This window comes from Cololabis saira, chromosome 14 (assembly GCF_033807715.1).
Source record: "Cololabis saira isolate AMF1-May2022 chromosome 14, fColSai1.1, whole genome shotgun sequence".
In the NCBI taxonomy this organism is placed as follows: Eukaryota; Metazoa; Chordata; class Actinopteri; order Beloniformes; family Belonidae; genus Cololabis; species Cololabis saira.
In genome coordinates, this window is record NC_084600.1 from 36,502,493 (window position 1) to 36,615,606 (window position 113,114).

At 37.7% G+C, this 113,114-nt stretch overlaps 6 protein-coding genes, 2 long non-coding RNA genes and 1 other non-coding gene across 11 annotated transcripts in view; 5 read left to right on the forward strand and 4 right to left on the reverse strand.

The window, feature by feature from the left end:
• Positions 1-2,693: 2,693 nt before the first annotated feature.
• Positions 2,694-3,764, reverse strand: LOC133459289 (uncharacterized). The gene is made up of 2 exons (XR_009784044.1): positions 3,622-3,764; positions 2,694-3,051 (listed from the first exon to the last, which is right to left on the reverse strand). It is a non-coding gene; the product is annotated as an uncharacterized LOC133459289 (long non-coding RNA).
• Positions 3,765-4,993: 1,229 nt separating this feature from the next.
• rab24 (RAB24, member RAS oncogene family) lies at positions 4,994-17,929 on the reverse strand. 2 transcript variants are annotated; one of them, XM_061739167.1, is made up of 9 exons: positions 17,512-17,929; positions 16,165-16,371; positions 15,524-15,592; positions 13,437-13,515; positions 11,499-11,566; positions 11,192-11,291; positions 9,549-9,599; positions 7,462-7,521; positions 4,994-5,913 (listed from the first exon to the last, which is right to left on the reverse strand). In XM_061739167.1, the coding sequence occupies exons 2-9, from the start codon at positions 16,279-16,281 to the stop codon at positions 5,849-5,851; spliced, it is 609 nt and encodes a 202-aa protein (XP_061595151.1). In that variant the 5' UTR covers positions 16,282-16,371; positions 17,512-17,929; the 3' UTR covers positions 4,994-5,848. The 2 variants fall into 2 exon arrangements, with proteins under 2 accessions (XP_061595151.1, XP_061595150.1); XM_061739166.1 differs by having other exon boundaries at positions 4,994-5,916.
• Positions 17,930-22,841: 4,912 nt separating this feature from the next.
• On the forward strand, positions 22,842-31,310 carry pgrmc1 (progesterone receptor membrane component 1). The gene is made up of 3 exons (XM_061739168.1): positions 22,842-23,188; positions 29,061-29,216; positions 30,585-31,310. The coding sequence occupies exons 1-3, from the start codon at positions 22,882-22,884 to the stop codon at positions 30,686-30,688; spliced, it is 567 nt and encodes a 188-aa protein (XP_061595152.1). The 5' UTR covers positions 22,842-22,881; the 3' UTR covers positions 30,689-31,310.
• A 2,513-nt stretch (positions 31,311-33,823) lies between these two features.
• Positions 33,824-33,932, reverse strand: trnal-caa (transfer RNA leucine (anticodon CAA)). Its single transcript has 2 exons — positions 33,895-33,932; positions 33,824-33,869 (listed from the first exon to the last, which is right to left on the reverse strand). It is a non-coding gene; the product is annotated as a tRNA-Leu (tRNA).
• A 1,336-nt stretch (positions 33,933-35,268) lies between these two features.
• Positions 35,269-38,515, forward strand: LOC133459292 (cytochrome c oxidase subunit 7B, mitochondrial). The gene is made up of 3 exons (XM_061739169.1): positions 35,269-35,393; positions 37,493-37,608; positions 38,288-38,515. The coding sequence occupies exons 1-3, from the start codon at positions 35,357-35,359 to the stop codon at positions 38,369-38,371; spliced, it is 237 nt and encodes a 78-aa protein (XP_061595153.1). The 5' UTR covers positions 35,269-35,356; the 3' UTR covers positions 38,372-38,515.
• A 2,194-nt stretch (positions 38,516-40,709) lies between these two features.
• Positions 40,710-61,117, forward strand: pgk1 (phosphoglycerate kinase 1). The gene is made up of 11 exons (XM_061740567.1): positions 40,710-40,866; positions 45,116-45,166; positions 45,307-45,462; positions 46,421-46,565; positions 50,636-50,739; positions 52,321-52,440; positions 55,817-55,931; positions 58,185-58,364; positions 58,453-58,630; positions 59,599-59,697; positions 60,468-61,117. The coding sequence occupies exons 1-11, from the start codon at positions 40,802-40,804 to the stop codon at positions 60,506-60,508; spliced, it is 1,254 nt and encodes a 417-aa protein (XP_061596551.1). The 5' UTR covers positions 40,710-40,801; the 3' UTR covers positions 60,509-61,117.
• Positions 61,118-68,361: 7,244 nt separating this feature from the next.
• LOC133459293 (uncharacterized) lies at positions 68,362-75,531 on the reverse strand. The gene is made up of 3 exons (XR_009784045.1): positions 75,469-75,531; positions 73,003-73,107; positions 68,362-68,407 (listed from the first exon to the last, which is right to left on the reverse strand). It is a non-coding gene; the product is annotated as an uncharacterized LOC133459293 (long non-coding RNA).
• An 11,084-nt stretch (positions 75,532-86,615) lies between these two features.
• On the forward strand, positions 86,616-99,046 carry kctd7 (potassium channel tetramerization domain containing 7). 2 transcript variants are annotated; one of them, XM_061739170.1, is made up of 4 exons: positions 86,616-86,989; positions 89,347-89,516; positions 95,490-95,668; positions 97,786-99,046. In XM_061739170.1, exons 1-4 carry the CDS (start codon positions 86,654-86,656, stop codon positions 98,160-98,162), a joined length of 1,062 nt encoding a protein of 353 aa, XP_061595154.1. In that variant the 5' UTR covers positions 86,616-86,653; the 3' UTR covers positions 98,163-99,046. The 2 variants fall into 2 exon arrangements, with proteins under 2 accessions (XP_061595154.1, XP_061595155.1); XM_061739171.1 differs by having other exon boundaries at positions 89,413-89,516.
• A 4,102-nt stretch (positions 99,047-103,148) lies between these two features.
• kcnj6 (potassium inwardly rectifying channel subfamily J member 6) overlaps positions 103,149-113,114 on the forward strand; it is a 30,235-nt gene continuing 20,269 nt past the window's right edge. The window contains exon 1 of the mRNA XM_061740566.1: positions 103,149-103,317. The gene's annotated coding sequence lies outside the window, so the exon portion shown is untranslated. The remainder of the gene's footprint in view (positions 103,318-113,114) is intronic.

Here is a 113,114-nt window from a genome sequence, read left to right on the forward strand (position 1 = left end):
AACATTAGGTTTTGACTTTATTCTCGTAATTGCCAACTTTTTTTTGTCTTAGTTTGGCCCTAATACTCCGTCGTAAAAATGTGGTGCTGCTATGAAGGAAAATCAAGGCCAGGGTCTTTCTCCAATTCCCTCAAAGACGATAAGAAAAAAATAAAAACGCCCAGACTACACCAGACAGCAGTAACACGATCCCATTAAAGCAAGGAGCTAAAACCTGGGTTTTTAAAAACTGCCAATGAATGTTGTTCTTAAAGACTGTCGGGTGGGAAGACAGGATTCTGAGTTAAATACTAGCACTTTTTTTTTTTTTTTTTTACTATAAAATAGCATTTTGATATAACGGTGCAATTAATAAATAAAAACAGTTTGAACACAAAATTTCAGAGATATTCGTAGCTCTTTAAAAGCGAATTAGCAGGAGCATTTACTGTGTATCTACAGTATGTAATCATGGATGAAATAGTGGTGCGATAAGAAAAGCATCTCTAGGCAGTTCTGGGACAGTTTTAGCGCCATTAACTTAAATATGTTTAGAATTCAAAATAATTAATTAGCATCGGTGTTGCTATCACTACATGCTAACCAGCCAGTTTTTATTATTATACAATTAATAATGTATTTTGTGTGTGTGTGTAAACACCTAATATTGGTTTAATGCTTAAATGGCCATTTTTTTTTTTTTTTACTTTATTTAAAAGAATTATCACAAAATAGTATACAGGAACAGTATACAAATAAAATACAGAACATGTGCCAGGGGTGATGTTTGTTATTCAAGAAGATTGAACATATAACACAAGTCTACAGTTTTAATAGCCTTTTCATTTGTTGATTTAGTGATTCATTTTAAGTAAAGTTCAATTTCTTTCTGGAAAACATAAAAGCAAGGGGTTTTCCTTGAAAATTTACTCTTATGAATATGAAAATGACCATGATATATCCACATTATTTTCATGCTAAGCAAATTTGGCTTAATAATATCCATACTAATAATAATAATCATCATGTTAATTCAAATTGCATTGGGACATTAAATGCTCCGTTTCAGCAGTACGTTTGCTACTTTTAAATTCCCTTTCCTTTTCAAGCTATAGGCAAGTATTTGGTGTTTCTGGTTAGTACTCTAAACTTTTAAATGATGGATGCAAATTCCTTGTCAAGATGCATGAATACAGATTTTTGATACACTTAAAGCGACACTACGTAACTTTTCCACCTTAATATCATATTTCCAGAGTCATTGTGATGGTACATCAACTTCCAACAGGTTTAATGACACCTCTGTCATGATCTGAGGGGTTCTGTATCGCTTTCACTGGCACTATGTAACTTTGAGGAGCATGGTAGGAACCCTGCCACACTAAAAAACTACAAATTTTACGACTTTGACTGCTTTACGGCACATACGTCACTTCCCCCTCCTTCCCGATTCGTAGTCGAGACAAAAATGGGCGGGGCTTGTAGCGCAGAGGCTGAGCTCAGCAGAAGCTGGTGTTGAGCTGAACGAGGAGCTGGTATCATGGCCAAAGCAGCGAAAAAAACGAAGAAAATAAAAGTTTTAACGGAGCAGAGGAGGCGAAAAAAAGAAAGCGGGAGAGTAACAAGCTAAATGCCCGGTGGAGAATAAACATTGGCCCGGCGTTCTCTCGCTACAAGCCCGTGTAGCCGTCGTCTTGGACGAGATGGTTGAAGGATGTAAAGACGTTCATCACCTCCAGGTATGCACTTTTGTCAACACCTATGTCAGTGTGTTTTACAAAAACAATTATCCTGAAACTACTACAGCTGCTGTAAGTGTTGCTACTGTATCAAATGTCAATATCTATGTAAACCTTTTGACTCTTCAGGTCTGTATATACAGATACTTATACACTGATGGTAAAAGCAACACATTTGTAGATATAGTAAAATATAGCCAGAAAAATGAAATATATAGGCAAAGTATACACTTCCAGATGAAAAAAATACAATATAAACACCATATAAGCATATAAAATAAATCTACTTTGTTGGAATTATATTAAAATTATAACAAGAGTAGTAAAAGAAACCTTATGGTGTTTATAATGTGTCGTTTTATCTTGTGAGTGTATAAATATATACATTTCTCTAATTTTTCTATAGCTATACATTACTTGCTTTTACTTTCTGCATAATTACAGTGACTTCAACAAAGAAAAAAATTCAAACTTGTGATCAACAAAATATGTTGAATGATTTATAGGTCAGTAATTATCAGAAAGACATAATGTTTTTGTATCTTTATTCTCACACTCTGCAGGACTACATCAGATCTGGAAAACTTCCAGAATCACATCCTCATGCAGGGAAGGTTCTCCTACACTCCAGCAGTGAATCGCACGCGGACTCTCCCAGCACGAAACATGGATGGACACAAGATGCTACTGCTACTATAGTCATTGTATTTATTTACAGTAACTTCTTACACTGTTTCATAGTTCAGTTTTTATTATCAGTTCATTATTTTTAGTTTATTTTTCTACTACTCTATTTACACTTGTTTACTTTATTCACAGTAATTTATCCTGTCATACAGTTGTTCATTACTGCTACTGTGATACAGATTACTTATTGTTTATAATAAGTATGTATGGGATAACTGCTGTCACTATGCAAATGACAAAGTTCAAGAATGTTCTATTTTCTGAAAGGTGTGTAAATAAAAGTCTGCCTTGTTTTGCACAAATGTCTTTATTTTAAACACACAAAAACAACTGTACAGGAAAAAATGGAACAAAAAAAAAAACAATATCAAAATATTTGCAGTAATCCTCATAAAGGTTCCATTCTAGAGAAGACGGGGAGCCCTGAAACCAGTGTACTGTCCCATTGGGTCTGGAAAGGTGTCTATTATTTTCCAAACATCATGCTGCCAGAGCACAAACTGGCGATATGTATATATATGCATATATATATATGATATATATGCATATATATATATGATATATATGCTGCGTGTCGGTTCTGTCTTTGTGGGGGTTCAAACTCTGATGAGGTAGAGGTAGAGGTGTTCTCACGAACAGCAGATTCCTGATAAAACAAGAGACAGAATTGTTATGATACAAATGTAAATGTAGAATTCTATGATCAATAAGAATCAAAATTAGAATGTTTTCACATACTGGGGATTCGTCTTGGGTTTTGGTAATTCTAAAATTACTGACAATATCAACAACAGACACAGAGATAATAGTGATCATAAAAATGTGTAATTCGCAATGAGGAAGCTTTATAAAATAATAATACAATTGAATAGAATTACAGCACTAGAGGAAATAATGCAATGCGAAGAAAATGTATAGAACATTTCTAGTATTTTTCCTGAGAAGTGTAAAATTGTGCAGGGCTGATCTGCAAAATATAAGGAATGGGCATTCAGTTATTCACAGGTTATAAAGTATTTTTTTATTTTGTCAGTAAGTATGTTGGACTACTAATTTATGACGAAATCCTTCTAAAAAACGTGACAGGAAAAAGGTGCAGAGCGTATGAGTTTGTAGGGCGCATTATCTCGCTGAAACAACTTAATAAAACCAATTTGAACTTAGTGTTTTTCAACATCGTCATATTATATTGTTTAGCCAAAAATAGATACATTACCTCTTCATTATCCATCCTGCAAACGACCGCTGAAAACAGAAAAGTCGTTTTGAAAGTCCGTCCCGTCTTCTCTCATCAAAACAAATGCAGCGGCGGGGACGGGGGTTTTCCGGCAGTACGCGCTGGTGCTCATGGGAAATGGAGTGTTCTTTCTGATAAAGCACTACCGATTTTTGTCCAAAGGAGGCGCCAAACTCAACAAAGCTGAAAGTTCCGTTGTGCTGCTTTAAATTTTAGGACTGAATATCAATTGTTTTTGTTTTTTATTTATCTTCCTCACATTCATAAAAATATTTCTTATCGGAAAATATGGCTGATCAGTCAATTAAATTTGACACTTTTTTGCAATTTGAAATATTCTTTCAATAAGCTTTTTTTTATTTTACATAACATATTTGAACACCAATATCTCATTGAACAGCTTTCAATAAAAATATGCTTCAAAATGTAAACACATGGACTGTCAACACATCAAAGCAGCAACAAGGGGGAAACGTCCATTTATTTTGCCTCATTTCCATCTTTGCAACACAAATAAGAGGCGATAAATTAGCAACTCAAGTGTTGAATATAGCTATAAATATTGCTCAGAGAACATTGAGCAAAGACACTTGGTACTACATTACAACATTCCTGCTCGGGGCCTTTCCTGTGTTGGTGAAATCAGCTGCTCGTCACTGCAGAGACAGGAACTTTGATTAATGCTTTCGTAAAGATGAACATTCCGTTAAAACCTTTTGATGCTCAAATGCTTGTTTGACAGTCATATACCAGCATGTATGCTACACATTCAGAACTTCAAAACAGAGAAACCTAACTCTCACTTATATTTTATTTTAGGCAGCTCGGGCCATGCAACGTTAAGAGTAACCAACTGAAACCCAGATTATATTTCTACCTCAACAAAAATCATAGATTGCGACCCAAAACGCTGCCGCAACAAATATGTTTTGTGCATGCCGCCACCATGGATGCATTATAAGAGCATTAAAATGTTTTGTTGCAAATGTGAATTAGTGGTTTAACCTAAGCCTGCGCCAAGTTCTGGATGAGCTCCATGTATATTTCTTCCTGTTATTACAGACAGTTAGGTTGAAAGGTCCGTGTACTTCGTGGCCATCCGTTTTTTGTTTTGAAATGACTAAATAAAAATAGAGAAATAATCCAAAATAATCCAAAATAATCCGTTTCCCTTCTTTTGTTTTGATAATAAAAAACGGAAAACGGATCGTTATCCATTATCCGTTATCCGATTTCATTGATGTGTTTGAAAATCGATCCGTTTTCTGTTTTCTGTTTTTTATTGTCAAAACAAAAGATGGGAAACGGATTATTTCTCTATTTTTATTTTGTCATTTCAAAACAAAAAACGGATGGCCGCAAAGTACACGGACCTTGAAAAAACTCTTGTTGGCAGTTCCACTTATTCTGTCTTTGGGGAATTTTCTTTTAGGCCACATAATGTTTTTTTCAATGCAAAAAAATGACTAAGCTGAGGCGTGCATCAGCTCCTGCAATACATCCATGGTTGTCTTGCAGCAAAAGTTGTAGTAAACACGAAAGATCTGAAAGTAGAAAGTAAGTCATTTGTACTATTGGTACAAAGGCTTTTTTTTTCTTATGTTATACCAGCATTATAAGGGGTAATATGAGTTACAATAGAGTGTTTGGGGTTTTTGATGGCTTAAACAATATGTCATCTGTGCTGTGACAACAAGGTTAAACAATACTAGCTATGAACAAACCAGTTCTACTGAAACACAGCACTCGCTCAACAATAAACTGCTTCCATCCACAGTTTTTCCTGCCAGTCCAGTGGGCTCCCTCTTTTCTGACACCACTGTTTTCGCTTTTTAAACCACTGCATGTTTCAACCACTAGTCCTAGTGATTTGACCCTGCAGCTTTAGTGAGGTTTGCTCCCTTCTGTACAGTCGATTTTTTGCGGTAAAACACAAGTGCAAAGTCTTTAAATCCATCTATATCGGTTTCAGAATGTCAGAGCAGCAGATCTTCTCCTATAAAGTCTTGCAGGTCTCAGTTCTTTATGGCACAAAAGAAAAAGAAAAAAGAAACCTATATTACAGGGTACAAACAGTACTGATTAGATTTTCTGTGATTTGTGACACCACATCCAGGGATTAGTTTCAGCCATCCAGCATATCCAGGTTTGACTTCATCCCAGACAATGTGGGGCGTCTGTTTTCCCAAATTCCCATTGCTCCACATCAGTTGTTGTGACAACAGGAGTAGAAGTACGAGTCTTTCTTTTGGCCCAAGTCGACACCCGTTTCTTCTGGCGAAACAAAAAGGGAGATGAAGAAGATGCAAGTGCAAGTAAAATCAAATCAAATCAAACTTTATTTATATAGCACTTTTCCTACAAATAATGAAACACAAAGTGCTTAACAGAAAAAAAAACAAGAAAAAACAAATAAACATAAAACTTATTAATGCCCCCCCCCCCCCCCCCCTCCCCGCAGACAAAAGCACACTACAATTCACCTAAATTCCTAAATTACACACACAGACACGCACGCAGACACATGGTGTAGACATGGCTAGGCACAGAGGATCCAGGTGACGAAACGGTAACAGGGAGCCGTCCACGCCAGGAGGTCTCATAGCCCGCAGCTACAAGAGGGGGGGCCCACAGAGACCATCCCGGCCCGGACGGAAAGAGGAGTCCACACCACAGCGGTGAAGCCGTGGTGCAGAGCTCCACAACCATCCAGGCCAGAACGACCCCCAGGACGACCCCCTGCAGGCCAGAGTCACTCCCAGCATGGAGGCTCCCCATGAGGAAACACTGGAGATAAAAGCTACAAGAAAACAGGATAAAATACACTAAAGGAGTTTATAAAAAACATAAAACATACAAACATAAAATCCTAAAAGTATGTCTAGAAAGTAAGACATTAAAAACTAAAATAATAAAACAGTAAAATGTATAAAATAGACCATAAATAACAACTAAAATATTTAGATAAAACATTGAGATTAAACAAAAATAAAATACGATAAGAAAGGATAAACTAAATATAAAACAGAGCAGTAAGATCCAATAAAAATAAGGGTGAGCATAAGATATGTAAAAGAGTTAAATGAGTCAGTTAAAAGCCTGATTAAAGAGATGGGTCTTGAGCCTCTTTTTAAAAACATCAACAGTCTCTGCGGCCCTGAGGTTCTCCGGGAGGTTGTTCCACAATCGGGGACCATAAAAACTGAATGCCGCCTCCCCGTGTGTCCTAGTTCTAACTTTTGGTATGGTTAAAAGGCCAGCACCGGAGGACCTCAGGGTCCGTGAGGGTCGATAGGGTAAAAGTAGTGCAGACAAATAAGAAGGCCCAAGACCATTAAGACACTTAAAAACTAGTAAAAGAACCTTAAAATCGATCCTGAAGCGCACGGGGAGCCAATGCAGCGATTTTAAAACAGGTGTAATGTGCTCCCGCCCTCTGGTCCTCGTCAGCACGCGTGCGGCTGAATTCTGTAATAGTTGTAGGTTGTACATGTTCTTTTTAGGAAGACCAGAGAGCAGGGCGTTACAATAATCTAAACGACATGAGATAAAAGCATGCATTAGCACCTCCGTACTGGCCTGAGAGAGAAACGGGCGGACTCTGGCTATGTTCTTAAGATGGTAAAAACCGATCTTTGTTATGTTTTTAATATGTGGAATAAAAGTGAGTGGGTCAATCTTTCCTTTTCACGGATTTGCTTCGATTTCTGGCTTTTCTTTGAAATGATCCCAGTTGAGCATGTTGGATTCAACAAAATAAAAAAAACGAAAACATTGCTGTTACTTCACAGAGTGTCTGTATGAGAATGAGATCCTCACCTGTCATGTACTGGAAAGCAGTGTTGTTATAATCCTCAGCAACTTTCTGAAACAGCTCATCTGGTAAGAAAAGGCAGATTGAAGCTCGTCAGTTTTCATCAGCTCATATGAGTCGTGGCCTGACGAAAACAGGTCCAATCACATTCTGATACTCGGTTATGAAACACGATCACAGCAGTAGCCCGTGTTGACTAGACGGTCTGGTGTCAGAGACAGCAGCTGCATGTTGCTACCGTAACTCCCTCAGTGCAAGAAAATAAACAAAAAAACCACAAAGATGCTAAAGACAAGAAACAAGCTGCCATGGTTGTTCTTGTCTGACGAGTGATCGACTCTCAGGTCACTTCTGTGCAAAAGCTGGAAATCAGTGACAGTGTTTTATAGAAAAGTTGTCTATCAACAATGTGTATTGTATTACGTTATTCTTCTGGTTCACACTAAAACCCTCAGCACTCTGCAGCAACAACCCTCTTACATCATCTTTGTTTCCTGAGTGTGGTGTTATTTTGCCTCAACCAGACCCAAATCTTATATTTTCATGCACACAATTGTTTTCCAAAGAGCGACAGCTTTGATAATGCCCATCTGAATACAGTATAATTAGGGCCCAAGCACTTACAGTGCGAAGGCCCTATTGTATTTGTAGGAATTTTTTCTTCTTCTCATTTTTCTTCCGACGAAATGAGGGCCTTTTTGCCCCCTAAACGTACCCCAAAAGTCACCACATTTTGCACCAAGCCAGGCCTGGCGAAAAATGTGATATTTAATGGTTTACATTAATGGGCGTGGCAAAATGGCTCAACGGTGCCCCCTAGAAAACTTTGTGCCTCAAGCCCCACGATACGGTTTGATGTACATGCACGAAAAACGGTACACACCTGTATCATGTCACAACTTAAAAGAAAAGTCTCTTGGCGCCATGGCCGAAACCGGACAGGAAGTCGGCCATTTGGAAGTAATTGTGTAATTTTGGCGCAATTTATGCCATTTCTTCGGCCGCTTCTTCGCCCGAACCGTAACGTGCTCCCAGGTGTGTTATACATCAAAATGAGCGTCTCCATCCTGCGACGATGCGCATTACTTTTCTCAGTCAAAAGCGTTACGGTGGCGACGATAGACGCCAAAAAGCGTGCCCCCCCTTCATCTGATTGGTCCATATTTGATAGTTCCTACTTTCTGCCATAACTTTTGAATGGTTTGACAAAGAGTCGTGGGTGGTGTCATCGGACTCGGTTTTGAGTAATTTACCTTTATTGGTGAAAATTGCAGGTGCGAGGGCCCGTTCATCGCTGCTTGCAGCTTTAATTTGTCTTTGTACTACAAATTTTTCTTTCTACCATTTTATTTAAGTTATGTTAAGACTATTTGAATAGTGGCAACATGGAATCCTCACAAACCAGCTGGCCATCCATCCACACCTCCACCTCTACAGCTCCTCTAAAGCTCTCCGAGTCAAGTATCTGCCAATAAACTGGACTGAAAATCAAATGTATAATTTGTGGTTATGGCCTTGGCTATTGTCCGGCCCCTTGTATCTCTCCCGGTGCATTTCAAGTTTTGCAAAACAAACTTCACAGTCTCAAGCATGTGATTCCGGGTCCACTTCCACTCTGACGAGAGACTGGCAGCGCAGTCCGTCTCTCCCGCCATCGGACTAGCGCTGCCGCTGTCACAGTGCACATTATTTATGACAACAGGGTGGATGTTAGCAGCTCGCCGCTGTACCACTCGCTGGTTTTGTTATCCTGATAACTGTGTTGAGATAATCACAGTTTAATACACAGGTAACAGTCGGGATAATAGGGCTGTATAATCAGCGTAGGGATGGTAAATGACTTTCTTTTTACCTTTTCCAATCATCTTTTGAGGATCTTCAAACAGTAAGTGACATTACATGACTGGATTCATTAACAATAGAATTTTAATTTTTGCATAAATGAACAGACACTGAAGGCTCTTTGCTGTACAAGTGAGACAATGCTGTATTAATCTGACATACTTACAAAAACAGTCACAGTTTACAATAGCTCGTGCCTTCAGTCAGAGCCGACAAGCGTGTTCTGAAGATGACTGACGGTGAAACTTACCCACATTATTTCCTGTTTTACTGGAAGTCTCGAAATGCTGCGCGCCGATCTCTGTGAACATGAAAAGGAAGTGTTACACTTCAGACATCATTCAGACGCAAGTTTGTGTAAGAGGAAAGTCCTCCGCTCTACGTTGCTACATCTGATAGAGGTCAAAGGTTTCTGGTCATCAACTTCAGTTATAACCATGTAACATCGCATTATGTAATAACTAGGCCTGTGTTGAAAAGATGGATTCTCCGATTTCAAATCGATTCTCATATTAATTCCTAAAAATCGATTCATATGTCTAAAGATCGATTTAAAAAAAAATATATATATTTTTTTTCATCATTACAACTTTTGGTACTTTTTTGTTTATGCCCAAAAAAGGAATATTTTGTTGGACACGAGAATAACTGGTGCCATGTTTTTGCCTTTAAATATGTTTAAAGGTATGAAAACATTAAAGTTTTCAGTTATAATTGCATAAATTGTCTATATTTCTTTGCTTTATATACCGTCTTGGGGTTACAGTTGCATAAATGTTAAAAACCAAATTCTCATAAATGGGGAAAAAATAAAAGTGATTTCTTTCTTCCTCTGTTTCCTCCCTGGATCTGTTTGATAATTCGGACCCACACGATGTTTCTAAAGCAGTTCTATCAGCATTCTGGGAGCTGATTGGTCCTTACACCATCATTAGCTGCCAATGCTTGCTGTTGAATCTCAATATAATACTAGTATTAATATGTTGCAGAACTACTCAGTCATATAATTCATGCAACAGCTGAAAAAACAGTTTTATTAACAGTAACCCAAATCAATATCTGATCGAATCGAATCAGATCGAATCGAATCTTGATAAACGATTCTGAATCTTAAGAATCGGAATCGAATCGATTCTTGACATTTGAATCGATCCCCAGCCCTAGTAATAACGCCACATTATGTAATAATGTAATACATTTTCACATCATTGTGTAATAACGCCGCATTTTGTAATAACTTGCCGCATTTTGTAATAAAATTCTTGAACGCAATATGTAATAAAGTTTGACGCATTTTGTAATAAGTTGTTACATATTTCGTCGGTTATTACAAAATCCAGATGTTACTTTTTTTATGAAGAAAATGTAATAATTTGGTGCATTATGTAATAAACCACCAAAATCTTAATATTATTACATTTTCTTCATAAAAAAAAGTGTAACATCCGCATTTTGTAATAACCGACGCAATATGTAACAACTTATTACAACATGCGGCAAACTTTATTACATATTGCGTTCAAGAATTTTATTACAAAATGCGGCATGTTATTACATAATGCGGCGTTATTACATAATGATGTGAACATTTATTACATAATGCGGCGTTACAAACCATGTAAACAGATTGTTGTTTTTAGCACGGAAAGCTAACTGTGCTGGTACGTTGGCTCATGAAAAGCTTCTTTTCTTCTCTTTGTTGTGATTCAACTAAAATATTCAGCACCACCGCAGGGTTTGGACTGAACGTGTTTACCAAACTAAAAAATGCGATTGCACACGGCTTATGGGCGCAATTATGAGTCAAAACTAAACCTGCTGATATGTTATGACCTCAAAAGAAAAAGAAAAATTGTACTTGGAACTATTCAGTTCAGAGAAATGAACCAGCACCTTCAGCAAAATCCTGGGAGTCGTGGTAGTCGACTTGGCGTACGCTCCGGTCTCCTTCGATCAGGTCGCTTTTAGTGCCACACAGGTAGATCTTACAGTGCTGCAGGACACAATACGGCCAGAAGAAAACAATGTTTTAGTGATAAAAGGGGACAAAAACCTACAAAAATGTTTCTGTTGGCATCATCATCTGGTCAAATTCTGTTTTATCTCTAATTTCTGTACTTTTTAAGACTTCAACATGGGAAAAGATAAAAACTTTCAAAACCTTTAAATCAGCTAAAGAAAAAGAATGAAAAAGCTGTACCTCCTCGCAGTTTTGCAGTTCTTTCACCCAGAAGCGAGCTCGCTCAAAGCTGCTGCTGTCAGTCAGATCTGAAAGCCAAATATTACAAACACATGTACAGAGAGACTCTTCAGTATACAACACTCAATAAAAGTCAATAAAATATGATTGAAGAGAAGACTGAGAAACTATAATGGAAATGTCTAAGAAAAAGGGATTTTTTGAGAGGTTAACAACAGATATGAAATAAACATGGGAGTTAAGGAAGCAGAAGTGAAGCAAATATTAAATTAAACATGATACTCCTGTGACTCATCCACTGGGAAATGCCATCAGCTATTTCAAAAGACGCAAAGTTCCTAACGTGGAACAAAGAAACCAAAACACGACGACTGTTCAGAAACTACTGCATGTATCTGTTTCTAGTTCAATCTACCGTGGTCAGATTTGCACATGAGACTCCCGTCAGAGACGGAGCCTGCAGAACCTCAGCTGCTACCAGAAGTCATGCTCAGGCCAGACGTCCATTATTTCCAAGAACGAAGGAAAAGAAGTCTTTGGAATGACAGAGTCAACGCCGGCACATCTGAGCAAAAATCCCCAAATCTTTGGCAGCCGCAGCATCCTTCAGTAACATGTGCCGCGATGTTCCTCCTGATGAGGGACAACTGCTGGCCTGACACACTAATAAACCAGAGAGACGTTTAAACTTGTGTCACTAATCTTATTTGAACTTCAGCAGCTGCAAACAGTTCGATCACCTGACTTCGGAGTGAATCTGGGATTTCTACTTTGCTGTCCGTTTGCATTATTGACTCGTCAGTAATTATCTTCCGTACACGGGTTTACAAATTAAAAAAAACAGAGAAGACAAACCCTTTACAACACTTAATTTAAAAAGATTGTTTTTTCAGTGACAGAAAACATAATTAAACCTGTCAACACTAATTAATTCTCCTCAATACTTAACAGAGCAACTCGGTTTCGCAAGTTGGAATTCACCGTCTTGAGTTAACATGAAATTGCTCGGAAGAATGAAAATAAAAGCACGTCAAAGCTCGTCTTGTTGGAGAAAAGGATCGTTTTCTTTTGTGTTTACATTCTCTCTAGGTCACAGAGCGACAGCGAGGGAACAGATAACAGTGAGTACGTAGAGCCTTCCTGTGCTTATCATTTTGTTAGACGTTTGTTACTAAAAAAAGGAAATAAAAACCCAACCGACATGTACCATCATTTGCTCGCCCCATCTACAACTAATAAGTGAATCACAGACTACGTTTACATGCAGTCAGAATTCGGGTTATTGCTAATATTCCGGTTACTGAAACATTCTGAATATTCCGTTTACATGGTAATTAATCATTCGGGATATCTGGATCAAAACAGCGACGCGCGGAGAACGTGATGACGCAATTAGCGTAATTTCCGCTTCTTCTTCCTGTATCCAAATTCAAAACAAATGCTGCTTCGCGCAACTTTTCGCTCACCTTCTTGTAAATCTCGCTATCCCCATACTTTCTACCGTCTACAAATGCAGAAATGTTCATATCCTTCATTACATTTATGAAGTGATTAGTCTCCTCCTGGTCTTGCGTTTCTCCGTGTTTATAAGAACTTCCTGGACTCAAAAGACCAGGATTCCTTGTGAACAGAGCATGTGCAGAAAACAAATTCATGGTCCGTTTGATCGGGATATTCCGTTTGGCGTTTACATGACCAAATATTCAGGTTTTAAAAGAAGTAACCCAGGGGTCATATTCGGGTTTTTAAAAACCGGAACATGAGCAAATTTGGGTTATTCAAAGGGGGTTATTGGTGTTTACATGGCGGTGTAACCGGGTTATTGCCAATATTCGGGTTTTAAAAGGGTTATTGAGTGCATGTAAACGCAGTCACTACATGCACGCAGCTGCTCTAAACTGTTGCTGCTCAGATATCTCAACACCAGCGTGGATTTACCGTAGCAGACGACCGCGGCCCGGGCTCCTCTGTAGTAGATGCGGCTCATGGCCTCGTAGCGCTCGGATCCAGCTGTGTCCTGGATGAGAGACAGATGACAGCAGAAAAGAGGAATATATAGAAAAGAGAGAGAAGAAGGCATCAGTTTAAACAGAGACATGATGTCTAAATCCTGTTAAACTCAATCCATATGCAGTCATGGGTAACTTCAGCTGTGCTTGACTATGACAGATCTGATGTAATGATAAACAACAGCAGCACTCAGCAAGCTTTAAATGCACCAGGAGCGTCAACATGAACACCAACAGACGGGTTTCCGTTCATTGATTTCCAGAGTAGCAATTCACTAGATTAACATCTTTAAGTACTTAATATTTTTCCACACTTGACACAGTTTCCCGTCCAAATTGATTTGAGGGCACGGATTAAGAGAAGTAGAGCGTAACAGACTCTGAACTTTGCAGCCAAAAGGGAACCGCGACTGAAGATTCATGTTTTACGCACACTGCTGTCATTTGTAAACAGATTCCACATTTACACACCGAGATCCTTTGTTATCAGCTCTGACAGCCAAGCATGTGAGTCTGTATCTGTGTCAGGCTATATATGACTGAGGGCGTATGGGCTGTGACTACTAGCACTTGGTCGTTTTCATCCGTCAGAAGCAGAATTGAGATGCGAGGTATTGATCTGTTTAGGAACAAGTCCTGACACTCAGCCACGCAAAGTGCACATGGCCTTAATCATGAACAATTTAACCTTTCACATGGTTCAAATAGGGGATGTAAAGAAAAATATAACAGCCACACAGTTTTTATAGATAAGCAAATTAGCACCAGGGACGGTCTTTTTATTTTTTGCATTTACAATCTTTTTTTATTTATTCATCACCATCTTCTGTCTCCTACTCTATTTTTCCAAATTTAGTTACCCAGAATTTCCCCATGTGGGACTATTACAGAAATTCTCATTGTTATTATTTTTATTCTTAAAACTGCTCTTTGCGTGAGGCTATACGCATCTATTTTTAAAAAGACTCGAGGCCTTGAAGAAAATAACTTTCCTGTCAATTCACGTTTCAATTATCACTTCCATCCTTCCCATCTCCTAAGGACGACGACGTCAGCAGCCAAATCTCACACTTGGAATTTCAAAGCGGTGCTTTTTTTCCCTTCTTGTTTTCAAATACTAGCCTCTGCTGACATTCGAGGAATTGTAGCTTTTGGCATTCTTGTTTATCCCCAGAGGCTGTCACTTATTGTGGGTGTCGACAAAAAGACTTCCTGTGGACATAAAACTACACATTTTTTAAAAAAAAAGGAAAGATTTTGAACACTTTAGTAGGGCACATTTCAACACTAGAGTTGCAGTTATGTCATGTTTGAAAATAGACGTTACATCTGTTTGGTTTTGATCAAAATTAAGGCTGAATTCAAAAACTACTTTTTATCTCTTCACATGAGATATCCCTTGGATAGATATACAGGACTGTCTCAGAAAATTAGAATATTGTGATTTTCTGTAATGCAATTACAAAAACAAAAATGTCATACATTCTGGATTCATTACAAATCAACTGAAATATTGCAAGCCTTTTATTATTTTAACATTGCTGATCATGGCTTACAGCTTAAGAAAACTCAAATATCCTATCTAAAAAAAATTAGAATATTCTGGGAATCTTAATCTTAATCTGTAAACCATAATCAGCAATATTAAAATAATAAAAGGCTTGCAATATTTCAGTTGATTTGTAATGAATCCAGAATTTATGACATTTTTTGTTTTTTTGATTGCATTACAGAAAAAACTTTATCACAATATTCTAATTTTCTGAGACAGTCCTGTATACTATATAAGACTGAAAAAGTCACTACTAGCGGTCTCAGAACTGTTGTTGCATCTGGTGTGATCCCAAAAACAGAAGTCAATGCTGTGTAAGTGCAGATGATTTACTCATAATGTTGGGTAACATTTCTAAACCCCGACCTTCAAATAAGGGTCATATAATACACATGATTCCAGGCCTTAGTGCACAGTGAGCTCAACAAAGTCCATGTCCATAATTCAGGGAACCTGTAACTCACCCATATTCCCAGGGTAATCACTTTGTCTCCCACCTGGATGGGTTTGGCGACAAAAGCAGCACCAATAGTCTGTCAGAAGAAGAAAATGAGCGAAGTTAAACATAAGACTTGTGGATGGAGACGCTCCTGTGGGTTCAGAGAGCTGTCAGTTTGAACTCAATGGTGATTAATGGAAACTCTGGTCAATCTCATTTTTGATAACTGGAAAAGTCCTGGAGAAAGTTTTATTTTTATCACAAGGAGTGATTTTCTTCAACACAACCTACTGTGCAAAAATCATATTCAACTGAATGATGCATAAGGTTTATATACCGTGAAGAGTCAAGCATTCTGAACATTGAACATAACCGCTTAGTTTGTAAAGATTATCATCTTCAGCAGTTAACGCCTACATGAAAATGCTTATCTAAGAGTTGAATCTGCTTAGACACACCAAAACATCAGTGCACTCTGTGTTTCAATCACAGTGTTTTGTGTGACAAAACAGCCACGGACTTGAACCTCTGAAAAGCAAAACCTCCCTGAGGCTAAACACAAAAGAAAGAAAAGAAAAAAGGAATGACATTCATGAGGACAACAGGAAATGAGAGAAACCAGGAACAGGCTGACAAGGAAATTGAAGTGGAGCAGCTGACACTCACGTTCTGGTAAGGGCCAACTAGGAAGCGATGGTGAACGTATCTCTCCACCAGGCTTGTCTTGCCCACACTCTCCTTTCCCAGCATCACCACTTTGGCGTCCACACGCATGGCGCTCATCGTGTCGCTGGAAAAGCCCAGGACAAGACCAGGGGAGAGCAAGCAGGGAGGTTTAAATTCACGAGACCGGCCCTGGAGTACACTGGGGTGCTGCATGGTGGGAGGAGAGATACACAAAATACATTTAAACCAGAAATTACAATGCTCTAATATGTTTAATTCCTTTTTCAAATCTACAATTCATCTCTTTGTATCCCTTAACTGTACAATCACCTCAAAAGAATCTCACCAAAACTCTTAATCATGAAACTACTGTCCCTCACCTGTAAATCAGTCACAGCATCACAGGGAAATTCAAGATTCAAGACAACTTTATTAATCCCTTGAAGGGCAATTTGATTTGGCAGCTCGCGCCGAAACACACACATAACAAACACATAACACATTCAATAGAACACAGAGAGAAAGTTGGCAGCTGTGTGCAAAAATCTGCTATTTGTTGCATTAAAAAAGTGCTGACAACAATAAATTAATTAAAAAACAGTCTATACAAACACTAGATGATATTTCTAGAAGGTACACAGTACCTAAATACACATTCCAAACAAATTTATTAGGATAAATCATGTCTTTTGATTAATAAACAGTTCATTTGAATTTTAAGTATAATTTAAAAAGAACATCCTAGTTTGTGATAGTGACAACAGCTAAAAAAAAATTATCTATCTACAGTTAAATTGTGTACTATTATGACCGTTTGAGTTTTTCTATAACTTTTAAAAAATTTGAACAGTAAATACATGTGTTTTATACTCTACAGGACTGTCTCAGAAAATTAGAATATTGTGATAAATTTATTTATTTCCTGTAATGCAATTAAAAAAACAAAAATGTCATACATTCTGGATTCATTAAAAATCAACTGAAATATTGCAAGCCTTTTATTATTTTAATATTGCTGATTATGGCTTACAGTTTAAGATTAAGATTCACAGAATATTCTAATTTTTTGAGATAGGATATTTGAGTTTTCTTAAGCTGTAAACTATGATCAGCAATATTAAAATAATAAAAGGCTTGCAATATTTCAGTTGATTTGTAATGAATCCAGAATGTATGACATTTTTGCATTACAGAAAATAAAGGACTTTATCACAATATTCTAATTTTCTGAGACAGTCCTGTAGATAAACTAGAAAAACCAAGTTTTGATGAAACGGCATGAAGTTATGCATCATGGGTTTTGGTAAACATGACACAGCAGCCACAGCCCATCGTGATTAAACTCACCTGCTTTTACGAGTTCCTCTCACAACATCTGCTCTCCTCCAACACGGAGATCCGCACCGAGCTGCCACCCGCCTACCGACCCTGCCGGGACACCCGCAGCGCCGCGGCCGGCTCTGTCCTCATCCCTCCCCGCAGAGCGGAGCGGCCGTGCGGCGTTCAGGTACCGCTGCTGCTGGCGCCGTGCGGCGTTCAGGTGCCGCGCTCCGAGAACACTGCTGCCGCTGTTGTTGCACGATAACTCAAACTAAGAGCAGCGGACCGGAGACCACCCGTAACCGAGAGACGGGGGAGTCCCGTGAACACAAGACAGGCGTTTCCTCTCGTTAAGCAGCCAAAGGCAAACGGGGCAGGACAAGGCTTCAGTTCGGGGGGAGAAATGATCTCCAGTTCAGCTTTGTTGGTGTAGGTAGGAACCAACGAGCGGCCACTCGCGGTTTCTAGGAGGAGGAAGTGACCGAATTACATGAGACACCGCCCGGACGAATGCCGCACATACCGTAATTTTCATCATCATTATTATAATAAACATTTTTATTTTGCTGTCTTTAATGAGTTAAAATATATTATAAATTAAATGGAAATAAATATACAGTCACCTCCTTCGTCAAAACAAAAGAATTTGGCAATAATAATGTTTTTATTCAGTCTACAAATAGTAAAATAATAACAGAACTGGTTCAACAAAATAACAACCAACATGGATATATTATTACAAAATAGGTTTTCTGAGTCAAATGTAATTTTCTAAGTCTGGCAATTAAAATGTTTTATTTCTAGAAACAAAAAACATTAAATAAACACCCCTGTGCATCACATTACTCATTTTGCTCTGATCTTTATTAATATTAAAAATAAAAAATAAAAAAAACAATTCCTTGGTCCTGAGAATATTAATGAATGATATGCATCACTTGGCTTGGCCCAAAAGGTAAAAGCACACATGTTGCATAATTTCAAAGTGGGTTAATAAATGATAACTAACAACCACATAAAGTAAATGACACCAAAATGACTAAAACTGACCAAAACACAAGTAATAAACACTAGACATAAAGATTCACAAGACTATCACAAACCATACAATGAACGAAAGAAAGAAAGAAAGAAAGAAAGAAAGAAAGAAAGAAAGAAAGAAAGAAAGAAAGAAAGAAAGAAAGAAAGAAAGAAAGAAAGAAAGAAAGAAAGAAAGAAAGAAAGAAAGAAAGAAAAGATTAAACACATAAATAAAACTAAGAGGGTGAAAAGTGTAGTATTTGGGCCAGGTCAGTGCTCTATCTCACAAGTTTAACGAAACTGGCCAATTTAAAAAAAAAAATGATAATGTTCTTCCTTTAACTGTAGCCTATTCATCTTTCTCACAAAGCTGAAATTCAGTAATGGATGATTTGTATAATTCTGTTGACATAAGACACTAAAAATATCCATCCTCCTGCTGCAGCACTGTTATGCCGAGTCAACTGAACAAAACCACATAATAAACAAATTTTTTTCATTTAAATTAAGGATTCCAGTACGATTCGTGGTACAAACAACAAATTGTGTATTTCATTCCCTTCACTGTTGTCTTGTATTTTTTGTGGCTGTTCATTCAACTGGTGAATGACCTCAGCCTTCCTGGAATTGCTTTCAGCAGTCAGGAATCAGGTCATCGGATCATTTAAACTTCCTTTTTTTTTAGGAAATGGTCTCATTCACATAATGCACATACAGGTAATGAAAGCTGATTTATAGTAATTATATCAGGCAACTCATTACACAACAGTGCTAAAAAGATCATCAAGAGAAGTTTACTGACCTATTTTTGTTTTTAAGCTTTGAAAAATGTAAGCCTATAGGTTAAGCTAATTATACTTACAGATACAAGTATGACGCGCCAGCGTGACCAATCCTACCCAACACACACACACACACACACACACACACACACACACACACACACACACACACACACACACACACACACACACACACACACACACACACACACACACACACACGTGTTCAGACTGGTCAGGGTCAGCGTTGCCAGATCTTCAAAATACAAAGCATTTAAGGTGCGACACATTTCATAGTTGTGTATCAGGAATGTGTTGCATTCAGGTTCAGATTCATACATATACGTGAATGTAGTTTAAAATATAAAAGCATAAACTTAGGTTTGCCCTCAAAGCTTCCTTAAGTTTATTTGAAAGGACCTGGAGACCTCTGCTAAGTCATATTGAGTCTTTGACATCTCTAGGTTGATGTGCTGACTGAGCCCCCCTTCCCCTCATCTTTTTTTAATTGATTTTTTTCCCCTTATTATTACTATTATTGTTTTTTTATTTGTTTTTTTGTTTGTTTTGTTTTTGTTTTCCTCTTTATACTTGGTTGTTTTTCTTGCCCATGGGTTTGTTGTGAGTGTGGTTGCGGGGATGGGAATGTGGGAGGGATAAAAAAAGGGGTGGGGGAAGGAAGGAGGGAAGTATTTCCTGTTATATTGCTGTACTACTGTTCTATGTTGTGAAACTACTTCCAATAAAAAAAATCTTTAAAAAAAATATATATAAAAGCATAAATGCAGTGATTAATGAACATAATACAAGCGACAAGACGGATAGGTTGGTTGAAGGTAACTTGATGCAGACTTATATCTGAAAACACATTCCTAATGGCTTACGTCTAATAATCCATCTTTTTTTGGGGGGGGGGGGGGGGGGGGGGGTAATTTTACAACAGGACATTTATTTAATTTTTCATAAGATTTGTACAGAAATGTAGATAACCTATATCATTAAATACCTATTTTCAGTACTCGAGTTGAGGGGGGATGATAAAAACAGTCAAAATCATCCCCCCTGTAAAACTGCCATCCCCCCTTTTTAATCCCTTATGTCATTTCATCAATGAATGTGGTTTTACTGCTATTTCAACATTTAGAGTCATTACCAGAAAAATAACACCAGAAAAATAACTTATTTGACCATTTTCACCTTTTTCAAGTAAATTTTCACTTGAAATAAGTAGGAAAATCTGCCAGTGGGACAAGATTTATCTTCTTATTACAAGCAAAAAAATCTTGTTCCACTGGCAAATTTTTCTACTTATTTTAAGTGAAAATCTACTTGAAACAGGTGAAAATTGTTGTTTTTTCCAGTGATGAGTCTTGTTTTAAGTGTAATGAGATGTTTTTACTAAAATGAGACATTTTAACTAGAAATAAGACAAATATTCTTGTTAAGATTTTGAGTTTTTGCAGTGATCCATTTTACTTATCCTGTGAAGGACAGAGGCATATTGATAAGTTCAGAAAACTGTTTTTTATTTTTGTGTTTTGATGTATTTGTATCCACTGTATTTTTATTCAGTGGATATTTAAAGCTTACAGAAGACTGCATTTAACTGCTGCTATGTCATTCCTGCAGTATTTCTGCAGGTGTTTTGGTCACTGCTATTATTTGTAATATATTATATTATTTGTAATCAGCCCAAATTATCTGTCCCCATATGATAAAATCCACCATCCCCCCTGATTTTACTTTTTTTACAACTCGTGTACTGCCTATTTTTCACACCAAACAGCTTTTCTTTAAATCCTAGAATGTAATAAGAACAGACAAATGCAAAGACCTTGATTGAAATGCATTTATTGAGCATCAAGTTTCTCCTTTTTCCCAAGAGTACCTGGCTGCAGGCAAGATGGCCGACAAGGGCGCGGCCATTTTTTCCAGCCATACCGGAATTCCAGACCGGAAGTTGGTCTTCTTCGTGTATATTACAGGCCCCCAGTCTCGCGCTCAGCAGGCACGCCGATTTTTTCCAGTGGCCAGCCGCGGTACTGCAACAAAAAATCCCATGGGGCCCAGAAAGCTTTTTTCCCATAGACCGCAATAGTAAAAGAGAAGCCTCTAAAACTGTTCACAGGACACCTCCAGCTGTAATCACCACCAATTACTAATCTTTGTATTCTATATTTTTAAGTCATGGACTTTATATCCGTCAAAAATGTTTTATAACGGCCAGAAAAGTCAAAGAAAAGTCTCTTTCTGGGCGTGACGTCACGGCTGTGCCGTGCACTCGCAAAGCGCGGTCGTGTGTGTCTCGGGAACGAGGATGGCTGAAACTAAGCCGTTCGGCGGAATAATCACTCAGAAACACATTGCATTGCCAATTTGCACCAAACAGAAATGTTTAATAGCAAGAATAATAATGGTTTGTCATTCTTGTACTTAAACATTTCCGTTGTAGCCAACGGTGTATGGTTTGTGAAAATAAGATATCAGGCAGGAATAACACAAGTCTAAGACCCTGTCCACATGTAGCCGGGTATTTTTAAAAACGAATATTTCCCCCCCTCCGTTTATAAAAACATTTGCATCCACACATAACCGAAGATCTGCGTTTTCGACCACATTCATAAGCATTCTAATGATCCTGTAGATCATCTGCGGCTCCGCGGAGGCGCAGGTGTGGGTGTTTCCACTGAGATCCTCCTGCACACACACACCTAACGCACTTCAAATATGTATTCTTCTGTTGCTCTTTCATTTGGAGGCAGCGCCCTGCACGGGACTAAATGAGGGTCAATATTAACAAAATGAGCTTGTGGCGTGAGATCCCCACCTCACAATAAAACTGACCTCCATCAGGTTTGAGCAAACGTGCAGGGAGAGAGATGTGTCGTAGTTGTTGCGACGGTGCCGTGGAGTTTTAGATGTCATGTGTTTAACATCATTGTAGTGGCTATTTGTCCTCCAGGTGAATTATAACAAAGTAAATAAATAAATCAAAATATTCAACTCAAAGTATCAAACTATAATAATCAAACGGCCACTGAGACACCTAGGGAGTGGATTTACGCAGGATACAGAAAGTCCATTGTCCAGGCAAAAAATATAGTTTCCATGGTTTATTTTCCTGGCAAACAAACGAGCAAAGATCTTTGACGCCTTTCTTGCCCTGGTAAAAAACCATCTGCCCTCCCAGGTGCCCGGCTCACCTGTGTCTGCCAACCCATATATATAATCTCACCTGGTGCGCTCCAGCTACCCAGTACTTTCAAAATAAAACATGGTTAAGTAACAAAATAAACTTCATCAATACTAAATATCATAAACAAATTAAAACCGGTCTGGTTCGGCGCAACGAATAATAATATACACGAAGAAGACCAACTTCCGGTCTGGAATTCCGGTATGGCTGGAAAAAATGGCCGCGCCCTTGTCGGCCATCTTGCCTGCAGCCAGGTCCCTCTCCTTTTTCCTGAGCCAGTGAACTCGTACGACAGCAGTCACGTGGGTGCGGGCCTGCCTTCGCAGACCTTCCGCTTGTTTCCGTGAGCGGACCTGGCAACCCGGGGCTCGGAGCAGCGAGAGGAAGGAAGACGCTGGCATGGCCGTCAACATGGCAGAAGAGGACGCGAGCGAAGTAACTTCTGGGGGCATTTTCCAGGAGATTTTCACGTCCCCACTGAACCTGACTCTGCTCAGCCTCTGTTTATTCCTGCTGTACAAAATCTTCCGCGGGGACAAGCCCCCGGAGCTGAGCGAGGAGGAGAAGCCCTTGCCTAAGATGAAAAAGAGGGACTTTACTCTGGCGGAGTTGAAGCCGTACGACGGCGTGCAGGACCCGCGCATCCTCATGGCCGTCAACGGGAAAGTGTTCGACGTGACCCGGGGGAAGAAGTTCTACGGACCAGGTAACTTATGCCGCGTTCTATTTACCTCGGAAATCGGAACTAGGAACTGGGAATGGCAGCCATCTGGAATGGTAATGCTGCGTTCCATTTACCTCGGAAGTCGGAACTAGGAACTGGGAATGACGACACAGCCGAGTTATCAGCGTTCCAGTTACAAAGTAGGAAAACAAGTTTGTAGTTCGCATATACCACATGAAAAATGTAAATTACACTATAGCAGCATATATATGCCGAACAATACTTGTATACGACTGGTTTAGTATGACCAAAACTAGAATGAAGTGCTGAGAATTTTTAAACTCGGGGGTGGTGAAGCGTCTCCCACTTTCCCAGTAGGAAATCCCACTTCGAGGGGCGTTCCAGTTGAAAATTCCAACTAGGAACTGGGAAATTCCGACTTTCGAGGACAAATGGAACGCTCCTGCTGCGCACATGGCGACAACAGCGATGGATTTGGCTCTTTTTGTCAACTTTTACTGGCATGCTGTGTTTACTTTTTATTTTTTTTTATTTTTTATAACTATTATTGTTGTTTGTAACTGGAATTTGGCGCCACACGCCCCTCTGCCAGCCCGGGGCTCCTTCCATAACAATGCACAGATTGTCTATAATGAAGATGTTCTCCTTGAACATTACAAAGGCCGCCATGTTGCATGGGTGCAGCAAAAACTGGTTTGCCAAGTTTCTTTTATAATGGCTTATTTGTTAATATAAAAAAAGAAAAAAAGTTTCCAAGACGGTATTTTCATTTTTTTTGGTATTTGTTGAAAGAGAGCACATTTTAATATCCCACTAGCCTATTTATGTTGGTCAGATGCAGAGGTGTCAAAAGTATTCACATTCATTACTCAGGTAGAAGTATAGATACTAGAGTTTAAAAAGACTCCTGTAGAAGTTGAAGTATCAACTCAAGTTTTTTACTCAAGTAAAAGTATAAAAGTACTGGTTTCAAAACTACTTGAAGTATAAAAGTAAAAGTAATGTAAGGGGAAAAAAGCCATTAAGGACAAAAGCCATTGAAAATGAATGCATCTTAGTATAATGCAAATATATTAAAGAACCATATATGTGTACTATTGAGCATTAACATGTGTTTCAGAGAGCAGGAGATATGATGACTAGTTGCCTATAAGTATTGTAATGGTGCAAAAAGTCAAACTTCAGAGGCATGTTATCATTTATCCTAACCTTTATTGGAATGTACATCCAAGTTTAGTTGCAGGAATCTGAGGGAACGGATGTAAGAACAAAACTGGACAAGAACATCTGAAACAACCACAACCAAATTCACTCTATCCGGATGGAGCAATTTAACTGGATAGTTTTTTTTTAAAGGCCGAAATGAAATAGAGTAACGAGGCTGTTTTTAAAATGTAAGGAGTAAAAAGTACAGATAATTGGGTGAAAATGTAAGGAGTAAAAGTAAAAAGTCGTCTGAAAAATAATTACTCCAGTGAAGTATAGATAACCAAAATTTCTACTTAAGTAAGGTAACAAAGTATTTGTACTTTGTTACTTGACACTTCTGTATTCAAGTGATAGATAAATTCAGCTTTTCATAGCCATTATTTACTTAAGACCCCTTAAGACTTTTTTTATTTGCACCATAAAATAGAAAAACAAAAACAACTAACAGACAAAAATAATATGTGCGGGAGAGGTTAAAAAACCATGCACAGGCTTATAAAAAGCACTTCCCCAAGGAAATAAAAGAATTGACAAATAAATCAACAATAATACTGGTATACACAAAATAAACAAGAGGCTATAACAACAGACAATAAGAAAGCAAACAACATGAGCAGGGAACGCAAAAAAACAAAACATGAGAGTATGTAGGGTAATAATCCACATCTAACATACTGTAAAATTATTTATTTATTGATCTTGGACCCTGTTTGGACCTGATGTTAACGTGGGTTTTGGATGATCTGACAGTTCTGCACAACATTTGTCTCTGGTTATATTGAAATTGTTACGTTTTGAATCAAATTGTGCAATTAAAAATAAAACACTTTGTTGAGTCACTGTTTCAGTGCAAGTAATGCCTGCAGTATAGTTACATATGCACATGTAACTATACTGCAGGCAAATTATGAGATTACTAAGTGGGGAAGTGAGATAAATGTAACTTTATTATGTGTATCTGATCAACTAATCTGGCTGGCCTGGTGTCAACGTGTAATAATTATGTATAATTGTGTCTGTAATTTTAAATTGCATTTCAAAACATGGGTGCTAAACTTCAGTCAGTGGATGTTCAACTAAAAACAACCCTGGCTGCACCTCTCTGTTTTTATCTTATCTCAGTTTGTAACCTCTGTCGCTTGTAACCTCTGACCAACTAGATAGCTGACCGTCCTGCAAACACGACAATGATTAGCACGATCTGTTGCAAATCCTGAAATGCTGTTATTTCAGAAATTTAGTACTGGCTCAGCATTGCTCATAAGGGCACTTCTCAGCAGCTTGATTATTCTTTTTTACATTTTCTAACATTAATTAACTTATTAACACCATTCTTATGCCTTTTTTTTTTTTTTTTTTTTTTTACTTTTTTGTAACTTAAAATAAAAAGCAAAGTGTATCTTTATTTATAAATATTCATTAAATAACTTTCAATGAAATATTTATTTATTGAAGAAAAGGGGGGCGTTGATAAAAGGGGGCGTGACGAGCTGTAAACATGGTTGTAAAATTGAGCCACTCATGATGGGTATGAGGCAACGTGTGGCTTGTTTTGTAAAACAGCTGCTGCCTCGATTCCTTTCATTCTCTGACTCCTAACGTCCTCAACTTACATCTTAAATGAGAAGAACTACGAAGCAAGAAGAAGAGGCAAAGAGACGGTCAAGGACGTACAAACTGAGATAGGAGCATGAAAGGAATGTCAATTCCTTTGCTCTTACTGCTCTGTCTGCTGTCTCTTATAATGTACTATTGAGCTAAAATTACCTCTGTACCCACAGTGTTTCTAAAATTACAGCTCGACATCTGGGTTTAGTTAAAGCGCAGACACGTGGTTTTATTATGAGTCACATGCGTCCCCGGAGGTCATGTTGAGGTGTTGTGTTTCATTAAACAATCACTTGTAATTTAACATTAACTTTCAATATTTAGTAAAAAGCATCTGATCAAACACTCCACAGTTAGATTTCAGTGACTAAATGTCACATTTTTACTAGGGATAAATCAGAAAATAGTGTATCAGCCTATGTACTAAGGTTACCATGGTAACGGTAAACTTTCATTGAAGCTTTAAAGTTTTTTTAGTGCTTGATGAAAGAGAGGTTTCTTACTGCATGATACAGCCATGCATGTCGTCATCTCATTTTCATTCTTCTGCTGATCTGGACTTCTTGTTTAGTGCGTCTCTGTGGGAAATTGAATGTGGATTCATTGATTCCTATGTTTATCCATAAGTATTGGATCATTGAGCCATAGGTTGATGGACATAGACTAAAGCACTTATATGATATTACACTGTGTACTTTACCCAGAGGTGTCAAGTAACGAAGTACAAATACTTCGTCACCTTACTTAAGTAGAAATTTTGGTTATCTATACTTCACTGGAGTAATTATTTTTCAGACGACTTTTTACTTTTACTCCTTACATTTTCACGCAATTATCTGTACTTTTTACTCCTTACATTTTAAAAACAGCCTCGTTACTCTATTTCATTTCGGCCTTTAAAAAAAAACTATCCAGTTAAATTGCTCCATCCGGATAGAGTGAATTTGGTTGTGGTTGTTTCAGATGTTCTTGTCCAGTTTTGTTCTTACATCCGTTCCCTCAGATTCCTGCAACTAAACTTGGATGTACATTCCAATAAAGGTTAGGATAAATGATAACATGCCTCTGAAGTTTTACTTTTTGCACCATTACAATACTTATAGGCAACTAGTCATCATATCTCCTGCTCTCTGAAACACATGTTAATGCTCAATAGTACACATATATGCTTCTTTAATATATTTGTATTATACTAAGATTCATTCATTTTCAATGGCTTTTGTCCTTAATGGCTTTCCCCCCCTTACATTACTTTTACTTTTATACTTTAAGTAGTTTTGAAACCAGTACTTTTATACTTTTACTTGAGTAAAAAACTTGAGTTGATACTTCAACTTGTACAGGAGTATTTTTAAACTCTAGTATCTATACTTCTACCTGAGTAATGAATGTGAATACTTTTGACACCTCTGACTTTACCGCATCTGCCATAATTACAGCAGGAAAGGGGCAGAAAAAATGACTGGGGGAATGAAAAATAAAAAAAAAAGATTCCCACCTACACATCACTGAACTACTGAGATGAGTATTTGCACAAGATTAAAATTAGCCCCTGACCTTGGTGTTTGCTGAAATAGGGAAGGTAATTTACTTTACAAATCACAGACATGTTGAATTCACAGCAGGGTAAGATCACAGATATACTCTGTAATTATTGAAAATTACTGCAGACTCCTAGATGACTTTAATCCAGTGCAAATAGAGTATAAGTCAGTAATCTGTATAGAGTGTTGTCGAGTCTGCATGTGTGTACTAAAAGGCTCAGGAGTTCCTCCTGCTTGACATCAGTTGTTCTCTCGTCCATCCTCCACATCTCAATTTGTTGTCGTAGTTCAAACATTAAAACAGCTTTGATCAGCTCAAGGTTCATGGATGTGTTACTTTGACGCGCACCATCCATCTAAAGACTGTTGCTGACCAAACACATCCTGTTACCATGGCAACAGCTGCCCTTGATGGCGGATTCCCAGAGCAAGACAACAAGCTCAAGGATAACTAGAAATTGACACTTTTTTTTTTTTTTTTATCACAGTGTATATCTGTATTAGGATATATATTATAAAATAGAATAAAATCCCTGGCCATCTATAAATTGACGACGTTTAAAGTCTTGTTTTGTTGGTAAACAGACTGAAATCATTACAGTTCAGAATGTCTTCAGGGGAATTAGATAATAAAGCTAGTGACATTTTTCCAGAGGTGTCAAAAGTGTTCACATGCATTACTCAGGTAAAAGTATAGATACTAGAGTTTAAAAATACTCCTGTAGAAGTTGAAGTATCAACTCAAGTTTTTTACTCAAGTAAAAGTATAAAAGTATTGGTTTCAAAACTACTTAAAGTATGAAAGTAAAAGTAATTTAAGGGGGAAAAAAGCCATTGAAAATGAATGCATCTTAGTATAATGCAAATATATTAAAGAACCATATATGTGTACTATTGAGCATTAACATGTGTTTCAGAGAGCAGGAGATATGATGACTAGTTGCCTATAAGTATTGTTATGGTGCAAAAAGTCAAACTTCAGAGGCATGTTATCATTTATCCTAACCTTTATTGGAATGTACATCCAAGTTTAGTTGCAGGAATCTGAGGGAACGGATGTAAGAACAAAACTGGACAAGAACATCTGAAACAACCACAACCAAATTCACTCTATCCGGATGGAGCAATTTAACTGGATAGTTATTTTTTAAAGGCCGAAATGAAATAGAGTAACAAGGCTGTTTTTAAAATGTAAGGAGTAAAAAGTACAGATAATTGTGTGAAAATGTAAGGAGTAAAAGTAAAAAGTCGTCTGAAAAATAATTACTCCAGTGAAGTATAGATAACCAAAATTTCCAAAAGTATTTGTACTTCGTTACTTGACACATCTGCATTATTCCTATTTTTTTCCATTAACAAATGGTTTAAAAAGCTTTTTGGTCCTTTTTTGAAGACACTTTTGAATAAGCATGTTCCTAAAAAGGCGGATAATTGTATCCTTTAGATAATGTAACTGATTCTAAGGGAAATAACACTTCTACTGTGGACTGTTTTCAGCCTCCTCACACGCTCTGTGCTTCTCTCTCTTGCAGATGGGCCATATGGCGTGTTCGGTGGCCGCGATGCTTCCAGAGGCCTGGCAACCTTCTGTCTGGAGAAGGAGGCCCTGAAGAACGAATACGACGACCTTTCGGACCTGAACGCCATGCAGCAGGAGAGCCTCACTGAGTGGGAGACTCAGTTCACTAGTGAGTGGAGCTGTGTGACGTGGTTGCAAGGATTATTGTGGGCAAAATATCACAACAAAGCCACTTATTTAAAGTACTGGTATTACACCTCACATGTGTTACAAATAAGGCCCTGTCCCAATACTCCCACTACCCCTACTTTTCAACCCTATCCCTATATTTTGCGCGTTCCTGTGAGGGTAGTGGTGTCCCAATTCCTCTTTTCATCTAGGGGGAGTGCGGAAAACGAGGGTAGTGGGTATGAATCTAGCCCTTCACAGCTAGGGACTTCAGATGCTCACTAGCTGATCTAGGGCCAGAAAAAATTCCCAGAATGCTTTTCGTCGTCATTTGCGGACTGAATCAAAAAAAAACATGGCGGACATTTCTTATTTTTTAGTGAATAAAATCAATATTTTGAGTTAGTTTCTGCATAAAAATGCATTTTGATTACATTTCTAGCAAGAAATATATATTTTATTTTTATAATATTCACTCAGTGAATGTACATAATCACTCGTTTGCCCGTTGTTGCGAAGTTGTTTTACAACCTCGCCAGAATAAAGGCTGATTTATGGTTCCGCGTTACACCAACGCAGAGCCTACGGCATAGGTTACGCGGGGACGCGCACCGTACCCTACGCCGTAGGCTCTGCGTCGATTTAACGCGGACCCATAAATCAGCTCCCGAGCCGGCAGGCATGTTTTGATCCCGAAATTATCTGAGCAAATTTCTTAACAGGCGTAGCTACAACTGTTAGATTTCATCTATTAAACCAACATTTATCTTCCTAAATGATTTATTTCAGCCAGCGGTAATTCTCCACAGAGCTGCAGGTTTCTCTCCCGGGACGACGGCGCAGGTTGACCCGGCCGTGAGCTGCTGCTGCTCCCGGGCCGGTGGCTTTTCTCTGAAAACATCTGAGCAAATTTCTTAACAGGCGTTATTTGCATAAACTGAGCCCAGGTTGGGGATTTTAACGGTTACTTTTACGCCTGAAAAAATATTAAAACTTAATAAAGTGGCATATTAACAGCACTACAGCTGAAATTAACACAGCTTTTAGCTCTGGGCTTCCTGATATGGTGTGACGTTTGTGCAAACGTAACTACGCAGTCGCTTAAGTACCCGAACCTAAACCACGCAGTGACGTAGCACACAAAATGTAGGGGTGGTGCTGAAAAGTAGGGGTAGTGGGAGTATTGGAACTGGGCCCTGGGAAGATTACAAGTGCCCTAAAATCTGTGGCTTCTTTTTTAGGGGTAGTGGTAGTGAGGGACGGCTAGTGGTAGAAAGCACTTTAAAAAGTGGTGTAAATGTGGAACATTTATGTTTTTAATTATTTATAGACAAAGTTCAGTTTCATCAAATAAATCCTTCTGTTTCAGTTAAGTATGACTACATCGGCAAACTTCTGAAACCTGGAGAGGAGCCTTCGGAGTACACTGATGACGAGGATGGAAAGGATGGAAAGGACAAGAAGACGGACTAGGATGCAGAAAGTGACCAAAATGGAAGAACGAGAGATGCCTTAATGTTTGTAATCTGACACAATGACAGGCAACGCCTCCATGTCATACACACGTCCTTGTACCCTTCGACCAAACCTGGATACGACATTTCATCTTTATTTCCATATAACTTCTCTGAGGGCATTAACGGTTAATCATGCTGCAATGTAGAGCTGTATAGTTTAGAGCCGCTGCTGCAAACTTTTGATCCTCAGAAGAGTTTCAGCATTTTACCAAGCAGCTTATTCATTCATTTTGATCAGTTAGATTTGTGTAACATTATGCAGTTTCATCGTGGGGTGCGTGCAGGAATATCAGGAGGTAGTTTTCATGTAAATAACGGAAAATATATTGAGAGCCTGTAGCCAGAAGGCAGATTTCACTGAAAAGCATCATGTTTTTCTTACTTATTCTTATAATTGTTTAATCCCCCTAAAATATCCACTGTAAAGCAAGTCTTTTAAAGCTTGTCAAATGTGCCTGAATTTTTCAGAATTGGTTTTAAACACCATTCTAAGTGTTAGTATAAATAGGTACAAGCCTCTTTGAAAAGATTACACTTACTCTTTTTAATTTGTAGAGGAACATGCAGAATAATAAAAACCCTCCAAAACAGAGACTTCAAGAAGCCGCTTCCTTGGAGTCCCTTTTTTCTTAATTCTTAACTAGTGGAAGTAAGCAGCAATGTTGCTGGGCTTTCCTTTAACAAGATGAGTGTGATCATTGGAGGACGGCGTTCTCGGATATTAATGGCAAGCACTGTGACACATCAGTTATAAGCACTTTGTCCTGACAAATAAAGTTAATTGTAAGTCCTGTTCTGTTATACCAACTGTGCTGCAAAGCTTTATTGTCAATATGCTTAAGTATATAGCTGGATAGTGTGTGTGTGTGTATGTATGTATGTATAAGTGTGTGTATATACAGGACTGTCTCAGAAAATTAGAATATTGTGATGAAGTTCTTTATTTTCTGTAATGCAATTTAAAAAGAAAAAAAAAGTCATACATTCTGGATTCATTACAAATCAACTGAAATATTGCAAGCCTTTTATTATTTTAATATTGCTGATTATGGCTTACAGTTTAAGATTAAGATTCCCTGAATATTCTAATTTTTTTTTTAGATAGGATATTTGAGTTTTCTTAAGCTGTAAGCCATGATCAGCAATATTAAAATAATAAAAGGCTTGCAATATTTCAGTTGATTTGTAATGAATCCAGAATGTAAGACATTTTTGTAATAGCATTACAGAAAATCACAATATTCTAATTTTCTGAGACAGTCCTGTGTATATATGTACACACATATATTTAAGATGTTAAACAGTTACACCATCAGAAGATTCTAGTTTTCAAGGGTGTATTTTTGTCTAGTCTCCACAGGTCACAGGTTTTCTTCCATTTTTCGTGACTGTGATATTCACAGAGACAATCCCGATTGCTGTACTTGGTGACATTTAATTATCGCTCACTGGTCTGTCTCATGTTCAGATCTCACTCAGAAATCAGCGATTACTCCCTGAAATGTTGAGATTTGTTTTTGTTCCCTCTTTTCTCTTGTAAAGTGTAAGACGCAGTGGCGTTTTTTGTGTGTTTCGTGGTGTGGAGGAAGGTACCAGAGTAGAAAGAAAAGGCTTCTTTTCAAAGACCCGTGATGGGATAGTAATGGCAAACTGCTGTTTGTTTTTTAAGGAACGTTAGATATAACTTGATGTGTTATGCTTGTTTTCACCCTCTTTAACACTAAAACCATTACAGCAATGGTCTGAGCTTTGAATGTGTTTCCCCAAATTCAAACATCTAAATAACAGCCTGTCTCAGAATAAACAATGGACCTTATGACAGTAAAATCCTACAGAAATGAATTTTCATTGTCTTTGCCACCCTCATGACTAACTCTCCATCATGTGAGAGAAACTTTTTCAGTATAAATGTACATATTTCTCATCCTGTCATACAGCTGTAATTCTCAACATATGAGGTAATAAAGAAATCTATAAATGAAAACTTGAATGGCTTTATTTATTATATCCATCTACAGGACTGTCTCAGAAAATTTGAATATTGTGATTTTCTGTAGGCCTAATGCAATTTAAAAAAAAAAAAAAAAAATGTCATACATTATGGATTCATTACAAATCAACTGAAATATCGCAAGCCTTTTATTATATTAATATTGCTGATCATGGCTTACAGTTTAAGAAAACTCAAATATCCTATCTCAAAAAATTAGAATATTCTGGGAATCTTAATCTTAAACTGTAAGCCATAATCAGCAATATTAAAATAATAAAAGGCTTGGAATATTTCAGTTGATTTGTAATGAATCCAGAATGTATGACATGTTTGTGTTTTTAATTGCATTACAGAAAATAAAGAACTTTATCACAATATTCTAATTTTCTGAGACAGTCCTGTATATACTGCCAGGTATTACAATCAGTGTCAGTGAAATAATAAGGCCTTTATGTGCTACCAAGAGGTAATGCAAAGGCTTTTATGTACCTTTTTGATAAATAATGAATGTTAAATGCAGTTATACCAGATTTCTCTTCATTTTTTCACCAATTTATTTCTTGCCATTCTGTTGATTTTTACAGCAATAAAATAAGAAAAGTAAAAATATAAAATACCTTTTACAAATGATAAATGGCTTTTTGTCTTCCATAAAAAAGTGATGTTAAATGTCTACTATGAAATTGTTACTTTAGGTTACGTAGATAAATATTTTGTACTTTTCATTTCAGCATTATCAAAGAAGAGAAGAAGAAAAAACCGTGTAAAGATAAGATAAAATAATCCTTTATTACTCCCTCAATGGGGAAACTCCCGTGTTAGCAGCAGTACACTTAACATATACAGACACACGCATGCGGGGAAGGGGGTAAAAAGGTATAAAAGTAAAAAGATATATATAATTACAAAATATGGACAGTAGGCCTATATACACAATGTACACAATGCAGTGGAGATAAAAAGATTAAAAAAAGAATATTAAAATAATTTAAAGAATATTACATTTGGAAACAACCGTGTTCAAATAATTTCGCAAAATATGGTTCTAGTTTCTGTAATCTGCGTAGAATATGAAACTTGATTTGAGCACAAAAGTGATGTCAGAAGTGGGATTCGAACCCACGCCTCCATTCGGAGACCAGAAATCCCGTTTCTGCGGAAGGTTGAACCTTGAGTCTGGCGCCTTAGACCACTCGGCCATCCTGACACTGCGATTACAAGGTTCTTCAAGTGAGTACTTATCATGTATACCGAACAGCTGGTGTAGCTCGTGTTCATATTGACATTATTGAACATTTAATAACGACATCTATTATTTATTTTGTCTTATTTTACTTTTACAGTTTTTGCTCATTTTCAGCGTTTGCGTTAGCCTTTTTCTTTGCGCATGCTCGTATCGAAATTGAGCATGCGCAGAAAAAACGAATAAAATAAGATGAGGCTTTCAGGGAACATGAGCAGCGTGGGAATATAATTGAGCCATCTACCCGCGTCTCCCCTCATCAGTGTAACTGTTCTGTCTGCCATTCTTATCATTGTATTTTTTTATCATAGTAATTTCACGGCTGCGCCAAACATATATCTAGTGCTAGGTGTCTCCCATCAATGTACAGTCGTGCTTTTAGAACCATAGACATTATAGACGCCCCATCGAGTGGTTTTGTCCCATGTTTTGTCTGCTGCTGCTATACGCAAACGTCGCCGCCATATTGGATGTGGCAAGACTGCGCTGTAAACTAATACGAGTAAATGAACTTATTTTCATAAAGCGCCTTTCTACAAAGAAATGTACGTTTTACGTTTCATTTATTCATTCACACACGCACTAATATACTTGGGAAACAGTTAGGCACCAAATATAATATATTTATTTTTTTCAGATGGCAAAAATAAGAACTTTATTGATCCCACATAGGAGTAATTCATGTTATATCAGCTATAGAGAACAAAGTAGTGCCGAAAAACAATATATATCCCCCCTCAGAAAAATAATAAAAATAGAGAAACATATTTTCTCATCAACAAAACATATTTTAAATTTTTCAAGTAACAAAATAACATATTTGAACCATTTTTCAGACATTAAAATAACATTTGAACCATTTTTCAGACAATAAAATAACATTTGAACCATTTTTCATACAACAAATAACATTCTTATTTTTGTGAGGGGGGATATATATTGTTTTTCGGCACTACCTTGTTTTCTATAGCTGATATAACATGAATTACTCCTATGTGGGATCAATAAAGTTCTTATTTTTGCCATCTGAGAAAATTAAATATATTATATTTGGTGCCTAACTGTTTCCCCAGTATATTAGTGCATGTGTGAATGAATAAATGAGACGTAAAAGTAAATTTCTTTGTAGAAAGGCGCTTTATGAAAATAAGTCAATTTACTTGTATTAGTTTACAGCGCAGTCTTGCCACATCCAATATGGCGGCGACGTTGACGTACGGCTCAGCGCTCGATGTGGCGTTTACGTTTAGAACAGCTACCTTACATTGACTCCCATAATTCCCACTAAAATAGCGGACTTGAACGCCGCAGCGTCCAGCGTATGTACGTGCAGCGGCCATATTACATTTCCTGCTTCAAGGGTATCTGAAGACACTCAGCTCAACAACATGTACCGGTTTTCTAAGGTTGCAGCTAATCTCAGTGGTAAGAATATAGTTTGTTTTTTTGAGTTTTGTGATTTGGATGTACTTAGATCACGTATTCGCTTGTTATCTGTGGGCAGAAAGTCTCATAGCCTGTGTGGTCCATGACCACCTTCAACGTGCTGAGAGCTAACAGTAGCATGTCTGCAGCAATAGTCTTAATGTTTAAAATCAACCTTTTAAATGTCGTCAAGCCCTTCAAATCACCTAATGTGCAAAAACATATAACCTTCTCCCTGAAGTGGCCATGAAATTCCGAACTTACCCTTGTGGGTGAGTCTCAGTAGCATCTTTGAGTAAGAATAAAAAACCTTACTTGTAATATTTCCTTGTATGTTGAAGGGTCATAATAACCAACATCAGGTATTTTAGATGCAATGGTTACATTCATCTACATTACTGATTGAAGTATTGACTGGGACGCAGAGCAAGGACAAAATAAGGACGTGCTTTTAAAGTGGGCATATACAGGACTCTAGTTGTAAAAAAGAAATCAGGGGGGATGGTGGATTTTATCATATGGGGACAGATAATTTGTGCTGATTACAAATAATATAATATATTACAAATAATAGCAGTGACCAAAACACCTGCAGAAATACTGCAGGAATGACATAGCAGCAGTTAAATGCAGCCTTCTGTAAGCTTTAAATATCCACTGGGCTTACATCAAATACATCAAAACACAAAAATAAAAACAGTTTTCTGAACTTATCAATATGACTCTGTCCTTCACAGGATAAGTAAAATGGATCACTGCAAAAACTCAAAATAAGAATATTTGTCCTATTTCTAGTTAAAATGTCTAATTTTACTAAATAAATCTTATTACACTTAAAACAAGACTCATCACTGGAAAAAACAACAATTTTCACCTGTTTCAAGTAGATTTTCACTTGAAATAAGTAGAAAAATCTGCCAGTGGAACAAGATTTTTTTGCTTGTAATGAGAAGAAAAATCTTGTCCCACTGGCAGATTTGCCTACTTATTTCAAGTGAAAATTTACTAAAAAAAACAGGTGAAAATGGTCAAACAAGTTATTTTTCTGGTGATTACTTTAAATGTTGAAATAGCAGTAATACCACATTCATTGATGAAATGACATAAGGGATGTTTTACAGGGGGGATGATTTTGACCGTTTTTATTTCAGGGGGGATGCCACCCCCCCCTCATCCCCCCTCAACTCGAGTACTGGGCATATATGAAGATATCGCTCAGTTTAAAAGGGTCGGTTGAATTACAAGTAAATCGATATCGTTTTGAAATGTTGCGAAATACTTGAGGGTTGTAATTAACAGTCAGAGGTTTAACAACTGGAAATGTAAGAGAATTGAGATAATCTATGCTATTACATGTAAATACTCAAACATCAATAACCTTTTCCTGATATAGTTTACATCTTTAATTTTTTTCCTCTATTTTAGAGTTGGAGGGCCTGTGTTTAAGTAATAATTATTATTTAAATCCAATTTGTATTAATCACAATTCATTATCTCCATCTCACAACTAGTCACAGTAGACAAAATAATCCAGAACAAACCTTGAAGGCTCTAAATCAATGGTTTGCTTTATGTGTGATCAACTCATCATTGCAATAAATATTAAATAAACGTGCATTAAAAACAAAATAAGAACAAATTATTTGTGGACACAGATCTCAGTAGTTGCTGTCATAGGTTTTATCAAAAGTGACCGCTGTAAAGAAGTGTTTGTAGAGATGTTGACTTTTGTTTTACTAATATGAAAAGTGTTGTCACATTTTAATCTGAACAGATAATGTCTATCAGTAATAGTAACTGAAACAGAGTAAAAAAGTATTTAATTGGAAAATGTAGTTTTATAAAAATAGCTCAAACTGTCTGTGGTGGAGTGTTCATCACCTTTTTCTGCCCATAGAGATAAATAAAAACTTAATCACAAGTTGATTCTTTGAATTCAACACTGCATGCTGATCATTTCCTGTTCAATATTTATGGTTATGTGTTCTTCATACACATTTGTGATCCACAAATCTTTTTTTTGTGGAGGCAAAGTATTATTTATTACTGTTTATGTGAGATACCAGTCACTACATGACCATTGTGTTGTTGTTGTGCAGGCCAGGCCGTGCGGCAGGTGAGGCACGGATCCACGGTCCGTCAGGACTTCCACTCCAAGTATGGCTTGGGCATGATGGTCGGTGGAGCCGTCTTCTGCACCGCTGTGTGGTCATACGTAAGTCAGGACACTGCTTGAACTGACGAGAGAGCTCACTGGCATCACCATAAAGACTACCATTTTAACAAGGAGACATAAATGCTATGCTTTATCAAAGTGGAGGTCAAAATCAGTTTTCTTGACAATACATGAGAGGGATTTACCTTTTGACCACTGTAATAGGTTAAACTTTAAGTCGACGGGAATGTGGCATCATACGTGACATGGTAAATATAGCCTAACCTTTGATATTAACAGGGAGGCCATGTTTGAAGGCTCTTAGAAAGATACTGAAAAAAAGAATCTGTGGCACAAACATGTCCATGGCTCCCCAACCACACTGAAATCACTTTTCTTTTTTTTATTTAAATAAAAAAATCCCTCCAGTGATTTATGTAGATATTCATGAAAGCATAAACATGACTTGGCTTTTAATTTTTAATCTCTCTCAGCTGTTTACTGACTAAATATCTAAGAACAGTTGTCAACATCTGAACTGGATCATAAACACACAATATGCAAGAATTATTAACTTATTAACTATCAGTTCTTGTCAAATATGGTGACATGTTTTGATCCACTTCAAACTTCGTCATGTTGATCTGGCCACTTTTCTTTACTAAAAAAAGAATTAAAGTAGAAAGATGAGGATGAAGTGGTGTTTCTAGGTTATAAATGATCTCTGGTCTTTCTGCAGGTGCTCACCCAGACTGGCATCACCTGGAATCTGTCACCAGTTGGAAAGGTCACACCTAAACCCTGGAGGGAGGCCGACGAGTAAAGAGCCGGTATAACGGACCTGCATCCCAACTGAGAAACCTAATGGTTGTACAGATGAAAAAAAAACAATATTTCTGTGTTCACACATGGAATTCCTGTTTATTCCACCATGTTATTTTGTCCTAATAAATTAAATGTGATTCTACTGACTGCTTTTGTGGGAGTTTTGCATAAAGGTTGTCGCATACAAGATGATTTTGATGATTTGGGAGTGTGAATATGTGGCTTTATAATATAATTCTACAAGATAAATGATTACAAAATGAATTACCCTACCCCTGTAAAGGGGCAGGGCGGAAATATTTAGTAATGTACAGAAATGTGGTTGAGTGTGAACATAACCCTGTAACACTTGACATATGAAATGATGCACAGAAAATACTTTATTTTTTTAAAGTTAACACCTTGGTTTTGTTAAGTTTCTAAATTTGTGTGTGTGTGTATATATATATATGTTTATATTTTATATATTATTATATAATCTTTGTAATTTGATTATTGCGCTGGTGCCTAGGTCTCGGAAATGTAGGTATCTAAATATATGTCTGAAGTCACATGGTTAAGTATTGTATTACATTTAGAGGACTGAAACAATAAGTTACCAAATATTTAAGTTCTGTTGAACATAATTCAGTATATTTTATTGGACAGTATATTTTCAAATAAAAAAAGAAAATATATAATATAAAAATATAATAAAACATCTTCCATACAGTTTGACATACTGCAAAAATAAGTGATTCTGTTGTGTCACCTAAATTGGCACATATTTTAAAAAGTTCCTTTTAAAAAAATCTCCATCTTTGTAATTAAAAATCAAACCAAGTTACCATAAAATAAACGCAAAAGTATATGTTTCTTCTTTTAGGTATGACTATGTAGATTCTTAGCCATCCAGGTTGTAACGCTTAAAGAGTCAAGTGAAAGGAGATTGGACTGTTTCCTGGCTCTTGTTTCCTGGCTTCAAATGCTATCAGTCCACTGAATAGGAATTTATCATGTGTAATCAGAGCCTTGAATGGTGTGAGTAGATGGGATACGGTCTACTCGGTAGAATTTTGTCATTCTTTGGGTTGATAATGGCTTTCTCTATGTATTTTAACCCAGCTACTGCTAGTGAAAACAAAACTTAGGCTCAGTAGATGTTTTGTCACCATTCTACGCTCAACTACACATTTCAGAGTCATCATACCTAACTACACACATACACATTCTAACCTAACCCTCACCCTAAAACCTAATCCTAACCCTCACCCTAAACCTAACCTGAACCCGAAGAGAAAGCAGCAGTCTCTACAGACGTCTTCTGACTTTGATTTAAGCCACTGAGGATGTGCAGTAAAAGACTAAAAGTAAAAATATAATAATCTTTATTACGGACTCAGAAGGTCCACACACATCCAACATACACAAACACGCAACCATTACATACTTAAAAAAAAAAAATTTCATCACTGTACAGAAAAAAGGTGCAAGCTATCATGCCAGTGCTTTTGAAGCCTGTATGTGAACCGATAGCCCATCATAGGGCTGATTAAGGCCATAATGATGCTATTTTCTGTCATATCCAGTCAACACATAAAACTAAACATTAGCTTTCGTAACAGTGCCTGACATGTTGGTACATTAGAGGACACAAATAACTGGCTGGCACTGTGCCACCTAGGAACACGGAGCAGCAACCTCATGGCATCATTAGGCCTATATGCCACTCTAAGCTTCTGCATACTTTTCACTCTGTAAGAAGACCAGAGATGAGCTGTATATAACGGGGTGATATAAGCCCCAAACAGAGCACATTTAACATTTGTAGAACACATAAAAAATTTCCTCAACAAAGTATTGGCCTGTGCATATATTTTACAGTATTGACGGCGGATGTCACTGTCATCCATAAGATCATCTGAGAAGACATGTCCAAGATATTTAAATTCCTTAGTCATATCTAAAGAACCATCTGAAAGGTGGAAGGCAGGAAAAAACAACTTCTTGTCCTCTCTAGATCTCACGACCATGACCTTACTTTTTTTGGCGTTATAGTTAATATCAAATTTCCTGCCATACTGTGTGCATATATATAATATATAAATATAAATTGTATTTATAATAAAATAATTTTAAAACGTTATTAAAAAGGTTATTTTTAACCTTTTTAAAAAGGTTATTTTTAAAAATGAAATAAAATACATAAAAAAAATGTTTGAGTCTGACGCACCACCAAAAGACGCGGTCCAATCAGACGCGACGCTTTCTTGGCGCATCAGCCAATCAGAGCGGCCGGTGCGCATAAGCCCCGCCCCCCAGCTATGGCCCCGCCCCCAGCCCCCCCTCTCCCTGCATTAAGGTCACCTCCGTCATTGAGTCTCCAGCAGCTGGCGGAGCCGGACCTCTCTACCACACCCACCAAACTCAACCACCCAAACCAAGCAACATGTCTCTGTCTAACAAACTCACCCTGGATAAGGTGGAAGTCAAGGGGAAGAGGGTCATTATGAGGTGAGGCAATAGTGTCTTTATTAGTCCAACTATCGGCTGTGGGTGTTTGATGTTAGCTAGCTACTTGGCATCCCCAGATTTCATGAGCTCCTGCAGCTTCAGCGTCATTTTGTCATTTTGCCTGGAAGGCTCACATTCCATATCCAAAAGGATAGGGCTGGTTAATGGTGTTTTGAGTCACTTCACGCCAGTGGGGAGAGGCCAGGAAGTGCACTTGTTGGCTGTCACGTTTTCCGTCCATGTTACGTGCCTGCTGGGGTGATGCTGCATGGATGAGACGCCATCGAGCTGCAGCAGTAGCGTGATTTATGGTTCTGCGTTAAATCGACGCAGAGAACGGTGCGCGTCGCCGCGTAACCTCAGCCGTAGTCTCTGCGTTGGTGTAACGCGGAACCATAAATCAGCCTTTAAACACAGACCTTATAAAACAGCGCTTAATGCTTCATGTTGAAGATAACTGGTCATCTAGTTGTGCAAAATCATCTAACGTGTTTGTAAAACCATAAGCTCTTCCAACAAATATACAGTCTATTATCTCTATTAAGATTTTGTCAGATTATGTTTTGTGATTTTTAAAACCCTGTCTCTTCAATTTGACTGCAAAACAGAGATTTTCAGTAATCGTTTAATGTCAGGAAATCGACGACAAACGGAAGTACTGTACCTCGTGTCGTAATCAGGGCATAAACTAACAGTTATTGAGCTAAAACGCAACATTTTTTAAAACTTGTTTTTTCAAACAGTCCAACCCCAAAGAGATTTAGATTATAGTTTATTACATAAAAAAATAAACCAGGAAAACATCATCCAGACATTTCTGCTCCAGTTGTAATTTTGGACTGTTACAACAAGGACATTAATAATCCCGTTATTACACAAATTATTACGATTGAGTATTGGGCTTCCACTACTCATTCAATGTGCCTGAGTATTTGTTTTTTATTATTTCATTTAGTTTTTTTTTTTATAATTTTGGGGCTTTTGAATGCCAGCAAATGTGGCTAAACTGCAGTGAGTCATCAGTACTTCTTCTTCTACCAACTTTGCATCCAATAAGCCATTTACTAAAACTTTTAATTTCAGCAAAGGTTACTAAATGATGGTTGGTATTTTAGGATGAGAGTCCAGTCGCTGTTTTTGCAGAAAACAAAACAAAAAGTGCCAAAGTGTAACATGTCTATTTTACTTTTATATTCCCATTTATATTTCCCATTTTTTATATATTTTCCACCATATTTTGACATAGATGTTTAGGGTGTGCAAATAGTGAAAAACGACATAAAAGCATAACATCTTTGCCATCTTCATCTAACTTTTTTGTTTGGTGGAATGAAAATTATTGTAACATTTTTTGCAAAATGTTCACGATGTTGATCAGATTATTAAAATAATGATCAAGTTTTTAACATTATCTCCAGGTGAACTTTCATAGCAGGTGAAGCAAAAAAAAGGAAGAAAAGTAATCAAATAATGTACATTTTTAAGCTTTCCTGAACGGCAGATTTGAATCCATTCTTGTCAGATACAAGTCAATTTTCTTAAATGGACCCTGTGACTCCTTGAACATATTTTTATTAGTCTGATAAGCATTGCAGTTCATCTGTGAGTAAAGTTTGGTATTATTTTTCACTGGATTCTTAATGGTCCTTTACAGCCTGAGCCTCTCTGTGTCTGGAAGAGTACCGGTGCTTGAAACCAACACCCTGTGTGTAAATGTCAGAGGGCCATGTAGGCCGGCTCTGTCTGATGATGCAATGCCAGGCGGCTTAGGACAAGGTTCACCTGCAGCCAGCAGGGCTCGGTGCGAAAAGGTCAAAATTCACCTCATGTTAAGGCAGACTAAAGTAAATGTGGACCACTCCGAGTCCATCAGACCACAACTTGCCCCATATCATGCCCACACCCTGCTTGAACCTACTACACTTAGGCAGAGGTGTCAAAAGTATTCACATTCATTACTCAGGTAGAAGTATAGATACTAGAGTTTAAAAATACTCCTGCAGAAGTTGAAGTATCAACTCAAGTTTTTTACTCAAGTAAAAGTATAAAAGTACTGGTTTCAAAACTACTTAAAGTATAAAAGTAAAAGTAATGTAAGGGGGAAAAGCCATTAAGGACAAAAGCCATTGAAAATGAATCATCTTAGTATAATGCAAATATATTAAAGAACCATATATGTGTACTATTGAGCATTAACATGTGTTTCAGAGAGCAGGAGATATGATGACTAGTTGCCTATAAGTATTGTAATGGTGCAAAAAGTCAAACTTCAGAGGCATGTTATCATTTATCCTAACCTTTATTGGAATGTACATCCAAGTTTAGTTGCAGGAATCTGATGTAAGAACAAAACTGGACAAGAACATCTGAAACAACCACAACCAAATTCACTCTATCCGGATGGAGCAATTTAAGTGGATAGTTTTTTTTTAAAGGCCGAAATGAAATAGAGTAACGAGGCTGTTTTTAAAATGTAAGGAGTAAAAAGTACAGATAATTGCGTGAAAATGTAAGGAGTAAAAGTAAAAAGTCGTCTGAAAAATAATTACTCCAGTGAAGTATAGATAAACAAAATTTCTACTTAAGTGAGGTAACGAAGTATTTGTACTTTGTTACTTGACACCTCTGCATTTAGGTGCTTTATGAAGTTTAAGGTTTCCGAACAGGACGATGGTCTATATTGAAAAAGTGCAATGGCAAGTTGTGGCCTGCTGTTGCTATGGAGACCTGTCGTGCTGGGCAAGAATTTCTTCAGGCGACAGAAGTGACTTCCTCTCTACAGCAACATCGATTTGCAACATTAAATACAGGATATATTCAGTGCATCTGACTTGTGAAGGTATTTGTCAGATAGTTGAAATAAACATAAAATAAAACACCTTTTTGGACGTTTAACTGGCCATTTCAGAGCTGTAGGTATCAGTCACCATTCTTGCCTTCAAGTAGAATGTAAATATGACTTTTATAATGTTTTGTCTTGTACAGTTCAATTTAATTCCTCCAGCAATCTCAATTTCATACCTTCAAAGTAGGGATGGGCGGTATGGACTAAAACATTTATCAAGATAATTTCTGGCATTTATCCCGATAACGATAAAAATGACGATTAAAAAAAAAAAAAATACCAATTCAACTCCACCTTTGTCACTATAAATCTATCACCACATTCAGTCTTTGGAGCCCCCAAAACACTGCTCTAAAAGAATGCTAATAAACTACACCAATTAAATTGAATTAATAAAAACCAATTAAATGAGTTACACCTGTACTGTAATGACTCAGATCCGCCATGTTTGTTACACAAACATGTCAACGGGAATTTATCTTTCTTTCTTTCAGGCTAATTTCTTTCTTTCTTTCTGGCTAATTTCTTTTTTGCTATTTTCTTTCTTTTTTTCTGGCTCATTTCCTTCCTTCACGTCATTTTAACACAGAACCATAAATCAGCTTTACACAAAAACGTCATTAACGGGAATTTATCATTTTTACCGCGAGATGACACATTTTTACCGCAGGGAATTTTTTTGACGGTCTATCGTGAACGGTAAAATATCACCCATTCCTACTTGAAAGCAGCTGTTTGTTTATGGACGTGTCATGGCCACTGAGTCCAGTGTGCTATGAGGTCTAAAAGTATGTTGGATGATTGTTGCTCGTGTTCAGGGTTTTGCTGCTAAGCTGAAGAATTGCTGACGTTTGGATTTCAGACTAAGACAGTGGATTGTCATGATAATAGGAGCAGGTGCCGAGTGTGTGCCGGTTATGTGTCTCGGAAGGACGGGGGGGGATAGTTATGTAACCGGCTGGAGTACAAGGGATGCAGAATGTTCTGTAACCCGTCAGTCTGCATCACTGCACGGATGGATTCATGCCAGAGAGACCCCTGGCTTTAACTGCTGCAAGAGGCATTTTTGCTTGATGCCTTTCAGTTGCACAGGCCTATATGTTTTAAACACCAACCTTTAAATCAGCTGTAACAATTTGATTCACACATGCTGCTCTTATGTTGCTGTTTGCAGCTTTAGAAACCTCAGCACACTTTTATCTTGGCATCACACTGCAGACAAACAGAGTAGGCATCCATGGTGTAGCATTTGGCATCTAAAAAGCTGGAAATTTCCATCAGAAGAAGCTGGTTTGAGGATAACAGCTTATTTGGTATTTTTCTACATGTCATTTTCATTCTAGGGGGGAATAAAGTTAATTCGAAATGAGTCTTCATTAAAACAAAAACCATATTATCTTTCAGAGTGGACTTCAATGTTCCCATGAAGGACCATCACATAACGAACAACCAGAGGTAAAGTACCTTTCTGTTCTCACCATAAAAGTGAATTATACGTTCTGGGTTGAGTCCATTTAAAATGTTACTACTACCACTATGATAAAGAATATCAAGGATAAATTGGTGTTTTTCTGAACTGTGTTGTCATTGATCAGGATTAAGGCAGCGGTTCCCAGCATCAAGCACTGTCTGGACCATGGAGCCAAGTCCGTGGTTCTGATGAGCCATCTGGGCCGTCCCGACGGGAACCCCATGCCCGACAAATACTCTCTGGAGCCGGTCGCTGCTGAGCTCAAGACCCTTCTGGGGAAGTGAGTTGGTGGACGTTAAAATGTTTGCAATAACCTGCTCATATAGAGGGAGCTTAAAGAAGAAAATGATCAAACATGTAAAGTGGAATGCTGGAACTTTAGTACAGAACAAAGTAAAGTTATCAGAATAATAATTTATTCTTTACATTTATAAAGCAACATTCATTTTAAATACATACCGTATTTTCTGGACTATAAGCCGCACCTGTATATAAGCCGCACCCACTCTATTTAAAAAAAAAAAAAAAAAAAGATATGCAAGATGCAGATATTTATGTTGTTAGATTAGATATTTACTACATGTACAGAACGATTTTGAACTGTAAATTATGTACATGTTTGTACTTAAATAGATCCTTTTAACACGGCAGCAACTTTGCTGATTAAAACGGGACAGAACCAAGAGAAAATAACCGGTATTTATCTATTTATCTGTTTATCTGTTTGAAATCTGCTTCTACCTCCTATCTGCTAAAGAAGCAGTAGCGTATTCTTCTGTGCTTTTATTTTGTCTTAGTTTTGATTCTAATTCCAGTTAGAGCGCCCCGAGCGGTGGAAGAAAAATCCACAGAATAGCCGCACCTTTGTATAAGCTGCATGGTTGAAAACCTATGAAAAAAGTAGCGGCTTATAGTCCAGAAAATACGGTAGATCCTTTTAACACGGCAGCAACTTTGCTGATTAAAACGGGACAGAACCAAGAGAAAATAACCGCTATTTATTTATCTATTTATCTGTTTGAAATCTGCTTCTACCTACTTCTATCTGCTAAAGAAGAAGTAGTGTATTCTTCTGTGCTTTTATTTTGTCTTAGTTTTGCGCTGCATGGTTGAAAACTTATGAAAAAAGTAGCGGCTTATAGTCCAGAAAATACGGTACATTGTTTCTATGAGTTTTAATTAACCTGCGTCATGAGAAGATGAAACTGGCTCTGATCATCTTCTTTGTGGCCGTGCAGGGACATCCACTTCCTGAAGGACTGTGTTGGTAAAGATGTGGAAGCTGCCTGCGCCAACCCCGCTGCCGGATCCGTCATCCTGCTGGAGAACCTCCGCTTCCACGTGGCAGAGGAGGGAAAAGGCAAGGATGCATCTGGAAACAAGGTCAGTATCCCGGCAGGGACGGGTCCTGCCAATGTTGAAGTTTAAGATGATCCTTATAAACGACTACAGTTCTGAATACTTTTTTTGGTTTAGTGAACGTCTGTTTTTTCATAGTTTGAATTTTGTCTAACAACACAAGCTCTGACAGGTGAAGGAAACTGTTCAGAAGTGTTGTGTGTTAGCAAGGAAGGTGATGATTAATATGGGCACAGAACTGGCTACTTGCGTCTGTCCAGTGTTCTTAGAAGGACACCTGAAGGAAAACGCTGAGTCACTGCTGCAGCCGCTGCAGCAATAAGCTGCGTCACTGGATGATGACAATGTCATGGCCCACGTAGGGCTGGTGCAGAGACCTTTTTTCCTGCTGTGTACTCTATTTACTCAACTTCATTGTTTTTAAATGTGCAGACTCTTCAACAGACTGTTCTAAAATGAAAATGATCACGAGTAGGAATGGGCGGTATGGACTAAAAAATGTATCACGATAATTTCTGGCATTTATAATGATAAAAATGACAATAAAAAAAAATACCAATTCAACTCCACCTTTGTAACTATAAATCTATCACCACATTCAGTCTTTGGAGCCCCCAAAACACTGCTCTAAAAGATACTAAATACTACTAAACTACACCAATTAAATTGAATTAATAAAAACCAATTAAATGAGTCCACCTGTACTGAAAAACTGGAATGACTCAGATCCGCCATGTTTGTTACACAAACACGTATCAACGGGAATCTTTCTTTCTTTCTTTCTTTCTTTCTTTCTTGCTCATTTCTTTCTTGCTCATTTCTTTCTTTCTTTCTTTCTTGCTCATTTCTTTCTTTCTTTCTTGCTCATTTCTTTCTGGCTCATTTCTTTCTTTCTTTCTGGCTCATTTCTTTCTTTCTTTCTTGCTCATTTCTTTCTTTCTGGCTCATTTCTTTCTGGCTCATTTCTTTCTTTCTTTCTGGCTCATTTCTTTCTTTCTTTCTGGCTCATTTCTTTCTGGCTCATTTCTTTCTTTCTTTCTGGCTCATTTCTTTCTTTCTTTCTCATTTCTTTCTTTCTTTCTTTCTTTCTGGCTCATTTCTTTCTTTCTTTCTCATTTCTTTCTGGCTCATTTCTTTCTTTCTTTCTCATTTCTTTCTGGCTCCTTTCTTTCTTTCTTTCTTTCTCATTTCTTTCTGGCTCCTTTCTTTCTTTCTTTCTTTCTGGCTCATTTCTTTCTTTCTCATTTCTTTCTTTCTTTCTTTCCTTCTGGCTCATTTCTTTCTTTCTTTCTTTCCTTCTGGCTCATTTCTTTCTTTCTGGCTCATTTCTTTCTTTCTGGCTCATTTCTTTCTTTCTTTCTTTCTGTACGTTGTGCGTGGATTTAACGCAGAACAATAAATCAGCTTTACACAAAAACTTCATCAACGGGAATTTATCGGTTTTACCGCGAGATGACAAATTAATTTTTTTTGACTGTATATCGTGAACGGTAAAATACCGCCCATTCCTAATCACGAGGCATCCATGTCCTGTCCATACGTAACGGTTTCAGAACATCACACATGTAATGTGAAGCAGGGCGGTACAGTAAGACGGGGCTGCTGTGTTTTCAAGGTGGTACAGTATGATGCTGCTACTTAAATATGTCATCTTATGATGAATATTATGAACGTTTGATGAAAAACATCTTAGTAAGTGCCGGAGCAGATGTGGGTGTAAGCAGCAGAGCTCCTTTGGAGTCTGAATTACCTTTGCTGCGTTATTTAACTGAGTTGTTGCGGGCAAAGTGAATTGATCTGGTTCAATTCACTAATAGTATGAACTCGTCGTACTGAGAGGCAGGAGATCTCAGAAACTGTGGACTCATCTGAACAGGACCAGCAGTCTTGACCTGCTGACATTTATTCTGAAGGTCAGTGGGCTTTTCTCGTCTGAGGAGGCCTGGCTGGTATGCCGGTTTGTACTGTACTGCTGTACTGTATCAGACGGGGATCTGTTTATTTTTAGCACATTTATACACACACATCAGTAAAAGAGATATATTGTGGGAAATGTAAGATCCATTTTTGGAGTTTCTCTTGCTGTAGGAAACAGAATCCAGGATATCCTGATTGTCAAACTGAACTTTATCTCCAACTATACGATCCATTCAAGTATTTCAAACATAAAACCAGCATAAGTCTGGTGAGGAGGATATTTCCTGTGTATCTGTGGCAGATCAAAACGAAGAAGTCAGCATGTTACAAGTTATTTAATTCCATAATCTTTCATGTTGACTGAAGGGGGAAATGCAGGCCATGGTAACCGGACTGCAGTCTTACCGTCTGACATTTGGTCGACACCAAAGAACTATCCTGAACCTTCTCTGCCCTCCGGTCCAACAGTCACGACCTTTGGCTGTTAAAGTGCAGCAGAAACCTGATACGCAGTGCGATGCCTGCATCATCAGGGATTCGTCCACACGCACCTCAGACAGATGATATCTGGTTGTGTTTGCCGTCAAAGCAGCTGGAATTTTACTAAACTGTCTGTGTTTGTTGTGCAGTGGAAGCTAAGCTAGTTGCAACAGCGATCACAATATGGTTAAGAGGAGAAAACCGCTCTAACTTGTCGCGAGGGCTACAGCCACTCATTTAGATGGGTGGATTAGTGGTGGGGGAAAAAATCGATATTGCAATATATTGTTGCGCTCTCTCTCGCAATAAATAATTGATAAACTGATGGCAAATATCGATATTTTATTACAATACCCAGTAGTGTGGCGACACTTTTTTATACTTTGGTCTTGATGTTTTATATGTTCATATGTAGGGCTGGGGATCAATTCAAATATCAAGAATCGATTCGATTCCGATTCTTAAGATTCAGAATCGATTATCACGATCCGATATTGATTTGGGTTACTGTTAATAAAACTGTTTTTTGAGATATTGCATGAATTATATGACTATGTAGTTATGCAACATATTAATACTAGTATTATATTGAGATTCAACAGCAAGCATTGCAGCTAATGATGCTGTAAGGACCAATCACCTCCCAGAATGCTGATAGAACTGCTTTCAGAAACATCATGTGGGTCAGAATTATCAAACAGATCCAGGGCAGCAAACAGAGGACAAAAGAAATCGCTTTTATTTTTTCCCCATTTATGAGAATTTGGTTTTTAACTTTTATGCAAATGTAACCCCAAGACAGTATATAAAGCAAATAAATATAGACAATTTATGCAATTATAACTGAAAACTTTAATGTTTTCATACCTTTAAACATATTTAAAGGCAAAAACATGGCACCAGTTATTCTCGTGTCCAACAAAATATTCCTTTTTTTGGGCATAAACAAAAAAGTACCAAAAGTTGTAATGTAATGATGAATTTTTTTTTTTTTTAATCGATCTTTAGACATATGAATCGATTTTTAGGAATTATTATGAGAATCGATTTAAAATCGGAGAATCAATCTTTTCAACACAGGCCTATTCATATGTTTTATTCTTGTTTTATTATGCTGATTGTATGTTTATTATGTAACGCACTTTGGTCCACCTGTAGGTTGATGTAAGGTGCTATATAAATTAATTACATTTACATAATGGATTTACGCAGTTGTCACCGCACTATTGTTTACGCACTTTAATTTGTCCTGCAGTGTTTACATTTACAAGCCCTAGGAGGCAGTGAGGAAATATTCAAATTCACTTTCTTTGTACATTGTATGAGGTTTTGGCATTGAATAAATGCATAACTACAGACGTTTTGCTTTTTTTGGGTATTTTTTCTTTTTCAGTCACATATTGTTGATGAAATTTCTTACAATATATTGGATATCGTGATATTATCGTTATCGTGGGCCACATATCGCCACAGTATTGAATCGTGAGTTACCCTTCTAGCCCCACCCCTAGGGTGGATATCCTTGTCGAGGGTCAAAATAAAATAAAATAAACACTGTGTCAAATTAATAAGAAATAAATGCTTTGAAGAAGGAAGGAAAGCAGGGAAATTATCTCAACAGGTTGCATCAGCTGATACGGGTTGTTTAATATCTTTTGTGTGCAGATTCTTACTCCCTCTTGTGTTTTGTCCTTCAGACCAAGGCCACCCAGGAGCAGATCGACTCCTTCAGGGCGTCTCTGTCCAAACTGGGAGATGTTTACATCAACGACGCCTTTGGCACCGCTCACAGGGCTCACAGGTGAGCAGGATGCTAGGTGGCTGAACGTAGGAAAATTGTACCCTTTTATTTGTCTCAGCAGAGCATCTTTGAACCATCTCCGCATGAATGAATGAATGAGTGAGTGCAGCAGAAATCTGCAGAGGGAGAGAGTCTTGCAAAACGCTGGCTTTGTTTTCTTTACTCTCGCTCAGAACCAGGTTTATAACCAGGTTTAACATCTTGTTTTTACATTTAGACCATGGTGTAATCAAACCCTTGTACATATGAGAGAGCTAAGCTGACCGTACAGCTTTAATACAGGTCTGAAGTCCTCAGATTCATCCACAATATCATCTTTAAATGAGAACAGCTGATTCTGTAATATTCTGTAAGCAACTCCACAGCATCGGTTTAACGTAACTGTGTTAATCCCAGAAGTTGAGGGAAAACTCGTCCTACTGAAAACTGGGTCTCAATATTATATCAACATGTTGTGTTGTCCCAGCAACACGTTTTTGTTCTTATTTGTTGTGATTATTGAAAATGTTGCTGTCTGAAGTAGCTTGGTGTTTTCCCAACATGCTCTGAGATGCAGCATCCACAAATTTGAGATGAATTAAATTCAGAAAATCTGATATGGTACACAGCTGTTGGTGTTACGGCCCTCAGTAGGCTGTGACTGCATCATTTATACAGATGTGTGTGTAGTTATTAAAACAAAACCTTGTAGTAACAATGATGATGTGTTTTCTGTTTTTAATAAGCGGCACATGTTGCAGAGATGGGTAGAGTAGCCAAAAATTGTACTCAAGTAAAAGTACTGTTACTTCAGAATAATATGACTCAAGTAAAAGTAAAAAGTAGTCATCCAAATAATTACTTGAGTAAAAGTAAAAAAGTACTTGGTGAAAAAACTACTCAAGTACTGAGTAACTGTTGAGTAACGTCTGATTTATTTTTTTAACACAACCATTCAAACAGACAAAAGTACAAAATAATCATCTTCAGGGAAGTTAAATCAATAAAATTAATAAAAAATAAAAAATAGCTTAAATTAAAATAAGCTCAAAGTAAATTCAAGTACTTTAATAAAATAACAGAATAAAAAAATAAATTAAGCACAAGTAGCACAAAATTTCAAGCCTTTGTACTTTTCTTTTTTAACCAGGCAGAACTAGAACAAACATGAACTCATAGAAACTCTGTGTGTGTTTGAGTCTGTGTAAATGTGACAAAACATGCAAAAACAAACATTTTCCCCAAAGAATCACTCAGTGATGTCATGAGATTGACACGTACGTGGATAAAAGGGATAAAAGAAAAGTAACAGCTCAACGTAGCCTAATGTAGCGGAGTAAGAGTAACAGTTTCTTCTTCACAAATCTACTCAAGTAAAAAGTACAGTGATTCAAAACTACTCCTAAAAGTACAAAATTTCCCAAAACTTACTCAAGTAAATGTAACGGAGTAAATGTAACTCGTTACTACCACCTCTGCATGTTGGATTTGTGTCCTCTGCAGTATAGACTATCTGCTACTACATGATTTAACTTAAGTAACTTTCCTTTGTGAATAATAGTGTTATTAAATTGAACGTCTTATCCTCTTTCTCTCGCGCAGCTCCATGGTCGGAGTGCACTTGCCTCAGAAAGCGGCTGGTTTCCTCATGAAGAAGGAGCTCGACTACTTCGCCATGGCTCTGGAGAAACCTAAGAGTCCCTTCCTGGCCATCCTCGGAGGGTGAGAGACATTAATTTCAGAGTGTAAACATGTCAAACGTGGTTTGACTGTAATCAGGCCTTTAAAAGAAGTTGCTGCACTCCAGCTAGCAATGAGACATGAAACGCAAGGTCTGCTGCATGTAATGCAATGAAGACGAGGCCTGATCAGACAGTTGAACACTGCATGCTTAGACATTGTAATTTTTGAGGGTTAAAGTTGGCCACGTTGCTTATTTTCTCATTTTAATTAAAAAAATGAACATCTTTCTGGCAGGTTCATTCAGCTGTTATGCTATGAAAGGAGTTTGTGTTGTAGAAACCACAGCCAAGTTTATTAATTTGTCTTAATTAGTTTGTTCCACATGCTAACTTTGTTTTTTAGTTTTATATAAGCCATTTGATAATGCATTTAACTGTTTTTGACAGTATTAAACCATCTATTTTGGGCCAAGTGGCCAGTTTAATGTTAAACTTTAGCACAGTTAACTCTACAAGTCTCTAGTTAACCCGTCCACACTTGGTGCAATTTTTAAATCAAACATCAAGTTTATTTAATGACTGAGAAATAAAAGTTGGTCTGTTTTCCAAAAAAACATTCAGGATTTAGAAGGATCTCTTTAATAGATTACATAAACGCGAAGAGGGAGACGATGAATGAATCAATGAAGTAACAATTATGATCTGTGAATTAAAGATTAAATTAATTCCACCCTCTGCGTAAAAGGCTTCTGTCAGTGGCCTTTTCCTCTCCTGGGGTTTGGGTATCTTTGCTCAGCAGCCTGTTCTTAGAATAGCCGAGGGATCCGTCCAGGAATAGAGTTTAAGCTCATTATGTTATCTGCAGTGAGCCTGTGCTGCTGTGTGAGCAGGCAGAGATGATTGCTCGTGTCCACTTATATCAGCTGAAATTTGTGCTGCAACTTCTCAGCCAGAGGACACTGACAGATATTTCTTATCTTCGTATATTTTCAAGCAACAACATTTAGAAGTTGAGAGATACTATGAAACAGTACTACAGTATGTAGGGCTGCACTATAAATAGTTAAAAAATTATGATCTCGATTAACACCTACACGCAATCTCATTTCCAATTGGCAACAATTCTTTTGCATTTTATTTCATTACAAACAAACGTCCCTATTTTCCTTCACGTTTCCTCTGAGTTTCTCAAACGCTCCTCATTGCACCCAAGGGCTGCGTTGTCGTTGCCTTCTCCCTCAACCGAAGAGAAAGCGTCTTTCCGTCACGTGATTCATTGGCGGAGCACGGCCTGCAGCAGTGATGCCAACGTGGCGACTTTGACACTAATATTCAGCACGTTTTCAGATCTCAAGTGAAAAATTGAGCCAGTTTTTGAGGTCTTGGTGGAGACGCTAATGTGAAAGCTTGTACCATTTTCACTCGTCTTGTTTGTTCGTTGGTTCATTCAAATTTAGCCTCATTGAGACACATTTTCAAGAGAAACCTGTTTTAACACATTAAAAAAAATGGCAAATAAATATTCAGTTCCTTAATATCAAGAGTCACGGACATCATCACTACGATAGTAAATACAAGCAGAAATGTATTTAGAACTGGATATTATTAATATATCATTCTAGTTAATGTAATTATTATAATATATATATATATATATATACACACATTTATTTCTCTGCACTGGCCTTTAGTCACGATAAATGGGTTGGAATTGTGACATTATTTTTTTGATACTACAGTAAACATTTCAACATGTGGAAAAAAGAAAATGCACCAGAGAATTGTAATTTAAATTCTACATCTACAAAAAATGGATTCTAATTTTTCCAGAATCGTGCATCCCAGCTACCATGTCTCTTACAATTTTGTATGAAAGCCTCTTATAAAAGCATGAATTAAAATAAGACTCAGTACTCCGAGTAAACCGAGGAACCTCCTCAAACACAAGAACCATGAAAAGGTTCCTCCTACTGAGGTGCTGCAGGTGCTTCTACAAGGCGGTTTGGTGAAAAGTCTCCTGTTTTTCTCTGACTGACCACATTGCTGGACATGTAAAGTAAAGCTGCTGTGACCGATGTAACGTTTACCAGAGCTGCCGTTGACCTCATGCAAGATTTGGTTTCATGTCAAAGTCCGTTTTCATGCGAGTACATCGTGCAGACGTATGTTGCATTCGGCATCAAGCCGTGCAGTCGCTCTCCTTCCTCCAGCTCATAAATGGAAGAAACTGACATCAGTTGTAATGATCAATCAGTGAACATCTGTGAGAGAGATTAATGTGCTACTATGGTGAATGGATTTATTTTTTATTCCCTAAATTTGATCTGTTTTATTGAACATGTTTATTCAGTTGAGTCATCTGTGCAAACCATTGATCCCAAGACGTCACTAAGAAGACCTTTACATTTACATCCCCGTAGAGAAATCGGAGCACCAGTATCGATTTCTATCTTTTTGTTTTGATGTTGAGGATGAAGTAAGAGCTGCAGATCAAGTTTATGGATCATTTAGATCAGGGGTCGGCAATCCAAAATGTTGAAAGAGCCATATTGGACCAAAAACACAAAAAAGCAAATATGTCTGGAGATGAAGTCTTGTATAAGCCTTAGAATGAAGGCAACACATGCTGTATGTAGCTATATTAGTTATAACTGGGGGAAGATTTATTTTTTTCATTATGCACTTCGGAAACAAATGTCAATGTCGAGAAAAAAGTCGATGTCGAGAAAAAAGGAAAGGAAAAAAAGAAGAAAAAAGAATTAAAAAAAAGAAAGAAAGGGGGGAAAAAAAAGAGAAATTAAGTAAAAATGTAAATGTTGAGAAAAAAGTCAAAATGTCGAGATTAAAAAGGAAAGGGGAAAAAAGAATAAAAAAAGAAAGAAAGGAAAAAAAAGAGAAATCAAGTAAAAAAAGAAAAGGAGAAGAAAAAAAAAGATCAAACATTTTTGAAAAAGCTCCAGGAGCCACTAGGGCGGCGCTAAAGAGCCGCATGCGGCTCTAGAGCCGCGGGTTGCCGACCCCCGATTTAGATGATTCCATCGTCTGTTTTAACTTTCTACAAAATCACTGCTTTTGTTCAGAATGACAAATTAAGTTGTTTGGGATTCCTCATCTACGACTTTGAGAAAATGAAATTTCTCACAATTTGACATTTAAAATGTTACATTACATTCTCTCTGTTTTAGGGGTTGCCACATAGAATCATTGTGCTCTGCATATTGATTTTTAAACAGGTTTTACCATCGGTAACCCCATGACTCAACCTCCTCATGTAAAGGGGCTCAGTGTCTGTTGCATCACGGTTTCAGTTGTTCACATCTGGCTCTGATGGTTTTTTTTTTTTACTGAGACCATGAAGCAATCCTAGCACATTGCTATCTGTACTGATCCGTTCTACCTCTCGCTGGCCGTTTCAGAGCGAAGGTGAAAGATAAGATCCAGCTGATCAACAACATGCTGGATAAGGTCAACGAGATGATCATCGGAGGCGGCATGGCGTTCACCTTCCTCAAGGTGCTCAACAACATGGAGGTGAGGAAGACACACGTGTGCCGGGAGCGCCTCCAAAATACACACAGCCAATGACGGAAGTTCCTGTCAGTTTGCACAGCTTGAAAGGTGTTATCTTATTAATGTGGTGGATTTTTAATTAAAGTAGGCAGCAGCTGGCAAATGCAGAGACTGTAATGAGCTGCAGAGCTGTGACATCCCACCTCGCTTATCTGTACTGGTGATGTTTAAGTAGAAGGATGAAACGGATTTGAATTCTCCTAAAATCTTCCTGGTTTTTGCCCAAAAAAGACTAATTTTTCATTTGACTGCCAGCTGGATATAAAGTCTGAAACATATACAGGACTGTCTCAGAAAATTAGAATATTGTGATTTTCTGTAATGCAATTACAAAAACAAAAATGTCATACAATCTGGATTCATTACAAATCAACTGAAATATTGCAAGCCTTTTATTATTTTAATATTGCTGATCATGGCTTACAGCTTAAGAAAACTCAAATATCCTATCTCAAAAAATTTGAATATTCTGGGAATCTTAATCTTAAACTGTAAGCCATAATCAGCAATATTAAAATAATAAAATGCTTGCAATATTTCAGTTGATTTGTAATGAATCCAGAATGTATGACATTTTTGTTTTTTTTAATTGCATTACAGAAAATAAAGAACTTTATCACAATATTCCAATTTTCTGAGACAGTCCTGTATTGCATATAAGACGTTATAGATGATGATTAGAATGTGTTCTTTTGGTCCTGGTTCAGTGAGATAAGTGTTGCGTTTTATATTTAACCAGCTTGAGGTTTTATCGCAGGGGTTTCTCAAGCTCCGGGGTTTCATCACACTGCGTGACGTTGTGTTTAATATCAGTGGCGTTCAAACATGCTTGTGAAACTCCTTTTGTGTTTTACGTTCAACGCAACGATTCAATCTCAACCTCAGTTTCACCTCATGACACTACGATTTAGAAAGATCTGCTGTTGTGTAATGTTTGAAAACTGTATTTACCTCAGTCCCAGTACAATGAGGCCAGCATTGGATAAATGCATTTAAAGTCCAACCTGCAGGTAAATAAGCCCAGTTACTAAGACTGCAGAAACCTTTCAAAAGAGGGGAGAAAAGGTCTAAATGTGCACTACAGTGACGTTAGAGCTGTTGTCAGACTAAGTTTTTCTGCAACGTGTCCCACTGAACATTGAACAGCGATCCATATGCATCATTTGCTACCAATGCTGAAGTAAAGTTATTTTCATAAATTCGTACGCATGATAGGGCTGGGCGATATATCGAGATTTTACTATATATCGATTAGGGCTGTTCGATTAATCGATTTTAAATCGTAATCGCGATTATGTAATTAGAACGATGTTAAAACGTGAAACTCGTAAAATCGATTTTTCACTTTTTTTTAATTGGAAATATAACTTACTGTATCTTTGCAAGTGCTGATTTGCTGTTTTTTTTTTTCAGAGATAAAACTTTATATTTTATTATATTTTTTAAAACTTTTTTTCAACTTATTTTACAGAGTTTTGCACTTTATTCATTCATTTTGGGGCAAATGTTCAATAAAAAAACAGCATATTTGAAATCATTTCTTTGCCTGTTGTCAATTCACAAAATAATCGTAATCGGATTTTGAGAGAAAAAAATCGAGATTTTATTTTTGGGCAAAATCGAACAGCCCTAATATCGATATATTTTCAAACGCGATATGGTACGAGACAATATCGTTTATATCGAGGGAAATGTTTTTTTTTTTTTTTATGATTTTGGTATAGCTTATTTTGTGACAAATTGACTTGAATGTTTTATTTGAGATTTGCACAAATGTTTTGTTAGTTGCACAACTGTCAACCTCAGTGGAAAAGTCTGCCTGTTACTGTCTACATTGTATTAATTGCACAGTGTATTTTAATTTAATTGTTATGCAGGAAAGGGATATTTGTTTTTTTTTATTCAAGAAGCATTTTTATTCTATATATGCAGGCAGTCTGTTAATAAAGGTACCTGTGTGACATTTGGCACGAGGCTTTGTATTAAAACTGACTGTTTTTTTTTTAAGGGTTTGCCTCAGAAAAAATGAAGCTAACAGAGATGCTATGCTATAATGCTTCGGGGGAAACCCCAATTATGGCACAGAAAAAATATCAATATATATCGAGTATCGCCATTCAGCTAGAAAATATCGAGATATGACTTTTGGTCCATATCGCCCAGCCCTAACGCATGACAACATAATGTCTCATTGACCTTTCTCTCCTCGTCCAGATCGGTACCTCGCTGTACGACGAGGAGGGTGCCGGCATCGTCAAGGACCTGATGGCCAAGGCCGAGAAGAACAAGGTCAAGATCACTCTGCCCGTCGACTTTGTCACCGCCGACAAGTTTGACGAGAAAGCCGCCACCGGCACCGCTACCGTTGCTGCTGGCATTCCAGCCGGCTGGATGGTGAGATCATTCAACCCAGAGGACTGAGCCGCAGACGGCGGCGTCTCCCCCCCTCGTTCTCATCCTCTCTTCCTCCCCTCCTCCGTAGGGCCTGGACTGTGGACCAGAAAGCTCCAAGCACTTCGCCGAGGCGGTGGGCAGGGCCAAGACGATTGTGTGGAACGGTCCCGTCGGTGTGTTTGAGTGGGACCACTTTGCCAAAGGGACGAAGAACCTGATGGATAAAGTGGTGGAGGTGACGAAGTCGGGCTGCATCACAATCATCGGTAAGACAGACATGTAGCGGGACAAATCTCAGTTTTTCTTTCACGTGACGGTTACACTGTGCAATATACACCGTCGACCTTTCTTCTGTTTTTTTTTTTTTATAAGGAAATATGTAGTCTGAGTTTTACTTAACGGGGACCTATTATGAAAAACAGATTTTCCTCTTGCTTTAACATGTATAAAGTGGTCTCCCCTCAGCCTGCCAACTCAGAGAAGGAGGAAAGCAACCAAATTCTGCAGTGTCTGTACAGCCGCCCGTACAGACACTCCAGTCTGATGTGGCTTCTACGAGCCGTTCAGATTCTGCTCCCGTCGTTACGTTACGACGGGCGCGATTTACATCGGTGGCCTCCGATGCGTGAAACCGCGCCCACAACAACTCCGCAGGCAGGAGCTTCCGCCATTTTTTCGTAGCGGTGTATCGCGTCATTCAGGCAGCCAATCAGCACAGTGTCTCATTATCATAGCCCCGCCCACTCAGAATCCTGCATAGATAATGAGGTTAGAGACTTGGAAGTTAAAGACATGGTTTAGAGGCTGAATTTCTAATTTATTTAGCAAAAACAACAAAAGCTTGTTTTTAAGACATTCAAGGCCTGTTTAAAATAAGTATTAGATGCCATAATAGGTCCCCTTTAATGATTTCTAAATGTCTTTATCAAGTTTGGAAAGGAAAAACATTTCCGAAGCATTTGCTCTGTTTATATTTAAATCAGTCAAGTTTTTTTTTTTTTTTTTTTAATAAACATTGTATTTGTTGAAGTTCAACTTTATGTGCTCCTCTCCTGCCTTCTATACAAGATTATATGTTTACAAAGCAGCATATGTGTTAAACTTTTCTTCATGTCATACACCTCACTTCACTTTTACTAAAAATGATTTAAAAAACAAAAACAAAATAGTGATGTACTAAATACTGATGTAAAGGCAAAGCACTGACGTTGTGGGAATGTTCTCATGTGTCCAGGTGGGGGCGACACCGCCACCTGCTGCGCCAAGTGGAACACGGAGGACAAAGTCAGCCATGTCAGCACAGGAGGTGGAGCCAGTCTGGAGCTGCTGGAGGGTGAGTGACGAACCGGAGAGGTGTCAAAAGTATTCACATTCATTACTCAAGTAGAAGTATACATACTAGAGTTTAAAAATACTCCTGTTGAAGTATCAACTCAAATAAAAGTACTGGTTTCAAAACTACTTAAAGTGTAAAAGTAATGTAAGGGGGAAAAAAGCCATTAAGGACAAAAGCCATTGAAAATGAATGCATCTTAGTATAATGCAAATATATTAAAGAACCATATATGTGTACTATTGAGCATTAACATGTGTTTCAGAGAGCAGGAGATATGATGACTAGTTGCCTATAAGTATTGTAATGGTGCAAAAAGTCAAACTTCAGAGGCATGTTATCATTTATCCTAACCTTTATTGGAATGTACATCCAAGTTTAGTTGCAGGAATCTGAGGGAACGGATGTAAGAACAAAACTGGACAAGAACATCTGAAACAACCACAACCAAATTCATTCTATCTGGATGGAGCAATTTAACTGGATAGTTTTTATTTAAAGGCCGAAATGAAATAGAGTAACGAGGCTGTTTTTAAAATGTAAGGAGTAAAAAGTAAAGATAATTGCGTGAAAATGTAAGGAGTAAAAGTAAAGTCGTCTGAAAAATAATTACTCCAGCGAAGTATAGATAACCAAAATTTCTACTTAAGTAAGGTAACGGAGTATTTGTACTTTGTTACTTGACACCTCTGCGGATCAGGAGATGTTGGATCTCATGATGATGAAGAACAAGTAAAAACTCTGAGCATTTGTTGTTTTTGTGTCTGCAGGTAAAGTCCTTCCAGGTGTCGACGCCATCAGCAGCGTCTAACTGTCCCTTCAGCTGGAGTGTGTGCGTGAGTGTGTACGTGTGAGTGAGAGGGCTGTGTGTAGCTGCTCCAACATACTACTGTATACCCCTGAAACATCCCCAAGGTAACATGAACAGGCCTCATCTTAACACTTCCTCTCCAATCTGCTGTCATCAACAGAAGAGAAACGAGCACTCTGCCTTACGTCTATGTGCTTCTTACAGTAGGAGGCTTGGTGGCTTCATTTTTCTTTTTTTTTAATCTTTTTTTTCTTTTTTAAAAGACAAAAAGCGGTTTTGGGGCTGAAACAAACTCACACCATAGGTGGAGTTTAAACGGCAGGCGCACAAGAACACAAGGGGCTTTCTGCATTCACCAGTGACAAATCTAGCACAGGCTGTAGTGTGTATGAATGTGTGTGTGTTTCGTAGTGACCCTGGGATCCTCACTGCACCATCATGAGTGTGTGTGCACATGCATCATGTATGTAGAAGTTGTTTGTGCGTGCCCTGATGTTACATGTAGTCTCTCTGCACTAATGTCTGCTCCGGTCATCTGTCTCTTCTGTTGTTTCTGAGCAGTTCCAGCTGACCTGGTCTGACTAATAAAACCATCTCTGTGTAAAACTCTCTCTTCTTGGTTAATGTTTCCTTCGTGCAGACGTCAAACCGGTCAGGGCTCAGAAAATGAGTCACAAATTAACTTGTGATAAAGCAGTGGCATTTGCAGTTTGTTGAATTTGTAACGTTTCCATCTTTAAAACACATAAGCACACTTAAAAAAAAAAAAAATCTCGTTATTGGAGGTTATTTATTTATTTATTTAAAGGTTTAGATAACAGGGACAATGCACATTAATAACACATTTAAACAAATGTAAAATGTGCCGGAATTAGCCAAAAAGGCTATTTTGCATTCGCTGTCCCTGGACTGGTGTAAAAATAATCAACCTAAAAGAAAAAATTATTAGATACAATCAATAAAACATTTCCGAATAAAAAGGCTATATCAGAATAGAGATTAAGAGGTAAAAAATTAATCCATCTTTCATATGCCGGTTCAGGATGTCTTCTGTTCAGCCATAATTAAAGTATTTATTCAAAAGCTCAGGAACACTTTACTTTGCAATGCTTTATCTTTTAGTTCTTGATGTTATTTAAATATTTGCTGCATTAATTAAACTTAAAATAAATCCTTCATAAGTACCACAATAGGGACATTTTACTATTTTACTTTACTTTACTACAAGTTTTTCAATTTGCAGCATTTATGATAATCACATTCTGGGGGGAAAATGTTGATAAATTAAAAGGGGAAAAAGAACAAAAAAAAACTGGACATTACCCATAAGTTAGACTAGTTATAGGTTCATATTTCCCACGTCTACGGTGAGCAGATTTATGGAAGTAAATGCTGTTGTAATTTGTGGCTCTTTTTTTAGGGAAGTGAGGTGGCGAGGAAAGGTCAGTGTTTCACATTTGTTTTACACGATGAGCAGTTTTTGTCAACGGTCACAACTCATGTTTTGAATGATTACAAGTGTGTCAGATGTCACACACCAACAAAAGAATTCACGGTCTATTTGTTAAATGTTTCTAAAGGTAAATGTGTTGGAAGGCACATTCATGAGGTTAGTTCAGTGTTCTTAGTCACGTGGTTCTTTCCACTCAGTGGAATCTGTCAGGACAAATGGAAAAGTTGATTGTCGTTACGATAAGCATGTCTTGTACAGGAAACATGTAAATAGCATCATCTAATCCACCATCAAAAAGATAAATATTCAGACTAACACTTCAAAAAAATCAAAGCCAACAATAATCCAAACTCTTAAATAAAATATTTAAAAAATGAATCCAGTGTATGTGAAGCTGAAATGATTTCACCGCTAGATGGCAGTGTCAGTTTTCACAGCAGACGCACGTGAACATTTATTAACATTTATTTACAGCTTTTCACTTGATGTATCATACAGCGAACAGAAAATAAATGATTTAAAGTTTCACACAAAAGTCGGAGAGTTTCAGGCAAAATAATTGTAATAATGGGTGATGTGTTCATGAGCGGTCCGGGTCCTCATCTCCGTTCTCATAGTCGTGTTCGTCTGCTAATTAAAATAAGAAAAAAAAAAACGTCATTGGAGAAACATTGTTACCTGTTGGTAACTGTATTTATATTTATACTGATGTCCTGCTGATCATTTTGATTTTTAGCTGAACGTCACAGCTGTGCTCAGTTCAATTTGACAATTCCCACTTCCACTCATCAAAGTCTTAAAGACACCCTATCTAGTTCTACTGTATCTGATCACATGGCTGCAAAATATCAGAAGAAAGTTCCTGTGTTAGCTCCTGCCATATTACACAACAAAGGGCCTGATTTACTAAAGGTTTGCGTGTGTAAAAACGTGTGCAAACTTGACATCACCTGCAAACCAATGTGCAAGCTGATCTACTAACAGCGTGCAAAGAGGACTGCTCCTCTCAAATGAGCAAAATAGCACACGCTGTTCATTTAGTACTTTTGCCCTGATGAATAATCAATATGAGGCGTACCTGCCAGAAAGCGCTAAATACTAGGAGGGGAAAATGCAAAAAGGTTCATTTACCACACGCAATGAGATTTACCAAGCCTAAAAGTTATTGCGGGGATTGTGATTGCGTCTGTATTTAATACATTCGAAAGGAAGGTGCTAATCTGCCCAGCATTACGCACTGATGGCTGCTGTTATTGTGGCAAGGAGGCGACATCGCCAAAATCAAAGAATACGCAGAGAGAGAGTCTTTATTCTGCTGCATGCTATTTTAAAAATGGTTGCACAAGTTTTATTAAAGGCCACTTTTTCTTTAGTTCTTCGCCTTAAATCTTGCCACCTTCTTTTAACCTGATCTGCCGTTCTTTTTGTCTTACCAACTGCATTTATTCTATCACAGATTTTCTCCCATATAGCGTTTCTTTTGGTAATGTTTACATTTCTTTGCTGTAGTTCATGAATGTGTTTATTTGCCTCTTCCACTAATATCTCTAACTCCAACTCGTCAAATTTCATTTTGCGCTTGCGACTATCCTGCTTTCCATCCAGACTCTCCATGGCGCAAACCGTAAGATGCGCAACACCTCATTTAAATACTGCGGTTTGCACCTGTTATCAATTGCGCAAGCATTCTTAGTTGATCACCCGCAAAACACGCAACAACAGCACGTGCAAACTTTTTCAGTGCACACGCAATTTAGTACTCTTTATTTAGGATCTTAGTAAATCAGGCCCAAAGTGTGCCCCTAGTGGGACAAAACGGTGTAACAAGACATGCTGACACAGCTGAGCTACTGTTTATGCCCCATGAGCTCACAAGAGGTATTGCTAGAGTCGCTTTAAGTTAAACAATCTTATTCTCCAGTCAGAATTAAAAAAATAATAAATAAAATATACTCACTGCAAATGTGTTTAAAAGAAAAAAAAATGTAGACTTACTTTGTTCCAGGAAATCAGCGTTCACATATTCGTCATCTGTTTGGTGAAAGAACAGTTTCAATAAGTTGAGCCTTTACATACGTGTGACTTTAAAATGTTTTCTCGTCTTACTCGGAGAGCACAAATGAAAATCCTCCACGTACCATCTGATATTGACAGGGAAGGGAAAACATTTCCATAAATGCCTGGAGCCACATCAGCATCTGAAATAAATACAAGTTGTGCAACGTGAAGATTGTCAACCAGCCAGGTCATGATTAACGCACAAATAAAAATACTCACCAGGAGTCTGATTGTTGTTATTTGGGTACACTTCCACTGGGATCGGTGCTCTGTAAAATAAAGCAGATCATTTTTAACTCTCTATTCTGTAAATACGTTAAAGAGCACCTGTATATTAGTCAAATGTTTTTTTGGAAGAGGTTTATTGTATTTCTTTATTTTGTAGAATTAGGTTAAAAAAAAATTGTTTGCTTAATTAAAAAAAAAAAAAAAACCTACTTCATGAGCAAATACTCATGGTGACTCACCAATTTAAATATGAGCTCTGTTATACTTAAAAACATTTTATAGGTGTTTTACTTAACTTAAATGTATTTTTATGCTTCAGTTGTGTGCTCTAATTTGATTTAGAGCAATTAGATACCATTTGTTGTTGCAAACCTTAAAACGTAGCTGAAATAACCCCCAAAAAACTGGGTTTGTATGTGTATATATATTAAATATAGTAACAATGCACATATATATGCCTTAGGTTCTTACCAGCATGGGATTAACCATTAATATGTGTGCAGACAAGGTAAAAAAAATAAAGAAATAAAAAAAACATAACTGATAAAGGCGATTTTTTTTTTCCCCCTCTAATCAACACTCAGCGATTAAACAATATGCAAACTTGTTATAAGCCAAGAAGTGATCATTCTGACCTACCAAGGTATCAAAACATTTAAAAAAGGGTCATTTGAAGTTGAGAGTCTGCTTCAGAGCCTCTCACATCGGAGTACTGTTGAATTTGAGCAGTAATCCTTCTGAAAAAGTGTCCTATCAAGTGTTTTCAGATTAGATGGGATTTTTATCTGCAGGTTTCACCTCAGATGACTAGTTGGGTTTAAGACTGGAGTTTGGGTAAGAAGCTCACGTGCAGCAAAGACTTGCTTGAACCTGCCCAGTTGTGTCTGGTCTCTGTGTGTTGAGTTATTCTGTGTGAAAGGTGCATAGCACCCCCTTTTCTAACTGTAGTCGTTCAACTGCACCTTTTGTCCCTGCTGCTGTGACGCCGGCTGTTATCATGATTCTGACACCAGCATGCTTCATCGTAGAGATGATAGTGGAGACTTGTGTTGTGGTGTTCACCGGGCAAATGTCTTATGTACAGTATCCCTCTTGGGAGGTTTAAAAGCAGTTTGATTAGCGCTATGAGGCTGTCACACGGCTCTGTGGCCTCCGTCTGGGTCGTCAAACGCAGAAGACCCAACTGAAGGAGTTCCAGTACAGGACTTCCCAAGAGCTATTGGAGAACTGTTTGGTTCTCAGCTGTGTCTCTTTTCAGGACAATCTTACTGAGTGATGTAGAAAACCATGACAATCAGCTTCTTCAAAGAGTCCTGGTGGTTCCGTGTTTCTTGAACAATTACAGATGTCAAACTAAAAGCTTTAGGTTTCATGCATTTGCAGAGGTTACATTTACGTTACATTTACTCCGTTACATTTACTTGAGTACGTTTTGGGAAATTTTGTACTTTTAGGAGTAGTTTTGAATCACTATACTTTTTACTTTTACTTGAGTAGATTTGTGAAGAAGAAACTGTTACTCTTACTCTGCTACATTAGGCTACGTTGAGCTGTTACTTTTCTTTTATCCCTTTTATCCGCGTACGCGTCAATCTCATGACATCACTGAGTGATTCTTTGGGAAAAACTTTTATCTTTGCATGTTTTGTCACATATACACAGACTCAAACACACACAGAGTTTCTATGAGTTCATGGGCTTGTTCTAGTTCTGCCTGGTTAAAAAAGAAAAGTACAAAGGCTTGAAATTTTGTGCTACTTGTGCTTAATTTATTTTTTTATTCTGTTATTATTTTATTTATTTCATTATGTATTAAAGTACTTGAATTTACTTTAAGATTATTTTAATTGAAGCTATTTTTTATTTTTTATTAATTTTAATTAATTTTATTATTTTATTGATTTAATTTGCCTGAAGGTGATTATTTTGTACTTTTGTCTGTTTGAATGGTTGGGTTAAAAAAATAAATCAGACGTTACTCAACAGTTACTCAGTACTTGAGTAGTTTTTTCCACCAAGTACTTTTTTACTTTTACTCAAGTAATTATTTGGATGACTACTTTTTCCTTCTACTTGAGTCATATTATTCTGAAGTAACAGTACTGTTACTTGAGTATTATTTTTAGCTACTCTACCCAGCTCTGTGCATTTGCCCCGATCCATGCCTCGCTACACTTTTATCACAGACTTCTTCAAATTCTGCAGCTTTTTCAATTGCCCCAACACACTTGACAAATAGGTTTCTCAAAGCTTGCCTCCGATCATGTTAAGGATAAATAGTAAAGAGTATGCATCAGATCACAATGATATATGTATGTATTTTCTAAATGAGAGATTTCAGTTTTGATTTGACTGATGCCGTTGTTTTCAGGGGTTCTTTACAGTACACTGACTGGAACTGAAGGGGTCTGAATCTGAGATGAGAGAGCCAGAGAGAGCCTTTCTTCCTCTGAGAAAGTAAAAAGGTTTTCTACTGCTTGTGATTTCCACATGAAAGCCGCACAGACTCATACGGGCAGTTTCTGACAAAACAGGTGCATTCAAAGTAAGAGAGTTTGAGTGGCGTGTGTGCTGAAATTTCAGATGAAGAAAGTTCTCACTTACACGTAGTCAGGATCTGTATGAACTTCAGCAGCAGAGCACGAAATGGTTATGTATGAAAAACAAAAGCATAACAATATACAGTTATATAAAGAAAAGTGCATTAAAAGATTGGAAACAAAATCATTTTCTGTGACATGTATTGATCAAATTAATACATTTCACTTACTTTGTGTGATATTTTGATATACATGCTGTCCATCAGTCGGCGCTGGAAGACATTGTGATTAGATATATTGTATAAATGATAAACGTCACGTCTTTACTGAAACAGAAGCTTACCTGGTGGACTTTCAGATTCCACAAAATGTTTACTGTAAGACAAATGGAATCTGTTAAATTAAATAAATGAAACACACACAAAAAAATATTATGTGTAGGAATAAAAATAATTAAATACTTGCAGAAAAAGTAAACAAAATAGGTTTGTAAACCGACTATCGAGCATCTTGCAACAGTGATTAATAATGTGTGAGCTTTCTCCAAAATTGTAAGATAATCTTTACTTCACTTTTTGGTAATTTTAAACCATAACACCTTTTATAGCTCCTGAAACTGACACCCGTCCAGTCATGTCATCAGGTGTGATGACAGAGTGCAGTTTTAATATGAATATTTGTCACAAAGTTGGGAGTAAATAACATTGATGTGATGCCGTTAAAAAAGGCAGATAAATTTACACTTTACTTACGCTGTGGGGGAAGACGTCTGACTGGCTCTGATGACTGAAAATCACAACAGTAAAACAACAACGCCTCAGAGTTAGATAAATGTTCCAATTTAAAAGGCACTGGTGAACAGAAAAACAGGTGAAAAGAGATCATTCGTGGTGTCATCTACAACAGTGTCTGCGCTGTTGCAGAAGGCTGGTTTACCTTACCTGTTTTTGATCGCATCACCTTGAATTTACTTCCCCCGCGCTGGCTGCCAACAAAGAATTTTAATGTCAAATTTTTTAGAAAGCAACTGATAATAAATATAATTTAGAAAGGGAAAAAAAAAGCATGCAGCACAACAATTTATTAACAGTTCATGGATGTGCAACAGACAGGAAGCAGTAATATTCAAGATTTGATATCACAACTAATTTAATTTGCTGAGATCTGTTACAATAGATTTATGAAATAAAAAAAGCAGTAGACTTTTTTAATGCATTTTTTTTGTACTTTTCTTCACAGTCAATGCTAACAGATCTCAATAAATTTTGTATAATGTGGCTATTTTAATATATGCCTGTGATAGATGAAGCGACTGTGAATCGCAGGTTTTATTGAAATGGTAATTATGATGTGATTTTCACTGGTCTATCATCCACTGGCTGTTACGTTACTTCAGCTTTCCTATCTGTGTTGAAATGCAACCAGAGAAAAAGCCCATCAAATATGTTGTCCTTCTATTTTCTGTTTCAGAAATGTTTGTTACCTGGAGAATTTGTTTGCAAGATACAAACAAAGATCAGAACTGTGTATCTTCCAACACAACTTTTGTATGTGAAACAAATACAAATACTCACAATGTCTGTGGGTCATATATTTGATTTGATGTCTCTTGGATGATCTCTGAAAAAGACAGAAACCAGACTGTTGAGTTGGAAAATAAATAAACCAAAAACCACAAAGTATTTATTAGTATCCAGCATGCCAAAGAATAACATCACTAGATGGCTGAGTCATTGGACAACCTTGCAATCTTACAACAGTACTGGTTGAAAACCTGATTTTAGGTTTTATTTTCAGATTTTCCTGGAGTTGAACAATCAAATTGAGTCTGAAAATGTTCACCCTGTAATCTTTATGATTTTTGTCAGTGAGTCACAATATCCAACAAATTTTGGTATTTTTCTGAGTTGACAATCACTGATACATAAAGGTTTCAGGTAGACGTGATGTAGTACAGAACACTAAAGAGTATTTAATGGAAAAGCCAATTACCTGCCTAATTCAGCCTAATTAAGCATAGTAGTACAAGTACAAATGTTTACATAATATATCACAAACAGCTAAGAAATTGGTGCTTATGCAATAAGCTCTGAGCCAAAAGGGTAGTTTAATGTACGAGAATAAAAAAAGCATAAAATAAATGAAGAAATAAAAAATAAAGTACTTTAATGTCTACAATAAAGTACCACAGGCGTGACAACAGGGAGGAAGCCGGAGATGAAATTATTAAACTTACTGTTTGTACTACTGGCAGTACTCGAGTTGTAAAATGTCTCATTTTAGTAAAAGAAATCTCATTACACTTAAAACAAGACTCATCACTGGAAAAAACAACAATTTTCACCTGTTTGAAGTAGATTTTCACTTGAAATAAGTAGAAAAATCTGCCAGTGGAACAATATTTTTTTGCTTGTAATAAGAAGATAAATCTTGTCCCACTGGCAGATTTTTCTACTTATTTCAAGTGAAGATTTATTTGAAACAGGTGAAAATTGTCAAATAAGTTATTTTTCTGGTGATGACTCTAAATGTTGAAATAGCAGTAAAACCACATTCATTGATGAAATGACATAATGGATGGAAAGGGGGGATGGCAGTTTTACTGGGGGGATGATTTTGACCGTTTTTATTTCAGGGGGGATGCCATCCCTCATCCCCCCTCAACTCCAGTCCTGACTACTGGCATTTGTAAAAGTGTATCAGGGCTCATTTGAGATATAGTTTATATAAGAGGCCATTTGAGTAATTAACTCATTGTCAAGAAATCAGTCTGAGATGATTTGTGCTTCATGGCATGGCGCATTATCCTGCTGGAAGTAGCATCAGAAGAGGACTCATCAGACCAGGCAATGTTTTTTTAATCTTCTGTTGTCCAATTTTGCTGAGCCTGTGTGACTTGTAGCCTCAGTTTCCTGTTCATAGCTGACAGGAGTTCCACCCGATGTGGTTTTCTGCTGCTGTAGCCCGTCCGCCTCAAGGTTAGACATGTTGTGCGTTCAGGGATGCTCTTCTGCAGACCTCGGTTGTAACAAGTGGTTATTTGAGTTACTGTTGCTTTTCTATCAGCTCCAACCAGTCTGGCTATTCTCTCTGAACTCTGGCATCAACAAGGCATTTGCCCCCACAGAACTGCCGCTCACTGGATATTTTCTCTTTTTCGGACCGTTCTCTGTAAACCCTAGAGATGGATGTGAAAATCCCAGTAGATCAGCAGATTCTGAAATACTCGGACCAGGCCGTCTGGGACCAACAACCAACCCACGTTCAAAGTCACTTAAAGGGGACCTATTATGAAGAACATGTTTTTTCTTGCTTTAACATAAATAAAGTGGTCTCCCCTCAGCCTGCTAAACTCAGAGAAGGAGGAAAACAACCAAATTCTGCAGTGTCTGTACAGCCGCCCGGATGAGCCGTCCAGTGTGATGTGGATCTACGCGCCAATAAGATTCTGCCCCCGTCGTTACGTAACGAGGGGAGCGATTCCTGCCCACAACTAACTCCGTCGGCAGGAGCTTTCGCCATCATTCGTAGCGGTGTATCGCGTCATTCAGGCAACCAATCAGCACAGAGCCTCATTATCATAGCCCCGCCCACTCAGAATCCTGCATAGATAATGAGGTTAGAGCAGCGGTCGGCAACCCAAAATGTTGAAAGAGCCATATTGGACCAAAAACACAAAAAACAAATATGTCTGGAGCCGCAAAAAATGAAGTCTTGTATAAGCCTTAGAATGAAGGCAACGCATGCTGCATGTATCTATATTAGTTATAACTGGGGGAAGATTTTTTTTTCATTATGCACTTCAAGAAAAAAGTCGAAATGTCAAGATTAATGTTAAAGTACAATCTTGAGAAAAAAGTTGAAATGTCAAAAAAAAAGTCAAAATGTCGAGAAAAAAGTCGAAATGTCGAGATTAAAAAGGAAAGGAAAAAGGAAGAAAAAAGAGAAAAAAAGGAAAAAAGAAGAAAAAAGGAAAAAAAAGAAATAATAGAAGAAAAAAAGGAAAAAAAGAAAAAAAGAAGAAAAAAAGGAAAAAAAAAAGTTCAAACATTTTTGAAAAAGCTCCAGGGAGCCACTAGGGCGGCGCTAAAGAGCTCTAGAGCCTCGGATTGCCGACCCCTGGGTTAGAGAATGGGAAGATAAATACATGGCTCAGAGGCTGAATTTCTAATTTATTTAGCAAAAACAATCAAAAGCTTGTTTTTAAGACAAGCTGTTTAAAATAGCTATTAGATGCCATAATAGGTCCCCTTTAAACCGCCTTTCTTCCCCGTTCTGATGCTCGGTTTGAACTGCAGCAGATCATCTTGACCATGTCTACATGCATTGAGTTGCTGCCATCTTTGCATTTACGAGCAGTTGGACAGGTGTACCTAATGAAGTGGCCGGTGAGTACTCTGTCTCACGCCAGGGGATGTCACATGAACGTTCTTGTGATATTGCCCCCCCATGTAGTCAGAAGTCCTCTATAGAGCAGCTACACAGAGAGGCTTTTTACCCTGTCCTTTGGGTCTAGTTCTTCAAAAACCCACGACTGCAGCATCAAGGAATATAGGTAAGGTAAGAGCTGCCGATGAGTCTTTGTAACCTATTTTAAAATAGCAGAACTGTTCCTGAGCTATGTGTGTTATTATTATGTGGAAACATTATTCTGTTGCTCTTAATTATTCTTCATTAAGTAATTATTTTATTGCAACTGAGGACTGTATGTGGTGCTAGAATGATGGGAACAGACCCGCTGCCACACCACCCCGAGGTCCAGAGTGGGAACAGTCCAGGGTGACCCACATACGGCCGTGTGGCCTCTTCTGCTGCTTTATTTTTTGCAGCATATTGCAGAGAACCTACTTACTTGACCCGGAAAATGGAGAAGTAAGTAGAACAAAAAGTTTTTTTGCTAAGAACTGAAACAGAATAATAAAAAAGAAAGAAGAAGTCCACCTGAGCTTATATCTGCACCTGCAGCTCTCCCTGACCGAATCACGCACTGGACCACCCAGTACTCGAGTTGGAAAAAAAAGTCAGGGGGGGTGGTGGATTTTATCATATGGGGACAGATAATTTGTGCTGATTACAAATAATATAATATATTACAAATAATAGTACTGACCAAAACACCTGCAGAAATACTGCAGGAATGACATAGCAGCAGTTAAATGCAGCCTTCTGTAAGCTTTAAATATACACTGGGCTTACATCAAATACATCAAAACACAACAATAAAAAACAGTTTTCTGAACTTATCAATATGACTCTGTCCTTCACAGGATAAGTAAAATGGATCACTGCAAAAACTCAAAATCTTAACAAGAATATTTGTCTTATTTCTAGTTAAAATGTCTCATTTTAGTAAAGAAATCTCATTACACTTAAAACAAGACTCATCACTGGAAAAAACAACAATTTTCACCTGTTTCAAGTAGATTTTCACTTGAAATAAGTAGAAAAATCTGCCAGTGGAACAAGATTGTTTTGCTTGTAATGAGAAGATAAATCTTGTCCCACTGGCAGATTTTCCTACTTATTTCAAGTGAAAATTTACTTGAAACAGGTGAAAATTGTCAAACAAGTTATTTTTCTGGTGATGACTCTAAATGTTGAAATAGCAGTAAAACCACATTCATTGATGAAATGACATAAGGGATGGAAAGGAGGGATGGCAGTTTTACAGGGGGGATTATTTTGACCGTTTTTATTTCAGGGGGGATGCCATCCCCCCTCATCCCCCCTCAACTCCAGTACTGGGCATATATGAAGATATCGCTCAGTTTAAAAGGGTCGGTTGATTTACAAGTAAATCGATATCATTTTGAAATGTTGTGAAAGACTTGAGGGTTATAATTAACAGTCAGGTTTAACAACTGGAAATGAAAGGGGATTGAGATAATTTATGCTATTACACGTAAATACTCAAACATCAATAACCTTTTCCTGATATATTTTACATCTTTAATTTTTTTCAAGTAAAAATTTACTTGAAACAGGTGAAAATTGTCAAATAAGTTATTTTTCTGGTGTTATTTTTCTGGTGATGACTCTAAATGTTGAAATAGCAGTAAAACCACATTCATTGATGAAATGACATAAGGGATGGAAAGGGGGGATGGCAGTTTTACAGGGAGGATGATTTTGACCGTTTTTATTTCAGGGAGGATGCCGTCCCCCCTCATCCCCCCTCAACTCCAGTACTGGGACCACCTGACAAATGCACTTACTTGATTTCCTCTTGCATCGCAGACACAGAAGCGACAGTATACTCAGTGACACCACTGACACAACAGTCAGGACTGCAGCCAGCAGACTGGAGTTTCCTGTCATACCTAAGAGACACACAAATTAGTAACATTACACATTAAAACACATCTTGGATCTGTCGCAAGTGCTGATTAGATAACTGTATAACAGTAGACATTATCGGACAGCAGTCGTTCTAACTGAAGGTGCTCGTTTCCTGTTCAGAATATCACAGGATGTGGTTGGCCAAGACAAAACCGAAACATACATCGCCATTCGCGTAGGTTTAACAACTAAACGTTTGTCCTTTCCACACAAGTAGCAAGAATATGGTCATGTTTGATTCCTACGAGCAACATCACATCAGTGGAATCCATCTAAACCTGCAGTGTCAGACCAGCCGACGTCCAGCAGCTGCAGATTCAAACACAAGTTAAAGACCCAAGAGCTGCTTCTGAAGCTACACTGACCTTGACCCAAATAGCTCTCATCTCTTCAACATAATTTCTTTTGGGTTCTTTATTTTAAGAACTTGTGTGGCCAAAATCTTTGTGAAAACCCAACTTACCCCATATAATCAAAGTAATGACTTTTTTTAAGACAGCGAAGAAAACTATTTCACCTAAAGTAAATGTCTCACTAGAAAAGTACTGTTGTTTAAATACACTTAAACTGATACTGAAAGAAAGATGCATTAGCAAGAAAGATGCATTAGCATATGTGAAAGATGCATAATTAAAATTATTAATTGTTAAGTCTGGATTTAATCATTTAAACCTGGAAAATGTGTTGATAATGTGTTGAAAACACCGTTTATGAATTACTGTTTAAGGGTCCCTGATTTTATAAAGAAGCATTGTCATGCTAAAAGTATAAAATCGCAATTTCATCTATTCAAACTGATGCAGAAGTTAAACGATGCACTGGTTTGGTGAGGTAAGACTATCCTGCTGCTTATGTACAAACACAGAGATAAAAATATTAAAAAAGTCAAATTAAAAATAGATGAAAAACAACATGTGCTCGCTGAATTATTAAATCTTTCCTGGAAATGAATAATCTTTGAAGAAATTACATCTCTAAACAGTGGTAAGTGGCAAAATCCAAACATCTACTAAAGATTGACCACAAAATCTACATAATTTCATATACCCTGGCAAATATTTGTTCCAAAACATACATTCAGGCCTGCTTTTGACACCCCTGAACAATTGTAGAGACCACGTCACGACACCTACGGGAAGGTAAAGCTTTCCAGTGTGTAAAGTTTTCCATCGCGCTCAGACTGTCGTATACTAAGATTAAACTTTTGCTCTTGTTTTTGTGTAACTCCTCACTAATGTAGAGACACGTAACAAAAAAACCGTATTAATTTTTGCATTCACTGATAAACCAAACACTGTTGTCTCCATGTGAGTTCCATTATGGCGAAGAATGTCTGATAGCGATTCTGTGATGTCTAAAAACAGCAATTGTTATGGTAAACAATTATAATGATATCAAGTTTTTGATATAACAGAAATATGAACATAACCTGTAGAACAACGCGTTTCTCATCATGGTAGCCTTACTCTCAAAAATAATGGTGAAATTCAAATATAAAACTACCCAGTAAACTTTTCGAACTTCACCTGAACGATCCACCTCATGGTTTACTGTACAAACTCTTAAAAAATAAATAAACAGCTATGCAGGATCAATATCCTCAAAGTATCATTTTAAGACTAATTTTTTAAGTTTGCCTTGTATATTTTTTTCTAACTCTTACTTTCACTGTTTCACAACAATACCAGAAACACAAACAAACTGCTTTTTTTTTCTTTTCTTGCCTTTGAAAATTAACATCCCCTATTTTAAGAAAAAACTTAAAGCACAATTAAATAACATTTCTTTATCTCGGCTCTTCATGCAAGCCATTATTCTAAATTGCTAAAGTGTTTGCATGATGGTCGCCAAACCTTTGTCACCATCCTACAAGGACTGTTCAATGTGTTACAAAATAAAATGCTAATAACTGTAATTTCTTGAAATCTTAATATTTTACACTTTACAATTATTAACTCTGTTACTTCTCTAACATAAGCAGAGGGAAACATTGCACAATGTTATTACCACATATATAAAAGTGTTAATCATTTTTTATTATACCACTATTGTTATTATTTTACGCAGTGCAGAACATTTTATTGTTGAGTAGGTGGATGTATAACAATTTATCTTTGCAAAGATTTGGCCATTTTGTTTGTAAAACCAGAATATGGAATGCATTTTCCATCAAAATCCATGACGTCAACCTAGTAACACTGAGTATGATTAAATCCACTTACCTGCACTCACTTTTGACTGGTTTATGTTGGCAATTTTGCATAATTTTTCAATAATCAGAAATGTATGGATCCAATCTAAAGCCTTAACAAGAAGTGTTATCTGATGTGTTGCTGCATTACCGTCAGTTGTCCAGCGCCTTCATTCTTCAGCTCTTTAAAAGCAGCAGCAGCAGCAGCAGCAGTTCGACTGTGAGAAGATGAGCTTCCTCTTTGAAAACCTCCCACATCCGCCAAGCCCTCGCCTGCAAGACCACTGTGGTTTCAAAAGGGCCGTGAAATATCATTAATTGTTCTGCTTGTTCTTTTGCCTGCCCTAACTACTATGGTGATTAACAGGGTTTGTCATGTTTCTAGTTTTAGCGTTGACTTGTGATTTTTGGTTCTTTGCTTTAGTGTATCAGAATGATCGTGTGATTAACAATGCAGCTTCACAGAAAAACAGTCCATCTATTGTAACCCAAGTGATTACACTGAATCTTCCCTTCGGTGCAGTCCTCCATCCTGACCAAACATGCAGTGACCTCTGATGTGACCTTTCACATTTAGAGCTTGCATATTTATTCTTGCACTCCAGCCTTCTTCTATAGAGGAGTTTGTGGAACAAAACCTGCTCTCAACCGTGCAGGTTATGTTCACATCTTAAGTTACCGTGGTAACAAACTAGCTCACCGTTTCAGTTTTCTGAAAAAGAGCCCGAGGTAACCATCTAATTTTGGTTTAAGTTACCTCGCTTTTTCAAATGAGCATACTAAAAGGTTGCACGAAAACCGGTTTGTGAAATAGGCCACAGATACTTAATGTAATTTCTGTGTGTCTCCCATGCTTCAAATATTACCTCCTGTTTTAATTATGTTTTGACTGTTTCGCTTATCTCTGAGTCTTTTCCATAAATCTGCATTTGGATGTTTCAAATTATTCTACCTGCAGGGGGACTGCCAGAGAATTTGGACCCCTATACAAAATCATATTTAAGCTTATAAAAGGATTTACCCACACAGCTTTGAAATTTCAGTTTTTTGCATGACAGAGGGAGATTTAAAAACACAAATAAATATACACACTGCATTATGGAGTAGTAGTAAAGATTTTTTCTTGACTACCGCTTTTGGCTTCCATCAGTTTGCAGAATTCCCCACCCATATAAAGGGACACACCTTGGACTTCAAGGCACCCTTTCCTGTATTTAACAGCATCATCCACGCCCCTGACTCCCTACCTGCCCACCTTTACTCTTCAGACACCTGCAATTCTCTCCTTCAGTTTTTTTAATTAAAATGTTAGTAAAATCTACCAGCACCTTGGCTCCACTGCTTCACCTCTCCCCTCCTCTGATCCTCTTCCACATTGTCAACCATTCTCCTCCTTTGAACGTCCTTGTCCCTCAGCCATCTTTGATATCAATACCAAGTCCAAGCCATCTACCTGCCAACTGGATCCCCTTCTTCCCACAGTCCTGGTTAAATCCTGCCTCCCATCTCTGCTTCCCCTCACATCAGCCATCATACACTCCTCACTGTCCTCTGAAATTGATCCAGCTCATTTTAAAACTGCTGCCATCAGCGCCATACTGAAAAAACCTGTTTCAGACCCAAATTATTTCAATAACCTCCACTGGTTCCGCTCCTACCTCACTGCCCACACTCAGTTCATCCAGCTGAAATCCTTCACCTCACAGCCCTCCCCCGTCACTACATGTGTGTGCCCCAGGGCTCTGTCCCGGAGCCTCTCCTCTACATAATATACCCAGTACTGGAGTTGAGGGGGGATGAGGGGGGATGGCATCCCCTCCTGAAATAAAAACGGTCAAAATCATCCCCCCTGTAAAACTGCCATCACTCCTTTCCATCCCTTATGTCATTTCATCAATGAATGTGGTTTTACTGCTATTTCAACATTTAGAGTCATCACCAGAAAAATAACTTATTTGACAATTTTCACCCGTTTCAAGTAAATTTTCACTTGAAATAAGTAGAAAAATCTGACAGTGGGACAAGATTTATCTTATCATTACACGCAAAACAATCTTGTTCCACTGGCAGATTTTTCTACTTATTTCAAGTGAAAATCTACTTGAAACAGGTGAAAATTGTTGTTTTTTCCAGTGATGAGTCTTGTTTTAAGTGTAATGACATTTTCTTACTAAAATGAGACATTTTAACTAGAAATAAGACAAATATTCTTGTTAAAATTTTGAGTTTTTGCAGTGATCCATTTTACTTATCCTGTGAAGGACAGAGTCATATTGATAAGTTCATAAAACTGTTTTTTATTGTTGTGTTTTGATGTATTTGATGTAAGCCCAGTGGATATTTAGAGCGAAAGCTGCATTTAACTGCTGCTATGTCATTCCTGCAGTATTTCTGCAGGTGTTTTGGTCAGTGCTATTATTTATAATATATTATATTATTTGTAATCAGCACAAATTATCTGTCCCCATATGATAAAATCCACCATCCCCCCTGATTTCTTTTTACAACTCAAGTACTGAATATACCTCCTACCCCTTGGCAATAAATTCCGTAAATATGGTATCCAATTCCACTGTTTCGCTGATGACACCCAGCTCTACCTTTCCACTAAACCTAACCCCACTCTCCCACCCTCCTTCCTCACCCACTGTCTCACTAAAATCAAATCCTGGTTTACTTCAAACTTCCTCAAACTTAATGGTAATAAAACTGAACTCCTCTTTGTGGGAACCAAAGCTTCCCTCTCCAAAGCTAGCAGTTTTTCCCTCACCATCAACGGCGCCACAGTTTCCCTCTCCCCTCGGGTTAACCCTTGTGCTGTCTTTAGGTCAAGGGAGGGTGAAGGGAGAAGAGAAGGAATGAAGGAAGGGAGAAAAGATGGAAGGGAGGAAAGATGGAAGGAAGGGAGAAATGAGGAAAGAAGGAAGGAAGTAGGAAAGGGAGTAAGGAAGGAAGGAAGGGAGAAAGGAGAAAAGAAGGAAAGAAGGAAGGAAGTAGGGAAGGGAGTAAGGAAGGAAGGAAGGGAGAAAGGAGAAAAGAAGGAAAGAAGGAAGGAAGTAGGGAAGGGAGTAAGGAAGGGAGAAAAGATGGAAGGAAGGGAGAAAGGAGAAAAGAGGGAAAGAAGGAAGGAAGTAGGGAAGGGAGTAAGGAAGGGAGAAAAGATGGAAGGAAGGGAGAAAGGAGAAAAGAACGAAAGAAGGAAGGAAGTAGGAAAGGGATTAAGGAAGGAAGGGAGAAGGGAGGAAAGAAGGAAGGAAGTAGGAAAGGGAGTAAGGAAGGGAGAAAAGATGGAATGAAGGGAGAAAGGAAGGAAAGAAAGAATGGAGAAAAGGAAAGAAAGAAGGGAGGGAAGAAGGAAGGAATGGAGAAAATAAGGAAAGAAGGAAGGAAAAGCAAATAAGGTAATAAAGGAACGAATGACGAAAGGGAGGTAGGAAGAAAAAGGAGCAAAGGAGGAGAAGAGGAAAGGAAGAAGGAAGGAGAGAGCAGGAGGAAAGAAGGATAGAAGAATTGGGTCATTTTGACCCAAAGACAGCACAAGGGTTAAGAGTGTGGGTGTCATCCTTGAGAGCTCACTTTCTTTCAAAGCTCACATAAATAACATAACCCGGTTGCATATTTCCATTTACACAACATTAATCGCCTCCATCCCTTTCTCACCCCTCAGAATCACCTTCAAAATTATCTTCTATACTATCAAAGCCACCCACAACAACACCCCCCCACCCCCATTTGTCTGATCTAATTTGTATTTACACCTCCTCTCGCTCTCCTGGGTCCTCCTCCTCCCTCCGGCTCTCTATGCCTTCCTCCCATCCCAGCACCGTGGGGACCAGCGCTTTCAGTCGCTCTGCTCCTCTGAAACTCCCACCTGACATCCGTAATACTGACTCTTTACCTCCGTTCAAATCCAGACTAAAACACATCTGTTTCAAATTGCATACGATTTATAATTTCTCCTTTATTTTATTTCTATATTGTTCTTTGTCTATTTTTATTTATTTTATTATGTTCTCATTTCGTGTAAAGTGTCCTTGAGTACCTTAAAATGTGCTGGTAAATAAAATGTATTATTATTATTGTTTTAGAGTGCAATATATTTATATATATATATATATATATATATATATATATATATATATATATATATATATATATATATATATATATAGAGTGTAAATAAGTATATTTATATAAATATCTATATGGGCATATGTGTACAAATATATAGAAATATTCAACTATGCCTATGTATGTATGTATGCATGTATGCAAGTATGTGTGTGAGTATAATTACAGTATATAATAATACTACTACTACTACTACTAATAATAATAATAATAATAATAATAATAATACTGTTACTAAGCAGTGTGAGTACAGTGTGTGAATATTATAAAACAGGTTAAATGATCAGTGAATGGGGGTAGGACTAAATAAGTTTACACTTCTTCCTACTCCTTTTTTGACACATGTAAATCAAGATAGCAAGTTTTAAAGGATGAAATTCTTTGTTTTGTTTCGTTGTTGTTTTCTTAAACTTCTCATGAAGTGTTGTTTCTTTTTTTTTTACATGTAAAAAAATAAAATAAATCAAATCAAATCAATATATACCCAGAAATGTAGTCTTTGCATAAATCAGTCAGCTGCCAAAAGTCAAATGCCTGGCCTTATTAATGTCAAAACCCTTAAAGTCCTTAAAAGGATAGTATGGTGAAGCTGTTCAGTCTCTCCTGGGACATTATTGATCTCAAGTGACTAAGAATTTAAACATAATAAAAACCCTTTCTCCATTGGCAACAGTGACAGAAAGAGGGGGAAAAAAACTCAAGGCAATGGACACAGGTCCAGAAGTACTCTGTAGTTGCATTTATAAATAACATTTCGGAGAGCAAAAGAGGAAGTCAGAGGGGAAAGTAGCAGAAAAACATTGGGCTGAGCCCGATTTCACTTTCAAGCTGAGTCGATGAAAGACCGCTGCAATATCTCTGTGAATGAATGACCTCATTTTAATTATGGCCACAAATTCCTCCATAACATCTTCAGGTGTTCAGAACCGTGTGTCCAGATGGGTTAATGTGGTCCACGGCAGTGGAAAAAACTAGTGTCATTACTCAAATTTCCCTCTGTATATTCATGTCATCACTGATTTAGCTTTGACCCACGTGTGTCCTGTCAAAGAAAGTTAGCGTGCATGCATGGGCCAAAATGAGTTATCATATAATAGAACAATAATATAGTCTTTGCTTAATGACAAGCATTGGTAGTAGTAATAAAACAATGCATAGCAATGTATACAATTTTCAATGATGATGAAGTAGTTTATTTTGTCGATCAGTTTCCATTGATAAATACTTAGCATTTCATTTCCTTTTGTAGGAAATAAATAACAAAAGGAAGTAAGGAATAAACCGACCAAAAGGTGTAGGCTGAAGCCTAAGCTTATTGTGCCTACCCTTTTCAACTTTGTTTGCTTCATAGTACTACTACTGTACTAATACAACAAGGATAAACAATCTACAACAACAAAAAAAACACAAAAAACAGCAAAGTAAACACACGTGCAAAACAAGAAGGAAGACATATTTAAATATGACAGAAAAAACTAGTTAAAAAAAAAAAAAAAAAAAAAAAACCAAACATCAAACATGATAATAAAGGATTGAATGAAATAAAGCCAAAGAGTATCAGCAATGCAGAATTCAGTCTTTGCATCTGGTCCAGAGAGGCTGATGCTCAAGAAAAAATCAGTTTTTAAGAAACACTGAGATACTTTGATCTTGCTTTGGAGGAAGAGAGACCCTGACGAAACTTCTGTGGGAAGAGGCGGACATAAACAAGATTAAAGGGGAGCCGGATATTGACCAGAATGACCAGAGAGACCTGCTCTGATTATTGAGAGGAGGAACTGTATCCAGTGGGAGATGGGCAAGATGGATGAAGGAAGAAAAGCTCTCCCGGAGAGAGAGCGAGGAGAGAGGAAGGAAGAAAAAAATGCTGCCTTTGATGGGAGGAAACCTTTCAAGAAAACAGAGAGAAGACCATAAAGTAATTATTAAGATGCACATTAGTGGTGAGGCTTTTGAGCTGGGAAATGAAAACATGAAAATAAAGATGGATTAACTAAGATGTCGGAGCACAAAAGTGAAAAGCAAGACGGTTGTGGTTATAAAGTTGAGGACAAACAGCCCCTTAAGAAGAAAAAGCCAAGAAAAAGGTTCAAGAAAAGCCAGGAAGAGTCTCACGTAGGGAGGCTACAAGTGATGGGGTAAACAAGATTATGCAGGTTTAGCATTTAAAGCACAGATATTTGTGTGGCTCTTCAGCAGTGCCTGCACGGAGAAATGTGAAAATAAAAATGGATGATAATTCCTGAGAAATGAGCCCATCACAGACAGCTAAACATGTTTAAATATGTAAAACGTTGAATGTTAACATTACTTGCATGTGAAGTACATATACAATAAAGAAGCATCTACAGGTCAAATTATCTGGCTGGCTGGGTTTTTCAGCACGAGCCTGCGTGTTGTCTCTGTGTCTGAGCAGATTATTTCCAGCTGCTCTCATTCCACAGCACAAAGATATGCATGTCAGTCTGATTTACTTTTTATTGGTAGGTACGAGCTAGAGTGTGTGTGATTGTGCCTCTCTGCGTTATCCTCATATAAACTGCAGCCTGCCCAGGATTTAGTGTTGCTTTTGCCCCAATGTCAACCTGGATGGGACCTGTTTCCCTTTTGAGTTTCAAAAGGATAAAGATGAAATAGAAAATATAGAAAAGAAAATGTTTCGATGGGACAGTTTACTTGGCCCAATTCATTTATTTTAGTATTTCTGTAATGATACCATCAATGTTCTCAGGAATCCAGTGACCATTTTTCTTCTTTTAACATCTTTATTCATCAAATACATTTATTTAAACTATGCCTGAGCTTTCAATTTGAGCTTCTTAAATTCAGCTAAGCATTTTGGTGAACCAACTGTTTAAAACATTAATGACAACTTAGCATATTGACATTTGATCCGGTTCATCTGGCCTGCCCACCCATTGAATTTTATTTAAGCAACATTCTGTGGTTTGATAGCACTTTGGCAATCCTCTTCTTTTTTTTTTTTTATCCAGGAAAGTCGCATTGAGATACAATATCTCTTCTGCCAGGGAGTCCTGGTCAAGATGGCAGCAGAAAAATAAATTCAGTTTCATATAAAAGAAAATACATACAAGGACAAGTAACTTTACAAAAAAAATAAAAACATATCAAAACAAGAAACAAACAAACATAAAACATACAAGGATCAGAAAGCTAAAAAGAATTCATGACAAAGAATGACACTTGATTAAAAACAATGACATTGTTCTGTGAAAAATTATTTTAACATATGTTTGAACATGTTAAGAGAGGGTAAATATTTCAAGTTGAGTATGTGTTGTAGCTCATTCCAAGCTTGCGGTGCATAAAAGGAAAAGGCCGATTTACCCAACTCTGTTCCAGTGCTTGGGACCATGAGGAGAATTTTCTCTGATGATCTGGTGTTATAGCTACTAGAGTAATATTTTAATAAATTGGATATGTACAGCGGTAGTTTACCCAGTAATGCTTTTGCAATAAATATTAACATATGTGATTTTCTCCTTAGACTCAGTGAAGTCCATTCAATCATTTGATACAAATTACAATGATGTGTACGTGCACTTGAACCAGTTACAAACCGCAAGGCAGCATGATAGACTACATCCAAGAAATGAAGATGCATGCATGTAAATTACATCACCATAGTCTAATACTGACAAAAAGGTACTTTTGGATAGATCCGAGCAACAAGCAAGCCACAGCAATGGCACAAGACACCCAGTAAACCAGAGCTGACCCGATTCTGAGCACAGTACATGTATACGCTGAAACCCGGTACCCGAGGCCCAGTTATATCATGAGTATAATCACAGTAGCCAAATATGTACTTCACGCTTACTGCACATCTTGGCATTTGTTGGAATGTCATGTTTGTCTTTCACCATTAGATTTGTCCAAATCAAAGACGGATTTTGAAGCTTGTTTTCCTTTGTACGGAGCACGGCCATGAATATGGCTGACTATACGGCTATGGCACAAGCCCCCTGCATGTCAATCAAAGGCAGCTTTGCTACCAGCTCCTTCAGCCGAATTTTGCTGAAATATCTGCAGAGCTGCTGTCAGAAATTTACAGACAGGTTTGCCACCCGTCCCTTAAAATACGGAATTGTTACGTAATTGGGAATTAAAAGTTGCGTTCCGTATTGAACCAATACGGACATATATTATGCTCTTATTTATTGATGTCATAATATATAAGTGAAGGTCGAAAAATTTGAATATATTGCAAAACTTGATTGTTAGTAAATTCAACTAAAGGTGAAACAAATATATTGTTTCCCACTACATGCAAAGTGAGATATTTCAAGCCTTTATTTATTATAATTTTGGTGATTATGGCTCACAGTTTATGAAACCCCAAATGAAAAAACATCTATATTATGAAATCAATAAACAATTCAATCATCAAAATTATAACAAATAAAGGTTTAACACATCTTGCTTTGCCTGTAATGAGACTATGTAATATATTAGTTTTACCTTTTAAGTTGAATTATTGAAATAAATTCACTTTTACACCATATTCTTCACCTGTAGCTATATTCTACATCTGGGCTGATGTGGACATACATAGCGCAGGGTTGGCTGTCTGTACAGTCATGCAAGTTCAATGCTATTAAAGCACTTTAAACTTTAAATCAAAGCATTTTGATTTTTCATATAAAATAAATAGTTTCTATGCAGTTTAGAAGTTTTGCAGATGTCCCTTTTTTTGGCGCCTGCACTGCTGAAATCGAGGTGTCCCTTATTTCTATTTCTGAAAGGTGGCAACCCTATTTACAGATGGTTTTACATGTTGACTTGACGGCAAAATCAAAAATGGCCATTGCGTTTAACCGGCGCTGGTTTAGTAAAAGCGGCTGTTTGCTCCGCTAAGTGCAATAGCATGACGAGGAAGTGATAACGACTAGCCGTTGGCTGAGCCGACTGTCAATCAATCATATTAGAAATAAATGTTATGCTTTATATAAACTCTACTGGCATGTTAGAAAAAAAAATCTCCCTCATCAGAGTTGTCATGGATGTGAAATCAAACAATTGCGAAAAGAAACTGTTTTTCTGAACCAGGCTGTAAATATGTTTATTTTTGGACAAGTTGGACATTTTAACATATAAGTCAGTGGAGACTGACTCACTTTTGGACTCAACCTCTGTGGGTCAGTCGAGGAAGTGCAACAAAACTTAGTTCCACATGATTTTCAATGCGGGCAGCGCGGTGGCTTGGTGGTTAGCACTGCTGCCTCACAGCAAGAAGGTTCCTGGGCGCGGGTCTTTCTGTGTTGAGGTCGCATGTTCTCCCCATGCTTGCGTGGGTTTCCTGAAGTACTCCGGCTTCCTCCCACAGTCCAAAAACATGCATGCTAGGTGAACTGACCAACCTACCAGTGAAACTACTGATGGAAATTAGCCTGGTGCTTCCACAGCGTGGCATGGCGCAGGGTCTGTACCTACTTTTAGTAGCAAGCTAAAGACTCAGCGCTTTAAAGATCTAGTTATGTTCTCTGCTCATCAGGATGATTTATCTAGCTCTTTGCATGACTCAGCACTGAGAAAACTGCATGCACTTATGCAAAAATGATATTATGACGGTGAATTTTAAGATCTAGTTTTTCTGTAAAAAAAAGGGACTGTTGTGTTGGGTGGGAAGGGAAAATAAAGCACCTGGGTCCCACTGGACTCTCAGCAGTCTGACCAGCACTGATCCAGCTGGACCCTCCTATGGGATTTCTTGCTTGTGTTGTTCTCGATGTAAGCAATGTAAGTCGCTTTGGATAAAAGTGTCTGCTAAATGACAGTAGTAGTAGTAGTAGTAGTAGTAGTAGTAGTAGTAGTAGTAGTAGTAGTAGTAGTACTACTAGTAGTAGTACTACTACTACTACTAGTAGTAGTAATACTACTACTACTAGTAGTAGTAGTAGTAGTAGTAGTAGTAGTAGCCACTTGGCTGCTGTCTCATTTACATGTCAATACCTATCGATATATGTTGTCCAATTCTCAAAAATAAATAAATAATACCACACATACCAGAAGTGATCAGTTGTGTTTTATCTTGGCTACAGCAATGATGCAATGGACAGCCTAGACAAAAGTACTGCAATAGTGTTGATAAAGTGAATTCAGATCTCTTTAGTGGCTGTGGACCTCTGGACTAGTGACTAGGGGTGCTTTTGCTCACAGCCACAAACTATGGTAACCTGGTCTTGGACCAAAATACATGCTTGATCTGTTAGTTCCCTATGAAGCTCCCTGAGGTCGGTTTGTTGTGAGGCAGCGTTCAGTTATTCTGCTCCTCACCGGTGGAACAAACTTCCTGTAGACCTGAGGTCTGCTCCAACTGTAGATCCTTTAAATCAGGCCTAAAAACATTACTGTTTACTGAAGCTTTTCATTATTTTACCTCTTTTCTTATCCTTTTATTTCATTTGTCTTGTCACTTTTAATGTTGATATAAAGCACTTTGAATTATCTCGTGTTGAATTTGCTATACAAATAAACTTGCCTTGCCTTAAATTAAATACTTACCTGCTGTACTCTACTGGCCTTACTTTTTAACAACTTGTGCTTTTCATTATTTTGAATGAATGAATGAATGAATGAATGAATGAATGAATGAATGAATGAATGAATGAATGAATACCTTTATTGTCCCCGTAGGGAGATTCGGTTTGTCAGCCAGCAAGTAGATTAGTTGGTAATAAAAACAGTTTAAGAGAATAAAAGTCCAGTACATGTGCAAGAGCAAGTACAAGTAGTGTGCAAAAAGTGCAAGTGTGCAAAAACACAAGTCCTCAGATCCCACTCTGTTTTACCTCTTTTCTTATCCTTGTATTTCATTTTATTTGTTATTTACTGTTTAATTGTGTCTTGGCGCTTTTAATGTTGATGCACTTTGAATTACCTTGTGCTGAATTGTGCCTTAGAAATAAACCTGCCTCGCTTCTCTTTAAATGATCCCCTCCACGTGATGACGCACCGCCGTCTACGTGGGAGCACGCACGCTCCAAAAACCTTATGGCTCGGTCCATCCTCTTAATGTTGGGATTACACATCTGCCATTTATTAGCGATGGCGCTTTTACCCGGGGAGGCGGCATCTTTCCTGCAGAGCCCGGCAGGCCGAGCGGCCGCGGCTTGAGCCCCATCCCTCCCCTCCTCCTGCAGCAGCAGCGCTCCCGCCGGGGGCTGGCCGTGGCCGGCCGCCGCATGCAGGATGCTGCGGCTCCGAACGGCTCTGACGGCCGCAGGTCCCCGTCCCTCAGCCCGTCCCTCAGCCCTTCCCTCGGTGCGTCCCTCAGCCCGTCCCTCGGTGCGTCCCTCAGCCCTCGCCCCGCCGCCGCCACCGCCCGGGTCCGCCGCTTCATCCAGGAGCGGCGGGCGCTGCCGCTGCCCCGGGTGATGGTGGTGTTCTCGGCTGCGGGGGACGCGGACGGCCCGGGGGACGGCGGCTCTGGCTCCGACCTGCGGGAGGCGTCCCCGACCCCTCCCCGAGCCCTGGCACACCCCTTCAGCACACCCCCCCTGAACGCCCAGAAACAAGAGGTAGGTGCTTTATGGTTTATTATGGTTTATTTCTCCTCACACTCCCCAGCAAACGCAATGAGGCGACTCCTGCTTGGGCACCTCCCATTCACAATGCCTTCGCTGATTTATGGTCCCGCGTTACATCGACGCAGACCCTACATATTCTAGTTGAATTATTGAAATAAGTTAACTTTTACACCATATTCTAGTTGAATTATTGAAATAAATTAACTTTTACACCATATTCTAGTTGAATTATTTAAATAAATTAACTTTTACACCATATTCTTCACCTGTAGGCTATATTACATCTGGGCTGATATGGACATACGTATACCACATGAAAAATGTAAATTACACTATAGCAGCATATGCCGAACAATACTTGTATACGACTGATTTAGTGTGACCAAAACTAGAAAGAAGTGCTACGAATTTTTACAGAGCTCTCTTCTACTGTTTACAACCGGGGCAGCCATCTCGGAATGTGAACTCGGGGGTGGTGAAGACTCTCCCACTTTCCCAGTGGGAAATCCCACTTCGAGGGGCGTTCCAGTTGAAAATTCCGAATGGGAACTGGGAAATCCCCATTTCCGAGGACAAATGGAACGCGGCATAATCCTCACGGGATGAATGGTTTTAATCTGTATTTGAGGAAACTACATGGTGTAGTAGGTGTGGTCCTGCTCAAGGTTTCTTCCCTCTTAAAGGGGAGTTTTTCCTTGCCCCAGTTTGGTTTAGGGCTTTTTATTTTTTATTTAACCTTTTATTTAACCAGGAAAACCCCATTGATATTAAAAACCTCTTTTCCAAGGTAGACCTGGCCAAGATAGGCAGCAGCAATTACAACACATAGTTATAAATGACACAAAACACACCAACAGATAAAATACAATTAAAATAAAATTAAAAAGCAAGCAAATCACAAAAAACAGGTACATGTAATGGAGTCGGCCTCAAGTATTTTCAATTTAGATTTAACATTTCTCAGAGAAATTAACTCTGTTAGCCTCCAGTCATTTTGTAATATGTTCTTTTCTCCCACTAGGGGAGTTTTTACCTGCCATTTATGTAATAATTGCTCGGGGGTTTATGTTCTGGGTCTCTGGAAAGCGTCTAGAGACAACACATCTGTTGTATTAGACGCTATACAAATAAAATTGAATTGAATTGTAGTAGTAAAGCCTGAATGATGGTTCTGCGTTAAATCGACGCAGAACTTACGCCGTAGGGTACGGCGTAGGCTCTGCGTTGTTGTAACGCGGGACCATAAATCAGGCTTAATAGTACACGCCTTGGTTGGTTGAGCTGCTGAGCCCTGCAGAGATTGGCTGACAGCTGTCACGTGACTTGTAGGTAATCTTATTTACACAGCCTGGTCCTGCAAAAACTCCTTAGGGGTGTAAAAACGTCAGGTTTTAGTATTCAAAGAAATGTTACCGCCTGCCTGGGGTCACGAGAGTTGCAGAGATCCAACATAAAAGTTGAAATTTCTTTAGTATTTGTCTTTTAAATAGTCACAGATGTCCTTAGAATCAGAATCAGAATCAGAAAGGGGGTTTATTGCCAAGTTTGTTAACACACACAAGGAATTTGTTGTGGTGATTGGTGCAATACAGTAAAAATAAAAATAAAAATAAAAATATAAAAGCAAACCAATATATGGAGATAAATGTTGAATCAACCAATATACAAAACTGTGGACTGAGTATTAAGCCAGTGATCTATAAATACAGTTATTATCAATATTTAGTGTTAAAAAATCCAGAAAATGGGAAAAATAAATATGGTTAATTTCTAATTTATCAAATGAACAAATAAAAATACACCAAGACTGGTGAGCCTGGGGCAGTTTTAGACGAAAAGACAATACAGCTGTACAATTGTTGCCTGGTAAATTTCTGTCGCTATCTTAATTAATTATTCAACTAATCTTTTAAATTATTCAGTTTTTTCTTGTTTCTGAATGCTTAAATGTTTTTATTTGTTTGTTTTTATTTTGAGGATATATATATATATATAACATTTAATTCAGTGATTGCAATAAGAAAACACAGCACAACCAGAAACCAACTATTATTATTTAACAGCATCAACTAAAACTAAACATGTACCATAAATAGCAGAATTTGATAAAAATGCAGTCATTTACATCTAAAGTTCACTCATCAAAAGAATCAGCCATACCAACATTATTCAAAATAATTAAATTTACTAAACAGTTGCCATTCTCTGGTCAGAGCAAGAGGTCATCAGTGAAGCTTACTGGTTATGCTGGGGTTGTTGATTTCACACTTTCTATGTTTCGTAACTTTTATTACTTGTGCTCAAATTCAAACTTGTCACTTAGCTGTTTTATATTTGTCATTGGAAAGTTTCCAGAGGTCATCTCCCTGAACGTTGGGGGCACGTACTTCACCACTCGCCTGTCCACTTTGCAGCGATACGAGGACACCATGCTGGCTGCCATGTTCAGCGGCCGTCATCACATCCCGCGGGATGCTGAGGGCCGTTATTTCATCGATCGAGATGGAACGTATTTTGGGTGAGCGGCACTCTGCATGAGGCTCTTAAATATGAGCATTGTACCTTGACAGGTATCCATGAATTTCTTATTCAGTGAAACTAATCGAATTCTTCTTTCAACACTGATTTATACATCTGTTTATATGCTGCTGCTTCTTTTTATTTGCTGATTATTGGCTGACAGACATGCTGATTTATCAGAGGTAGGATCAATATCAGAGCCTTTCTCGCTACAATGACACCATGGCCATTAGTTTCATACTGTGTCATTCTGCCTCATGGAAGAGCAAAGATTTGTGACTGCAAAAGTAGGCCTGTGTTGAAAAAATCGATTTTCCGATTCTAAATCGATTCTCATATTAATTCCTAAAAATCGATTCTTATGTCTAAAGATCGATTTTTTTTTTTATTTTTTATTTTTCCCCCCCATCATTTTTGCCAGGTGAACTTTAATCCCAGTAGTCGGACACACAGTTTGTCATGACACTTCTGAAAAATGCCAGGTGTTTCATGACAATATGTGTGCGTGGTGACAGAATAAATTAGATAAGCTAAAATGATTTGTTTACTGCATGAACTGTTGCAATTTCTTTCTTTTTTGCACTTTAAATGGATATTGAAAGGCCTGTTTGAGTTATTTATTTCTTAGTTATTTCACAATAATTATTGTGAAATTATTATTTCACTAGTTATTTTACAGTCATATAATTCAGGCAACAGCTCAAAAAACATTTTAAATAACACTAAGCCAAATCAATATCGAATCGAATCATGATAATCGATTCTGAATAGTAAGAATCGGAATCGAATGGATTCTTAACATTTGAATCGATACCCAGCCCTATGCAAAAGTGCACCTTATGAAGATGCTCACGAAAGTAAGGCCTTGAATTATCAGTTTCTAATCGAGGAATGCAGACACAAAGATTGGCAGGCGTGGATGGAGAAGCTTTCCTGCCAAATCAGTATGGGAGCTGCTGTCAGCTTTAGGTCTGAAAGGAGCAAAAAAGCTGCTGCTCGGAGAACGGGTTAGGAGGCAGTAAGCGCTTTATGTTGGACATGGCGCAAGAGAGAGGAGGAAAGCTGGAGGACAGGAACAGATGGGCAGTGAATTAGCCGACCCACCAACCAGACAGTGAAGTGCTTAACAGTGAAAACACCAAAGGAAGGTTTGGCACCTCAACACTTCTACTTCGGGCCAAAAGCTACGCTTAGCCGAAGAAAGCGCCGAACTGGACTATTTCTCAATATGATGGTGATCAGTTTTGTTAATTGTTGTGAACTTGATGTTCGCCATCAAGATCCATCTCTCTCCAGGTAAAATAAATCATATTTAGATAAGAAGATATGTTTTAAATTTACATAGAACTGTAGGACAATAAAAAGAGATGGTGTGTCTGTAAATGTAGATCATTATCTCAGTTTTTAAAGAAAACTCATCTTTATTGCAGCTTGATTTTTTGCTACTGTGCAACATATATTAAGGACTAGGTAGTAAATACCACATTCTGCCCCCGAGATGGCAACAACTCAAGAGAAGGTAGAAATGATCCTCATTATCACATGGAGAAGTTTTTAGTAACACAGTGGCATCTTCAGCAGCTCAACATGGACGCGGATGTAATTTCATGTTGTTTAAATGGTATTCACACTTGTCCAAAACGATGAGGAATTAAATGTTTCACTTTGCAAAATGCTGCATTATAAGTTAAGAAGCAGTGGTCTTCTCAGATATTATGCTGTATGTACCTGTCAATTACTGCCACAACTAAGGTTGATGGGAATGCTGGTAGTTGTGAAGCTCTGCAGGGGTGCCATTAGGGCTGGGCGATATGGACCAAAAGTCATATCTCGATATTTTCTAGCTAAATGGCGATACTCGATATATATATCGATATTTTTTCTGTGCCATAATTGGGGTTTCCCCCAAAGCATTAAAGCATAGCATCTCTGTTAGCTTCATTTTTTTCAGAGGCAAACCCTTAAAAAAACAGTCAGTTTTAATACAAAGCCTCGTGCCAAATGTCACACAGGTACCTTTATTAACAGAGCTCTGCACAATATCTAAATGTATAAAACAAATAAAATAAAAATAAACTGCCTGCATATATAGAATAAAAATGCTTCTTGAATAAAATAAAACAAATATCCCTTTCCTGCATAACAATTAAATTAAAATACACTATGCAATTAATACAATGTAGACAGTAACAGGCAGACTTTTCCACTGAGGTTGACAGTTAGCAAATAACAAAACATTCGTGCAAATCTCAAATAAAACATTCAAGTCAATTTGTCACAAAATAAGCTATATCAAAATCATAAAAAAAGATAAAATTTAAATCGATATAAACGATATTGTCTCGTACCATATCGCGTTTGAAAATATATCGGCGCCCCAGGCCAACCGGGGCGCCAGATGGGGTGGGGAGGATCCGGCTGGAATAACGTGATCCTTCCACGCGCTACGTCCGGCCGGAGAAATCCCACCCTGTCTGGTGAAAAGATGCGGCCTGCTCACTCCTCAGGTTAAGGAGGAGACCTGAGCTCAGTGCAGGGCCCTCCCGGGGTTGGTAGAGGGGAGAAATGCCCAGGACTGGAGCTTAGGTAGGAGCACTGGGTGATAAAATGGGGAAAAAACTGGGATAAAAATATTTAAAAAAAATAAAGATGACACAAGTATTTATTAAAGGCTGCAGTCACAGTTTATCCCAAAGGACAAAACCCATAAGTTTTGAGTTTTGCTTAATTTTATTAACAGAAACAAACCAAGCCAGAAGCTTTAGTCTCACGATGGCGCTAGTTGGCAAGTGAATGGATTTGCAAAGCCATTAGGTTTCATCCGCTGGGGATGAGGAATGCACAAAAATACATTTCACTATGGGCCAAAGTGTACCAGGAGTGCTATCCCCAAAGCTACTCGAGCAGATTGTCTACACAGGAAGTTTCTTTAAATATGGATGTGATAACAAGCAGAATAGATGTGTGACTTATGCAAGAGGAAGGTTAGTTCCTGGTTGTGCCTGTATTAGGGGGTATAATTAAAGATTTAAAAACGGGTAGCTTGAAGAATAAGAGATGGGACATAAAGTGCGTAGTCGTATAAAGTAATAAAATTCAGTATTTCTGGCTTTCCACATGTGCAGATGCAGAGAGCCACCCTTTTCATTTGGGATGGTTTTATCTAACCAGGCATGATTCAGGGCCCGGCGTTCTGCTCAAACACAAATCATCTTGCTTGTTGGGGTTGTTTTGTGCAATGCAGCAAGATTTTCTTCAAGATCTTTGTGTGTTTTTATCATAGTAGTATCCCGTTATCTTCACAAGTTTTTCGGCCTCTTCTGCAGAGAAGCAATAGCTGCGTGGAAAAAAAAAAAACGATTTTTGAGCCACTAGCTCTCCCTGAACAACAATCCAGAAATATGCAGAGTCTGATTTACAGCTCTGTAAAGATAATGGATATAAAAACACGCCGCGTATGTGCAGTGAGAGGGGAGGAAAATGCTACTCAAGCACCTCCAGGGACACGGAAGGGATGACCGTACAGAAAGTGGATGATCCAGGCACAAAAATAATCCAAAGTAATCATTTCTGGTGACTTAAAAAAAACTGTTTCTGCTCAAAATGCTCATCCCTACAGTAACTCTCCATATAATCAGTGACAGCACCTGTCTGTTTTAGTTCAGGTGTCTGGGACTGGGTGCATTTGTTCCCCGGCCACATTTGGTGAGATTATATAAAGAGATTAAATGAGACAGTTTAAGAACTTGCAGCTTTATTGAACTTTTATCTTCATCAACCTTTTCCCACCAATATTCAGACATTCTGAAAGGTAATGTACGGCCTCTCTTAAGTGTGTTTAGCAGTGTAAGTCATGCTGGATGCCTTCATAAATCACTTTGTTAAATGTTGTGTTGTGATACAGATTTGGTGATGTTTGTATTTATCTTTTAGAGTGAAAGGATATTTGTTTTGGGACAGATGGGTAATGGAGTCTCCTGATGCTGAATATGCTTTATAGACTGAGGGAAAAACAACATCACATTTCAAAAATGCTATTAAGAGATCATTTCAGTGTTTTTATTCTGGACAGAGCTGGGTAGAGTAGCCAAAAATTGTACTCAAGTAAAAGTACTGTTACTTCAGAATAATATGACTCAAGTAGAAGTAAAAAGTAGTCATCCAAATAATTACTTGAGTAAAAGTAAAAAAGTACTTGGTGAAAAAACTACTCAAGTACTGAGTAACTGTTGAGTAACGTCTGATTTATTTTTTTAACACAACCATTCAAACAGACAAAAGTACAAAATAATCATCTTTAGGCAAATTAAATCAATAAAATAAATTAAAATTAATAAAAAAATAAAAATAGCTTAAATTAAAATAATCTTAAAGTAAATTCAAATACTTTAATAATAAAATAACAGAATAAAAAAATAAATTAAGCACAAGTAGCATGAAATATCAAGCCTTTGTACTTTTCTTTTTTAACCAGACAGGACTAGAACAAGCCCATAGAAACTCTGTGTGTGTTTGAGTCTGTGTAAATGTGACAAAACATGCAAAAACAAACATTTCCCCAAAGAATCACCCAGTGATGTCATGAGATTGACGCGTACGCGGATAAAAGGGATAAAAGAAAAGTAACAGCTCAACGTAGCCTAATGTAGCGGAGTAAGAGTAACAGTTTCTTCTTCACAAATCTACTCAAGTAAAAGTAAAAAGTATAGTGATTCAAAACTACTCCTAAAAGTACAACATTTCCCAAAACTTACTCAAGTAAATGTAATGGAGTAAATGTAACTCGTTACTACCCACCTCTGCTTCTGGAAGTAAGTGAAAATGTTTAAAATGACGTCCGACATGACAGTGTTTATCATAATCTAGTTGTTTTAGGGAAGTGGACCCAGATTCAGGATATAAGCCACAACACTATTTACACTTGTTGAAATGTTCAGTGGGACCTAAAACAAGGTTAAAATGTTCCATATGAAAAGGTTATTTCACTTTCCAAGCCGATGTAATGCACTGAGGGGCATGGAGGACATGCATTCCTCTGTTTCTAAGCAAGCTGCATGATGTCTGTACAGGAAACCACAGACAGACATCCTGTTAGATTGGATCTACTTACATGAATTATTTCTGAATGAATATATCCAGTACTCGAGTTGAGGGGGGATGGTATCCCCTCTGAAATAAAAACTGTCAAAATCACCCCCCCTGTAAAACTGCCATCCCCCCTTTCCATCCCTTATGTCATTTCATCAATGAATGTGGTTTTACTGCTTTTTCAACATTTAGAGTCATCACCAGAAAAATAACTTATTTGACAATTTTCACCTGTTTCAAGTAAATTTTCACTTGAAATAAGTAGAAAAATCTGCCAGTGGGACAAGATTTATTTTCTTATTACAAGCAAAAAAATCTTGTTCCACTGGCAGATTTTTCTACTTATTTCAAGTGAAAATCTACTTGAAACAGGTGAAAATTGTTGTTTTTTTCCAGTGATGAGTTTTTTTTTACTAAAATGAGACATTTTAACTAGAAATAAGACAAATATTCTTGTTAAAATTTTGAGTTTTAATTTTAATTTTGAGTGATCCATTTTACTTATCCTGTGAAGGACAGAGTCATATTGATAAGTTCAGAAAAGTGTTTTTATTGTTGTGTTTTGATGTATTTGATGTAAGCCCAGTGGATATTTAAAGCTTACAGAAGGCTGCATTTAACTGCTGCTATGTCATTCCTGCAGTATTTCTGCAGGTGTTTTGGTCAGTGCTCTTATTAATATATTATATTATTTGTAATCAGCACAAATTATCTGTCCCCATATGATAAAATCCACCATCCCCCCTGATTTCTTTTTTTTTTTACAACTCGAGTACTGAATATATCTAATCATACACTCTCAAGTTGTTTTTATGTATACAAGATGCAGGGCTCATCACTCCATACAATACCATAATACCATACAAAATCTTTCCATCCAAAGGGACATCCTGAACTTCTTGCGAGAGGGTGAGCTCCCTCACCGGGACCGGGTGAGAGCGGTGCACAGAGAGGCTCAGTACTACTCCATCGGCCCGCTGCTCGACCGGCTGGAGGACATCCAGCCGCTCACAGGGGAGAAGGTCCGGCAAGCCTTCCTCGACCTCATGCCCTACTACAGAGGTAAAACACAGCAGGACACATCTGCAAAGGAAAGGAAGTGGTTTGTTTTGATCATGTGAAAAAATATATTGGTTAGGTTTTGACTGGATACAAAAGATGACAGGAAGTGAAGAGGAAGTACTGTGTTTCCAGGCAAAGAGGGAACTTTACTTTAAATGTTTCTGCAGGTCTGTTTGAAGATGGGGAACAAACACAGCCTAGATACAACAATTACTTCAACAGATTTCCCCATGAATAATTAAGGCACGAATGTGCGTAAGTGCTACAAAACATGTGCCACGTTCACTTATTTATAGAGCACATATGTTTTTAAATGTGCTACATGAAAATGAATGAAAACATACTTTATGGACCATTGACTAAGGATTAAAATCCAGTCCCACGTGTTAACCAAGAGAACAATGTGATGAGTATAAATAGTTAAATTCCATTGTATGAATCTTTTGGTAAAAGTAGATGATTAGTTAAATTAATTAATGAAAACACAGAGAGGGAGTGGACCATAGTAAGAATTGTTAGACTTTATTAATGCAGCTGAGAAAATGTGATCGCAACTTAAGTAAATAGCATGATATAGCATAATCAAGTTAACATGGAAACAACACATTGAATACATTAAAGGGAAAATTTCAAAATCACTCGCAATCTTGTATAAATCCATAAATGTACTGAATTCCAAGGCCTTGCATTTGATCTACTACTCATTGATTGTTCCCTATTTATCTTACTGTGTGGAATTGTGGGGATCCACCTTTAAAACCACCTTAAATTCAATAATAACATTTCAAAAACGATACGTATCATTAATAAGGCTGATTACTACGCTCACACAGATCCACTTTTTCTAAATTCTCATGTTATTAAATGTTGTGATTTGTTTTATTATAAAATCATGCAAATTATGTTCAGAGCAAAATCAAAAATGCTCCCTGACTCAATACAGAGGTTATTTTCAATTCAGGAAACTCCCTATAATCTTAGAGGTATCTGCAATTTTACTGTCCAAAAGCTAAAAAAGGTATGAAAAGGAGATGTGTCTCCATTACTGGAGTTAAATTCTGGAATGATGCCAACATACATTTAAAAACATGTCATTCTCTTTTGGTTTTTAAGAAAATGGTTTGTAAAGCTATTTTTGAAGCTTATAAGTGCAATTGACTATCTGTAAATGTTTCTTTGCGTTTCTATTGTTTCTTTGCCTTTTGTTGTTTCTTTGCTTTTCTGTTGTTTCTTTGCTTTTCTATTCTCTTTTTGGTTTTCTGGAGGTCGGTAGCCACAAAAAGAAAGTTGATAATAAAACATAGGCTTTTATAAGCAGTTTGCTTCAATCAATGCCTTTTCCGTCATTGTTCAACACATGATTATTGGTTTTGTATGAAATGTTAATGCTGTGCACAATGTTTTTTTTTTTTGGTGTTGCGTTTTGTGTTGTCATGACTGAATAAACTTCATTCATTCATTCATATTAGGGCTGGGCGATATGGACCAAAAGTCATATCTCGATATTTTTTTCTAGCTGAATGGCGATACTCGATATATATCAATATTTTTTCTGTGCCATAATTGCGGTTTCCCCCAAAGCATTATAGCATAGCATCTCTGTTAGCTTCATTTTTTCTGAGGCAAACCCTTAAAAAAAACAGTCAGTTTTAATACAAAGCCTCGTGCCAAATGTCACACAGGTTCCTTTATTAACAGAGGTCTGCACAATATCAAAATGTATAAAACAAATGAAACAAAAATAAACTGCCTGCATATATAGAATAAAAATGCTTCTTGAATAAAATAAAACAAATATCCCTTTCCTGCATAACAATTCAATTAAAATACACTGTGCAATTAATACAATGTAGACAGTAACAGGCAGACTTTTCCACTGAGGTTGACAGTTGTGCAAATAACAAAACATTTGTGCAAATTTCAAATAAAACATTCAAGTCAATTTTTTTTTTTTTTTAAATCGATATAAACGATATTGTCTCGTACCATATCGCATTTGAAAATATATCGATATATATTAAAATCTCGATATATCGCCCAGACCTAATTCATATCTGCATAAATATATAAGAATAAATAAATAAATAAATAAATAAATGTATCTGCTCTCATTTCAGAAAATCTGGAACGCATTATGGAGATTGCCAAACTGAGGGCCATGCAAAAAAAGGCCCGATTTGCAAAGCTGAAGATCTGTGTCTATAAGGAGGAGATGCCCATCACTCCATATGAGCGTCCTCTTTTTAACTCTCTGCGCTTCGAGCGGTCGGACAGCGAGGCCAAGCTGTTTGAGCACCACTGCGAGGTGGACGTTTCTTTTGGGCCGTGGGAGGCGGTGGCGGACGTTTACGACCTGCTGCACTGCATCGTCAGCGACCTGGCGGAGCGAGGCATCGCTGCCGAGCAACAGTGCATTGGCGTCTGCGACAAGCACCTCATCAACCATTACTACTGCAAGAGGCCCATCTACGAGTTCAAGATCACATGGTGGTAAGATTCCAAGGAGAGACGTTCGAGCTGATCGGACCAAAACGCAAATGGAAGGATGTTTTACTAAAACTCTGTCGATATTGTTTTTTTGTATTGAAGTTGCCAATGTTTTATGCTGATGTCTTAAAAATGTGACCCTTTAAATCATTTTGGAAGTATTTTATTTCCTCTAAATGTCTTTTCTGTCTTACCAAAATGAAGCAAAAAATCAGACATTTTTCTGATCCTGTTTCCACTGGCCTCACCGTGATGCCGTCGTGATACCTCATGACTTCCCCGGTGGTTCTGGCCACAGCCATATGTCACGATGAGCAGGTGAAACTTTTAATTTAGAGAAATCCAATCAAGTTGTAACGTTTGTACGCAGGTCCGCCAAGTTACAGGTGGTTTTTTTTTCAGTCTTGTCTCCATGTGTCTGGTTGTGTTCTGCTTCAGCCCACAGAGCCTTTTGTGCATTTGATCAACAGATTCAATTCACTTTGAATCAAAGCATCCATCTTTTGACCATTTAAGATGCCAAGAAACATAGTTTTTCAGTCTCGCTGTTCATCTTTAGCCACAGTACTGCAGATGGCTGTACTACATAAGCTCAACTACTTTTTTTTTTTTCCCCCTCCTCCCCAAGTCCCAGCTATGCAAATACAGCATGAATGAAAAGCAGCTTTTGCAGTTGTGTAATCAAAAATGAAGCTTACCTGTTGTGGCAAACACATAAAATGCACAGCTTTAACGTAGGAGTAAATGGAGATGGACACGCCATGTTTCTATCTGCCCATCACTTCACTTGATCAATATTTCCATCTACGACTGCAGCGTAAGGAGTCTGTTATACAAACCGTATTAATTATTTTCTGCTATTTAAAAACCAACATTACCGCAACTCTTACTACAGTGACGTTGTGTTTGTCTGGGAACCCTGCAGCAGTTTGGTTGAAGACAAGAGACTGCAACTGCTGCTGATTGGGTTATCGTAAGTGGATGACATGACCCAGTATCAAATTGAAATTCCCATCAAGCTAATTTTCCTGTAATATCCCAGGTGTGTTGTTATTCGTTCATTAATATCAGGTTTCTCAGCCTAACCAGTTTCATGTCTTATTACGATTCCAGAGACGGCATAGGAAGTAAATATTTTAAAATGAATTAATATAATATGTAAGTAAACAAAAGTGTATATTTTATCCTAAACTTTTTGTTCAAGATTAACTTTGGCAGAATATATTTTCATGATGCAGCTTCATTAGGAGCGTGTGACTGAAGATTTGATCGTAGTTGGGTGGTATAAATATAATATATATTGTAAGACACTGAATGTCACCAGGAGGAAATGGACAGACTTGTTGAATATGTGCAGAATTGTAATTATTTAGAGTCTTAAATATAACAATGTCACTTTCTGAATGACTGTTGAATCTACAGTGAGATGTTTTTTTTTAATTATTATAATTATTATTGTCATTCAACATTTTGTTATTGGTATCCCTACTGTACTTGACAAAAAATGTCTGAGCACCTTGTGATTGTAACAAAAGATGTTTTAATTATGTCAAGTGGAAGTACCAGATAAGCACCTCAACAGTTCAATCTTCACTGAGACAACCAACATCTTTTAATGTGTTTTTGTTCTTTTACCGCATAATGCAAGAGAGATGTTCCGTTCTTCCTCTGGAGCACTTACAATTTAATTATTTGTAATATTATGTTTGCAGTGTTTATGTTTTTGTATTGTTATTTATGAGTTTGTGTTGGCTTCTAGGAAGCTATACTAATGTAGCTTTTTTTTTTTTGTTTCCAGTAAAAAATGAATGTCATTTTTAATCTTGGTAAAAATTAAATCTGTAAAATGTAACCACAGTGTTTTCTTCCCTAAATGATGAAGGTGTGGTGACATTTTAAGTATCTTAGATGATTTATATTGATAAGTCAATGATTCATAAGGGGAGCTCCAATAGGTATACACATTTATGTCTGTTTTCAGGGGTTTCATTTTTATGTATTTTTATTTTTTACAAATATGTACTGGGATTTTAAGGGAACTTGGTTCCATAATTTACTGCAGTGCCCTCATGTTCAGTTTCAAGGAAATGTGTGATCTTAGTAAAGGCTCGACTTTACTCGACAATTTGTAACTTGATCTGTGCTCTATGAATCCTAAATCAAGTTACATTGATGGCACCTGCGATGTAAATGTTCTTTAGTAAAGAATAAACATGTACAAAAAGGGAATAACAGAATTTTAAATAGTTAAATTATGCCATTGTTGGATTAAATTGAAGCCATCATAAAGTATTATCTGGCTATTAATGGTTCACAAACAGTATGGGAGTGCTTCATTGCACAAGTGAGCAAATTATAAGTGAAAGGTTGCTCAGGTTCGTGTTTAAAAGAAGTGGCCTGACATTAAACTATAAGAAAAACCAGAGAAGCTATATAGTAATTAAATCATTTGGTTGAAAATTTCTCTCACAATTCTCTTCACTTGTGCAAAACTGAATTAAAATGGATTATAAATGTGTTTATAAATGTGGCCCTGTGTTTGCTGCATATGTGCTTGTTGAATAAACAATGTCTTACAATGGATTTGAGGTGAAGACTGCATATTTTTCAGTAATAAAGTTTGCAGGGGTTGAAATAAATGTAGAGCAACTAATTTATAAAGCCTAGTTACTGGAGGCAAAAGCAAGTGTGTGTGTGTGTGTGTGTGTGTGTGTGTGTGTGTGTGTGTGTGTGTGTGTGTGTGTATATATATGTATGTGTGTATATATATATATATATATATATATATATATATACACACACACACACACAGTGTATATCAAGTTGTGTCAGAGGGGAACTATTGTTTTGAAAACCTCATGTCTGCCACTGAGGAAAGAAGTTTCAGCACCATGGAGAGCACCGAGGATCATTGCTGCTTTGCAGAAATAAACATGACTAAAGATTTATAAAGAAAGTTTTCTCAACCAATGTATATCCAGGTTATATGTAGTTATTGGTGGGTATTGGCTGATATTTTTGCCTTTGACAGTATTTGAAAGGAATTAAAATCATCCATTGTCATTTGTAATTATACTTTTTTTTGTCAGTGATTGACATTTCACCCAGTTTGTGTTTTCTGTTTTGCCCCGCCTGTCTTCCATCTGCCCTGATTGTTCACACCTGTGTCTCGTTACCCCCTTGTGTATATCTGGTCTTGTCAGTCCCTTGCTCCTTGTCGGTCCGTACTGTTTCCTTCCTCCATGTGTCCTGCCAAGTTTTCGGTTTTTCTCCAGTGTTTTTTGTTAATCCTGCTCTGCAGCGTTTTTGGTTCTTGCTTTTTTTTAAATAAACCCTGTTTTTGCTGAACTCCTGCCTCTCACTCTCCTGCATCTGGGTCCTAAACAACTACACCAGCCTGACATTTAAAAAAAAATATGTGTCAGACAGTCAAACTTTACCAACTTTCTTTTGCCAATTTAGAAATTTCAAATGCCATACATTTTGATTTTATAGAGCACCAGTTAATAAAGATGAAAATGCTGTGGTTTTTGTTTTTTGTTAAAGTTTATAACATTTGCAATTCTATTCTTTTTATTTTATTCCCCAGCTAGCTAGCTAATCTTATTTTTTAAATAAAACTTACATTTGAAGTTGAAATTCAGAAAATTTAATTTATATTCTATTTTTGTACATTAAAAAAAAAATAAAAACAATGCATCTCCTTTGTCCTGCAATTTCACAAACACAGACCACCCCTTACTTGCATTGGACCCCTTAAAAAGCTAGAAACGGCCCTGCTGATCACCTATGTCTTTAACAATCACTAGTATACGGAAGAGTATTAGGGCCAGGCAGTAAAAAGAAATTGAGAGTGGAAGATTTTTTTTATTGTGCACTTCGAGAAAAAAGACGAAATGTCATGAAAAAAGTTGAAATGTCGAGATTAATGTTGAAATACAATTTCGAGAAAAAAATAAAGTCGAAATTTTGCCTTTTTTCTCAACATTTTAACTTTTTTCTCGAAATTGTACTTCAACATTAATCTCGACTTTTCGACTTTTCTCTCGACATTTGGACTTTTTTCTTAAAATTTCGACTTTATTCTCAACATTCCGACTTTATTCACGAAATTTTGACTTTTTTCTTAACATTTCGACTTTTTTCTCGAAATTCTACTTCAACATTAATCTTGACTTTTCGACTTTTTTCTCGACATTTCGATTTTTTTCTCGACATTTCGACTTTTTTCTCGAAGTGCACAATGAAAAAAAAATCTTCCTCCTCTAAAATATTATTTTTTATTTTTCTCCTGCTTGGCCCCAATACTACGGAAGAGTATTAGGGCCATGCAGGAGAAAAAATATTTTAGAGGGGAAGATTTTTTTTATTGTGCACTTCGAGAAAAAAGTCGAAATGTCGAGAAAAAGTTGAAATGTCGAGCAAAAAGTCGAAATGTCGAGATTAATGTTGAAGTACAATTTCAAGAATAAAGTCAAAATTTCGCCTTTTTTCCTCAACATTTCGACTTTTTTCTCGAAATTGTACTTCAACATTAATCTCGACATTTCGACTTTTTTCTCGACATTTCGACTTTTTTCTCAAAGTGCATAATGAAAAAAAAATCTTCCTCCTCTAAAATATTATTTTTATTTTTCTCCTGCCTGGCCCTAATACTCTTCCGTACAACATTAATCTCGACATTTCGACTTTTTTCTCGACATTTCAACTTTATTCTCGAAATTCCGACTTTATTCACGAAGTTTAGACTTTATTCACGAAATTTAGACTTTTTTTCTCGAAGTGCACAATAAAAAAAATCTTCCCCTCTCAAATATTTTTTTTCCTGCCTGGCCCTAATACTCTTCCGTACAATACTCTTCCGTACTACTAATATGTTAGTATTTTGTTGCAATAAACGGTACAGCACGCATTTCTCCGCCTCTCCCTCTCTCTCCCCAGTCTTCCTCTTCCTCTCTCTCTCTCTCTCTCTGAGGGGTGGAGGCTGACGGCCGTGCTTTTCTGTGGATGGATGGAGGAAAAGGGGAACCAGTGGCTGTCCGCATCAGCTGCTTCTCACGGAGCCTTTTCCTTACAAGAAACCTCGCCGCCGGCCGAGGCTTTTCATGGGAATCAGACTAGTTAACATGCCCGCTGGAGTGATCGCTGGTCTGCAGCAGCAGGTAAGCGCCGTCCGCGCGTCTGCCGGCGCTCGTCATCGCTCCTCAAGCCGGATTTATGGTCCTGCGTTACATCGACGCAGAGCCTACGCCGTAGGGTGCGGCGTAGCCTACGCCGTACGCTCTGCGTTGGTGTAACGCGGAACCATAAATCAGCCTTCACATCCACAATAGCAGGGACAGTACAGTGGGGGTGGATAGTTACATAACAGTGCAAGACGAGCCACAGATCAATTAAGAAGGCAATCAGCACGCAACAAGAAAGAAAAAAGAAAAATAAAAGAGGAATATCTAGTTGTGAGGATGAGCATTTTGTTTAATTGAATAAGAAGTGATCAAGCGGCAGATTTTCTCTGAGGCACGGTGAAGGAAAAGCAGCTGGAGAGATGGAAGAAACAAGAAGATGTTGAAGAAAATGTTCCAGGCTGTGTGATTGTGCAGGCCCACGGCCTCACATCACTACAGGACTCAGGCGAGGCTCATAAACGAGTCACAATGCTACAGTGAGGTTGGAAATAAACCAGCATGAAAAGGCTTTTATTATTATCTGACCACCTTCATATCCATGACAACGGGAAATCTCCAGTCTGGCAGTTTGCTCTCCTGTCCTGCGTTTGCACCTGATGAAACAAAATAACTGAGAGTAGCCTGCTCCACAATAAAACACTGCTATTAGAATGAGGAACACCTTTGCTTTAACCTGTACTACAGGTGATTATCCATTAAATACAAAACGTGCAGCAAATCACCCTCAAAGATGTTTACTCGAAGTTAAATCCCTTAAAATAAGATCAAATAAAATGAATGAACAGGTCAAAGGTGTAATTAAGTCAAATCTGAATTATGCTCATGTGTAAAACTACAATAGAAAATCCAGACTTAGTTGTCAGAAATCACTGCCTCCTTAGATAATTAATTCAACTTAATTCCTTTTTTTGTAAGTAACATTTATGATGATAAACAACCACATCAATAAAAAAAGCCTACGCCAATGTCAAGCTTCGTGCCCTCATCAATCAGACTCATACACAGCTGATCTTACCTATTCATTTTTGTACCCGCTTCTATACATATTTTTTAAAAATCATTGTATTTATCACGCACTTAACGGGGGACTTATATTTTTTATCTCTTTTTCTCTCGTATTTTATCTATGCTATGGTTTTACAGCATCTAAGTCCAGCAGTATTTGTGATTGCCCAATGTATGTTGCTTTATATTGATTGTTTGGTTTGTTTCTGTACTGTCCTGTTGCATATGTTATCTGTACACGCACTGATGCTGATGCTTTTCCACAAATGAAGTTCCTAACGGGTAAATAAAGTTATTTATTATTATTATTATTATTATTATTATTAAAAAGACAATGACAGAATTAAAAACACAAGTCAAGTTTGTATCTTTTTTGATTTGGACAGAAACATTGCAGATGTTAAGCCGTTGTAAACTGGACTTGCTCACGTGACAGTGTCAGTTTTTGGACATAAGAGTTAGCCAAGTGAACCGTTAAAGGAATGCAAAAGTGCAAACATTCATAAGTCTTGCTTGGTTTTCCAGCTCTTCAGGATAATTCTGTTGATGGACATTTTCAATTTAATCACAGGACTCTAAAATATTAAGAGGTGAGTGCAACCAACAAGCAAAAACAATATAATCAATAGAAAAAGGCCACCCAAAAGGACATAATGTGTTTTAGTCAACACAGTTAAACTCAGGGTGTCAAAAGACAAATAGTGGGTAAATTGAATGGTATATTGTAGATAGACGAGAGGAGCAGTCGAACTCTTTGGAAAGCTTTGAAAGAATAGTTCCTATAAATTCACTTTGTTTTTGTTGAATGTACCAATTTACGTGAATGGGATTCATTGTCTTTCTTTGGGATTACAAATTGTTTGTATCATCCGAATCAGTGAATTTGTGGGCTGTAATGTCATGCAGACATAGTTAATCCCTAATGGAGCCAGTAATTGTAATTAAATGGGCTTTTTAGATTAAAAACATTTTTTTTTTTTAGTTCTCTGCATTGCAAATAGAAAAAGAAGAAAATTCTTGACGGATCTTTTTTTTTCTTCATGTTTAATTAAAGAAAGTCAAACTTTTGGACGTCGGTATCCCTCCAAAGGACCCACACCATCTGTAATTTGTTCTGCTGACCAGTGAAGTGTGTTACCTGACGCTGTAGTTCATGGCGATCGCTGCTCGTAGCGTTTCTAAGAGAGCTGCTTCTCGGAGGTGACTCAGTATTTAGCCTGGTAACATGATTCCACATTAGTCGACCTGTGTCAGTTTTATTGCGCTTCTCCTAATCACAGACTAATGGCGGTGGTTTGGAGTTAAACTGTTGATAACAAGCATCTGTTGATAACAGCAGAGAGCATTTGTTTGGGGGAAAACTGAGTGTCACGGCTTTGAGGGTGTAATTTCCACTGGAAGTGGGAAGTGCTATTTCTGTCTTCCTCAGTTTCACGGCTCCAGGCAAAATTTTTCTCACCAGTCACTATTTCTTTTAATAAGTGTGGAAACCCTGAGTTCACCTTCCAGGTGATGAACCCCATTTCTTTTCGTACCTCTGAAGATTGACTCCAAGGATGTGACAGTTGTTTCCTGTGTGATGTCTGTCCTCTCTGTGCTCAGCTGTTTAGACGCCTTAAAATAGCACACGTTCCCATGCGGCCTCCGCTCAATTTACTGCACATCTGTATCGAGCTACATGGTTATCGCTCTCTTCCGTGCAACAGAGATAAAAGCAAAGTGAGCAACAGATAAAATGATCGTGCCCTGACGTGTTCACACATGTCTTCAGAGTTTCCTTTGAACTCGGGTTGATCTTACATGTCGGGTGTGTATGTAACACATCCTGCTGCAGGCCTCAATGCGTTTTCACACAGTTGCGCTCGTGCAGCCATATGCTGTCTCTGATTGTGATAGCTACTGAATGACGTAAAGGTCCACTTCGTTTTATCCACACAGCCACATTTAGTGTTGCTTTATTAACTGATGGTGGACTTCTGCAGCTTACATGAACATAAAGCTTCACAGGCTCAGTCGTTCGTGTGAAAGTTAAAGAAAATATGTTGAAAATTTGGAAAGTAAAAGCTCATCCAGCGAATGGACGTTAAAGATAATAATGCTGAGAAACTGAAAACACTTCATTTGTACCGCTTTGGTTAACTATTGGTGTATTTTGCAGCTATGAAAAAGAAGAAGATACACATTTTACATTAGGATTAGGACAGTTTAAGTTAGGATTAGTTACTGTAGCAGTGTAAGCGTGTCTCATGTGTTGTTTAAGATTCATTAAAATTGGAGGCTGCTGTCCGTGTTAAATCTCCATCTCGTATATCACCAAGGCAACAGAATGAAGTCATATGGTGTGATGTAGGGATGGGTGGTATGGACTAAAAAATTTATCAGAATAATTTCTGGCATTTATCCCGATAACGATAAAAATGACGATAAAAAAAATACCAATTCAGCTCCACCTTTTTAACTATAAATCTATCACCACATTCAGTCTTTGGAGCCCCTAAAACACTGCTCTAAAAGAATACTAAATACTTCTAAACGTCATCAATGGGAATTTATCTTTCTTTCTTTCTTTCTTTCTTTCTTTCTTTCTTTCTTTCTTTCTTTCTTTCTTTCTTTCTTTCTTTCTTTCTTTCTTTCTTTCTTTCTTTCTTTCTTTCTTTCTTTCTTGCTCATTTCTTTCTTTCTTTCTTTCTTTCTGGCTCATTTCTTTCTTTCTTTCTGGCTCATTTCTTTCTTTCTTTCTTTCTTTCTTTCTTTCTTTCTTTCTGGCTCATTTCTTTCTTTCTTTCTGGCTAATTTCTTTCTTTTTTTTCTTTCTGGCTCATTTCCTTCCTTCCTTCCTTCCTTCCTTCCTTCCTTCCCGTACGTTGTGCGTCGATTTAACGCAGAACCCTAAATCCGACTTTACACAAAAACGTCATCAACGGGAATTTATCGTTTTTACTGCGAGATGACAAATTCTTACCGTGGGGTACATCGTGAACGGTAAAATATCGCCCATTCCTAGTGTGATGTTAACATTGTGCTTAAGTTTTTCATTATGATTCACTATTTCCAAAAGCATGACCAGAAGCAGGGAATCTAGCTAAGGACCGGTGTTGGAATAATCAGATGACCTTTTTCTTGTATCTAGTAATGTATTAAGTAATTAGTTACTTGTCATTTTCTTAAATGAATCAATTACTGGTGGCATTTTTTTTTAAATGAGTGGGGGAAAAGCACAGGAACCTGGCCAGCCATATTAATTCACTTTATGAAAACTGTAAGCGGAGGCGGGCTTTAATGATGATTCATCCAGAGCCACCATTCAAAACGGTAGTTTCTCTGATTGCTTGCCTTTTGTTGGTGGCGTCCAGACAGAGTTTTTTTCTCCATCTGTTGGTTTCTGGAAATTAAAGTCAAATCCACAGGAACCAGACCAATTCTCCGAGTCAAAGAGAAAAAGCATTGGGAGGTCTGGACGGGCTACTACATCACTGGGAAAGCATATTGTACCTGGCTGAGACTAAGTGGATGCACGTGGGATTTGAAGAATCACCTGCAGGATAATGCTTCCTTCCTCAGAAGTCAGCGAAACGTGAAGAACTGAGTTGGATGGAATGATTTACCACATCACGACAAAGTCCAGAAATAACAAGATGGAAAACAATGAAAAACAAGTCCAGGACTCTGGTATTACAGGCTTCATCAGATAACCGCACAACGGCAGAATGCTAGAAGCAGCAGTAAGACAGGATTGTGTTTTTGGTTTACTCATTTTGAGAAAAAAAAGATAAAAGGACTAAAACATTATTTACAGCTTTTACTTACAGTCAACGCTCTTAACCATGTACTGAGTGAGTGGATAAGTAAGAAATATAAGGTAAACTGCTTTCCTGAAGCTGGATAAGCTTCCCAAAGGCGTTTTAACCTATACAGTAAGTGCAGGCCAAGTGCCAGTTAGTATTTTTCACAGTAGCGACGGTTCATCTGAGATTTAGAAAGGTTGATCTATGACTTGATTTATGACTTTGCAATTGAGAAAAGTAGGTAAACTGGGATGTGACTGCATTCTGAGTCCCAACTGAGGCTGTAAATTAAATGCACCATCAATTTGTATAAGTTGACGTGTTTAAATTCTGGCGTCGGGGACTGTTTCACTTTTCAGTTCCAGCTTCGGGAACAAAGTTCAACGTGTAAATGTGAAGCACATGCATAAGCTTTCAACTGTACTGCAGCTGCCTCACCTGTTTCACCTGGGAAATGGTTAGGCAATAGATGCAGCATCAATTATAGAGTCATTATCTTTCTTTAAGGTGATCAATAGAACTCCTGCAGGTTCTCAGGGTACATCGATCGAGATCCACATGCTTGATTTAATGTTTATGGATCACAGAATAAGTTATTCTTTACTCTTTACTTTTACCCAAAGTGCATGAGAATAAAAGTAAAGGCTTTTTAAACTGCATTCGGTAGCACAAAAGTAATTTTTTTCTGATAGTAATGTAACCATTAACGTTTTGCGGACATTAATCTTGTTATCTATTACATTCAAGCCGATTCTATGTAGCAGTTCCACTTCTGACCACGTGGGGGCAGCATCTCGAAATAATACTCAATTGTTGAGCCCCATGTGGTCAGACGTGGTATTGCTACATATAGTGGCTTTAAAAGTAATGCTTCCTAGAACTGCTACTGGCATTTTATTGCCTTTTTGATATTGAGATTTCAGAAAATAAACAACTCAAGTGAAATAAGTCCTGCAAAAGTTCGTGGCATCAGCAACAGTTTAAATTATTTATGCTTTTATTGTGTCTTCACTCTTCACTATCCTTCTGTAAACATCACCTGAACAGGCCTGCATTATTTTGATTTGCACTTGTCTTGTGTGACAAAAAAAGCAGATGTGGGCTGAATGGCAGGTCCGTGCATAAAGCAGATCCAGCACATTGTTATTCTCAGGCCCCGGTGAAAAAAGATGAAACAGACAAATGTTATCCAACACCGACCGTGGCCTCATCCAGTACATTCCTGCTATATTGTGAGCACTTGGTAGAATGAGCTGTGCGTTGTCATGGAAACCGGCGCTGCTCAAGCTCATAATATTCCCCCGTGGATGGAGAGCAGAACGGCTTCAGCACATTCATTTGTTCCAGTGGTGGAAACACTGATGGTGGCTTATAGGCCGGGATGCGAAGATGGTCCGTCCTAATCTCAGGTCACTTCTCGGGGGTGGTGGGGGGGAGTGTGTGTCTGCTAATAAAACAGCCACATAGGGTTTCACACTTTCTTTCTCCACACACGCTGTGGACGTGGAGCGGCACCACATAATGCTGCCATATCACCTCTTGACAGCGATCTAGGCTTCAGCACGCTGTGTGAAAATTTGAGGGCTGTCAGTTTGCGACGTTACACAAATGCAGTATCTGAGCTAGGGATGGGCGATATTTAACCGTTCACGATATACCGTCCAAAAAATTCCCCACAGTAAGAATTTGTTCATCTCACGGTAAAAACGATAAATCCCGTTGGTGACGTTTTTGTGTAATACTGAAGGAAGGAAGGAAGGAAGGAAATGAGCCAGAAAGAAAGAAAGAAAGAAAGAAAGAAAGAAAGAAAGAAAGAAAGAAAGAAAGAAAGAAATGAGCCAGAAAGAAAGAAAGAAAGAAAGAAAGAAAGAAAGAAAGAAAGAAATGAGCCAGAAAGAAAGAAAGAAAGAAATGAGCCAGAAAGAAAGAAAGAAAGAAAGAAAGAATGAAAGAAAGAAAGAAAGAAAGAAAGAAAGAAAGAAAGAAAGAAATGAGCCAGAAGAAAGAAAGAAAGAAAGAAAGAAAGAAAGAAAGAAAGAAAGAAAGAAAGAAAGAAAGAAAGAAAGAAGAAAGAAAGAAAGAAAGAAAGAAAGAAAGAAAGAAGAAAGAAAGAAAGAAAGAAAGAAAGAAAGATAAATTCCCATTAATGACATTTAGTAGCATTTACTATTCTTTTAGAGCAGTGTTTTGGCTCCAAAGACTGAATGTGGTGATAGATTTATAGTTAAAAAGATGGAGTTGAATTGTTTTTTTTTTTTTTATCGTCATTTTTATCGTTATCGGGATAAATGCCAGAAATTATTGTGATAATTTTTAGTCCATACCGCCCATTCCTAATCTGAGCTGACCAAAAGGGAGGAGTTTTCAAAGCTCTCACAATCATTTTCCTTGTCTATGCGTACAGCATGTTGTTTATTTCTTTTTACCACTTATCCTTCACTGGTTTTAATTGATAGGTTTATTTTGTTTATTGGGGGTTATTAGTTTTATTTTCCTCCAGGTTGCTATTGATTGCTGTTCTTTTAACCACATTAGCCTGCAGTTCTACACTGGCATCATTGTCGGTTGAACTAAAGGTGAATCAGAGCAAAGGGAGAATGGGGGACATTCTGAGACACTTTTTTTAGGAAACAAAACCATCAAATTTAGAGAAATATGATTTAATATAATACTCTGAAATAGTGGTAATTATAATAAGACTCTCCAGTGCATCATATGAAGAATAAAACAACGTATAATTGTTTGTTTGCTAATGTGAAAAGAGAACAGCATCCTTAAACTCTTAACAGTTATGCATGAGGACAAACCTACTGATGTATTTTTAAAGGTCCTTATATTCCCAGCGTACAAGTGGATGTTGGGAACGTAGGGCACCTGCCCTCATTATATACCTCATCTGAAAGCATTAAACCTCATCATTTGACAAGTGGAAACCCTTTTAACATATCAATACCACAGCAGCCGTATTCAGCACTAATAAAGGCTACAGATACAAGCGTGGGTTCTTTCCTTTTCCAGGCGACCGCGTATGTTGGACTATGTAGTCCATCCCAACGTTTTGTTTTGGAGGTGCTTAAGACGTTGACTTTTTTAAACTGTCTTCGTTCAGTGGATCAGCGCAGGCAAGATACAACCATAGAAAACTCAAAATTAAAGGGGACCTATTATGGCATCTAATACCTGTTTTAAACAGGCCTTGAATGTATTAAAAACAAGCTTTTGATTGTTTTTGCTAAATAAATGAGAAATTCAGCCTCTAAACCATGTCTTTAACTTCCCATTCTCTAACCTCATTATCTATGCGGGATTCTGAGTGGGTGGGGCTATGATAATGAGGCACTGTGCTGATTGGCTGCCTGAATGACGCGATACACCGCTACAAAAAAAATGGCGGATGCTCCGGCCGGCGGAGTTACACCGTGTCATAACTGCATGCGATGCGAGCGAGCGTCAGCGACAAAATCAATTCCATCCATCCATTTGCTTTATTTTCTATTGGACTTTTATCTATTTTCTATTTTCTATTGGACATCTGATGGCATTTGGATTTTCTGATTTATTTATCTTGACCCAATTAGGTTCAATTATTCTAATCTATGTTATTTTAATCAGTCTGTATTTTGTACTTCCAGTAAGTGCTTTAAGTCTTAAAACCTTTTATTGTGGTTTCCGGATATTGTACATTAGTCTGTTTCTTGTATTTGGATTTGAATACTGTCATTGTAAACCCTAATGTGTAGTATTTATGTTTGTCAAGGACTACAGATGGAAATTAGCTGTGGCTAACTCTGGTGCAGCCATCTTTTTAATGTACCTGCACATTGTCCTTTAAATAAATAAATAAATAAATATATAAATACATAAATAAATAAATAAATAAATAAATAAATAAATAAATTAATAAATAAATAAATAAATAAATAAATAAATAAATAAATAAATAAATAAATAAATAAATAAATAAATAAATAAATAAATAAATAAACTGTCCTAACTGGCCGCGAGCGACGGAGCACTGCGCAGCGCTGCAGCGCGCCGTTTTGAGCTGAACATTTGTCGGACGCCCTGCTTCTATTTTCTTCCTGCCGCTTGCGTTGAAAGCAGGTTGAAAGCGCTGTAGGAAACAGTCATGGATGAGGAACGGCTGATCCAGTTAGTTGAAATGAGAAGTTATCTCTATGATACCTCCCTCATTTCACTACAAAAAACCTCAATTAAAGTGGCACGCAGTGCGACGCGATAGTCGGAACGCTCGCATGCAGTTAGGACATGGTGTTTAGTTGTGGGCGTGGTTTGCATTTTGGTTACGTAACGAAAATGTGCAGAATCTGAACGGCTCGTAGATCCACATCACACTGGACGGCTCTTCCAGGCGGCTGTACAGACACTGCAGAATTTGATTGCCTTCCTCCTTCTCTGAGTTGGCAGCTGAGGGGAGACCACTTTATATATGTTAAAGCAAGAAAAAACATGTTTTTCATAATAGGTCCCCTTTAAGTGGGAAACCTTAAAAAAGCATTCAAAGCATTCAAAACCAAAAGCATTCAAAACCAGTGATGGCCAAGGTGATGCAGAGAAAAATGAACTGATAGTCTTAGAGGCTTTAAGTTTGCACTGACCTCTGCCTTTACACGAAACCTGAGATCAAATGCACTTCTATTTTTGAGTAGTACTCGTTACGCTATATGACACCTACAATTGTCTGTAATGATATTGATTGAGTTAAATAAGAAAATGACCAGGTCCCAGGACATTATTTTTTCTTCAAGCTTCGGCGGATCACCTCACATAAAGGCAGGGAAACGCTGTTTAAAAAGCGTATTTTGAGTTTGGGAGCGTGGGTGACGACATGTTTCCCAGGCAGCCGCACAGTCTCATGCTTCGACTATTATGTGAATCTGCATGCTGGACTTTCAACAAAAGTGGAGTGGGAAGCCTTTTGTTCATGATATTATCTGCATGCATGTCTTGTTTGTGCAGCCG

Coding starts and splice junctions, on each gene's coding strand:
- rab24 (XM_061739166.1), bottom strand. CDS start 16,281: ATGAGCGCCATGCGTGTGGACGCCAAAGTGGTGATGCTGGGAAAGGAG. Junction 11,292..11,498: donor AACTGCAAAACTGCGAGGAG/GTACAGCTTTTT, acceptor TGTGTCCTGCAG/CACTGTAAGATCTACCTGTG. Junction 5,917..7,461: donor TGCTTTCCAGTACATGACAG/GTGAGGATCTCA, acceptor TTGTTTCGCCAG/AAGAAACGGGTGTCGACTTG.
- pgrmc1 (XM_061739168.1), top strand. CDS start 22,882: ATGGCCGTCAACATGGCAGAAGAGGACGCGAGCGAAGTAACTTCTGGG. Junction 23,189..29,060: donor GAAGAAGTTCTACGGACCAG/GTAACTTATGCC, acceptor TCTCTCTTGCAG/ATGGGCCATATGGCGTGTTC. Junction 29,217..30,584: donor GTGGGAGACTCAGTTCACTA/GTGAGTGGAGCT, acceptor CTTCTGTTTCAG/TTAAGTATGACTACATCGGC.
- LOC133459292 (XM_061739169.1), top strand. CDS start 35,357: ATGTACCGGTTTTCTAAGGTTGCAGCTAATCTCAGTG. Junction 35,394..37,492: donor GGTTGCAGCTAATCTCAGTG/GTAAGAATATAG, acceptor GTTGTTGTGCAG/GCCAGGCCGTGCGGCAGGTG. Junction 37,609..38,287: donor GCACCGCTGTGTGGTCATAC/GTAAGTCAGGAC, acceptor GTCTTTCTGCAG/GTGCTCACCCAGACTGGCAT.
- pgk1 (XM_061740567.1), top strand. CDS start 40,802: ATGTCTCTGTCTAACAAACTCACCCTGGATAAGGTGGAAGTCAAGGGG. Junction 45,463..46,420: donor CTCAAGACCCTTCTGGGGAA/GTGAGTTGGTGG, acceptor GTGGCCGTGCAG/GGACATCCACTTCCTGAAGG. Junction 50,740..52,320: donor ACCGCTCACAGGGCTCACAG/GTGAGCAGGATG, acceptor TCTCTCGCGCAG/CTCCATGGTCGGAGTGCACT.
- kctd7 (XM_061739170.1), top strand. CDS start 86,654: ATGCAGGATGCTGCGGCTCCGAACGGCTCTGACGGCCGCAGGTCCCCG. Junction 86,990..89,346: donor TGAACGCCCAGAAACAAGAG/GTAGGTGCTTTA, acceptor GTCATTGGAAAG/TTTCCAGAGGTCATCTCCCT. Junction 89,517..95,489: donor CGAGATGGAACGTATTTTGG/GTGAGCGGCACT, acceptor TTCCATCCAAAG/GGACATCCTGAACTTCTTGC.